At 34.2% G+C, this 113,625-nt stretch overlaps 1 protein-coding gene and 1 long non-coding RNA gene across 2 annotated transcripts; one reads left to right on the top strand and one right to left on the bottom strand.

Moving 5' to 3' along the window:
• Positions 1–4,563: 4,563 nt before the first annotated feature.
• LOC145246563 (uncharacterized) lies at positions 4,564–5,020 on the top strand. Its single transcript, XR_013863134.1, has 2 exons — positions 4,564–4,679; positions 4,854–5,020. It is a non-coding gene; the product is annotated as an uncharacterized LOC145246563 (long non-coding RNA).
• Positions 5,021–27,608: 22,588 nt separating this feature from the next.
• Positions 27,609–108,974, bottom strand: LOC145246560 (aquaporin-like). The gene is made up of 3 exons (XM_080108158.1): positions 107,949–108,974; positions 39,158–39,238; positions 27,609–30,157 (listed from the first exon to the last, which is right to left on the bottom strand). The coding sequence occupies exons 1-3, from the start codon at positions 108,624–108,626 to the stop codon at positions 29,930–29,932; spliced, it is 987 nt and encodes a 328-aa protein (XP_079964284.1). The 5' UTR covers positions 108,627–108,974; the 3' UTR covers positions 27,609–29,929.
• Between the last annotated feature and the right edge of the window lie 4,651 nt (positions 108,975–113,625).

Genomic DNA, 113,625 nt, shown 5'->3' with positions numbered 1-113,625 from the left:
AGCTTAGATGCCAGTTCAGGGCCTATCAGATTTGCGACTCTCTTTTGAACCTTGTCAAGGAGCGAGAGACTAGTAGCCGATGCACCAGCCCAAATATGACAGCAATACTCCATACATGGGCGAATAGTGGCCTTATAGAGGTACAGGATACTTTCGGGTGTTAGAAGTTTTCTAGCACGGTAGAGAGAGCCCACCTTTCTTGCAGCGGCCCTGGCGATGCCTTCAATGTAATTGTTCCAACTCATGTTTCCTGTGAACGTTAGGCCAAGGAGTTTGAAAGATGTACTCTCAGATAAAGAGTCGTTGGCCATTGCTATAGGTGGTAGAGAGGGTTTCTTGTAATTATTGAATGAAACTAGTTTAGTTTTGGCAGCATTGAACGCGACCAACCACTTTTGTCCCCATTCCACCACAGATTGGAAGTCTTCCTCTATTGTTTCTGCCATTTCTTTAGAAATGTGTTCATTCATCTTCCTGTCGTGCCTGCCATAGAGTGTAGTGTCATCAGCATATATACCCATCTCAGAGGCAATTTTGTCGGGGAGGTCATTTATGAATATCAGGAACAATAGAGGTCCAAGGATAGACCCCTGGGGAACCCCCGCATTTATATCATATTGTTTAGATGTACGACTGTCGAGGACAACCTGGATTTTTCTCTTATCTAAGAAGGATTTAATTATGTTAAGTATTCTACCAGTGATACCGTATGATTTAATTTTCCTGAGGAGACCCTCATGCCATACCCTGTCAAAAGCCTTAGATATATCTAGAGCTACCGCTCTGCCCTCCCCCCGCTTTGTCCAGTGAATGGTTTAAAAAAAATAAACTACTTGATCAATTTATGTGATTTTTGGAATATGACATTTTCGTTTTGTGGCAAGGATGTACATCATAAAAATTTTTCTGTATTTTTTTTTTATTATTTGGGTTGAATTCTGGACTTGTACTACAATTTCATACTGCAAATGTATCTTATCTGAAATATACTTTCACAAAATGAACACCATTGCGATAAACTTTCCCAATATTTGAAAATAGAGCATAAATTTGTTTTTCTTTAAATTAATTATCCTTTATAAACCTTGGTATTTTTTTTTGGTTTAGGTTGTCTTATTTCCCCTGACCTTCCACCTCCAGATATCTGCGTTTTTTTTTTTATCAAAGAATCGCTCCTATGAATGTGCTGACATTAACATTGCCTACTGATCGTCAGGAGCTTATTCAGTTTCACCAACAGGGTATCACAGCCTCTTTGCTGGGTCTCATCCAATCTGACATAGTATATTCATCTAATCATTGCTCATGCTGTGGAAGATGAGCAAGTGACATACAAATATAAATATCAACATTAATGATAATATTTTTATCTGGTAAACAAATCATGAATAATGAAAAATTGTCCTGTCTAAAACTCAGACATAGCCAGAAGTGTTAAAACAATAGTGTACACAACTCTTAATTTTCTAAGTTTTTTTTTTTTTTATAATGTAATGATTGAAACTAACATTTTTTATAATGTAATGATTGAAACTAACATTTTTTATAATGTAATGATTGAAACTAACATTTTTTATAATGTAATGATTGAAACTAACATTTTTTATAATGTAATGATTGAAACTAACATTTTTTATAATCTAATGATTGAAACTAACATTTTTTATAATGTAATGATTGAAACTAACATTTTTTATAATCTAATGATTGAAACTAACATTTTTTATAATGTAATGATTGAAACTAACATTTTTTATAATGTAATGATTGAAACTAACATTTTTTATAATGTAATGATTGAAACTAACATTTTTTATAATGTAATGATTGAAACTAACATTTTTTATAATGTAATGATTGAAACTAACATTTTTTATAATGTAATGATTGAAACTAACATTTTTTATAATGTAATGATTGAAACTAACATTTTTTATAATCTAATGATTGAAACTAACATTTTTTATAATCTAATGATTGAAACTAACATTTTTTATAATCTAATGATTGAAACTAACATTTTTTATAATGTAATGATTGAAACTAACATTTTTTATAATGTAATGATTGAAACTAACATACCTTACAGTATTGTTGCATTGCAGAATCTAAATAGCTACCCCCCTCATTATTTTTTTATTAATATATTTTCACACGCATGCATATATATATATATATATATTTATTAGCCTTTATCTGTTACGTTTCGATTACTGAATCATAACAACGATCTGATAATTTCATCAGACTTTACAGAAATAATTATTATGATTAGGAAAAAAAGATATTAGAATATCTAATATCTTTTTTTTTTCCTATTCATAATAATTATTTCTGTAAAATTTGAAATTATCGGATCGTTGATACAATTTGGTAATCGAAACATATATAACTAAGCAGATAAAACGGTAATAAAAATATATATTTGCTTGGCAATAGTATTGGGCACTCTTTTTTTTTCTGAATCCATCGATTTTCAATAAATGGTTAATCTTATTGGAGGAAATGTTAACAAAATAAATGTGGATAATTATAAATTTTGTTTATTAGCAAATACATTGAAAATTAAAATTAAAAAAAGAGTGCTCCAAGTTAAAATAATGAGGATGCAGAAAACGTTTCCTAGATGTTAATCTACTAAAACTTTGTTCATTTACAAAATAGTGCTCAATAACACGTAGTTGTTTTATTGTATAATTTTTTTATTTATACAAATATTATTAGCTACATATGTGCATACATGTTTCAGCTGTGATTTCTTTTGAAATCCAGTGTCATCAAACCACTTGTCTAAACTCGTTCGAAATGTGAATCTGAATTTGAAACCAGTTCAGACTGGTCGCCTGATGATGCTGGAGTTCAAAAGAAATCACAGTTGAAAAATGTATGCATATATGTAACCAATAATATTTGTATAAATAAAGAAAATGATACAATATACATATTTACATTTTTTAACTCCAATATCCTTCCTATTTGTTTTTGCTGTCTTCCTGTTGCTCATATCCGGCATAATCACGTTGAAACACTGGTTTTTGTTGGATCACCTAAACATATTGTCTCAGTACTTAGACGAGTGAATATTTAAGAATATCAAATGTTGTTTGTGGGAAAGGATGAGATCACCCCCCCCCCCTCCTCTCCAAAATCTGAATTTGTTAAAATTATTTTACCTGAGCAGGATATGCATACCATTTTTGAATTTGATATTTCTTAGGAACTTCCTCTTTTGCTGGGAGCTGGTTGAACTTGCCCAGTGTGCATGCTGCACCAGAAAGACTGTTGCTCTCCCATTAATAATGATTCTGCTCATACAAATCATATAAAAGTCTCTTGAAAAAATCAAGAATAATGGAGAAAACGTATAGATTGGTTTGTAGATTTAATGTCTGTTGACATTAAAATGTAAGTCATGTTTTTTCTTTTTTTTTTTAATACTTTTTTGGTAATAGGTTTAAGAATATTTTTTGTGAATAATAGTGATAATGGTAGTGATGATAATAATAATGATAATAATAATAATAATGATGATGATAATAACAATAATAATAATAATGATGATGATAATAATAATCATAATAATATTGACCATTACCATCACTTCCTTATTTTTGAAGAAGTTATTTAAAAGTCTACTCTTCTGTTTGTTGGGCTTATATTTCGATATCTTGAAGATAAGTTATAATCTCCTCCTCTCACGTCCATGTTGAAAGGTTATTTCAGGTAGTGTTGTACATTTGCGACATGTGTCACGGTTTATGTAAAGGATGAACATTTGCGACGTGTGTCACGGTTTATGTAAAGGATATACATTTGTGACGTGTCACGGTTTATGTAAAGGATGTACATTTGCAACGTGTGTCACAGTTTATGTAAAGGATGTACATTTGCAATGTGTGTCACGTTTAATGTAAAGGATGTACATTTGCGACGTGTGTCACGTTTAATGTAAAGGATGTACATTTGCGACGTGTGTCACGGTTTATGTAAAGGATGTACATTTGCGACGTGTGTCACGGTTTATGTAAAGGATGTACATTTGCGACGTGTGTCACGTTTAATGTAAAGGATGTACATTTGCGACGTGTGTCACGGTTTATGTAAAGGATGTACATTTGCGACGTGTGTCACGGTTTATGTAAAGGATGTACATTTGCAATGTGTGTCACGTTTAATGTAAAGGATGTACATTTGCGACGTGTGTCACGTTTAATGTAAAGGATGTACATTTGCGACGTGTGTCACGGTTTATGTAAAGGATGTACATTTGCAATGTGTGTCACGTTTAATGTAAAGGATGTACATTTGCGACGTGTGTCACGGTTTATGTAAAGGATGTACATTTGCAACGTGTGTCACGGTTTATGTAAAGGATGTACATTTGCAACGTGTGTCACAGTTTATGTAAAGGATGTACATCTGCAACGTGTGTCACGGTTTATGTAAAGGATGTACATTTGCAACGTGTGTCACTGTTTATGTAAAGGATGTACATTTGCAACGTGTGTCACTGTTTATGTAAAGGATGTACATCTGCAACGTGTGTCACGGTTTATGTAAAGGATGTACATCTGCAACGTGTGTCACGGTTTATGTAAAGGATGTACATCTGCAACGTGTGTCACGGTTTATGTAAAGGATGTACATCTGCAACGTGTGTCACGGTTTATGTAAAGGATGTACATTTGCAACGTGTGTCACGGTTTATGTAAAGGAGGAAACGTGTGTCACGGTTTATGTAAAGGATGTACATCTGCAACGTGTGTCACGGTTTATGTAAAGGATGTACATCTGCAACGTGTGTCACGGTTTATGTAAAGGAGGAAACGTGTGTCACGGTTTATGTAAAGGAGGAAAACCTGTCCTCGCAATCATTTTAGTTTTTTGTTTAAAAAAAAACTGAAATGAAAGAAAAAAAAATTTTCTCCAATCAAAAATCTGTTTATTTTTATTTTTTTTAATTTTTGATAATAAATTAATAAAAAGAGTAAATGAAAATAAAATTTAGCGAAAACTTAAAGATTCGTCAAAATATTTTGCTTTTTTTATGGTTTTCGTTTTTCTGTGAAAAAATCTTTTCAGCCGCTCATCAATGATTTAAAAATTCTCAGTTTAAAAAAAATGTCTACTGCGTGTGAGCAATTGGTTCTAATTTCCAAAGAAGAATGACATTGGCGTGTCACTTACCAGTTTGATTAAAACCAACAACTTCCCCTCACCTTCGTTTAGGCCGTATTGACGAGCTACCGTGCACATCATTATGTATTATTATTATTTCTATCCTTCCATCATTTTCTATCCTTCCCTCTCTTTCCCTTCCCCCCGTTTTTCTTTCTATTTCTCTTTTTCTCCCTCTCATTTTTTTCTCCCTCTTTTTTTTTTCTCCAGCTATGAATTAAATAGTATAAATACTTGTGATGATATTTCCTTTTGTTAATAATGAACGATTCAGAACTTCTCTTTTATAGTTTGTTTATTAACAGTCACAGATAATAAAAGCAGGACTGGATTAAAAGCGATTGGTATAGGATCTTTTGAAATATTGATTAAAATACTCTTAAAATATTTTGTAAATATTAAAAAGAAAATCAAAAATGAAATGTTTCAAATATTAAAATATTTTTAAATACTAGAAGTCTATTAAAGTATTATTTAATTATTAAAATACTATTGAAATATTTTAATATTAACTAATATTATATAAAAATAGTTAAATATTAAAAATAAAATTGAAATATTAAAATATTTTTTAAATATTAATTAAAATACTATTAATTAAAAACTTTAATAAAAAATACTATTATATTAAATTTAAATATTTAATAAAATACTATTAAATAATTTTAAAATATTAAGATGTTATATTTAAACTTTAATGAGGATATTAGTAAAATAATTTAAAAATATTAGAATACAATTAAAATATTTTTAAACATTTAAATATTAAAATATATTTCAAAATTAAAAAAACATTTTAAAGTATTTCAAGTACTATAAAAATATTTTTTTAAATATTAATTAAAATGTTTTTGTAATATGCATTTAAAAACTGTTAAATGAATGTTAATACTATTTAAATATATTTTAAATATTAAAAATAAAATCGAAATAGATATTAGAATATTTTTAAAAATATTAATTAAAATACTACTAAAATCCTTTTTAAATACTAATTACATTACTATTAAAGTATTCTTGAATATTATTTAAAATACTATTAAAATTCTTTTTAATTAAAATACAAATAAAATCGAAATAAATAGTAAAATATAAACTAAAATACTATTAAAATATTTTTAATATTAATTTTAATACTGCTAAAATATTAGTGAAATGTTTTTAAATATTAAAATTCTATTAAAAGATTTAAATATTCAGAAAAAATCGAAATAAATATTAAAATATTTTTTAATATTAATTAAAATACTATTAAAATATTAAATTGCAGTTAAATATATATATTAAATTTGATAAATGAAATCTAAATAAATATTAAGATATGTTTCAAATATTAATTAAAATACGATTTTTTTTTATTGCTATTTCACTCCAAACAAGGCACAGTGCCACTTGGATGTTGGGGCTATTATTTGGATCACAATTTACAGGGACAATATGTAGCAGCAAGATGTCTGTTCAAATTACACATGAACTGCATGTCAGTAGAGTCAGTGAAACAGTTACCCAGGAAGGAATTCCAAAGTAGAAGACACTATTAGAGTAAAAAGCATTCAGGCATCTAGAGATCTCTATTGTGTAGAGGTGGGATTTTGCTGCTTGTCGAGTTGGGGCTGTTTACGTTAAGGGGATACAAGATCTTTTTTTTTTTTTTAAATATTAGTTAAAATAATATTCAAATATTTTAAAAATATTAATTAAAATACTGTTAAAATATTATTATAAACACAGGGGCTAACCCTAAGACTCTATGGCTACACTTTAGCTAGTGATGGATCCTTTAACATGTGATCAGACACATGTTCTGATTGCATAAAATGTGCACAGCCCTAAGTCTGTGTGGCAATACCTTTAACATCCTGGCCATTTGTTGTCTGCTGTTGGGGTTAAGCTCTTCCTTCACTGGTGCACTGATCAGTAGACATGGGCTTCTCACAGCTGCAGTTTGTGCGTCGGGCTCAGGGTAGATCTGAAGATGAACTGAACACTCAATTGTGCAAAGAAAAGTTTAATTACTTGGGTTATTCTGGACTCAATTAAACAAACTGTTTCAAGATGCAGGATTTTTCAACTTAAATTCTTTCAGATGGTTTCTTGCTCAGAGGAGGAAGGAAGGCAATCTTCCACTTAGTAGTTTTGAGGATCTTTAGCTTGAGTGAGAGCCCAGAGTGGATGCGCACCCTTCGATGGCCAACAAGCTAGTCTCTACCTGCTAAAAACAATAGTATATTATGAAAACCCTAACTCTGACCCTCATCTTTTTGAGATTAGCATTTCCTCTTCTGTTGTTTGGAGATTGCACGTTCTTCTTCTGTTTTCTTTTTCTCTTTTCTTTTGTTCTAAAGAAATCTATTTTTTCCTTTTTTCTTTTTTCCCTCTTTAATTTTCACCCTCCCTCTCTCTCTCTTGTGTGGCCTTTCCAGCTCTTTCTTTCTCTTAACAGAGTAATTCAATTATCTACTTTTTTAGGATAGTCTTTTCGCTTGAAATAAGACAGATATCTTATTTGGTCACTCAGCTAAACTTTTGATGCCAACCTGTCTATTTTATCTCAGAAAATTAATTTTTGTCCACTATATCTCAACAAAACACATTCTTTTTTCTAAAATCTGGGATCTCTTAAACTTTGTGTCAAACATCCCGCTCTCACACCTGACCCTTAGTCCATAAGCAAGGTGAATAGGTGCTGCCCAGTGCATGAAGATAGTGTCATAAGAGGAAGACCTGCAGTGGAATGGAAACATAAATGGACGGTAACATTCAACGCTGCCAAGACTAAGCTTCTTTCCTTTAATAATTACAAGTGACCTTCTCGGTTTAATATTCATAGGGAACATGAATTAGAACAAACACATTGATGTAATTGCCAAGGCTGCTGCAAAAAAGGTGAGCTCTCTCTACCGTGCTACTCACACCTGAGAGTATCTTGTATCTTTACAAAGCCACTGTTCGCCCATGCATGGCATATTGTTGGCAGATATGGGCTGCTGTATTTGTCACTAGATTCTCGTTCCTAGACGTGGGTAAAAATTCTCGTTCCTAGACAAGAAAAATGAGTCGCCAACCTGATAGATCCTGCACTAGCAACCAAACTTCAACCTTTATCCCATCGCCGAAACGTGGCATCTTTGTGCCTATTTTAATGGAATGTGCTCTGATAAACTTAAAGCTCATGTACCCCCGCAATAAGTAGCAAAATCCCACCTCTACACTGTAGAGATCCCCAGGTGCAGTAAAAAGCTTCTTCCCTCAAACTGCTATACTTTCGTATTACCTCCTAGTTCCCTACTTCCTTGATTGTACTGATATGCAGAAGTTCAAGTGTAATGTGAACAAACATTTCGCTACATAACATCCCTGTAAATTTATTCCCAAATAATAGCCTCTTACTACAAAGTGGTTCTGTGCTTTGTTTACACAGTACCACTTTAAAAAAAAAAAAGTTCAAAATTAAAACTGTAATATCGCTGTTATGCTCAAACCGGGTTCGTTACAGTTCAAACCTCTCCCGGACCCCCATGCTCTTTGGCACCGTCAAAAAGGAACAAACAAACAAAAACAAATAAACTCGACTCGCTTTTATTATTTTAACACAAGTCATTTATTACTGTTTTATTGTTTTCCTCATCTCGACACCAACTTAAATAGTTTCTCGCTGCCACTGTGGTGCCACCTGTCCATCTCACTTGTACGCATTTTTTCTTTCTCCCCAACCACATGCTGGTTGTAGCAAGGAAAATCTGGGAGGGAGTAGTTTGCTGAATCCAAAGTAGAGTTTGAGGCAAACTGACAGGCAAGCAGGTTAGCGTTTTTGGTTGCCGTGCAAACTCAAGATTTTTGGATAGTGGGGGAATTACCTATTATTTACTACACTGTTGTAGATTTTCCAGAAATCATGTGTTCCTAATTTCTGTGCTTCGTGTTTTCTGGTGGTTTTTATTTATTTATTTTTTTTTTTTTTTTTACACAGTGATCACCACTTATCAAGGCCCGGAAGCCACTCAGGGATAAGGGTTATTGCAAGTACATTACGTTAGTGTGGAGATTTGATGAAGTGTTTATTTAAGGGGGCGGTTCATTAGGAATTTGCTAACATTGGACTTGAAGACATCCAAGTTGTAGTCCGGTGGGAAGCAGGCAGACGGAACAGAGTTCCACAGGCGTGCAGTTCTATAAAAAGAAGCTTTGTTCATGGAATCCGCGTTTTGATTTAGGCACAGATATAGAGTGGGGGAAATTTTTCACAGTGGATTCAGCTAGACGGGTGTTTTTGTGAAAGATTGGCGAGGGGGGACCAGAGATTGGAGCTCAGACGAGCACCTGCCATGAAAATAACGATAAAACAAGGATAGGCTTGCAACGTCTGTTCTGTGGGAGAGAGGTTGCAGGGTAGAGAAAAGGGCATCCCCCACTAAGCCACGAAGTCTATTTTGTACTCTGTCAAGGCATGATAGGCTGTTTTTGGCCGCTCCTGCCCAGATATGGCAACAGTATTCCATCCTTGGACGTACTTGGCTTTTATATAGATAGAGAATTGCATCAGTAGTGAGATATCTTCTGGAGCGGTAGAAGGATCCCACCATCTTTCCAGCAACCTTGGCAACAGACTTGATGTACGTGTTCCATTTCAGATCAGGAGTAAAGGTCAAACCCAGAAGCTTGTCAAAACACGGGGCCTCACCCAGACGAGAGCCATCCATCACAATTGATGCTAGCTGGGGATCAGAGTGTTGATGATGTAAGGATAGGAGTTTGGTTTTGGATGCATTAAAGGTAACCAGCCACATCTTCCCCCACTGAACCACGCGCTCGAGATCAGAGGAGAGAGAATCCGAGAGAACTTTGTCATTTACAGCCTTTGATGTGTTGCCGTAGATGGTCATGTCATCAGCATAGATATCAACGAATGATTTAAGTATGTGTTTAGGGAGGTCATTGATGTAGATCAGGAAGAGAGTTGGGCCCAGGATGGACCCCTGAGTGACTCCAGCATTTATATTGCAGGCCTCTGATTTTTGTCCATCTACCACTACTCTTATGAACCGATCGGACAGAAATGATTTAATTTTTGGTAGATTCTCTCTTAGCTGTGGCTATTTCCTCCTTACAATTACTTCTAGTTTTGATATACTTTTGTCTGTTTGTACTGGATTTATGTCAGATATATCTGTGGTATGCATGCTGCCTCTGAGCAATGGCAGCTACGCAAGTAGAAATAAACCATTGAGGAGAGTGGGGTTTGCTATAGAATTTCCGTGTGGGAACATGTGCTTCAATTACTACTTTAAACCATTCAGTGGTCTCATTTGCACACTGTTTTGCAGGAAGAGAAAAGATATTTCCCCATGGAGCATCTCTGATGTGATCCCAGTAAACTTTATTGTAATACCTTGTTGTTTTGAGCAATGGCTCTGCAACTTGGCATCAAGAGTTTAGAGTGATGTCTATCATTATCACAGCATGTATTTAAATTATGATGCCAAAAATTAATCTTTAGAATAAACCACATATTTGTATGATAAAAATATTTTTCTGAGCTGCCTTTAAAAACAAACACACGCGCACACGTGAGAAGGAGGACTAGGGCTCTCAGAGATCAACCACCAACATAGGACAACTATAGTGAGCACAGGTCAGTATCTGATAAGCTTCCAGAACCACACCCTCTCGATGGTATGTGAACCTCAAGAGACAATAGCCAGCAGAACAACATCAGTCACCCAGCTGGTCAAGCATTTTGGTCAGGGCTGTCTCACAGATGAGGATGGAGCACCAAACAAGCCTGCCTCAGAAAGAGCCGGCAGAAATATGCAGAGACCTTCCAAAAGAGGAACCTCAAAGAGTGGGACCAACATCAGCATGCAAAGTATTTTCTGGGGAACTCTCCCAGGAATACATAAACAAAGAAGGTTCCTTGGACTGACTCAAAAGGGGATCCATTCACCACGATCAAGAAAGGGTCATAATGGCTGCTCAAGACCAGGGATTGATGACCGATGCATTCAAGAAGATGGCAGGTCTCACTAATGACAGCAAATGTAGATTCTGCCACACGAAATTGGAAAGTGTGAGTCATCTAGTATCAAGTTGCAAGGTTCTTTTGGGAGATGCCTACTACACGAGACATGAAGTACATCCACTGAATCATCTGTAAAAAATGTAAAATCCAATGTAGCAGAAAATCCTGGAACATCAACCTGAAAGAACAGTTGGAAATGACTTATATACCATACATTACGACCATGTAATCCTACAGCCACCTACCTTGAAAATGCTGCTGTAGAGCCTGACATAGTTATATGGAATGAGTCAGAGACAGTTGCGACCTTGGTTGGGGTGGTTATTCCTAGTGATGGCAGTCTGAGCGAGGCTAAAGGGGAGAAATAAACCAAGTATCAAGGTCTCATGTATGGTGTGAAGAGGGACTGGAATCTTAGAGAGATATCACTCATACCAGTTATTATGGGTGCCACAGGGTTTGTGAAGAAGAGCCTTGGGTTCTGCCTGGCTAATATTCCTAGTGAGCCATGTGCAGGAGAGATCCGAGCAATTGCACTTAAGGGAACAGCAGGAATGCTGGAAGGAGCTCTCAGTTGGTTTCAATAGGGGGCAGGGCAATGTTGGCGACTGGTTTGGTTGCCCCATGGCCAGCGTTGCAGTCTTCGGGGGAAGAAAATTAAAAAAAAAAAAAATATAAAAAACACTCTCTCTCATATATATATATATATATATATATATATATATATATTAGCATGGGTGCCCGGCGTTGCCCGGGTGTTTGAAAAACCAAAAACAGTCAATTTTTTTTAATTTTGACCCCTATTATGACCACTTAAAATTTATTGTTTTGGGCTCAAATTGAGTTATTAAGTTAGATCACTGTCCAAAAAACCTATATCTAAAATTTCAAGTGTTTAGACCCAAAATTGTCGGAGGAGTTCGGTAGAGTTCACAAAGGTCAAATCGTTGAACTTTGACCCCTTAACAGTCAAATTTCTGGCCGAAAACCGATCATTGTAGATTTTCCCAAATCTCAGTACCCTGTATATCAAATTTTTAGTCTATAGACTGAAAATTAACGGAGTTATTACGAAGGAAAATGTACACAGACACACAGACAGACAGACACACACGCACGTTCACTTTTATAGATATACTAGCAATGGGTGGGCGGCATTGCCCGGGTGCTTGGAGGTGTATGCTGAGCAAAAAAAACAAAAAAAACGGTAATTTTTTAAAACTTTGACCCCTATTATGACCCCTAAACATTTATTGTTTTGGGCTCTAATCAAGTTATTAAGTTAGATCCATGTCCAAGGAACCTATATCTAAAATTTCAAGTGTTAAGACCCAAAATAGTCGGAGGAGTTTGGTAGAGTTGTCAAAGGTCAAATCGTTGAACTTTGACCCCTTAACAGCCAAATTTCTGTCCGAAACCCGATCACATCGATTTTCCTAAATCTCAGTACCCTGTATATCAAATTTTGAGTCTGTAGACTTAAAATTGACACAGTTATTGTGTAGGGAAATGTACACAGACACGTTCACTTTTATATATATATCTCAGATGTTTATTTATTTATTTTTTACATAAGGGTCACCACTTATCAAGGCCCAGAGGCCACTCGAGGATAAGGGTTATTGAGTGTACAGATGTCAATGAAATAATTTCCTAGTAATCATTATTAATGGAAATTTGGTAAATTGGATTATTTAAGCGGACAGTTCATTAAGAATTTGTTTATGTTGGACTTGAAGACTACCAAATTGTAGTCAGCTGGAAAACAGGCAAACGGAAGAGAGTTCTACAAGCGTGCAGTTCTAAGGAAGAAGCTTTGTTCATGGAATCTACATTTCGATTTAGGCACAGATAAAGAGTGGGAAAATTATTGACAATGGTTTCAGCTTGATGGGTTTTTTTTGTGAAAGTTTCAGATAAAGAGTCATTGGCCATTGCTATTGGTGGTAGGGAAGGGTTCTTGTAATTATTGAAGGAAACAAGTTTAGTCTTGGCAGCATTGAAGGTGACCATCCATTTTTGTCCCCATTCCACTACGGATCGAAGGTCATCCTCTAGTGTTTCTGCCATTTCTTTAGATATGTGTCCATTTGTTTTCCTGTCGTGTCTGTTATAGAGCGTGGTGTCATCAGCATATATACCCATCTCACAGACAATTTTGTCAGGGAGGTCATTTATGAATATTAAGAATAGCAGAGGTCCAAGGATAGACCACTGAACACTCCCGCATTTATATCATATTGTTTAGATGTACGACCATCAAGCGCAACCTGGATTTTTCTCTTATCCAAGAAGGATCTAATTATGTTATGTATTCTTCCAGTGAGGCCTTATGATCTGATTTTCCTGAGAAGACCATCGTGCCATACCCTATCAAAAACCTTAGATATATCTAGAGCTACCGCTCTACCCTCCCCTGCTTTGTCCAGTGACTGGTATATACGTTCTGAGATTACAGTTAGGATGTCTGCTGTGGAATGGGATTGCCTAAATCCATATTGTTGGTCAGTCAGAAGTTTAGCATCTAAGGTGATGGACTAGAGCTTGGTTAATTATGGTCTCAAATATTTTGGTGAAAAGTGGGAGGAGGCTAATGGGGCGATAATTTACTGGGTCAGTTCTTTCGCCAGAATTCTTGAAAACTGGCACTAGAGAAGCAGTTTTCCAGCAGGCAGGAAAGCAAGATTCATTAAGGCATTTGTTGTAAAGTTTGGAGAGAACTGGAGCTACTTCGGCTGCGCACATTTTTAATAGCACAGCCGGGATGAGATCAGGTCCACATGCTTTTGCAGTGTCAAGCTTTCTTATGATAGCATGCACCTGAGCAGGGGTGATTTTCAGATCATCTAGTGTGGCGTCTGTCTGCAAAGGAAAGTCAGGGAAGAGGTGGTTAGCAGAGTCCAGTGTGGAGTTGGAGGCAAACCGTCTGGCAAGCAAGTTAGCCTTCTCAGTTGCTGAGCAAACAACCTCATGATTGTTGGATAGTGGGGGAATTGTTGATTGCCCATTATTTACTACACTGTTGTAGATTTTCCAGAAGTCTCGGGTTCCTAGTTTCTGTGCTTCAATGCGTTTTTGGGTGGTTTCAGTAAATTCCCTCTTAGCTGTCGCTATTTCTTTCTTACAGTTATTTCTGGCTTCTATGTACTTCTGTCTGTTTGAACTAAACTTATGTCAGTTAAATCTGCGGTATGCATGCCTCCTTTGCACTATGGCAGCTTCACAAGTTGAAGTGAACCATTGGGGAAAGTGGGGTTTGCTATAAAATTTGCGTGTGGGAACATGTGCTTCAATTGCTGCTTTGAACCATTCAATGATCTCATTTGCGCAATGTTTAGCAGGAAGTGAAAAGATATTTTGCCATGGAGCATCCCTGATGAGGTCCCTGATGGCTTCCCAGTCAGCCTTTTTATAATATCTCGTTGTTTTGAGCAGTGGCTCTTCAGTTTTGGCTCTAGAGTTTAGGGCGATTTCAAGCATTACCGCTGCATGATCGGTGTTCCCAAGAGGGCTGTTGGCATTCGTCACACAGTCATCGGGAACTGTGGCCAGTAGCAGATCTAGAAGTTATGCATGTTGTTCTTGCTGGTATGGGAAACGGGTTGGAAACGTAACCATCTGTGACAGGGAATGAGATATAGAGAAGTTACCTGTTGTGGTACCAGCTGCGTCTGTGTAAGTAGGATGAGCTGCTTCTAGCAGTTCCTGCCCAGATATGGCAACAGTACTACATCATTGGATGTACTTGGCTCTTATATAGATAGAGAATTGCATCAGCAGTGAGATATCTACTGGATTAATAGAAGGATCCCACCATTTTCCCAGCGTCCTTGGCAACAGATTTTATGTACGTGTTGCATTTCAGATCAGGAGTAAAGGTCAAGCCCAGAAGCTTGTCGAAACATGGAGCCTCCCCAAGACGAGAGCCATTCATTTCAAGTGATGCCTAATGGGATCAGAGCATTGATTATGTAAAGATAGGAGCTTAGTTTTAGATGTATTAAAAGTAACCAGTCACTTCTTTCCCCATTGTACTACGTGCTCAAGATCAGAGGAGAGAGAATTAGAGAGAACTTTGTCATTTATTGCCTTTGATGTGTTGCCATATATATTAGTGTCATCAGCATAAATGTCTACGAATGATCTCCGGATGTGTTTTGGGAGATCATTGATGTAGATCAAGAAGAGAGTTGGGCCTAGGATGGACCCCTGAAGGACTCCAGCATTAATACTGAGAGCCTCTGATTTTTGCTCATCAACGATTACTCTTATGAACCTATCAGAGAGAAATGATTTAATTATTCAGAAGACATTTCTAGCTATACCGTAGCTTATAATTTTGTGGAGTAGGCCTTTATGCCATACCTTATCAAAGGCTTTTGATATGTCAAGAGCAATTGCCCTAGAAAGGAAGCCTTTGTTGAGAGATTTGCTAATCTTATGAGATATAACCGTTAGCACATCTAGTGTAGATCTAAGAGAATGGAAACTATATTGCATGTCACTAAGAAGTTTATTTGTGTTGAGGTGGTTGACTACTTCTCTATTTAATATGGATTCAAACAACTTACTCATGATGCACAGGAGACTTATTGGTCTGTACTGAGAAGGAGATGACCGATCACCTGATGTTGCATACTGGGTTTATTAAAGAGATGACGTATGTATCATATATTTGTTGTTATGTTCGTATTAGAGGGAGTGTCTTAGAGGTTCATGTTGTGTGCAGGTATATCGCGTATATATAAAGAGAGAGAGAATTCTGTATATATAAAGAGACAGGGTACATGTTAATACAAGAGAGCCGAGAACACGATGAGAGGAAGATATTTAGATATATAGATAGATAGACTGAGGTATAGTTTGACATTTATACTTTCGACAGTGTGGATGGGAGTGTTTCTATAACATTGACACATATTTCTTTACCTATTTTTGAGATGATGATTTTCACAAAGTTCTTCTAATATAAATTGACTATGCCTTTTTGTTGAATAACATAACACGAAGACGCAGATACAAAAAGATGAAGTCGTTTGTTTATTCCATTTCGACCGGTCAATGTCTTTGCATCAAGGAATTCAAGTCTTTACATGATTCTTTCTTCTTCTAACCTTCGCTTCCAAGGTTCCATATCAGCTCTGTCTCTGACTCCTCTTCTCTCTTCCTCCCCTCTGACTGACTCACTCACTGACTGACTTCTAAAACTCTCTATATTGAGACTCATGACGCCATTGCATGACGCCATTGCATGACCAACACGTGCATATTATATTCGTGTCTTGACACGCCTCACGTTTTCAAGCATACATCGCTCTTCACATGTTTTTTACAAAACCGATTTGTTTAACCTAATTTTCCTAACCCACTTTTATTGGTCTGTACTGAGAAGGAGATGTTTAATATTTTCTATTGTTCTGATCTAAATTCCTTATTTTAATTTCATTTCTTTAACAGAAACAAAATTACATCATTACATTCCTTTTTCAATAAACAAATATCTAACTATTTTATGTGAACTAAACAATCGTAATTCTACATTTTATTTTCAATAACATTTTGTATTATTTATTTTAACTTGTGATCGTAATTCTCAATTCCAAATCTAGCTTTGTAAGTTCGAATCCTCGGCTATCCCATCTCATATTTACTCACTTACAAGAACAGACGGCTATTCTTTAACACTGAATTCTTAAATACAGGGCATACTGATGAGGTTTTCCAGGGTGTTGGGAAGCAATTCTCCTTAAGAAAATGCTCAAACAGCTTTGTAAGTATAGGAGCTAGTTCTGATTGAAGCTTTTTCAACACTATAATTGGAATGCTGTCAGGGCCAGTTGCTTTAATGCAGTTAATCGGAGTGTAAGGTGGAATGCACTGAATAAGTTGGGATGTTCTAACTTTATTAAACTCTTTTGCCAAAATGAAAGCATGTGTGAACTGCAATGATTTGTGGTTGGCAATTCTGTTAAATATGTTGATAAATATTCACCCACTTTGTTTTAGGTCTACAAGGTGTCTTCAATATGTTTCCAGACTTTTTTGTGCGGACACTTTTATTAATAGTACACACATGAAACTCTTTTCCCCTTTGAAGTACTCTCCTCCGGTTGCAATGCACTTGTACCATTCCAAGAACTTCTGGAAGGTCCCATGGAAGTCCTTCTGTGTGATCGTGTCAATGACTCTCATCACAGCCTCTATCATCTCATCAACTGTTTCATAAGACATCTTCTAAGGTTTTCCTTCAGCTTAAGGAATAACCAAACCAGTGAGCAAGGTCTGGACTATAGGGAGGGTGAGGAACTGTCTTAATGTTATTGTGTAGGGAAATGTACACAGACACACAGACACGTTCACTTTTATATATATATATATATATATATATATATATATATATATATCAAATTTTTATTTATTTATTTTTTACATACGGGTCACCATTTATCAAGGCCCATAGTTAGTCTGACTTTCTCTGAGCATCCTTAGGATAAATTTTGCACAAATCTTCTGTATCTTCAGTTCCTCATGAATAATTGTGTGTACAGTTCCCACACTGGCATCAAACTGTGCACTTATTGCCTCTATAGACACATGACGGTCTTTATCCATGAAATTCTTTATTTGGCCAATCAATTCTGGTGTTCTGACTTTCTTATTCCCACAACTCTCCTCATCATCCCTCACAGATTTGCTGTCTTCCTTGAATCTTTTATGTCACTCAATAACTGATGCTCGATTCATGCCAGATGGTCCAAAAGCAGTCAAAAGCATTCCATACATTTCTATGGCGTTTTTCCAAGTTTAAAAAAGAATTTTATTGCATATCGTTTTTCTAAAATGTCCTCACGTCCAGATTGCATTTTTGAAATTCACCAGCTGTGACAATCAGGCTTTAGTAGGGTGCATTCCAATTCTTGTTGTAGCTGTTCATTTGAAACTGAAATCATAAAAATAGGCCAGTCATCTCATAAGACGTATAGCAATAACGTACTGAATTTTCAAGAGTTTGCGACAATTTGAAATGCTTGTACAAAAAACGTCTGGAAAATTATTTAAGGTACCTCATATTTTTTTATTTATTTTTGTTGTTGTTGAGCAGCATTCATTTTGTATGAAATCAGATGGTTATTGTTGACATTCGTTTACCTGATATTTTTCTAGTTGGAATTCCTACTGGAAATATATCGGGGTATTTACGGTAGGGGTCACATGAAAGTTGCACGTGAACATTCCTAAGTGAAAGTATTTCTTTAAAACAAACGAGATCCTAACTCAGTACATCAAGGTTGCCAGTTTCTGTCTTTAACCACTTAACTACCGTCACCCCCCCTGCCTATTGCGGTGTGGATATGTTGAATGAAGTTTTGATTGGATAAACGTAAGTAAACACATCTCAATGGAGGGTGAAGCAAAGGAAGGGTGAGCAAGACTTTAAATGACTCAGTCAAAGTTGACCTTAAGTAATCACATATAGAAACCTGCGTTTCGTGTTGCCATCGCCAACGTATAGCAACCGACATCTGATGCGGAAGTGATATGTAAAATGAAGAAGTTTAGCAGATGAAGGTCAAATGCATTTTAAGTTTTGTAACTCTACACTCTTGTTAGTCTTATTTATCTATTAAAGTTGCGATGACAAATTATTTTAGACTAATTGCTTAGAGCAGAGAATTGGTTATATATATATATGTATATATATATATATATATATATATATATATATTTGTAGAAATATTCTTTATTCACTTATATTTCCCCTTGCATGTATGCCAATCCTTATTTAAGAAGCTCAATGTAATTACCGAGCATATACTGAATAAATGACAAAGGCTATATTCCAAAATTCATGATATTGACAACCTTATAAATTATTCCTTTAATTCAGTTGACATTTACAATTCTTGACAGTATGTTTCGGAGCGATATCAATCACTTAATTAATTATTACATCAATAAGTGAATCTATTTTGCCCTTAACTCATCAGAAGAAATAGCAACAATCAATCCATCAAAAGGAAATAAAATGCGTTTTGACATGAGTAAAATCCGAAAATTGGAAGAGAAGCTTCAAATACCTTATAATATGTTTCCATTATGCCATTTTGAATTATATATAAAATTAAAATAATATATATATATATATATATATATATATATATATATATATATATATATATATATATATATATATATAAACCAATAAATTACATACCTTAGTGATGTTTAGTGATTAAGCAGTCAATATTTCTCAAGCGGTCTTGTGCGGCCTACCGCAAATGGCACAATCTCTTTCTCTCTCTCTCTCTCTCTCTCTCTCTCTCTCTCTCTCTCTCTCTCTATATATATATATATATATATTACACAGTAAATTTTCATATATATATATATATATATATATATATATATATATATATATAAATTAATCTACACATAATTTTCCGCATTTCATCCTCGTGATGACTCGTCAAGTTGTAATTTTATTTATTGTATTGGGTTTTAATAAAGATAACCTCAAGGAGTTTAAATTAAAAACAAATGCGGTTTACAATATCGTATTTTCGTGTTATTAACTAAAATTTGTCATTAATCAAAGGAGAGCAGTTATGCTTTTAAAAACTGTTGGTGAATTGAACTAGAGTGCACAAAGTGCATGGTGAATTTTCGAAAAGGAGTAGTGGCAGTAATACCAATGTAGCTTTTAGCTCTATTGCTGTATAACTACCGGGTGAAACCATTTCAAGGGACGAGAGAAAGTGAACAAGGAAATAAGACAACCTTTTCACTCTTAAAAAAGTTAATGGTTGGCGTTTTTAGGTCATCAGAAATAATTTTTATCTGAAAAATATAATTATTGGCATAATTCTATGATTTTATATGAATATTAGAATGAACACTGGCGAAGCATAAATTTTTGCCTCTCCATTTTTGACAGAGATTATACACTTGTATACAAAATCGTCGTAATTACCTCTGTCAAAGAGGATGTGTCCCTCTGTTCCGTCTGCCTACTTCCTACCGGATTACAACTTGGATGTCTTCAAGTCCAACGTTAACAAATTCCTAATGAACCGCCCCCTTAAGTAAACACTTCATCAAATCTCCACACTAACGTAATGTACTTGCAATACCCCTTATCCCCGAGTGGCTTCCAGGCCTTGATAAGTGGTGATCACTGTGTAAAAAAAAATGTAATGTTTTCGGTTGAGTTTGTTTGTATATAGCCTAGCGTCCACATCTCTTGACCAGTTGTTACCAAACTGTGTACAAATATCGGTTATGATCAAACTTAGAACTGGTTTAAGTTTAGGATGCTTTTGGTAAACGTAACCGTTATCCAAGATTCTTCCTCTGATCACATGATTGATGTTTTTGAAATCATTAAACATTTCTAAATCTGATTTATTGATCTGATGACTTTTTCAAAACATTAAACATCATGAAAAATTTTAGTCTTATCTGATGATTAGTATTTTCCATTGTAGCAACCCGCTACATCCGGCCGGAATAAATGATCGTCAGGAACATTTCATAGCAATCACACCATACACATGCAAACAGGTACATAATAACATATATTTATCGATATTTGTGGAGTATTTTGTTCCTAGAGTTCTCTAGTTAGAGTACTTAGTTATCGTTTGGGGTCAATTATGTAGTTGGTTGCCTTATGTAGCGCTGCTTTACGATAATACATCTCGTAGGTATACATCAACATTCCAATTACAAGCGTGTAAAACCCATAGATTATTTTAGTGAATCGTTTTCGTTAGTAAGTATGCAAAGTGCACTCGCATTTATCCAGCTTTTGGCATATTGTGTTTCTGTTCGTTTAGTTTCGTATTAAATGGTGACGCTTGAGATGGTGTTGAGGGGTAACGAGAGAATGGCCTCTTCCTTAATTTAGCAAAGTTATTTATGCTAGCCTCTTCTTCGACGTTTTTAACAGCATAATTCATAACCCCTCACTCCCAATATCTTAATTTATTAATAAATGAACTAAGGTAAGATGCGAAAGGATGCAGAATAGTCCCGATACATCACAAATTAATAACTGCACTTACTATAAACCAACACATCTCTAATTAATGACGGCACTCAATGAAAAACGCCGAAGAAGAGGCTAGCATATATATCAGCTCTGTCCTGCATTGAGCACTCTTTAATAAGTTTCATTGGATTTACATCTAGTAAATTAATCGATACAATCATTATATATATATATATATATGTGTGTGTGTGTGTGTGTGTATATATATATGTATGCATATGTGTAATTGTATGTATTCATGTGTGTGTGTGTGTGTATATATATATGTATGCATATGTGTAATTGTATGTATTCATGTGTGTGTGTGTGTGTGTATATATATGCATGCATATGTGTAATTGTATGTATTCATGTGTGTGTGTATATATATGCATGCATATGTGTAATTGTATGTATTCATGTGTGTGTGTATATATATGTATGCATATGTGTAATTGTATGTATTCATGTGTGTGTGTGTATATATATGTATGCATATGTGTAATTGTATGTATTCATGTGTGTGTGTGTATATATATGTATGCATATGTGTAATTGTATGTATTCATATGTGTGTGTGTATATATGTATGCATATGTGTAATTGTATGTATTCATATGTGTGTGTGTGTGTATATATGTATGCATATGTGTAATTGTATGTATTCATGTGTGTGTGTGTGTATATATGTATGCATATGTGTAATTGTATGTATTCATATGTGTGTGTGTGTATATATGTATGCATATGTGTAATTGTATGTATTCATATGTGTGTGTGTATATATGTATGCATATGTGTAATTGTATGTATTCATATATGTGTGTGTGTATATATGTATGCATATGTGTAATTGTATGTATTCATATATATGTGTGTGTGTGTATATATGTATGCGTATGTGTAATTGTATGTATTCATATATATGTGTGTGTGTATATATGTATGCATATGTGTAATTGTATGTATTCATATATATGTGTGTGTGTGTATATATGTATGCATATGTGTAATTGTATGTATTCATATGTGTGTGTGTGTGTGTATATATGTATGCATATGTGTAATTGTATGTATTCATATATATGTATGTATATATATGTGTATATATATATATATATATATATATATATATATATATATATATATATATATATGCATTGGATATGTGTGTATATATGTGTGCATTTAACTTATCATTCCTCACAATACATTTGCTTCTTTTAATGACTCCTGCTGATAATTTAATTCTAAAGTAATAACTTGTCTATTTCAGTTGACCCCTTTGATTTAAAATTGGTGCCAGATATATATTCTTATCTTGTATTTTCAAATTCAGACACAAATAGCATATAAGTTAAAAAAACAAAATCTGATTTTGACTAGCAAATTTCATTTGTTATTGTTATATCATGTTATTGACAATATCATAACGTGCTTACAAAAATATTATTTCTTGACAAAGAGAGAATTACACTGAACTCTATCAATATTTTCTAATACCTACGCAAATCCCGATTTAGATTCCATTCCTTGTATTCAATGTGCAAATATTAGTATTTAGCTGCCACCATATATAAAGGCAACATATGAGACAAAATTGTTTTTTTATTAAACGTGATAATAACTGATGTATTACAGCATGCAGAATAAGTTAAAAAATAACTGTAATTCTTTCAGACCCTCTAATCCTCAGAAGAAAAAGATTGATACGTTTGAGCGTAAAAGTTTAAGTTAATCGTTAAGAGTCAGAAGTAATTTCTAGACGGAGATTTTTTTCTCTTAGCTAGCTAGACTTCAAGTAAGAAAGACGTGTCTGGAATGCTGATCCCAATCGGGTGGCGGCGGATGCGTACACTAACCTAATGTAGCTAGACTATTTATCCGCCCATCTAGCTGTCTGTTTTTCTCTCTCTTTCCAAGACATACGAAAGTTCTTGTCTCTGTAACGTTTTGTTGTGACTGTTCTTTGCTTTTTAAATGAACCTTTTACAAATCAACATCGACGTCCAAGTGGTTTTATATTTGCAGACAACCGAGAATATGGGTTCAACCACGGAGACAACGACGACACAGGTGTATGCTATTTTATACACGAATCGATGACCGAAATTATAACGTGTTTGCTTGCATTTTTTACAACTAAACAACAAGAACCATTTGGTAAAATATGACTTTTATGAATCTTAGCGACTTATCAAAATTCTAGGCCAAGTACGGGCACTTTAGACCACAGACAATAAACCTAGTCTTCTAGCTTTTTTCTTGGTGTATATGTGTTGTGCTGTTGTGTGTGTATATGTATGTGCGCGCGCGCGCGTGTGTGTGTGGAGGGTATACATCACGCGTTACTGGTTCTAGTGTTTAGAAACCAGCATACCTATCATAAGATACGTATTTACATATTTTTTTTTTTACTCGGCTACACATGAAGATATTTGCACTAATAATCAAATGCGCAATAACAAGAAATGTTTATTATATAGTAAATGTATCCATCCGGCGTTATCCGGGATCCATTACGTTAAAATTGTTTTGTAAACATCTATAAATATAAAAGCGAAAATGTATGTATGTATGTATGCATGTATGTATGTATATGTGTATGTTTGTGTGTCTGCTAAAAACTTTCGACAGACAGAACAAAAATTCACAAATTTGGTCTCATATGAAAGCCCCATCCTTCGCCCGACAAATATCGAAAAATTGTCCAAAAACGTTAATTTTTCATCCTGAAATCAGCACTTTTCTACGGGGGGGGGGTCAGCAAAAACCGTCCTCTCATAACATATTCGCTTCTACGTATGCATCATACGACGCCGTAACCTGATTTAGTTTAAACATAAAAAAATGAGCTAATTTCGTGTACGTCGTGTTAGTTTAGTTGGTTAGAGCGCTGGGTCATTATCTATACGTTTTGGGTTCGAATCGTGGTGTGAGATGTCTTTTTTTCGATTTTTTAAATTTTAATATTGAAGCAGGGTTATTTAAGCCATTTTCACGTAACGTTCGTTTTTCTGGTTTTTTTTTTTTTTACTTCGCTTATTCTTAAGTTTTCATTAACACCCCCACCCCACCCGATCGACCACACACATACCCAAAAAACACCCGGGCAACGCCGGGTACCCACCGATTTTTTAAATTTTAATATTGAAACAGGTTTATTTCAGCCATTTTTCTAGCGTTTTTTTTTTTAATCATTTTTCAGATTTTTTAAATAAGTTTTAACGTTCGTTTTTCTGTTTTCTTTTTTGTTTTTTTTCCGATTTTTACATTTAACATCGTTCGTTTGCCTTACGTTAGTTTTTTCGTTTTTTTTTCGATTTTTTTAAGTTTAAACTTTTTTTTTATATAACATTTAATTTTTATTTACTATTTAAAAATATTTACTTCGCTTATTCTTATGTTTTGATTATCCTTCACCGCCCGAGCACACACACCTCTAAACACCCGGGCAATGCCGGGCACCCCCCGCTAGTTTGTAAATAAAAGGCAAATGAGAAACGCTAACTATTATTACTGGACACTGGACAAAACAGGGGAGGGTAGAACGGTAGCTCTCGATATATCAAAGGCTTTTGACAGGGTATGGCACGATGGTCTTCTAAGGAAAATTAGATCATATGGAATCACTAGAAGAATACATAATGTAATTAAATCCTTCTTAAGTAAGAGAAAAATCCAAGTTGTCCTCGACGGTCGTACATCCAAACAATATGATATAAATGCGAGAGTACCCCAGGGGCCTATGCTTGGACCTTTATTATTCTTGATATTCATAAATGACCTCCCTGATGAATTTGTTTCGGATATGGGTATATTTGCCGATGACACCACTCTCTATAATAGGCATGAGAGGAAAACAAATGTACACATATCTAAGGAAATGGCAGAATCATTAGAGGATGACCTCCAATCTGTAATGGAATGGAGACAAAAATGGATGGTCCACATTCAATGCTGCAAAGACTAAGCTTGTTTCCTTCAATAATTACAAGGAATCTTCTCTACCACAAATAGCAATGACCAGGAACACATTACCTCAAAGTACTTCTTTTAAACTCCTCGGCCTAACGTTTACAGGGAACATGAACTGGAATACATACATCAAGAGCATTGCCAAGGCTGCTGCAAAGAAGGTGGGCTCTCTCTACGGTGCTAGAAAGCTACTTACGCCTGGAAGTATCCTGTACCTCTATAAGGCCATCATTCGTCCATGTATGGAGTACTGTTGTCACATTTGGGCTGGTGCATCTGCTGCTTCTCTTTCACTCCTGGACAGGGTTCAAAAGAGAGTCGCCAACCTGATAGGTCCTGAGCTATCATCTAGGCTTCAGCCAACGAAATGTAGCACCCCCTGCCTGTTCTACAAGAACTTTAATGGTGAATGCTCTGACGAACTACAAGCACTTGTACCCCATCGACGTGACTACCCCCGATAAACCCGACAAGCAGCTAAGTCCCACCCCTTCACAGTAGAGAATCCCGAGGTGTAAGAAAGCCTTCTACTCCAATAGTTTCTTCGCCAGAACTGCTAGACTTTGGAACTCTCTTCCGGGATTCTGCTTTCCCAACTGTACTGACACGCAGTTCAAATGTAATGTGAACAAACATCTTGCTATTCATCTCCCTTCATAATGCCCCCGCAACTTATGTCCCCGATAGTGGCCCCCCTACTTCAAAGTGGCACTGTGCCTTGTTTGAGATGAACATTGATTAAAAAAAAAAAGAGAATAATAGTTGCCTTTTCTTTTTAGGTGTTTATTTAAGAATATTAACAAACTGCCAAACCAGATGAAGTGTTTTTTAACATGAATTGTAGCGGAAAAGATTAATGCATAGCCACAATAATATCATAGTGCAATAATAGCAAATAAAAAAAAAATTGGCTAGTCAGAATCAAAGTTTGATTTGTCAACTTAAATACTATTTAGGCCTAATTTTTAGAATCCTACAAATATAATTTTATATAGTAGATAGAAAAGAAATGACGCTCAACAAAATAAATGGTTTGTATAATTTGTATAATTTTTTTTGAAACATGTTTTATTAAATAATTATCCAACATAAAATTTTTCTGATTTCATTTTTATTTTTATTATTTGTTTTACATATTTTTTTTTTTTTTTTTAATACACAACTTTTATAAGAAAAACATTAGAACAGAGAAACAATTAGTCCAATCATTGTTATGCTTTCGTAAGAAAATAAAATATTTGCGTCCGGAGGGTGCATACATTTACTATTTTATTCCGCTGGACTGACATAAAAAAAACTGACATTTTTTGTTTCTGAATTTTTGTGTTTGCCTGAAAGCTAAACAGTTTCCGTTCGTTTTTGTTTCGTTTATTTGATTAGCGGCACATCAACTCTTTTGAGGTAATAAAATACGAAAATACAATCACCCATTGTAGAAGGTTCATTATATACGATTAATTGAATACAAGTTGCTATTTTTTACACATGGGCAATGGTGGGAATAAGAATCCATATTTCAACGCTATTAATTAGTAAGCATGACCTCAATATATCCGACAGGATTTAAGTGTGGAAACATTTAGGTCATTATTCATTACGCCAATCAAACACTGCCTGTGAGTTTGTATATATAACAAATAAATGTTATCAAAGGCAAGATAAGTCACTTTTCTACATAACTTAATAAGTTTTTAGTGTTTTTATTCAATGTAACATGTTTATTCAGTTTGAAAAGCAAGTAATATTGAGCGCTACCGAAAAACAAGAAAAAATGGCCGCGATGTCTTTGAAGTCCTGATAATCACTTTAAAATAAAAAATGAAACAATATGGTGGTAGAAACCCACCCAATAAATGTTACGGTAACATTTATTGGGTGGGTTTCTACCACCATTTTGTTTTATTTCTTATTTTGAAGTCTTTGCCGAGACTTCAAAGACCTCGCAGCCATTTTTTCTTGTTCTTCGGTAGCGCTCAATATTACTTGCTTTTCGAACCGAATAAACATTTTACATTGAATAAAAACACTAAAAACTTATTAAGTTAGGTAGAAAAGCAACTTATCTTGCCTTTGATTACATTTATTTGTTTTATATTTTTTTTTTTTTTTTTAACTTTTTCGTACTTCTGTGGATTGTAAAAGAGACCCTGTCTGTCATTATAAACGTAATAATTATCCACCGAAGAAGCTTCGAATTTCAAAGTAATATTAAGTACTGTCATGACGGAAGTATTTGATAACTATGGATAAATATTACAATTTCTATTCAAACGCGTCTTACTCTTTACACTAGTAAACGAAAACGTCGCTTTTTTTCAGCTTGACTGCTGCATGAGAGGTTAAATGAAAACAGGAAATGCGAATAAAATCAAGCAAGTAAACGAAATTAATAGAAAGAAAATGTATAAACGATTCAATTTAGTCGAAGACGATTTACATTCGAAAATCACGCAAAATGTGACATGCAAGCGAACGGAGATGATAGCGTCAAAACAACTCGGTCCAACAAGCGTGTTCAAAATATTCTCAGATTAATTGCAAAGGTCAAAGTTTAACGGAACAAATAATAATAATAAAAAAAAGTTGAAAGAACAAAAGAAAAGAAAAATGGTAAATCTATGCGACACGTTTCCCCTCTTTTCCCCTAAAATAATATTTAATAAAAAAAAAAATCATGGAAACTAAAAAATGGATTGTGGGTTTACTTTCGACACTCTACTTCATAACCCTTGCTTCCCTGATTTTATAGTTCTCGTATTTTATGAGCTATGTTTCTGACAAAGGGATAAAAGTTGTGTTTTCTAGGCCGGAATCTAACACTTATCATTAGATAGATTTTAACCATGAAGTAGTATTTTTAGCTCGTTACATCAAGTGGCGTCATGCCCTGTCTGGAGTGAGTTCCATATATTTTTTTTATCGATTATACATCACGTTCTTAAATGACAAAAAAGTTTGTTTGCTTCTGTTATTGACTTGCTTAATTTTTAGATGAGTTTGTTAAGTTTAACGTAAAATTATCGTTAATATTTCTTTAATCACTCTTTTTTTATAATTCAATATTATTTTTAAATTTTTATTTAGAACGTGAACAGTTAAAACCTTGAATGTGATTTCTTAAAATGACTTTGCTTTTAAAAAGTTCTCAGCTGGAACAAGTATTATATTAAAGAACGGGAGCAAAATACATTATTTTTGTCGCAAAAAAACATGTTCCTGGTGGGAAAAAAAAAAAAAAAAAAAAAGAAATGAAGATAGTCAGAATTAAATATTTTTATCTAAAGTTTCGGAAATAAAACCGACCAGTAGGCACCACTATTTAAGTATAATTATTGAATTATCAAAAATAATTTCGTAAAACTTAGAGGTGGATTCAGTTTGATAAGTTTAGCATAAAATGAATCCGAAAAAAGCTATTGTCAATAGGTCTTTTGTATCTAAATCCCTCAGCAACTTGTATTCAATTAAGCATATACAATGAATAATGAATACATTATATAATCCTATAAAAGACCGAGCGAAGACTGAATTACTCTGCAAAAAAGTTTAACAATTAAATTTTCTTTTAATTATTTGTTGGATATCTGAAAATAGTTATTTAATCGATTGTTATTTGAAAATATTGAATCACACAAAAATATTATGGATGTTGATGGAAAGGGTGCGGCGCTTTATTCATATTTTTTTAAAATAATAAAAAAAAAAGTTGTTGCATAAAACAATAATAATCAGAATAAATAGGGAGGAGGTGGGTGAGAGAAGAGGTACGTGTCACATAAGTTCGTCTATCTCCATTTTCTTTTCAATACCTCCATTTTTTTTTCAATAATTCGCAAATTTTGGACGATGGTCGGTTATATATCTACAAAATATAACAAACAGTCTTTCCTCGTTCATTATGATCTACATCCACCAGACACTAACCGTTGGTGAGAAATAGATTTCAGATTTCAGAATCAGTAAATTATAAGAAGAAAAAAAAAAGATTTGAATAAAAAAACAATAAGGAGTCGATAGAGTCACGAGTCGTATAGCCCCCCGCCCCTCCCGCTTTTATTTTTAGATTTGAGAATTTGACGTTTAGTCGATATAAATTCGATTTTTTTTTTTTTATAAAAAAAGAAAGAGAAAATATATCCGAAATTGGGTTGAAGCGTCAAAAGCATTTCTTTCTTTTTGATAATGATGATCAATTTATGAATATGAAAGATTTTTTATATATGGGGTGGCGCGTTTAAAAGTAGCCCAATTTTAGTCACGATATTTTGTGTTGTGGTGTCATATGCTGAATATGGTGCTTTCCGATTAAAAAATCTTGTTTTTTTTATTTCAGCATCTTTTTTTAACGCGTAGGCAAGTAAAACAACAAAAGGAAGGGGGTTGCAAAGCAATCACAACCTGTTTCCACTCATTTTTACTTGCATCCTTAAAGTCGCCAAGTAATCGGGCTACTTTTAAGTGGACCACCCTGTATAATCTAAAATTGATCGATAATGAAGACTGTTTTAAAAATTATTATTTAAATGTATCTCCGAACCCCTTCCTAAAAAAAAAAAATACTTGAACTTGAAATGTTGATTTCAATCCTGATCGATCGGGCTGTCGACTAAATTTAGTGTTTTAATTGACTAAGATGGATCAGCGGCTGGATCGTTCGTGTCAGGTTCACTGTCCGGTTGCCGGCGTTTGCTGGTTAACCAGTAGAATGCTGGGCAGATCAATAGTCACTCAGCATCAACTTCACCCTTGATATCTTTCTCGTTCATCTCAATGAACGCCTCTTTGTCGTTTTTGTTGAGAGAGCGAGTAGAAACATGAGTGGGCGAACCATCTCGAGAACTTCGTCGCAGACAAAACTTGTAGAGACCCTTCTTGGCAACCCGGGTTGAGAAAATCTTGTCGTATGCTAGAGCACCCACTGCGGCTCCTCCTAAAGGACCGACCCAGTAAGCCTGAAATTATAAATATAAATAAGATATGAAAATATAAATTGTTTAAAAATATATAAATATTTGAACACATGAACACATTACACATATGTTGGAGAGGACAAAGAGGTGTGAAAGTGCCAATCGACCGTACAACTAACAAAGTAGACACAAAGGCGAACAGATAACGGCACTGATACTCGTTTAAAGACATAGGTATCGTGTTTTATTTACCGAGAATCGAAATGGAAAATTATTGGCAATGGAGATCGTGTATTCATGAATAGCCGGAGCTAGGCGGCATCAGTTACCGGAAAAACCGTTAGCTGGAAAACAATGGGTCCTGGAACAGGTATCTGATCGTCAGTGGATGCTGGACGCCAGTGAGCTCTGGAACAGGTGGCCGGATATCAGTGGGCAAGTAGCTGGACGTCGGTGGTTGCTGGATCTCTGTGGGCACTGGAACAGATAGCTAAACGTTAGTGGTCGTTGGACGTCAGTCGGCTCTGGAGCAGGTCGTCAGTGAATGCTGGACGCTAGTGAGCTCTGGAAACTAGTAGCTGGGCGTTGCAGGAGGCATTGGAGGCTGGAAGCTGCTGGAGAAGCTGGAGGCTTTTTTTTTTTACACGGTGGTCACCACTTATCAAGGCCCGGAAGCCACTCAGGGATAAGTGTTATTGCAAGTACAGTACGTATTTGGGTTGCTGGAAGCTGCAGGAGGCGTTGGAAGTTGCAGGAGTGAGGTGGAGTTTGTTGGTTATAGAAAGTACTTTTAGAAGGCAGACAGTAGTAAAGAGTGAAGTTTGAACACAGGTAAGTTGTGGTGGTTAACCCTCAAAAAGGCTGTTTTAATCGTAATAATAGTTTGTGGTAGTTAGGGCTGCTTAAAATACTGCTGCTGTTGCTGCTGAGGCTTTTCGGCTATTGGGCTCGGACAACTTGACCTGGAGCGTCATAGTCGTAATGCTGGCAGCTTCTTGCTCTCTATCCGGATTAATGAGGAGATATTTAGTTTTCTCCAAATGAAAGAACTGGGACACCAGGGTCAGAAAGTGGGATTGATAAGTCAGCGCCCCCAGAGGGGCACTCTGATCTGCAAAAAAATAATCTGCAAAAAGTGTCTGGGCAGCCCTGTCGGCATTCCCAGGTAAGCGCACCTCAGGCGATTAGCTATAAACTAACCCCTTCTCAAAGAGAGAAGAATAAAATTTAGAAGAATGGACCTTCTAGATCTGCACAGAATCAGCATTAAATCATAACCAACAGGGACCACATCATCACAGGAAAAGTGTTTTAATTATTTATTGACTGCATCTATATTAATTTCGGTTCGAAATTAAAAGTCTGTTGTTTTTGTTTGGCTGTGAAAAGTCAAGGTTTATATGTGTGTTTCTTTGATTGTTATAAAAACAAAACGGAAGTTGTTAAGCACCCACGCGGGGCGACTTCAAGGATTGTCGGTCACGTGTCTGCTTCTACGATTGTTTTCTAAAATGGAGGCGCAACACATATATGAAGAGAAACTTGAATGCCTACTGGAGAAAAACTTGAATGCCTACTAGACACAATCATCGAGCGTCTAAGATCTCCGTGTACAGTTTTTTTTATGCAGAACAAAAGCTGACATGAAGATACTTTTCTCTAGAAGTAAACTCTAACAAAAAATTCAAATCATATTTCGTATTCGCAGCCCAAATAAGATTTACTTGGTAATCCATACTAATTTATTTTACGAGGAATGGTGCACCTTATCCAAATGATGTTAGCTTAAGAAACAGCACGAAGCTCGATACTTCAATAGACTAAATGAATGCTCGTCCTGGAATCCAGTAAGACCAACAGATCACAAGAAACGTGTATTATAACGTACTTAAATGATTAAATGGGGAGAGGAAAATAATGTTTTCAACTTCTTTACTCAGTTTATATGAGATAAAGAACTTAAATGAAACATTCGAATATGTATCTTATATAGAGTTCAAATGCTTGCATCAGCAAGGGAGCCTCTTAATTTCTGAGAACGTCGATTGAATGAAAAATGAAATAAAATGAAATAAAATATATATATGAACACATTACATTTTCTCCAAATTTTCTTATATTTTGTTTTTGCTGCGGATGGATCATTCTACCGGATGTTAGACATTTACCCGCTATTTAAAACGCAAGTCTATTGAACACTGAAATTGAAAGATCTTTTTACGATTCTAATCGCTGTTTTAAGCGCAACTGTTTTTACATCTTTCCACTTGGTAGTTTTGGAAATTATTTTTCATGAGTCCGATTGTTTCTATAATTACAAGAATGATTGAGATCTTCCTAAAGATTCCAGTTTCTTTTCACGCCGTACATAAAACCTTGGTATTTCCTTATCTTTAACTTTTCAGCTCTGTTTAATCTAGATACATATATATACACATAAACACGCATATTCGAACATATACATACATCATCCACTATGACTATGCAATTTTTACAATTATGTACCTAGAAAACGTAACTGTTTAACCTGACATAATGATATGGGATAAGAGGGAAAAAGTAGCAACCCTAGTTGAAGTCAGTGTCCCTGATGATGCTGGCTTAAACAAAGTTTAAGATAACAAAATACCAAGATCTTATGTACAAAATGAAAATAAACTGGAATCTTAGGAAGATCCCCATAATTCCAATAATTATAAGAGCAACCGGATTCATGAAAAAAAATTAAAAAAAACTATCTGGCAAATATACCCGGTGAACTAAGTGCAAGAGAGATACAAACAATTGCATTTAAAGGGGCGGTTATAAATTTTAAAATATTTCTCGGTTAGTGTCTGAAAAAGCGGGTGAATGTCTAACATCTGATAGGATGCCCCATTCCCAATAAAAAACAAAATAATAAAAAAATGACAAAATAAAATAAAAACATTCATACACACACACACACACACACACACACACACACACACACACACACACACACACACACTTCTTGCTCGTCCGTCGGAATCGACGATGACCAAGGTATCAATCAATTCGGCGTCAGGGGTTTGTGGGTCCCGAGATGGCTGATGAGGCCAATCCGTGCTCGGCAGACTCTTCCACACTCTGGACACGTGAAGGCGGTATCGGCAGGCTGTGAACAGGCAGCTCTCTCCTTCCTCCTCTTGCGCTTCTGCTGGTCGTGTGTCATGCGTTGATTCTCTGCCCTGTCGGCTCCTAGGCTGATGACGCAACGCCAGGCCGAACGTTTAGCAGCGCGACTCTCCCAAGACTGGGGGCTGATGTCAAAGTCTTTGAGGGAGGTTCTCAGACAGTCTTTATATCGTTTCTTTTGGCCCCTTGCATTCCGCTTTCCCTGGCTGAGTTCCCCATAGAAAAGTTGTTTGGGGATTCGGCTGTCGTGCATGCGATAGACATGGCCTGCCCACCGGAGCTGGGTTTTGCGGATTATGGTGGTGATGGTATGGAGCCCCGCGCGCTTCAAGACTTCTGTGTCAGGAATTCTGTCTTGCCAGCGGATGTTGAGAAGATTACGGAGGCATCTGAGGTGGAAGCCATTCAACTGTTTTTCATGTCTTTTATATGGCGTCCAAGTTTCGCAGGCGTAGAGTAGGGTTGTCAGGACGACCGCTCGGTATACTTTCAGTTTGGTTGCGAGTGTAATGCCTCTCCTCTTCCACACATTGTCTCTAAGTCTTCCAAATGCACTGCTCGCTGTGGAGATCTCAGAGTCATTTTCATCAAACCAGTCCTTGTGCTTCTTTTGCTTGGGTCCAATGATTTCGAGAGCGATGGAGTAGGTGGATTCTCTGAGGTGTGCCCACTGATCTTCGATAGTGTCCGAGATGGTGAGGGGGACAGATAGCTTGTCTTTGATTGCTTCCTGTAGCTCATGGATGACATCTGGACTTTTAAGTTTTTCCAGGTCAAGGCGCTTTGTGACTTTCTGGCCCTGAGGCCGCCTCTTGGGTTGGATGTAGAGGCACATTTTGGATATGATCAGGCGGTGGTCTGTCCAACAGTCGGCACCACACACAGCCTTGGTCAATCTTACGTCTCTCCTGTCCCTTGCCCTGATGATGACGTAGTCAATCAGATGCCAGTGGTGGGAGCGTGGGTGCATCCACGACGTCTTGTTACGGGTGGGTAGGCGGAACATGGTGTTGGTGATGGAAAGGTCGTGTGCAGCGCAAAGGCTGAGCAGCCGTAGGCCGTTGCTATTGCACTTGCCCACTCCATGGTGGCCAAGGACCCGGTCCCAAGTGGAATGGTCCATGCCAACGCGGGCATTGAAGTCGCCGAGGACGATGAGCTTCTCTCTCTGCGGAGCAGCAGAGATGAGGCTTTCCAGATCTTCATAGAACTGGTCCTTGGTATCTTTGGGGTTAGTCATGGTTGGTGCGTAGGCGCTGATCAGTGTGGCGGTTCTTGCCTTGTTAAGCGGGAGTTGCATCTTCATCAGCCGGTCATTGATGCCGTCCGGGATGCTAACCAGCTTCCTCACGTGCTCAGTCTTGATGGCGAAGCCCACGCCAGCCTCTCTGCGCTCCTCGCCGCTGCGTCCACTCCAAAAAAAGGTGTAGCCGCCACCTGACTCTGTCAGTTGACCCTTGTCTGAGAGGCGAGTCTCACTGAGGGCTGCGATGTCTACCTTATAACGGGCAAGCTCCCTTGCTACGAGAGCAGTTCATCTCTCGGGTCGGTCAGCTCTGGTGTTGTCGAGCAAAGTACGGACATTCCATGATGCTAAGGTAAGCACCAACCCTTTCTTTCTCATGTCTCGACCGCTGTGAGGGAAACCCCGCCAGCCGCACACACACACACACACACACACACACACACACACACACACACACACACACACACACACACACACACACACACACACACACACACTGTTCATATTTATTTTTATTTTCATAATTTTTCCGTAGTCAAAATTTGATTTAAAATACTAGAAACATTTTCAATTTACGCTTTTGTTTTACGGCATGTCAAACCTTTTTGATTTATTTAAAGTTGAATAAAATAATTTTCTATCGTTTTTATTATTCGGATTGCCGTTCTCATCTTGAATGTTATTCTTACAACGTTTTGATCGATATAACCTCCGACCTTCTTTAAGTACGTCTTGCTGAACTCGAGAATCTTTATGTCGAACTAAGGAATCTGTACGGAATTTCAAATGGAACCCTTTATTTAATTCACGATGGTAGATTTCTCTTGTTCTGTCAGCCATGACTAGGTAGAAGTCTGAAGTACTTCTTAATTGTATTCTTAGTATCGACTGTACTGAGGATTAAACTATCAACTTCCATAGAAGCCTGTCAATTTGAACTGATTATTTCTTAGCACTTTTATCCATTACTGCCACCCAAATTTCAGCGAGAAGTCAATGGTAAACGACTGTTGCGATAACGCACATTCATTTGCAAAAGTTATCGAAAGTTATGGAGAGTATTTAAAATATGAGAAGACTTTTCACGCAGACTCCAGGAAGCACCAGGATTGTTGTTATTGAGCAATCTCTGATGATGATCTGTGTGAGAACTAAAAAGTGCAAATAAAAATAAAAATTTTATAAAATTAAATCGATTTATTATTTTTATAGAATGAAATCGATTTATTATTTTTATAGGAGTAAATCGATTTATTATTTTTATGGAATGAAATCGATTTATTATTTTTATAGGATTAAATCGATTAATTATTTTTATAGATTTAAAATGACTTATTTTTTTTATAGAATTAAAGCGATTTATTGTTTTTATAAAATGAAATCGATTTATTATTTTTATAGGATTAAAGCGACTTATGATTTTTATAGATTTAAAATGACTTATTTTTTAGAATTGAAGCGATTTATTATTTCTAGTATTTTAATAAGGATGTTTTAATTTTCCTGTTGTTTATGAATATTCTAATTAAATAGAAACACGGTAGTTCCAAAAGTAATGCCTTCTATTTTTATTCCGCCCGAATGGATCAAAGGTGATTGCAAATTGTATTGTTATGATCACTGAAGTTATGCCCGATAACCTGAAAGTTTCATCTCTATTGCAGATATTGAGGGTGAAGACTCTAAGTACGCAATCCCTCTCATAGACGTGCGTCACAAGCAGAAATGCGTCATTGAATTCCTAGCAAAAGTGCATTAAGTGGTAACGATGTAGAAAAATAAATTCTGGAGCACAAAAAAAAAACAGCTCGTTTTAATGGTAACGCTTCCGACTTCGTAGCTTTTCAACTCTTTGAGTTAAAAAAATAGGAGGCTCTGCTTTTAGAACAACCCTCATATGACAAAACCCGTTCCGGACGTCCATGCACAGCCATCGTTCATCGCTTGCAAAAGTGCATTGAGAATGGTGAGGACTATAGTAGTTTGTAATTTGTAGTTTGTGTTATTCCGTCGGTTATTGACACAGCTGAGCTGGAGCTCCACTGCACCCAGGCTGTCCACTTCATACAGAGGTCCAGTCCACTAGACGATTGAGGTTGGGACTAGGGTAGCCTGGTGTTGGTGGCTGGTCAGGTATCTTTTCCTGCCAGATGTCCAGTTGTTTTTTCTTATTGCAGCCGGAATACAATTGAGTGATCTTGTTCCACTGTAGGTAAAGCTGTAATGGATGAAGGACTTGATCCTCTCTGTAGTCCCAGGTGTGATTTTTATATAGCACAGCCTTCCTTGACGCTGGTGGGTTCTTTCTGCTAGTGTTATGTTTGGGACCCTTACTTCCAAGATTTTCCATATGTAAATAATAATATATCGTCCTCTTCGGCGTTGTAGTGAATGCAGTTGCATCTCCTTCAGTAATTCATTTGGTCTACTCCACATATTTTGCTGGTGAATGTTCTGTAGGGTGCTTCTATTTTGCAGATTTCTGTTACTTTTTGTGGAGACCATAGTTGACAGCAGTATTCCAGCCTTGGAAGAACAAGGGATTTCCATAGTATGAGCATGCATCCACTGTTTCTACTCTTGAAGATTCCCAGTATTCATCCTTTTAGTTGTCTTGCAACTGCTGAGTGTCATCCATATGTTGTGTGAAGGTGGCATCTTTGCTCATATAAAACCCTAGACCCTTCATTACTTCCTTTGATATTATTTCTTGTTGGCCACACCAGCATCCAGATTTTTCCTTTATTAACGTATTGCAGTTGTTCAAATTTGTCTCTGTTTAAAGCCATGCTGTTGTCATTAGCCATTTTATAATGTTATTGAGGTCTTCTTGTAAAAGCTCTGCGTCATGTGGTGTGAAGATCTTTTTCATGTTTCGTGTGTCGTCAACGAAAAATGTTACTATGGCGTGTTCCAGGTCTCTATATGTGCCAGTACCATTATAAAAAAACAATAGAGGACGTAATACTGAACCTTGTGGTATGCCGCTTATAACTTACTTGCCTCTGATAAACTCCCTCGAATGGTTACTTTTGTGTCCTGTCCGAGAGGATGCTATGCACCCATGTATCACGTTTTCCACAAATTTAGAGCGAGCGAATTTTATGCAGGGGTATGCCGATGTCTACTTTGTCGAAAGCTTTTGCGAAATCTATATAAATTACGTCTACGTTATCTCCATCTTGAATATCATGTAGGATGTTCTCATAGTGAGATAGTAGCTGTGACAAGCAATCGGAATCCATGTTGTCCTTTGTTTTCCAGAAAGTCTACCATCTTATGTCGCACTGTTCTTTCGACAGTCTTTATTAGGTGTGATATTAACACTACTGGTATATGTAGAAAAATAAATTCTGACTCACAAAAGGTCGCTCGTTTTAATATTAGCACTCCCGTCTTTGTAGCTCTTCAACTTTTTGAGTAAAAATAAATAGGAGGCTTTACTTTGGGAATGCCCCTCTTATTTTGTTGATCATTTGTAGAAAGGTAATTAGTAGTGATGGGACGATTCCAATATATTTCCCAATTCCGTACTAAATTCTCGATTCCGATATAATTACTGATTCCGATTCCGATTCTTTGTAAATCTCTAAATATTTTACTATAAAAGTATTATTCTGTCTCTATTACTGTAAAAACACATCTTAAATGTGCCTATATTTTCTTATACGTAAAAACACATTTGTGATGAGGTGACCTAGAGATTTTAATCTTACTGGAAGTTTAAATCAATAAATATTTATTATTTTATTATTACTACAAGCAGTGGACGATGTTTCTTAAACCAAAATCAAATAAAAAAAGATAAGTTAAGGAATCGGTTTTGGCACCGGGAAATGGGCTCAAATTTTTCCCATTCTGATACCGATTCCGATACCCCAAAAAGCTCAGATTTTTCCGATTCCCAATTCCGATTTCGATTTCGATTAATCGTCCCAACACTAGTAATTAGTGAACGGTTCATATTTTCCTCATTATATTGCAGTGCCTTAAACTATCGCTTTAATCACGTCCATGATTTCTTAGCTGTTTCTTATAATAATAATTCTAATAATAATAATAATAATAATAATAATAATAAAAATAATAATAATAATAATTAGTGTTGACCAAGCGAAGATTCGACCAGGTGTGTACGGAAGAGCGTTGAAGACGTGCGTTGCGTGGAGAGAAATGATATGAGAACGCTACGATGGATGTGCAAAGTGGATGTTAGACAGGCTTATATCTCATGGCCATTTGAGGAAGATTAAATCTGGACAGTATAGGGAGATGAGTGCAGAACGGGAAGCTTCGATGCTATAATCACGTTGAAATAATGCCTGATAATTCTTGGGATAGTCGATGTTTAATAGTTGAGCTAGTAGGTTCAGTTCACAGCGAAATGGCAAGGAAATGATACAAATGCACCAAAGGGAAAGACGGATAAATAAAGACCTGGCCAGAGATAGGTTACTTTAGAAATCAATTTCTTAAAGCAGTCAAACACACGCCAGCATGTCAAACGGAGATTAAATTGATGATGATGATGATGATGATGATGATGATGATGATGATGATGATGATGATGCGTGTTCTACCTATCACAACACCCGTCTTTCTAAAATAATACAAAAGAATGGATGTTCAAAAATAGTTACCCATTGTGCGGTCCAGACACCCGAGATAACAGCAGGTCCAAATGCTCTAGCTGGGTTCATAGCTGCACCAGAAATGTTGATCTGTTAAAAAATGATAATAATAGGAAATAAGTTCAAAAATAAAGAAGATAAAGAAAAGAATCGTTAAATTAAAGAAGTTAAACACCATTGAACGTCGTCGATAGCAAAAAGGTGAGCATTTCAGAATAATAGGTGTTGTATATAATTTTTTTTCTCCCTTTTCTCATAAAATAAATTGAGCCTTAATATATTTAACATTACGACCTCTTATATCTAGCAACTGTGTCTACAGTTCATAATAATTGCTTAATAAGTTCAAGAGAGAATCCTATACATATCAAAATGTTAACATACATATATATATATATATATATATATATATATATATATATATATATATATATATATATATATATATGATGAAAATAATGGAGATAGTATTCCGACAAAATAGAGAAATAAAAAAGGAACGAACCGTATTATGTGTTCATCAACGTTTCGTCTTTATTTCGAGACTTCCTCGAAATAAAGACGAAACGTTGATGAACACATAATACGGTTTGTTCCTTTTTTATTTCTCTCTCTCTATATATATATATAAATAAGACGACAAGATTATGAAACGAAGCCACAGAACTATATATTGGTAGATGTAGAATGGATCATTTATTGAATAATTGAATACAAGCAAAATTTGGGGGATAGAAGGGACTCTTTATGCTAGGGCATTTCGAAGCCTAATGTTTCTCATCAGAAGAATAGAGAAGGTGCTAGGTAGCATGGGGAAGATGCGGCGTCTAGCGTAGGGTTCATTAGAGACGAAAAAGATTAAGAGGAATTATAGAATGTTCGGAGGAGCTTTATTGAATTCTAAATAAATAAAAGAGAAGCTTGTTATGTAGAGAATGATATATAAGATTGTATATTATCTTTAACATATTGTTGAGTTTAAAGGGTATATGTTTTAGGGTTAAAATTGGGGGTGTATTGTTGCTGCGTGGTAAAATTTTAACGGTTTATGGAGTGTTCTATTATCTATGGAGTGGTATTTTTGACAGGTGCAACCTAAACGGCAAGTGGCAATATAAAAACGCTTCTAATTTGATGTGTGTGTGTGGGGGGGGGGGGGAGAGGGTTAATGCAAGGTTGCAATATTGATTAGGTGTTATTCGGCAATATTTTTAAGTTTCTTCTCTTATGATATAGGGAATATAAAGGGGCGGTTGGAGGAATTGAACTTTCTCTCTTCCTCTTACGCATTAAGCTATATATATAAATGTATATGTGTGTCTGTGTATATATAATTTCCATAATGTGAAAGATTATATAATTTTTCCACAGAAGTTGTTTGGCTGTGGAAATAATTATATATATATATATATATATATATATATATATATATATATATATATATATATATATGAACAAATGGTTAATAAAACATGTTAAAAAACATCTTGAAAAAGAGTTAAAAACATATTTAATTTTAAAAAGGAAGCACAAGATAAGTGGATAGTTCTTAATCCGCGGAGTTTCGAAGAAATACTCTCCTTCTCATCAGAGGACAGGAATTAGCAAAATGCGGGATCGGATTTTGCATGTAAAAGTATTTAATGAAACCACAAGTAAGTCACAGATCTTACTTGGTTAAAAAAAAAGGGTGAGGTAAGGGGAATAGGAGATAAAGGAAAAAATGATAACAAAATTTCACATGAATGGATAGTCCAGTGAAGGGTAAAAAATCCAAGAATGGTAAAATCCAAACACCGTCGAATTAAAAAACTTCCAATCCAACAGGTAAAATCCAAATGGTCCAAAATGATCCAAAAGGCAGAATTCTTCCAAGGAAGAATTCTATCTTTTGAATCATGTTTTATTAACTTTTGGATGATGTTTTATTAAGTGTTTGCTCGTATTATAAGCTCTATATCCTATTTGGTTTTATCGAGCTTTTACATCTGGCTGAGATAAATTTATAAATATTAATTCTTTAATATTTATAATATACTTTAATTTAACCATCTTGGATCATTTTGGTAAATTTAATTGTAATTTTTATTATATATATATATATATATATATATATATATATATATATATATATATATATATATATATGGTGCCTCAGGCCGTAAGGCTTGGAAGAGTGCAATTTACACAGGAATCCATAGTTCTTCTGCATTCAACATCGCTCAGCTGCGAGAAACAAGAGAAAGGAATAGAGCTTCAGAGGGTTACAGAGCAACACGCACTCTTCACCCACACTCTTGTCTAGTCTGTGGTTTTCGTTCTTTTTTTATTAGCGGTTCTTAAATGCCAATCTAGATTCAAACACAGAGTTCATTAAATGGTAGTCGGAACCTCAAACGTTGAAATCGACAGGAGAGTTAATATATATGTATGAATATATATTAATGAGATGATATATGTGTGTGGATAATAAATACGTATTTATAATATGTATATATTCCAAGTTCCAAATTTTTATTGTTCTTACTAAACAGTTTTTTAAGTATATCAAAACGTCGGTACATTTTTTTATAAAAATTATGTTACGCAGAAACAATCAATTATTATTATTATGTCTATATGGGATGTTTTCGTGCGTATACTATTCAGAAAAATAGAAAAGTTTTGCTTAGAAAGAAATATGCCCGACAATATAATGTCAAAAAAAGAAATTTGAAAATTCCACAGAAGACTTAGCATCGCTTATTTATTTAAATAACTATCTTGGTATATCATGAAAAAAATTCGCTATTGCCATAATAATAATTGATTGTTTCTGCATAACGAAAAAACTCTTTAAAAATGTACCGAAGCTTTTATATGCTAAAGGAACTGTTTGGTAAGGAAAATAAATATTGTGGTCTAGGAATATAGCTATACTGGTATTCTGTTATATATATTTGTTGTTATATTTAGCAAATATTGAGCTTCTAAGCAAAAAGGATTGGTATAAGCAACGGGTGAAATATAATTGAAAATGCGTATTTTACAAAAAAAAAAAAAAAAAAAAAAAAAAACTTATATATATATTTATTTATCTATAAAATATAAAATTATATATATATAACTAAATATACAGTATTGAGGTGCTAGTCTAGCGACACTGATGAATTGTGATACAACGAAACAGTACTGTATGTCGATCACTACAATATATATATATACATATATACATATACATATATATATATATTGTAGTCATCGACATACAGTACTGTTTCGTTGAGCACTATACAAGTAGCGGACGGATGTTTGTTTAAATAGACATTCGGACGAGTTATTTGCGGGTGTCACTTCCGTGGTTAAGAGGTAGAGCTGCCGACTTTCAACACGACAGTTCTAGGTTCGATCCTTGGCTTGGGGGAGGTGCTAGTCTAGCGGCACTGATGAGTTGTGATACAACGAAACAGGACTGTATGTCGATGACTAAATATATATATATATATATATATATATATATATATATATATATATATATAATATAAAGCTGAACGTCTGTGTGTGTGTCTGGTCACGAATAGGCTCCTATATGGTTGACTATTATAGAAAACTGATTACATATAATGATAGAAGATGTATCGAGACACAGGAATGGGCATGTTTTATCTGGCATAATGCTGATTCATTAAAATTGTGGGGTCTGCGTCCACAAAGTATGGAAATAAAAAATTAAAAAATTTAAAAAAAAAAACGGTTACAAGTGTTTTTGATATAGATGTACATAATAATACTTTGATAAGTATGTTTTAACTTAAATAGGGATGATATAATAAAATTGTGGGGTCTGCGTTCGCGCCTGGCCCCCATAGAATAGAAATAGGCACAAACTTTAATAAAGACTTTCCATATTTATTTGCGTAAGTATACTTTGATAATTATGTTTCAGTGTATAATAAAATTATGGGATGTTCGTTCGCGTCTGACCTCCATAGAATGGAAATATGTCACAAAGTTTAACAAGGCTTTTTAATATAGATCCACAGAATATTGTGATAAGTGCTTCAGTGTGAACAGCTATGGTATAAGAAATCATGGAGTTTATCTATTTTATTTTTACTTTCATCATATTTTGCTTTGGTTTTGATACCCCCAAATTCGAAGCTATCCCTTTACAACCCTTCCTTTTCATAACCTATCATACTTTCATATATCAGAGTCCATTTTCTGTAGGCTGTTTTTGAACCCAGTCAACGACGGGTACTTTTGCTTATATATATATATATATATATATATATATATATATATATATATATATATATATATATATATATATATATATATATAATGCTACGTTTAAGCAAGGGCAGATATATATTCATATGCACACACGCACATATTCTGTGTGTAATTAACTTGGTTTGTTCCTTTTTTATTTCTCTATTTCGTCGTAATACTATTGCCATTATTCTCTCTCTCTCTCTCTCTCTCAGACACACACACACACACACGTGTGTGTATGTGTGTGTATATATATATATATATAACATATATATATTTATATATATTCATATAAGAATATACGTTCAATAAATTACGTTGAGAAACACTTTAGCAAGAGCTTAAAACATATTTATTACTCGGAAAGGAGACACACACAGAGAGTTAAAATTTTATAGCAGTTAAATTTCATTCAGAAATATATATTTTTTCAAAACGGAAATTTATTGTTTGGATAAATAATACAATTCAGAGTTTTTTTTCATAACATAGATTTTCCACGTAGGCTCATCTCTTCAGAGGAAAAATCATTAGTAAATATTAGGTCTAATTCTGAAATAATTTTGATATATCTATATATATATATACACACACACATACACACATACGCATCTATATATATATATATATATATATATATATATATATATATATATATATATATATATATTCCAAAATGAGATCAATCAACAATATGATCAAATAGCTAAATCTATAGAGAGATTTCGGCATATCAAAACATTTTTCAGATTTCAAATCAAGAACATACGCTAAGGTATCATTGTTTTCAAAGAAGCATTTATTTTAGGTCATAGAATGAATCCCAAATTTATAAACGTCGATTCGCATAAAAAATCAACTATTTTTTTTTTTTTTTGCAATTCACAGTTAGCTGAGAAATGGCTGGCTAGTTCACTCAATCATAAATTATGACTAATTAGAAGAATTGAATGTTTTTAAATTCCAAACGTATATTGCTCCAGAAACCACCGATACGAATGGCTAATCAACAAATAATTGTAAATATATTAACGAAAAGAAAGGTTATTCCGAAAAAAAAGGATCTTTTTAGCTGTTAGTAGCGTAACAAATTTACTGTAAACTAATGACTATAATTTAATCGATTATCAAAATTCGGTGTTTAATTAGCAGGGCATCTGACGTAAACCACTGACGTCCAGCTATCGAATCCCATTACGTCTAGCCACACTGACGAGTCTCGAAAATATGAAAATATCTTTGAATGAGTGTATATGTATGTGTGTGTATTTTTATTTATGAATAATAGGTTGCAAGTGAAAGTGGTGTGGGAATGTTCCCGGTCCAATCCAAGTGAGATATCATTGAGCGTGAGATAATAATTAACACGTGTATTCGCTTTTAAGATGGCGACAATATTCGCTGATTATTATAAAAGTAATCAGCTTTTTCTTTCCAAGAAAAAAAGAAAGAAAAAAGAAAAAAAAAACGTACACCGTGTTCAATTGTTCAAGGGTTTTCATTGTGGCACGGTGAAAAATTCCAAAAGATCCCACAGTTATTAACAGCAAACATAATTATTATTGTTCGGTGGAAGAAACACGGCGCCTCTCTATTCTTCATTATCACGTTGAACATTGAATCCGATAGCAAGTCTTAAAACAATTAAAAATTAACAAACTATATATATATATATATATATATATATATATATATATATATATATATATATATATATATATATATATATATATAAGTGAGACTATGTACTTGAGGACACTTTTCCACTTATATACTGAACGAATTTTTTATCTACAGTTTTGAAATTTGGTATATAGGGTATTCTGACACGTAGAAAATTTTCTATTAGGTTTTCATCCGGGGAAGGGGCTGCTCAGGGGTCAAAATTGAAATATTGATAGTTGGGAGTCATCAAACAAGCCAAAAACTTGTGAAAAATTCTTGGTAAAATTATTTATTGCAAGAAATAGATCTACATAACAATTAAACGACCCAGATGTAAGCGTGGCACAGAAAATAACAGACACGCTATCGTATATAGATATTAGATACACGCATGTGAGAATTAACAGGTTACAAACGCATCACTTAGAATCAATACCAACCTCAAACGTTGGTTTACTTTTCTTATCTCGTTTTAAAATCTTGACGCTATATTTATCTGTTATAAATAACACCTTTATTTGACTGCTATGCTTAAGCATACATCACCAATTCATTTCTAAGGGCGGGGTAATTTCATATGCAACAAATTTAAGCTGTCAAGTTCCTGCTAGTCTTGACTCTTGCTTAACGAGCCATCCTCATACTAAGGCACTTCTCCTTTTCAAGATCATCAGAAACTTTTCCTTACAAGTGACTTTATATTCGGCTATTACTCCAAATTCGTTGTCTGTCATCAATACAATTCAAGTTATTAGTCGCGTGCAAGCGACTTTATAAGTCACTCCGTCGGCCCGTCGGTCGGTCTGTCGGTCTGTTGATCTGTCGGTCTTTCCGTAACACTTTTGTGCTTGGCCTTTTTGGTTAAGATCAAAGGTCTGTTATTAATAGATGCTGTTCTTAGCTTTTAAAGCTTTTCTCGACCTTTTGGCCAAGATCAAAGTGTACTTTAAACATCTGCTTAAAGTAAAGATCAGATGCGATTGGAAGAGGTTGCCTCGAGTGGCCTTTGACCAGAGGTGAGTGCATGACGCTAGCTTGTGCATCCGACGAGACGCCAAGTTTGAATTCGTGTTACCACCATAAGCATGGCACACGCGGTACTGGGTCCTATGGAGCCCATCCCGCTAGGTTAGACAAATAAAAAGTAAAGAGACTCTTGACTGGTGGTACAAATAAGATCCTGTCCCCCAATTGTTTGTTTATTGGCACTAGAGAACCTTCTGAGGCTACCCCCCCCACTCTTTTTTGTTTTATCACCCCCTAGGCAACCTCTACTCGAAGGTCGCCGCCTACACCCCCCATCTTCCCCTTTTTTGTTTTTGATAATTATTTATTTTTCCTCCCTACACCCGATAAGAATTCTTCCCAATCCCCACTAGGGATCTTCCCGCTTGTTTTCTGTGCCCCGGAAAACAGTTGGTGATCTAACTTTCTAGGTTAGCTCAGAGAGGGACCTTACTAACAATGCACTAGGCAATTTTATTTTTTGTATATTTTTTTCTGCATCCCCCACTCCCCAACACGAACTGCTTCTTTTCCAAATTTAAGAACTTTTTATTTTCCAATGAATTTAACTTTTTTTACACACACACACACACACACACACACACACACACACACACACACACACACACACACACACACACACACACACACACACACACACACACACACACATTTTAATAAAAACATTTTTTTTTTAATTTGCACACACACACACATATAGAAATTGTATATATATCCTTTCGTGAAAAAAAAAACGCTGGGGTTTTCATTAGTTAGTTTAGAGTCCACAGAGTGAATGAAGTATTGTGGTAAATGTTGCCAGTCAAGAGTAAAGTCGCCACAGACTCCATTTTTACTTTAGTTACAAAGACCCTGCAACACTCCCCTCCCCAGATCTTATAGGGCCTTGTGCTTAAATTTGTTTTGTCTTTTGGAGATTTTACTTTTTAAAATTTTTTAATTTTATATTGAAATTTTTTTAATTGTAATTTTTTCTTTAAACGGAATAAATTAAATATGAAGTGTAGTATCTGTTCCGGCAGATACTGCAAGCAAAGTTGTCCTCGACGGTCATACATCTAAACAATATGACATAAATGCGGGAGTACCTCAGGGGTCTATCATTGGACCTCTATTATTCCTGATATTCATAAATGACCTCCCTGATAAAATTGTTTCGGAGATGGGTATATTTGCCGATGACACCACTCTCTATAACAGATATGAGGGGAAAACAAATGAACACATATCCAAGGAAATAGCAGAAACACTAGAGGATGACTTTCAATCCGTAGTGGAATGGGGACAAAAATGGTTGGTCACATTCAATGCTGCTAAGACTAAGCTTGTTTGCTTCAATAACTACAAGAAACCTTCTCTACCACCAATAGCAATGGCTAAGAACACATTACCTGAAAGTACTTCTTTTAAACTCCTCGGCCTAACGTTTACAGGGAATATGAACTGGAATAGATACATTGAGAGCATTGCCAAGGCTGCTGCAAGGAAGGTTGGCTCCCTCTACCGTGCTAGAAAACTACTTACGCCTGACAGTATCCTATACCTCTATAAGGCAACCATTCGCCCATGTATGGAGTACTGTTGTCACATCTGGGCTGGTGCATCTGCTTCTTGTCTCTCGCTCCTGGACAGGGTTCAAAAGAGAGTCGCCAACCTGATAGGTCCTGAACTGTCATCTAGGCTTCAGCCTCTGTCCCATCGACGAGATGTTGCATCCCTCTGCCTGTTCTACAAATACTTCAATGGTGAATGCTCTGACGAACTGCAAACACTTGTACCTCCCCAACGTAACTACCCCTGACAAACCCGACAAGCTACTAAGTCTCATCCCTTTACAGTAGAGATCCCTAGGTACAAGAAAGCCTTTTACTCCAATAGTTTCTTCCCCAGAACTGCGGGTCTTTGGAACTCACTTCCGGGATTCTGCTTTCCCAACTGCAACGATTTATTTTTTGGCCACTTTTTCGAATCTGTGTGTATAATAATACAAACCCCTAAAAACATGTCTAGTTAGGTAGAAAAGTAACTTATCTTGCCTTTGATAACATTTATTTGTTATATATTTGTTTTTTTGACAACTTTTTCGAATCTATGTGTACGGTAATGCAAACCCAAAACTTTATTTAACTTGAAAATAATATTTAAAATACACGAGCGTACACTGCAAAAGCACCCTTATTATTATCATAATAATAATAATAATAATAATAATAATAATAATAATAATAATAATAATAACCGGTGTAGATGGCATCGACTGGCGCCACACCACACCAACTAGTTGTGAAGGGTCAGGGAGGATGGAAAGTGGGTTCCCTCTATCGTGCTAGAAGACTACTCATACCTGAGAGTATTCTGTACTTCTACAAAGCCACTATTCGCTCATGCATGGACTATTGTTGCCACGGCTGGGCTGGCGCATCTACCACTAGTCTCTCCCTCTTAAATAGGGTCCAGAAAATAGTTTTCAATCTAATAGGTCTCACTTTGTCAACTAAGCTCCAACCCCCGTCCCGTCGCCGAAATGTTGAATCTCTGCACCTGTTTTACAAGTATTTTAATGAAATGTGCTCGGATGAACTCGTTGCACTTGTACCCTCTTCGACGAACATATCCTCAACAAACCCGCTAAGCAACAAAATCTCACCCCTTCACTATTAAGGTTCCTAAATGCCAGAAAGCTTCCTACTCTAATAGTTTCTTCCCTCGAACAGCTAGACTTTGGAATTCCCACTACCCACTACCCACTTCCCTGACTGTACTGATATGCAGAAGTTTAAATGTAACGTAAACTATTATCTTGTTAATCTTTCCTAGGAATGGTCTCAAATAATTGCCTCTTACATCCAAGTGGCGATATGTCTTGTTAGAGGTGAACGTGAGTAAAAAAAAAAAAATGTGAGAGATCATCAATAGCGATCATCTAAAAAATACAAGTGATTTTTAAGATCAGTTTTATAATAAATGTGACAAAATAACCCAGTTTTGTATGATAATAGTTTCGATACTCTACACGAGAGTGACTGCCTGAAACAGGGGTTGCACAATCACCATCTTCATCTCTTCTGAACAGGTGTTGCTTGAGTCCAGTGACAAAGAGAAATCCGGTACGATTGTAAGCAATGATGAGTAAGCAAAGACAGACTTGTGTTGTTTTGGCATTTTTTTTCTCAGGTTTGAGAATCTTTATTTCTTTGTCTCCACATGCGAACAATGTTTAGACACAAGGTTGTTTTTTTTTGTTGGGAAAGGGACACTATGGATGGAACGAAAATAAAAATAGTCCCAGTTAAGAAGGATTTCTCTTCCAGAACATATACGACAATTCGATTCCAAACCGATGACTAAGAAGGCATTGAAGTCTAGTCGGCCTTAGTTGAGCATATTGAAAAGTGATACACGAATTACCATTAGCATATAAGCGACGCTCTTTGTGTAAACAAATCGAGCGGAAGTATTTCGGACGATGTCAAAACATCGTTAAATTCACTACTCGTTCAGCAGCCGCCAATAGCGTAATGGTTAGGAGCTATGACTGCCGTACAGACGGTCGGGTTTAAATCCTGGCTTGAGGTAGTTGTCTGTCTAGCCGCACTGATGAGCTGTGAAACAGTGAAACAGTACTGTAGTGGTGAGTCACTGGTGAGAAATGGAAAAAAAAAAAACGTTTACAAAGATTTTTGAAATAGATATACATAAGAATACTTTGATAGGGATGGTATGATAAAATTGTGGGGTCTGCGTTCGCGCCTGTACTCCATGGAAATATGGCACAAACTTTAACAAAGACTTTTTCATATTTATCTGCGTAAGTATACTTTGATAATTATGTTTCAGTTTGAAGAAATATGGTATAATAAAATTATTGGGTGTTCGTTCGCGCCTGACCTCCACAGAATGTAAATATGTCACACTGTTTAACAAAGTTTTTTTAAAAGGGACGAGGGTCCACAATAACACCTTAACTTTAATCTTAATTCACGTTAGCTTTTATTTATTTTTTTGAGTTGAATCATATTGTGTCGAATAAATTCACCTCATAAATTAACGTTCTTATTAAAGTGAAAGCCAAATAAATCGGAACTTTAGACAATTCTCGACACAAATTTTGCATAACTCTGTTTTTTTCCTTCTCCACTTGCACGTGGCACTCTTTCGATAATAGATAAATAGATAAATAAGAAAAAATAAGAACGTTACTTGTTATCCTGTCAAAAGAAGGAAACATCCTGCTCACGTGATTAGTGTCTTTTTAAAAGCATTTACATAACCTTTTTATTTTTATTTATATATCTGTTTAAGCTTTTTTTTGTCAGGGTAATAGAAGGAATTCAGTTTATTACAACCCTTTCTGCGTGTTCTTTACATTACAATAGTAAAACCCTGAATTCGACGGCGCAATACTACACTATACTATACGGCGCAATACTATACTATACTAATACTGTAAAACTGAAACGAACATGTCCTGCTTTAAAAGAGCGCCATTTTCTTCTTATTCATATTTATATCGATTCTTTGCTTTAAAAAAACTAAAGTAATTACGTGTTTACTTTTTTAATATCCCATTTTTCTGTTTCGGATTATTTTACTAAAGTAAGTAAAGCTTCATTATTTTTCAAAACTGTTTTTGTTTCTTTATTTTTCGATATATCTTCGATATTATTTAGTAAGAGTGTTTAGCAGAAAAGCCAACAAACGACTACTCGAAAAAATAAATGTTACCATAGTCAATAAAAGTTCAGTTCATGTTTTCTTTTGTTTTGAAATAGTTTTTAATGCTCTTTACTTGAAATAATTTCAACGAACCGAAATTAAAACGAAATTTTAGGCGATAACTACTTAAATGAATTTTTATATAAACTACACATGCCATAATCGAATATTCCTCAAGCACAAAATAACGAAAAACATTAAAATATGTTTATAAATATTCCTTACGTTGATGGAACTCTCTTAAATTGTTAACACAGAATGCTCAGGTGTCCCTCCTTCAAATTGAAAAGGGACTCTCCATTTCAAAGTCGCTGCTATTTTAATTTTTTTTTAAACCGGTTCGGGAATTAAAAAAAAATTTTTTTTTACAAACTACTTAAAAATACAAAACAATAAACTTTTCTAGCATAAAAGTAACTTTTATTGACTATGGTAACATCTATTTTTTGTATATTTATAATATTATATATATATATATATATATATATATATATATATATATATATAGCATTTTCTCTTTGTAAGGAAACATCATTTTGTTGGTCACTCTTGACTACGAATGGAAACAAACGAGATATAAAAAATATATTTTCGCGAACATTATCTTTATTTTCATCATATTTTGCTTAGTGTAAAATTTTGGAGTATCAAAGCCTATCTGTTTACAACCCCCTCTTTTTCATAAGCTATCATACTTTAATCAATCACAGTCCATTTTTTTTTAACCCAGTCAACGATGGGTACTTCTGCTAGTATATATATATATTAAGAAAACTCTTAATATTGAAAAATTATTCAAATTTTCCAAAAAACATTATGAACCTATAAGAAAGGAGTACAAAATTTTTATTGTCTGACAAGAAATACAAATAAACAAGAAAGATATTATTCCGCGGATTTACGAAAAATGCAATTCTTCTCACCAAAGGAAAGAGGTTTACAAAATATGCAATAAATTTTGCATTGAAAGAAACTAGGAATATTAAATTAATCATACTTGCATCAAAAAGTTATTAAACAGTTAGTGACAGTTTATAGGGATTCAAAAGATACGTTAGAAGAGCTAAATATGTTTTTATTATTTCAAACTCGGGAGTATTTGCTTAAGTCATTACAAGATTGTTTCTATAGACGGGATGAACAAACTATCCAGCCTATGTCATCAGACAATTTAATTTGGCTTAAATTGTCTGATGACATAGGTTGGGTACTTTGTTTATCCCGTGTATAGAAACAATCTTGTAATGACTTAAGCAAATACTCTCGAGGTTGAAAGGAACACACACACACACACACACACACACACACACACACACACACACACACACACACACACACACACACACACACACACACACACAATCCGATCTTAAAAATAGTCTTTTTCTTAAAATAAAAAAAGAATAATTTTTGTAGGGGAATATTTTAAGTTTCACCGACCAGTATAAAATAAAATATTCCCTTGCAAAAATTCTTCTTATTATTTATAACATAAGAAAGACTATGTTTAAGATTGTCAAGTCCAAATATCAGCTAACATGGTATTGTAAACAAACACTGACGGAATTGGATGAACGACATTATGATTAACGTTTTTGTTTTATTTTATATATTTTTTTGCTAAATAGTCCATCGGGCATATTATTCCTCGCAATATATAATAAGCAATAGAGGATTAATTCTATATGATTCTATATGAATTAAAATATCATGTTTCTATATGAATTAAAATATCATGTTTAAGCGTATTTCACGACCGGGCAACGCCGAGCGGCCAGCAAGTATATATATATATATATATATATATATATATATATATATATATATATATATATATAAGTAAGGTATATGGATTCATACTTTTACCAAGTGAAAGTGATTAAGTAGCCCTGACAGAACTAGAACCCGGCACACCTAGTCCACAGTGTACGCCCCTTCTATAATTGTGATTACATTATTTCGACCTACATAGCAGCCTCTTCACGCTTCTATTATATTGCGCCCAATTCATTGAAACTGCGCCAGACACTTATAAAACAGAAGAAAAAAAAAACTATTATAATTTTAAATCGTGCCAAAACTGTAAACTCGATGGAAGATTCTATTTTAAACTCGAGACTAATTTAGACACACACATAAAATGAAAAACTAATCTTCAGATTTGTATTATTTAGATTTTTCGGACAACTGTTCTCATCTTCAGTGTTATTTTCACAACATTTCAGACAATGTAACCTCCAACCTTCTTCAAGTGTATCTGGTCGAACTCCAATCTCTGCCCCCCCCTCTCCAATCTTTTATGAAAAACACCCGTCTAGCTGAATCCACTGTCAAAACGTAGATTCCATGAACAAAGCTTCTTTCTTAGAAGTGCACGCCTGTGGAACTCTGTTCCGTCTGCCTGACTTTAACTTGGATGTCTTCAAGTCCAACGTAAACAAATTCCTGATGAATCGCCCCCTTAAGTAGACACTTTATTAAATATCCACACTAACGTATTGTACTTACAAAAACCCTTATCCATGAGTGGCTTCCGGGCCTTGATAAGTGGTGACCACCTTGTAAAAAAAAAAGAATCTTTTTTTTTTACATAGGCATCACCACATTATCAAGGCCAAGAGGCCACTCAAGGATAAGGGTTAAAGAGTGTACAGTAGAAATTGGACAATATAGTAATCATTAGTAATGAAAATTTGTTAAATTTGATAACTTATATGGAACGTCTCATCAAGAACTTATTTACGTTAGACTTGAAGACAACCATATTGTAGTCAGCCGGAAAGCAGGAAAACGGAAGGCAATTCCACAGGCGTGCAGTTCTAAGAAAGAAGCTTTGTTCATGGAATCTACGTTTAGGTTTAGGCACAGATAAAGAGTGGGGGAAATTATTGATAGTGTTTACAGCTAGACGAGTGTTTCTTGTGAAAGATTGGCGAGGGGGCACCATAGATTGAAGCTCAGTCGAACACTTTCCATAAAAATAACGATACATCAGAGACAAACTCGCAACATCTCTTGGAGGTCAGGTATGAACGAACACCCCATAATTTTATTATACCATATTTCTTAAAACTGAAGTATAATTATCAAAGTATACTTACACAGATAGATATAAAAAGTCTTTATTAAAGTTTGTGCATATTTCCATTCCACGGAGGCCAGGCGCGAACGCAGGCCCCACAATTTTATTATACCATCCCTATTTAAGTTAAAACATACTTATCAAAGTATTCTTATGTACATCTATATAAAAAACATTTGTAAACGTTTTTTTTTAAAATTTTTTTTATTTCTATACTTTGTGGACCAGGCGCGAACACAGACCCCACAATTTTAATGAACCACCGTTCTGCGAGATCAAACATGCCCATTCCTGTGTCTCGATACATCTTCTATCATTATACGTAATCAGTTTTTTTAAATAGTCAACCATATAGGAGCCTATTCGTGACCACACACACACACACACACACACACACACACACACACACACACACACACACACACACACACACAAGCACACACACACATTCAGCTTTATATTATAGATATATACGCACCTGCCTAAAAAATCAGCGTTACCCGTTAAACGCCCATTTCTCTTTGTATTGGTTGAACGTCTCATCTGTAACCTCGTTTCGAATGCTTCAACCGTTATCGCTCACAAATGCAAATTTAAGCACGGTAAATAAAAAGAACACCGTTAAAATATGAATATAAAATGAACTCCATTATGGCGGCGGCGATGACTAAATTATTCAGGTCAAGTGTAATGAAAAGCTTTACGGTGTTTTTTCTTAATTGAACAAACACGATAAAAAGATGACGTCTTCGATGTGACACAAAGCACAAAAGACGAACGTTCTTTTTTACTTTCTCATTGCTTTAACGTTGGCTGCGCTCTACAGGCGTTTCATACCTTTCTTTAAAACTCATCTTCAGTGGGTTTTGTTCTGATGGTGAAGATGTGGCATGAGCTTGTGAAGTGGAGGAAAGAAAGACACAACCGATATGGTTGCGGGGCGGCTGCATTCTAGCCCCGCAAAATAGCTTCAACAATTTTGTCGCCATTCCCAGGTAGAAAAGCCACAAGTAATTGACAAAAAACTAACCGCATTCTCAAGGAGAGAAGGTAAACCCTGGGAGGGTGCGTCTCCTACGATTGAACAAAACAATACCTCAACTCAACAGGAGAAGCTGATTCAATAGACTGACATCTTGTGCCAATGCCTATAAAATGGATTGTTTCATATTATGTCACCAGGCTGACACTCCAAATTATTTAAACATTTTAGTCAGTCTCAATTTTTTTCTTATAATTTAACAAATTCTTTATGCCGACAAAGCGAAGGCGCGCTTTGTCGGCATAAAGAATTTTTTAAATTATTATACTTGCTTGGAGATACAGAGTGACCCCCCCCCCAAAAAAAAACGGGCCCCAACTCTAATTAGGCACCGTCTCTTAGTGTTTTGTCCGAATGAAATGAAACTTTGGTCATAACTAGTTTATTATATTCAAAGCATCACATAAAAACACTAGGGTCTTTGGCCTTTTTTTCTCCGTTCTACAGAATATGTTCTAGATGGCCTCCATTTAGCTTTTTTTTTTGGGGGGGGGGTCACCCTGCATATTTCAATCGTTCTTATAACCTCTCCACCTCAATTGTACATATATTTTATATTATTGTATGTATATTTTACACGAATTCGCTTTCGGTTTTTATTTCGTATATCTCCGTGTATTTGCTCTTGCGTGACAATTTAATTTGTTTTTGTTTGTATCTTTTAAAATATCAACGATTAACTCCTGATAAGTTTGTTATGAAAGGGGCCCCTAGGGGTTTTTCGTATACTATTTTCAAAGCGCTGTATCGTTTTTATACCGTTAAAAAGTTATATATATATATATATATATATATATATATATATATATATATATATATATATATATATATATATAGTCGTGGAAGTTTTTAACCTTTAAAACTATACCAAAAATTAAAAAAAAAATTTTTTTTTTATCATTCGTTAGAAAACTATTTAGTCAGTAAGTCATTTAATTACCTGCAATGACTGCTCTCGAATTTACTATAGTACTACTACTAATTTATTTTTTAAGGGATCATCAGTTGTTTACCATGAAACACTGTTTCAAGGATTTAATATATATATATATATATATATATATATATATATATATATATATGATTGTTCATACACACATGTATTGATTAAATTAAGTGAAACTGTATGGCCAGTCTAACAATTATACCTTAAGTTGTTTCAGTTTAAGTCTATCCGTTACTTCTCTGCATTGTTCTGCCTTCTATAAATCTAAATTTCCTTTATATATACATTAGACAATGCTTTAAGCAAATTACTTTAACTTCTTATGTGCAAATAATTTCAGAACTCAAATGAATTCTTTGCATCCCGGGCAACGATAGTTTTGTATCATAGAGAGGCAACACCGGGTAGCCCTACTAGTCGTATGAGAATTTCTTCCCACGTTACATAAGATTTTTGTATATAATATGGCATTCAAGTTTCATTTAAAAAGTCTGTTCAACCATTCAATAATTTTGAAAAATGTTTACACAAGAAAAAAAAAAGCAAGTGGGTTATCTAATCACATGAATTACTTCTCACAGAGAAAATGAACGTCACACATTCGTGCGTTTTATGATTATGGCTTTTCATTATGACTGTCGTTATATATTAGTCATTATAGAAAACGAGAAAAAATACCCGTCACAGAACGGGTAAAACTTAATGCCCCGGGCAGAACAGATTTGCACCACTTATCTCTGTCTTTACTATTATGTAAAAGTCACTTTGTGTGTGTGTGTATGTGCGTGTGTATGTGCGTGTGTGTGTGCATGTGCGTGTGTGTGTGTGTGAGTTCCTTTCTCATAGGTTCCGAAATGGATGAGTGTATCTTTTTCAAATTTCACACAAAGCTAATTTATATGTCTGGCAGTGTTCTTAGATATGCTTTGTCCAGAAATTCATCCGATAAGTATCGAAAATCTAACAATTCGATCTTAAAAAAAACCAACTTTTTTTTCTTATAGATAAAAAAATATTTTACAGGGGAATATTTTACGTTATACCGGCCAAGGGAGATAATAAAATCTTAGCAAATCATTTCCTCTTAAAAAAACAGAATTATTGCAATCTCGAGATATAGCTCAGTGGTAGAGCATTCGACTACAGATCTAATGATCCCCTGTTTAAGCTCGGATGTACCTCATCATTTTATTTCAATTTTTTTTTTATTAATGAGTTCAATTTACGATAATAGAAGAGGTACCATTTAAATTATTTCTTCGTTCGCATATTTTGAAGCTAAATATTAATCAGAAGTGACTTTTCCAGAGCATTTATCGTCAAACCCAAATATCAGTTGACGTAATTTTTTTAACGACATTATCATTATTATTTGTTTTGTTATTGATATTGTTCTTTTGCGAATTACTTCACTGGGCAAATTATTCCTCGTAATATATAATATTCAATAGAAGATTGATTCTATAATAATATATACGCAATCTGCATAAATTAAAATATCAAGTTTAAGCGTATTGTATGACCGGGCAACGCCGGTTGTCCAGCCAGTGTTTGTATGAATCTAGACGTCAGCTAAATAAATTTCCCCAGTTAAGTGAAAGTCATTGTGAAATATGGGATAAACATATAAAAAATGAACTGAATAAAAGCTTTATTGCAGCGATCCACAATTATTATTTCGAATAACCTAGGACTTTACTTAAAATGTTAGCAGGAAAATCGATTTGCATCTCAAATAGCGCAAATCATGTGAGTCTGGCTGATGCCTTTACCACTAGTATCCCCCCTCTCTCTCTCTTTCTGTATATATATATATATATATATATATATATATATATATATATATACTCGGGTTTTTTATATTCAAAAGTAATGGACTAATGAATTCAACGAGGTTGTTAGATAGTGCTCAATAAAAAGAGCTGATAATACTTGTTTATTGTTATATAAACATGCTCATATCCCACTGCTACAAATAGCCACTTGTTTCAATCAAACAACAGATATCATCAGGCAGCGACTTGACTATTCAAAAGTTCAATGAATTTTTGAATAGTCAAGTCGCTGCCTGATGATATCTGTTGTTTGATTGAAACAAGTGGCTATTTGTAGCAGCGGGATGTGAGCATGTTTATATAACAATAAACAAGTATATATATATATACATATATATATATATATATATATATATATATATATATATATATATATATTCATATCACTCTCTTTCTCTTAAACAGGGCCCAAAAATGAGTTTCAAATCTAATAGGTTCCGCCCTGGCTATCAAGCTCCAAACGCTGTCACATCGCATCCCTGTATCTGTTTTACAAATACTTTAATGGGATGTGCTCTGATAAATTAATAGCACTTGAGTCCTCTCGACATATATACGACAAAATTTGGAATGCCACTTTCATATTAGATTTGAACCCTTTATGACCTGAATTGTGTTGTAGATGATTAAAACATATTTATTGTAAATTTTAGTGAGTTTAAAAGGTAATGATACTATGATTGTCTTCAAATTGGAAAAATTATGAAGTTCAATAGTTAAATTGATAATTTTTGTATTTTATCAATTTATCTTCATTATTATCTTTAGTGCTTGAAAAAAGTGTGTTTATGACAACAAATGAAATCCTCTACATTATGAAACAGATGGTGGAATACCGAACGTAAGCAATGGAAAGTTTCAATCTGGACGTATGTGGCATCTACCCAGATACTGAACTAATACGTACAAGGCGTGTTTGAATCAATTCCCACATTTTTTATGGCGTTATATTTATTTACGACTGAATAAATTAGTTCAACCAGGTCATAAAGAGTTAAAATACAAAAATCAACCATGCTTGCATTTTATCATATGCGTATATTTTTTTGACTATCAAACCTTTTCTCTGGATCATTCTTCTAGCCTGCACCATTTTTTTTGGAATTTTTCATGCGTTTATGATTTAGTCCACAATTTTAGAATTAAATTTAGCAAAATTTAAAGACTATATACGAACTTCATTTCGCTAAACACGTTTCCTCTGAGGATATGAACCATTCGTTGAAACTCCATGGAATAAGGAAAATGTATTATTTTCTTTGTACTCCATGTCGAAAAATAAATTGTTGTAAAATTTTATTTGACAGAATTTAAATCAAATTACTCTTATATATATATATATATATATATATATATATATATATATATATATATATATATATATATATATATATATATATAGTGCAAAACTGTTGAAATTCAAAGACTTACATTTTTTCTTTTTTGTAACTTTTGTTCATTTCATCCCGGATTTTTTCATTACAGCCGTTTCGTTAATATATATATATATATATATATATATATATATATATATATATATATATATATATATATATATATATATATATATATATATATATATATATATATATATATAGCAGAATGTGAGAGATTATATAATTATTTCTACAGTCAAACAACGTTGCAGCTCACAAGAGCCATGACAGTCAACAAACCGGAAGTCCAAAACTCGAGTTTCGCCCTCATTTGGATTTATCTGTTAGACGTTACTGAACTGGAATCGAAAACTCCAGTCTCTTGCATGCGAGACGAACATTCTGCCACCTGAGTAAACGAGCCACACACAATAAAGTCTATTAATTAACACAGATCAAGCAAACCGCGACGAAATCCGACTATGGAATGGACCTACTGCGTTTCGAACAAAGGACGTGGTTATTTAACCATGCTCTAACCCAAACCGATGTCTCACAAGTAGGAATTTTATACTCGCTAGGACGATGCCACCCAACATGCTAACCTACAGAGCAATTAATAATAAAATTTTCAGAATGTGGTAGATTATATAATTATTTCCACAGTCAAACAATTTCAACTTGCTGATACATGCCTGTACACGTTATTCATCCATTGAAACAAACATTTTATTCGTTATAAACCATCCTTGGTATAAGATTACTATCTTCTGTTAATTTCAATGTTATGTGATCAGGAAGTTAAGAATTTTTCGGTTAAATATTTACAAACAGACAAACACAAACACATACGTGTACTGTTTTATTTATATAGAAGGTTAGGACAATTTAATTTAACTTCCAGCCTGGCCGATGAACTTAGTTTATTGCACTATAAACTCGTAACTTACATACGCGACCGTATACACATTTCTCAGATTATTACCTCAAAATATTATCAATGTGCCGTTCTACGGTTTTTGAATTACGAAAAAAAGTAATAACGGAAAAATATTACTCAAGGTGCGAAAACCTCATTATGATTATAATCTTCCATGAAAATAGATTTATCGTGTTACCGACAAATAAAGTAAAATAAATGTAAACATATACTGCCTTCCTGCTCTTTTTTTTTTCGGTTTTCCTTGCGTTCAATGTTTCCTGTGTCCTCACGTTTTCACATTATCATAGCCTTTTAAAATATAAAAATCTCTTTATAAAATAAACGCAATGCTTTATACAAACTATAATACTCTTTTAGTAAGTCCGGTTATAATTACGTTGTCACTATTTGCTAATATAAGTTGCTCTATGTAAAACACGAACCGAGTTGCTGCACAAGCAACCAATCTGTAACTAGAACAAAACCGTTTGTTGTTTTCTGCACTAACTAGACATTGGCCGGTGATGGCCGAACGATTCTAGATTTTCAAATCTATCAACATCAATTACTACCTGACAATGTCTGCTCATGCTTTCTGCAAGCAATCGACAATAATTCCACCAATCAATCTATTAAATAATGCAATTCAAAATAATATTCCTAGTTTTGGTATTTCTATTTTTTAAATTTTAATTTATCTTTTAAAGAATTTATCTTTTAAAGAATTTATCTTTTAAAGAATGGCAAGAGGTTGAGGAAAATAACTCACAGAAATTCAAGGGGGGATCAGAAGTCTTTAGGATAAAGCAAAAAAAAAAAAAAAAAAATCTTAAGGAGGCCTCCAAGACATCGCCGAAATTATGTGTTCTATGGTTACTCAGCATCCCCAGCCTGTTTAGCTTTTATTAGAATTCAAATTAGCACGAATAAAAATAAAATAATAAAATTTGAAAAAATCATGAAGCAATTAGTCAGTTTTATAATTGATTCATTCTTAAATTACGACGATTCGAAAATGCAAAATTATGAGGACAAACCGACGAATCAACAAACAGACCAGTAGATCGACTTGTAGATCGAATTACTGATTAAGTGACCAATTGACGGACGGACTGCTGACGGATTGCCAGACAGACCAACGACCGATAAACCAATGGATCAACCGACGAATGATTAAACGAACAGACGAACGAACAGGTTGAACTGAGATTAGGATGAATGAAAATATTGCGTCTCTGTGCCTATAATGGAATGTGCTCTGATGAACTCGTAGCACTTGTCTCCCCCTCGACGTACATTCTCCAGATAAATCCGTTTAGCAACAACCTTCCACCCCATCACAGAGATTCCTAGATAAGTTTTCTACTCTAATAACTTCCTTCCAAAGACTGCTAGACCTTAAAATTCCCTCCCTCTTTCTTACTTCCCTTATTGCACTGCGACAGAAGTTTAAATGTAATGTGAACCAACATCTTGCTCACCCCCTTGCGTACTCCCCTTTTACACTCGATCGAAAATAGTAGTTCTTTATGTTTCGGGCGAACAAGAGTAATAATAATAATAATAATAATAATAATAATAATAATAATAATAATAATAATAATAGACCGATCGACGGACGAATCAACTAATGGTTGGTTGGTTGTTTTTGTTTTACGGCATATCAAAGCTTTTCAGGTTATTTAATGCTGGATCCAAAGATTTTGAAGAAATTTTTTAATAGAATATATTTGTTGTTTTCAAGTCAGTTTCTATTTAACCCATAGTTGGGACCCTAACAGGTACAACCACTCCGGGTCAGAGTGGACCTGGGAGCAATGGCAATTAAAGGGTGGCTCCACACTCCTCAAAGCCCGCAAGCTGGGGCCTCATCACTGGATATAGTTTAAGGTCATATCTAGGACCTCAACTAATTGACAGACATACCGACATGTACATGGGTGGAATGACACATCCTCTTATAGAGATACGTGAGCGTAAGTAAATATGCTAATTCAAACTTGAATTTGACAGACAAACAAAAAAGTTTTTTAAAACTTATACATAGTTTATAATACATTACATACAGACGGACAGATCCTCATATACAGATGTCAAGACGCATCGAAAAATTAAGATGAACAACAACAACAACAACAACAACAACAACAACAACAACAACAACAACAACAACAACTAATTCAATAAATGCAAGAATCATTAATTAATTAATTAATCAGTCTCATTATTGCCTAGTCAAAAAGAGAAAAAAATCAATTACTTTTGCTAAAATCTAATTGTGCCATGTTGGGACACCGTAGCTAAAGATCCCGTTTTCCACGAACGAAAGTCATCGGCGTTCGTGTCAGCCATTTTGCAAAATCGTTTTTCAATTAAGTTCTAATCAAGATGATTTAGAAACCAAGGAAAAAATCCAGATGTTTTCAATTTCTTACAAAACGAGTTTGACTGTTGTAATAAACATTAAGGAAATAAAAGGAGTTTTTGGAGTGGTTCACACTGTTTTTTTGATCATCATTATATTAAAAAAGGATTCGTTTTTTACGCATAATGGCTGATGAAGTATCCACTTAAAAGGTTTAATGAATGAAGCATACACGTATCCAGGAATTACTTCTTCATTCTACAATTATATATATATATATATATATATATATATATATATATATATATATATATATATATATATATATATATATATATATATATATATATATATATATACAGTGATGATCATATTTATTGGCACGGTAAAATAAAAGTTAAATTTTGTCTAATAAATTCTAAAAAAGGGATTAAATTAAAGAAAATAACAAAGTATATTATGTATTTTTAACTGGCCTTTCCGATTTCCTTTGATGTTTTGGGGATCCTTTGCTGCCTCTGGACCAGGGCGACTTGTTAAGGTCACAGGTAGCATAAAAAAGGAAGATTATGTTAAAATATTGGATGAAAACCTGAAAGACTCTGCTAAAGAGCTCTCACTTGGTCGTCGTTGGTGGTTCATGCAAGATAATGACCCAAAGCATTCGGCTAAACTGACTACGAAATGGCTTGAGGACAATCATATTAATGTTTTAGAGTGGCCATCACAAAGCCCAGACCTTAATCCAATTGAAAATTTATGGAGAACATTAAAATTGAGGGTAATGCAAAGGAAGCCTAAGAATCTTATTCAATTGGAGGATTATTGTCAGGAAGAGTGGGCTAAAATTACTACTGAAGAGTGCAACAACTTGGTTGTAAACTATGAAAAGCGACTGAGGAAGGTAATCAAGGCCAAAGGCTATACAATTGATTATTAAATAAATCGTGCCAATAATTTTGAACAAGGGTTTTTTGCAATTATGTTTGTTGTTCCTTTGTTATTTATTTTTTCTAAAATCCGATTGCTGCATCGGAAAGGCCAGTTAAAAATACATAATATACTTTGTTATTTTCTTTAATTTAATCCCTTTTTTAGAATTTATTAGACAAAATTTAATTTTTATTTTACCGTGCCAATAAATATGATCATCACTATATATATATATATATATATATATATATATATATATATATATATATATATATATATATATATATATATATATATATGCATATATATATGTATATATGCATATGTATATATATATATATATATATATATATATATATATATATATATATATATATATATATATATATATATTAGAAAATACTTATCCAACGACGGGTAAATTTAATTATCCAAAGTGAATAATTTTGCACTAATTTTATATACTATTACGCAAATTAAAATAAAAATATAATAAAATAAACAATATTTCTAGAATCCTTATTTCATTGTTGATCAAATCCCATTACATGATTTTGATTCTAAAAATATCCCAAATTTAAGGTTTAAGCTTAAGAGTTCTTAAGAAGAAGTTAAAAATAAGAGTATATTGTTTAATAGTACAAAATTAAGCATAGTACATATTATCACTCCGTACACCTACTATAGTCAACCTCAAGTGCTAGCAGGTACGAGAGAAAAGAGCAAGGTATATAACAAACTAAAAGGTAATAGGCTTAGTGAGAAACAAAAAGATTTATGAATTGATAATAGATAGGAAGCTGTTCATAAAAGTAGACAAAAGAGAGCGAAGTGTTTGGCTTAAATTATGATGTGATAAATGGCTATAGCAAAAAAGCACGGAACAATCAATGTAAATATATTTACATTTGGTTTGCGGGCATTTTAGAATTGACAATAAGTTTTATGACGCTGAGAATGGGCAAGGGGTTTTACGTTTATTGTAACAACAATAGAAACAATTTACGGACGAAAAAAATGTCCAGTTTACGACAATAAGAGTTGAGTTAGAAGCTTAGAGTTTACAAAAGATGGAGTTCAGACGCAAAAGAAAGCAGATCGTGACTTAGGCCAGATCGAGAAATGAACTAACGGCAACTGAGTGACACAACCTCGACAGAACGTAGATGTGATGTGAACGATGATGAGGGTTGATGAGGACACACGCACATCTATAATCCAACCGATATAAGTGTAAAGAATTAGAGTTCGTGTTTCTTTGTTTTTCCCCACGTTACTTTATTTTTACATGAGCCCGTATGCCTTTCTTGACGATCGTCAATTCGTAAAAGACGACAACATGGCCATAAGAAGATAAGATGAATGAAAATTCTATAGTGCGCAACGTCGGAGTTGGCGACCTGTAGAACAAGGACACGTGATCATACACCTAGCAGCGATAATGATAGGTTAATTAATTTAGAAAGCCTCTCACATATAGTTAGGAACTAACTAACTAACTAACTAACTAACTATATATATATATATATATATATATATATATATATATATATATATATGTATGTGTGTGTGTGTGTGTGTGTGTGTGTGTGTGTGTGTGTGTGGCTTTCTCCAGTCTTGACAGACTATGGATAGCCACTGTAAGGGTGCCTGTGCGTGAAATTTGTGTGTCAGTTTCCAACCACGCCTCTCCTGAGTCAACACTGTTGCATAGCAGTGGCAAGTTGAGTCACAGGACAACTGGAAACAATGCCGAGATGAGCGGAGAGCACATACAGCGCCTAAAAAACAAATCTTGATGGTGAAAAATAAAAATTACATATAAACATTTACAAAAGTAAAGATACTAGTTTGCATCGTTTACTTACAATTTCCAAAGTTTTCAAACTCATGAAAACGTGTACTTTACTTTTATTTTGCTAGTTATTATCTCTAAAGAGAAAAGCCTAATTTTTGAAACTTGATAAAAATAATGAAATCGTAATCCGCGTAGCTAAAAGGAGAATACCTAGGGCAAAACAACTTCGTTAAAATTTGAAAAATCAAATAATTAATAAAGTTTTATCCAGTAAAATCCTTTATGTTTCTCTTGTTACAAATTTTGCATTTTATAAGTTTTGATGACCTAAATAATTTAATTTTCATTTGTTTTATTTTTAATCATTTCAATTTGTTTGATAGTAATACTCTATCTATAATATTGAGCATTCTTTTAAAAGTCAATAAATTCAATTAATTGTACTCCATGAGGTCCAAAATTTATCATCAATGTAAACCGAGGTACAATTGGGATATAATGAACACCAAAAAAGGCAGCTAAAAATAAATTGAAGAACCAAAAGATATTCAGAAATATTAAAAATATAGCTGGTTCATAGGGAATCTATTCATAAATAAATAAATCAAATTTGCTACCATTTTTGATTTTAAGATTATCTCTTCATATCTAGAATTGCATTTTCTTTATTGTGGATTTTACTGAGTACAACATAGATTATTTTATTTTTCAAACTTTAACGTGATTTTTTGTACTAAGCTATAATTCTATAGATTCTTCCTTTAATTCCATTGGTTACCATTTTATTAATTAATTGATTGACTAGCTAATTATTCAACTGATTAAATTTTTTATTTGTTACTTTATTAAACATACCTTTTCTTTCCAAACTCTTTTTAAATATATTTTTATTTAAAATAAGCTCTAATTAAATCTGGAACTTCCTTGATAATGATATTTAACTTTGAACTTTCATCAATTAGTTCTTTGTATATATATATATATATATATATATATATATATATATATATATATATATATATATGTATATATATATATATATATATATATATATATATATATATATATAAAGCTGAACGTCTGTGTGTGTATGGTCACGAATAGGCTCCTATATGGTTAACTATTGTAGCAAACTGATCACATATAATGATACAAGATGTATCGAGACACAGGAATGGGTATGTTTGATCTAGCATAATGATGATTCATTAAAATTGTGGGGTCTGCGTACGTGCCTGGTCCACAATGTATGGAAATAAAAACATTTAAAAATTAAAAAAAAAAAAAACGTTTATAAGTATTTTTGATATAGATGTACATAATAATAGTTTGATAAGTATGTTTTAACTTAAAAAGAGATGGTATAATAAAATTGTGAGTCTGCGTTCGCGCCTGGCCTCCATAGAATGGAAATAGGCACAAACTTTAATAAATACTTTTCATATCTATCTGCGTAAGTATATTTTGATAATTATGCTTCTGTTTGAAGAAATATGGTATAATAAAATTATGGGGTGTTCGTTCGCGCCTGACCTCCATAGAATGGAAATATGTCACAAAGTTTAACAAGTTTTTTTTTAATATAGATCCACAGATATTGTGCTAAGTGTTTCAGTATGAACAGGTATGGTATAATAAATTATGGAGTTTATCTATTTTATTTTTACTTTTATCATATTTTGCTTTGGTTTTATTACCCCCAAATTCGAAGCTATCTCTTTACAAGCCTTCCTTTTCACAACCTATCGTACTTTCATAAATCAGAGTCCATTTTCTGTAGGCTGTTTTTGAACCCAGTCAACGACGGATACTTTTGCTAGTATATATATATAGTGACACATGTTTGTCTACCATCACTTTTTTTCCATTTCTCATATCCAATTATAAATCAACTTAATCTCAAAATTCTTCGAAGATGAAAACAAAAGCATAAGTTAGTCGGAAGACTGCACATCTCCGCCTGACAATGTAAGGGTGGGCAAAATTCTTACCTGGCCGTTACTTTATTTAAAGCATTTCCCATGGAAAAGTTGATAACTTAATAATTAGTTAATTCTCCAAACTAAAAGTTCTGCATGATAATTTCTAGTATCAAAAAGCATAAAATCCATGCATCAGATCTGGAACATTCGGAAGTTGAAATACAATCAAGATTTCGACCTTGACCGAACTTTGGAAAATCAAAGTCATAGATCAAGGTCAATATTATATAAACTCTGAGACTTTATTTCCAATGCCTACGGTATTCACGATAGACGAGTTGAACCAGCTTTTTCCGAAGGAGGAAGTTCGATGGGAATACCCCAGTCGCATGTATATCCCTGTCAGAGGAGATGACGATGTTAGGTTTTTGAGTTTTTTCAGGAAGATGTTGACGTTCTTCGGCATACAGCGCGTGGTATTCGCAAATAGGTGTCTATCTGGTACTGACTCAATGTTGCTTAACTTCGGTCATATAACAAAAACAGGTGTGTCAACGTGATTATGTAGTATTGCTTTATTGGCTACAATACAGGCCAAACAGCAAGTCTACGATGTACGCAACCGAATCTAGAGTCAAAAGTGTGAATTTCACCTTTCCCGTCACCTTGAACATGAGATTTGACCAAGATATGCCAAAATTTAATTAATTCAAAGTTACACAATGGCCAATATTTTGACCATGTTTGGTGACGATTGGTCAAGCGATGTCGACGTTATGTATAGACAACAAACAACCATAAAAACTTGATCGAAAATATAACCTCTTTGGTGGAGGCGATAACGTACGCCCTCCTTACGCATTTTGCAGCTATCGATTCAAATGCAAATATCGTATGTCTTATCGATTATGCTCTTCTCATTTGGCTCATTATTTTTGCTTCAAACCAACTAATATTTATTCCTCGTTAGATTTTGTATACAAAAGTGATGTAACATTCATGTCTGATATCTTTATTGGTGTTTGGATTACGATAATAATGTTGATAACAGCACTTGGAAATATTTCGTTGCTTGATAGCATAATTATTGCAGTGCAAAACAGGGTGCGTATTAATTTGCTTTTAATATGTTTGCCAGTCGTAAACCGACTTGAAATAAACAAGCAATGAAAGCTGCTGTTCTAATTGCCAAGACATGCGTGAAGAATATTTGATAATGTGTTATTATGACGATTAAAAAGCCTGTAATATTTTACCATAGTTAGTAACAAGCGTACACAGGACAGTAAAATTTGTGAAAACAATAATTGCTGACATCCTCTTTTTTTTTTTAATGGAAACCGATTAAAATTCTGATACTCAAAAAAACAAAAAAAATAATAAATAAAATTTAAAAAATATGTTTCTGAATTTTTAGATGATAGTTGGGAATTTGAAGTATTTGGTTTATTCGGACTTCTGTTCTCATCTTGAGTTTTATTCGCACAATGTTTCTGTCAATGTAACATGCGACCTTTTCTAGTTCTTTGTTCTAAAAACAAGAATAAGCTACTTCTTACTAGGCTTGTCAGCAAAACCTGTGGCATAACGAAATAAATTACTAGGTGAAATTCAATTGTAAGTTACTCTTTTCTGGAGGTTGAAGGTTCGATCCTCAGTGTGAATGATACCAAGAATGCAATTGCGAATTATACAAGACTTCTACAATGTCATGGGCAACAGAACGAGAACATGCTTTCTCCGTAAATTAAAAATAGATTCCCGAGTTCAACAGCAAGATTTCCGAGTTTGAAATGCTACACCTGATGAGGTTACATCAGGCGGAACGTCGTACAAATAAAACATAAAATAAGAATAGTAGTGCGAATAACCCAACTAATACAATCGTGAAGAAAATACTTTGTTATATGTGGATTAAATATCACTTTGTTATATGTGGATTAAATATCACTTTGTTATATATGGATTAAATATCACGCAAAAAAATACGAAAAGATGTAAATTGTGTAAAGATAATTGCTATATTTTAGGTTCGAATTCTACCTTAGCAACATTCTCTTTTTTTCTCAGCCAAAAAAAACCGATTAAATTTCTTATTATACTTAAAAAACATAAAAATTAGTTAAATCTTTATTTTGCATAAGGAATCAAGTTTCATTCTTTTATTATATTTGGGGGTCAGCGCATCCGCTTGTGATCGTTACACAACACAATCGTATTTCTGCTATGAATAACGTCACACTGATATATTAAAATATAACAATATATCTTTATTGTCCTTGACGATTATGAATATTTGGTTGTTAGAAAGGAGAGGCTCGCACGCGAAATTCGACGGGTTAATTCTTCTCGGATCCAAATCATCAACCAACAACGATATTCTTTTCGATTGTTACTACATAAGCATTTATGACCACCTGAAACACCTCTTTCGTACAGATTGTCACTGTAGCTACACTCTAAGAAATATAGCTAGGACGTTTGTCAAAAACAACTTGCTTTGTTTTTTTTCTACTAATGTGTCACATATTTGCAGTAAACAGTTTAATATTTAATATCAAGTATGTGAAATTACCGTTAAGTGTGATTGGATTAATGAAGGGTGCCAATATAAAGTTTACTTAAAAAAAAACACATAAAATGGATGAATAATTACTACCAAAGGTAACTTCACACACTTATATTTTCTAATTAACAAATTATTATTTTTCGTTGAGGGTTTGTCTAAGTCGAATACCAGATTTGTAAATTAGAGTTTTGTCTGACTAAACGGAAACACGCTCAATCACCATATCTTTTAGCTAAAGTCCGGGGATGCACATTGACCCAACTGACCGCCAGCTACCAGAAAAACCAATCGCCTCCCCAAACGTGCAACTCGAACTAACCGCCTTAGCCCGGAAGGTTAGCTATTACTACTACACCACATCTGGAATCCCTTCACCCCTTACCGGAAATCTTAGATGTTGGCTTTTGTCAGTAGTCACCATTCGACCACTCAGAAGCTGAACACTTGAGATAGTCCCTACAGATAACGGCTAGACAGTCTCTGTTCAAAGAGATTTATATGTAGATAACCTCGGATATTACTTTTCTCAAATACGTTTATAACGCTGCTTGTTTTGGCAAGGTCTTGATTGCTACTCTAACGAGTGACAGAACCGTGATCTCAAAGAGACAACCAGCTGCGCAACGTTACAAGTAAAAAAAATGAAGAAAGAAAAGTTATATAGAGGTTCTCGAACCTCTTCACCGTGAAGATGCAATCGGTTCACTCAACGGGCCGATATGGCGTCAATCAGAAACAAAGCAACAGAAGCCAATCTCCTATCGTAACATAGGATTTAAGCCATGGTTTGTATTTCAAACGTATTTAAAGCAAAGTCAGTAATTCACAAAGTATGCAATAAAAAATGAGAGTAAAAAATAGTCGACAAAAAATGTGTGTACCAACATTGTCGTCAACAAACTTTAGTGACGGGCAGCCTTGTTTTTTCTTTTACTTTTCCTTCTCTCTCTCAAACTTAGATTCATGTGTTATAAAAGATCGAGGTCTTTTGTTTTCTAACCCGATTTCTCTTCATATATTTTCAAATGTCGGCGGGGGGTATCTGCTGTTTCGATCTCAACACGTTGTTACTTCGCCCAATTTTTCTTTTATTCCAAGCTGTTTTCAGGGAGTCTAGAGCTTCTGACTGACTACTTCTCTCTGACCCTCTCTGCACCACTAAACCATGCAGTCTAACGCATGTCTACAAACATTTTAGTGAATTGTAGTTAGAAACCAAAGCACTTAATTATTTACACGAAAAATAATTATCTTGGCGAAGATCATTAAACAGGAAATCAACGATTGCTGCTCATTTCCTGTTGTCTACGCATGACTGCTCTCACGCTGTCACAAGATGGCGGGCAGACACCGACTATAGAATCGACTAAACTGAGTTAGATTTACTCTATTCACCCAGGATGCAACCCAGCTGTAAAAGTTATGAATAACCCTCTCTAAAATAGCAATTTGTATTCAATCGAGTGTCTACAATAAGACATTGTGTTTCGATATTCACACTATCAATACCAGCGCCTCAAAACTCTATCGTTTTGTCAAATATATCCTAAGATAGAGTAATGTTGCCACATCTGAGTGGGGGGGAGCGTTTGGAGCACTCTTTCTTGCCTTGAGTGAGTACAAAACAAACTTCGAAACATAATAGGAACGTGACATTCATTTCTCTACAGCCTCTTTTAAACAAAAGTGACGTGCTAGCTTTCCTCTACTTTATCATTCTATATAAATTAGTAGCGGTCGTGTGTGTGTGTGTATCTGTAGAAATCTCCTACAGTTCACACGACTGGACCGATCATGACCAAACATGGCATGATGGTCGTGACCCGCCTAGGGATGGTGCACACTATTTTTCAAGGCCAAGATCAAAGGTTAAGGTCATATTTAGTGCGGCTCCTCATAAACTCCCCCATCTAGGGATGGTGCACACCAAGTTGGTGCTCATCACCATCCCAGGGACCGCCACTTTGTGAATTTTAATTAGATCACTCTCCTTCACCCCATCAACCAATTAAACAAATGTTAACCACTGTGATTCTTTGTAATGGTTTACATGTTTATGTGCAACAATATAAGTGTACACTTTGATATAATCGTTTTTGTTTTAAAGTTCATAGTTAAATTTCTGTCACTTCATGAGGTAGTTAAAATTTTTTAAACACCTTAAAAAATAGTTGCTCTTACAACATTCACTTACTGCAAGAGTGCCTACGAAGTTGGCACCGAGCGTACAGCAAAGTCCCTCGCGAAGCGCGGGTATCTTTGCTAATTTTCAATATAGTTGCTCGACTTGGCTCAAAATCTATGGTCCTACCCTGTAAGACATTTACAACAAGAACTCGTCTAACTACAGCAACTGCAGATGATTTCCTTACAACAGCGGAGTTACTATCTTTAAGAGCATATCTGAGAAAATAGACCACGTCCTGTCTGCACATCCCTCGGCTAACATCCACATCTGTGGTGACTTCAACGTCCATAACGTGGAATGGCTGACCCATTCAAATAAGACAGACGATGAGGGGAGGTCTTGTCATGATTTTGCCATTGCTTATGACCTCACTCAGATTGTTCGCGAACCCACCCGTGTGCCCGATACACCTGGTCAATATGCAAGCCTCCTAGACCTTTTTCTCTCAGCTTCTCCTGAGCTATGTCCATGTTCCCTTCATTCTCCTCTAGGATCCTCCGACCACTCCGTCGTATCAGTTAAGATAAAAACGAAATGTAATAAGTCCCCAGACGTACCCCTCCACCGTACTGTATACCGATACTCTATGGCTGACTGGGATAGCTTTTGTACATTCATATCTGATTTACCTCTGCATTCCATGTTTTAAAAGGATGTGTCCTCTATAGTATCAGATCTGACCGAATGGTTAATTGTAGGCATAGACCAATTCATACCATCTAAAAAATTCCAACAAAACCCTAACAGCCAGCCATGGTTCTCCCCAGAATGTGCTGCTGCTATCGCGCACAGAAATCACTTTTTCTATAACTACCAACGTCATAGATGCACTGAGACTAAAGCTGCTTTCAGGACTGCCAGCAACCACTGTAAAAGAGTAATAAAAAATGCAAGAGAGCTATATGGCCAGTCTGTTAAATCTAAGGTAGCTGATCAGCGGCTTGGTTCCCACCAGTTTTGGCAAATAACAAATAGGATCCTGAACAGAAGTGTGCGTTCTATCCCAACCATTATCAATGGACCAGAAGTCATCTCGTCAGCATCAGACAAGGCCAAACTATTTGCAAAGAACTTTGCAGCTAATTCTACCCTATGCGACGAAGGCCATCAATTCCCCATATTTCCTCCTATAACACAGAACACGCTAGGTAACATACAAATATCCGTGCATGAGGTCGCCAAGATAATCAAGAACCTTGATTCCAGTAAAGCAACTGGCCCTGACGGCATCCCAATTATAGTGTTAAAAAAGCTTCAACCATAACTTGCTCCCATACTCACGAAACTGTTTAAGCGCTGCCTTAAGGAGAAGTGCTTTCCGACTCCCTGGAAAACCTCATCAGTTTGCCCTGTATTTAAGAATTCAGGTGATAAGTCGTCTCCCTCTCAGTACAGACCAATAAGTCTCCTGTGTGTTATGAGTAAGTTGCTGGAATCCATATTAAATAGAGAAATAGTCAACCACCTCAGCAGAAACAACCTTCTTAGTGACACACAATATGATTTCCGTTCTACAAGATCTACCGCAGATGTGCTAACGGTTATATGTCACAGGATTAGTGAATCTCTTGACAAAGGCTTCCTTTCTAGAGCAATTGCTCTTGACATATCAAAGGCCTTCGACAAGGTATGGCATAAGGGTCTACTTCACAGGATTTCCAGCTACGGTATAACTGGAAATGTTTTCTCAATCATTAAATCATTTCTCTCCGATAAGCTCATAAGAGTAGTGGTCGATGGACAAAAATCAGAGGCCTGCAGTATTAATGCTGGAGTCCCTCAAGGGTCAATCCTGGGCCCAACTCTCTTCCTGATCTACATCAATGACCTCCCTAAACACATACTTAAATCATTCGTTGACATCTATGCTGATGACACGACCATCTACGGCAACACATCAACGGCTGTAAATGACAAAGTTCTCTCTGATTCTCTCTCCTCTGATATCGAGCGTGTGGTTCAGTGGGGGAAGACGTGGCTGGTTACCTTTAATGCATCTAAAACCAAACTCCTATCCTTACATAATCAACGCTCTGATCCCCATCTGGCATCAATTGGGATGGATGGCTCTCGTCTGGGAGAGGCCCCGTGTTTTGACAAGCTTCTGGGATTGACCTTTACTCCTGATCTGAAATGGAACACGTACATCAAGTCTGTTGCCAAGGTCGCTGGAAAGATGGTGGGATCCTTCTATCGCTCCAGAAGATATCTCACTATTGATGCAATTCTCTATCTATATAAAAGCCAAGTACTCCAAGGATGGAATACTGCTGCCATATCTGGGCAGGAGCTGCTAAAAACAACCTATCCTGCCTTGACAGAGTACAAAATAGACTTCATGGCTTAGTGGGGGGATGCCCTTTTCTCTACCCTGCAGCCTCTCTCCTACAGAAGAGACGTTGCGAGCCTATCCTTGTTTTATCGTTATTTCCATGGCAGGTGCTCGTCTGAACTCCAATCTCTGGTCCCCCTCGCCAATCTTTCACGAAAAACACCCGTCTAGCTGAATCCTCTGTGAAAAATTTCCCCCACTCTTTATCTGTGCCTAACTCAAAACGTGGATTCCATGAACAAAGCTTCTTTCTTAGAACTGCACGCCTGTGGAACTCTGTTCCATCTGCTTGCTTTCTACCTGACTACAACTTGGATGTCTTCAAGTCCAACGTTAACAAATTCCTAATGAACGGCCCCCTTAAGTAAACACTTCATCAAATCTCCACACTAACGGACTGTACTTGCAATAACCCTTATTCCTGAGTGGCTTCGGGGCATTGATAAGTGGTGACCACCTTGTAAAAAAAAGTATACCTAAAACTAAACAGAACTCCCATAAACAAAGCTTTTTTTTGCAATAAATATCCGTCAATGGGATACAATAACACGAAGCTGCTTCTCAACTGACTACAATATGGTCGTTTTCAAGTCCAGTTTTAACAAACGCTTATTGAACCGTTTTTTAATTAATCTAGCTTCTAGACAGTTTCAATCATTGTTACCAATCTTTATGTTGTTTTTTATCCTCCTTATAAATTCATTAAATCTTATCCTCAAATAGCCTATGGAACGAACGAATATAGAATTTAAAGCTTAAGCATGACAAAACAAACGGACGGACAGAGCATGTTATGTCGATGCTTAGACACATCTAGTATAAGATATGCTTATTCCTTCTGCACGTTTGAAATAACATTTCAAACGTAAGCGTACAGACTGACGGACCGCTCAACTGATATCTAAAAAAATGCGTATGTCCAAATTTGAACAACGTCAACGTTGCAATAGATTCATCTGTAATAATAATAGACAACACGGGCAGAATTACTTCACTAAACCGCGCCCGGATTTTTCTTGTACTTCTATGAGCCATCCACACTTAATGGTGGCAGAATTACAATATGCGAATTGCTCTGAAGAGAAATACTAATAATACGAAATAAATATGAGCAGCAAAAGTGAAAAAAAAAAAAAAAAATTGGCGTTTTATCAAGTTTAGCTAAGCGATAAAGTAATGGAATAAAAAGCTTTACAAATAAACGAACAGGTTTGCGATCCACTGCAGCATCGACATTTAATACGCGATGCTTGGTTAGCGTTCGAGAAATCCGACTGGAAATACACTTTAGCTAAATTAGACACACACTAATGCATACCGTTTACGTCTAGTATACCGGTGCCTTAAAAACAAATTGGAACCATACTGATTTTGTATGACCTGTTGTGAATAGGCTGGCGTGACCTACTCTCAAGGTACGTGGTTAATACAACATCCGGTATTAATGGTATTAGGCCCCCTTCACTTCCATAGCAGGAAGATGTAACACAAGCTGAAAGGTGAAGACAGAAAAGATCAACACACCAGACATAATGCACTTTGATCCTACAACAAATTGTATGAGTATTTTTAAAGTGAGAAGGTAAAGCCTGGGAGGGTGCATCTCTTAGAACTAAGAAAAACAATATACCTCAGCTTGACAGAGTAGAGCAAATACTGCCGTCCGATCCTGTCAAGTAGATATCCTCGACACGTGTATCAAATGTCTAAAAGAATTTTGGCACAAGAACCGAAAGTCATAGCGACACGTGACAGTCAATTTTAAGCAATGTATTTAGAAAAGAGAACACAGACATAGAAATGCAAAAATGCGGCAGAAAAAAACCCCCAAACAAAACAAAACAAAAAAACAAAACAAAAACAAAAAACAAACAAAGCAAAAACAAAAAACAAATAAAAACAACAACAAAAATAAAAAAGTTTTCATGACTGCCGCCATCATAGAAATTTCGACTTTATGTCTTTTAGCTGCGACTTTGAGCCTGTGTTTCGTAATTTTTTAGATGAGGATTAAGTATTTGTATTGTTAGGATTATTTGGACTACTGTTCTCATTTTAGATGCTATTCTCAGGCATTCTTCAGGTGCGGCTCGTCGAACTCAGGAAACTTTGTCGAATTCTTTAAATCCCGTGTATTAATAACACTGGCGTGGCAGGCAAATTTATAAGACCTCAGTCCGCTAGGACGAAACTTCCTGGTGATTTTTCTCATTTATAACATTTACTCTTATTTTGAAATTTCAATGGACTTTCTGTTTTGACGGAATGGGAGGGAAAGATAAATAGTCAACTTCTTTTGGTCAACTTTTGCTTAGAAAAATAAGAGGACATAAAACGTTTTTTTCATGTTTATTGATAAGCCAAATAAGGCTTTTTTTTGCGGACAAAGATATCCTACTCTAGTTACGAAAGTATTAATGAAATTAAAAAAAAAGTGTTTGACAATGCCGGTAAGTTAGTATTAAAACGTGGCTACCGTAATATGATGGCCTAGCGACGACTATAATTTAGTCTGGTGACTTCATGAACACGGGTCTGTTGAAATTTGGTCACGCGTCTCATGATTAAACCGGAAGTTGGTTTAAAGTTTTGGAGGGTTAAATAAATTTAAATATGCCGTCGAGATGTATAGTTCCAAAATGCCGAGGTAACTACGAAAATGGACCAAAAGTTACCGTATTTTCATTTCCCCCCCCCAAAAAAGGAAATAATTTACCAGTGGATTAATGCAATAAAAAGAAAGGATTTTACTCTATCTAAATATAGCAGAGTAAGTGTTAAAATGTTTGAGATATTTTTAAAAAAAAAACAAAAAAAAAATGCGCCTTTTTTATTTTTATTTATTTATTTTTTTTAGAACGTATTTTTAAATAAAAATGAAAGTATGTATATAAAAAATGAATTTTACATGTAATTTAAGTTATGTGCTGAAATAATAAATTATTATTTATGTTGGAAAAAGTCCAGGATCCGGTAGTTCACTGTCGTCAGGGGTTGCAAAGAATGCTCTCTGCGCCCCTAACCAAAGGGGACAAGTAACAGATCAAAAGAAAAAGGAATCAAACGCGTTAACTTACTCAGCGAAGTGACAAGAGAAGAAGAAGAAGAAGAAGAAGAAGAATTAATGGGAATGGTTGTAGGTTGCCTTTTATAACCAATAGGAACAAGCCTCCCACCACTCCCTTAGTCCATTTAGGCGATGAGACAGATCTGCTCATGCTGGTTCATTCCCCCCCGACGGACAGTGACACCCATCCGTAAATAGCCTCCATTTTTTTTCTACATTTAGAAACTTTTTTAAAATGGGGAGTATGGTGAAAATATTATGTACTTTCACCTAACAATTTAATAAAAGCGATATCGTAAAAACGAAATTCCTTTTTTAAATAATTCTAAATAAGAAAAATCATTTATCTTTTTAGTTCAACTATTTTACTGTGCAATATTTATATCAGCGTGAAATAGATTAAACTTTTTTTTTTAAAAGTTTATGACCGTTTTTGTTATCCCAAAAGCTTATTAATAATTATTTGTGGTAAATGTTGTGGCCCTGTAGGTGTCAGAATTTTGGAGAATATACTTCCAAAATAAACTATTACAATTATTTAAAAAAATAATAAGAAATATTATTTTTTATTTAAAAAAAAGTGTTTACAAAATGCCGGCAATGAAAAAAAATAATATTTCTATTATTTTTTTAAACAATTTTAATAGTTTATTTCAGAGGTATATTCCATAAAGAAAGTAAACAACCCACTTTAAACGGAGAAATTACGAGTTTTGCATGTTATTCGCAGTTTTGTGTTGGGGTTGTCAAAAATTCCCCCAAAATTCTGATAATGCTAGTGGTGCTGTAAACGAAAATAACGTTTGAAATTACGGCAAACGAGTAGTTTCCAAGATATGAAGAAGTGTTAGTTTTAAAAAATGGGGAATCACTTTTCTATAAAAAAATTCATGTAAAATGAGCACCCACTTTATGGCCATCGTTTTTTTAGGGCACTTTCTTTAACAAATAAAAGTGAAGTAAAATGAGTATGACCACCTTTATGGAGGGGGTTGGGAGTCAACGTACAATGAACACAGTTTAACGTAAAATGAGCACCCCCTTTCAAAAAGTGTAAACAGAATTTTTGTCGGGGAGAGGGAGGGGGTCAACTGTAGGTGTTCATTTTACGTTCAGTTGTGTTCATTCCTAGATCAAAGAGGCACTTCGCCTTGTTTGAGGCGAAAATGTAATTTTTTTAAAAATTGCTCGTTGCCCATGTAAAAAAAAAAAAAAAATTGGCCATAAAGTGGGTGGTCGTTTTAGGTTAAATTATCCCCCCTTTTTAACTAACATCTCTTTATATCTTGGAAACTACTAGTGTGTCGTAATTTTAAACGTTATTTTCGTTTTCAGCACCCCCCGAAAATATACAACAGTGGTAATTTAAAAGGATTTTTCGAGGGTGGACTAATTCTGCACATTTACCTTATTTTTTTTATTTTATCGTTTTTTTTGTCATGTAATTTTCTATTTTTTTTATATTAAGTCAAACATAGTACGATTTTCTTTTAAATTATTTCTTTAGGTATGTGAACTTCATTTTCGACCTGAAGACATACAGCGAGAGGCATCAGCATTTGATGAAAGGACTGGAAAGACAATTAGTGTTAAATTAAAAAAATCTCTATCTTAAGGATGGTGCTATTCCTCGAATATTACCAAACTGTTCCTCCTATTTATCGTCATCAACCACTTTTAGAGAATCTCCTAACGCAAAGAAAATGCGTTTAGAAAATTCTGCTCTTAAGCGTGCATTATGTGAAAGTGTTGCTGACGAGTTAGAGTTACGGAAACGTAAAACTTTCCATAATATTGATGATTTAGAAAATAATTAACGTTTATAAATAAAAATTATTGGACTTCTGTTAGGCAAGACAATACCATCATTATATGCTATATAAAGAGATGCCCATGCCCCAAAATAAAAATGTCTATGGTGATTGAATATTCTGGAGTGATGTGGAAATGAGTGCTATAGGGGAGTATAGAATTCTTAAACATGTAACAGAGGAAAATACTCTGCAGATTTTGATGGAAAACATGAAAAAAATGGACATCGAAGAACAGGAAATGAAAACTTTTAATATAAGATCTTTATTAAAAATAATCTTGTCATTTTTGCTATTAGTGCAAGATGAATCATTTAAATATTTTAATGCCATTAAGTTCATATATGAACAAATTAACATAATGACAATGAATAAGGTTAATTATTCGAGTGAAATGATGGTATTTTCTTCCTTATTATATAACTGCTCCCCTAGAGGGTACAGACTGTTAAGAGACACTAAAAATGTAATTTTACCATGCTATTCAACCATTCGAAGATGAACCTTATCAACTTCTATGAATCCTGTCATTGAACAACGCGATAACAATTTTCTCATGTATATTAAAAGTAAGTTCAAGTTACTAATGCAGAATGACATCACAGTATCTTTACTTGTTGATGAAATACATCTCAAACCTTATCTTGATTATAAAGGTGGTAATATTGTTGGCGTAGCTAACAACAGCAATGAACCTGCCACAAGTGCATTTGCTTTTATGCTTAGCAGTGTATTCTCACAATATAAGGATGTTGTGCACGTTATCTTCTAGCTGAGAACTTATTTGACATAATTAAACGTGTAATAATTGGCTTAGAAGATATAGGGTTTAAGGTATTATCTGTTATAACAGATAATAATGCAATAAATAAAAAAGCTATGTCTTTCTTTTGTAGCCCATCAAAGCTTTCAATTGTATATCCCCATCCAGTTAGAAAGTCTAGCCCTCTTTTCTTTTTATTCGACTCAGTGCATATATTAAAATGCATTAGAAACAATTGGTTTGGCCAAAAAGATGAATGTAAATGCATGATGTTCCTAAAGTTTTGTTATAATGGAAATCATGAATTAGATAACATCGAAAGTGCTCCATTTTCTAGTTTACATAAACTTTATTCCCCAGAATCTCAATCACTTGTGAAATATTGCTATGAGTTGACTTCAAAAGCTCTTTCTCCGACTACTTTTGAAAGGCAAAATGTTAATTTGGTTTTTGAAATTTTCAACGAATATACTATGCAAGGTTTGCTAACCTTAGGAAAGCAGGAATGCTTGCCAAATTATGCAGAAATCGCCGAATACATTAAAATATTTTATATTTGGTGGACAATACTGAGTGTAACACACCATATAAAGGTTGTCAACTTCGTAATAAATATGCTAATCCACTTACATTAAATAGTGATAATTATAGTTTCCTAAATGTGTTCTGTGACTGGTTAGAAACTTAGAATAGCATTCCTGGAAGAACTGGTAAGTTAACAAAGGAAACATATACTGCTTTGCACCATACTACTTACGCAATTTTAGAATTAACTAAATTTTGTATAAATGTACTGAACATGGTGTATATATTACCAGGAAAGCTAGAGACAGATAACCTTGAGGCAAGGTTTGGCTAGTATCGACAACTTAGTCGAGATCAGTATAATATATCAATACGTCAGGTGTATGAATGTGAAAAAAAATCAGAATGTCAGTTTTAAAATTGAGCTTACCAATTAATAATCGAACTATTGAATTGACAAATTTAAAAGAAACTAACTGGGATGAAATGACAAGGGATCAAGAGTTACATGTTTATAAATTTAACATAGATGTAACAGAAGATAATGTTAATAAATGCAAGGAAGTACTTCCTGTTGTATTATACTTAGCAGGTTATTGCTGTCATGCAGTTTTCAAAAAACTGAAATGCAATAGCTGCAAAAATTTAATATCCGGGAGAGAAGCTGTTAAAGAAATAGCTGAATTAAACAGCTACTTTCAGGGAATTAACAGAGGTTCTCTGCTATACCCAAATGATATAACTAATAAGTTTGTCTTATATAATTATATAGTTATAAACAAACTTACAAAATGCGATTCTTTTTTACATTCGATTTATCAGAGAAAATTAGCCATGTACATAACTTTAAATATTTTGGCTGATCAAAATCGATTAATTCATGTTGACTCTTGTGATGAGGGTCACACTATTCAGTAAATTGAAAAAATGCTGATATGGAGTTCATCGAATTCCCTTATAAACAATTTTTGTCGCAAAGATACTGACAATATTAGTAAAAAAATCAGAAAAAGAAAAATTCAAACTTTTAATTAAATTCTACAACAGATTTTTTGAAAAGTTTTAATATTCAATGTTTGAAATATTTCTGCCTTAGTAACTTTGTTTATACTAACATTTATTTGAATTTAATTTTAACTTATTGTTTTTATTCAGTTAAACTAATTTATTGTTCGTTATTCTGTTAAACCAATTTATTGTTCGTTTTTCAGTTAAACTAATTTATCGTTTGTTTTTTCGTTTTGATTTTTAAAATATTGTTTTTTTGATTTAAAAATATTTATTGTTCATTTTTATTTATTTCTATTGAATAAACTTCAGTTTCATATAAACCACATCGTATTCCTTTTCTTTTTAAACTTTTTAACAACTTTTCTCCCTTTCAATTCGTTTTTTATTATTAATATTTTTATTATTAATATTGGATGCGTTTCAGTACAAAGTATCATGTTTATCTTTTTTAGTCCAATTTTGAAGTTTTCTAACGCTTTCTGTAAAAAATGTCTGTTCATTATCGGCAGTCTGTGTTCCACTTATCTTGCTTGCTAGGACCTATGGCGATGACGTCATTTTTCAGCTGACAGGCCATCTATGACGATGGTCACGATTAAACACTTGCTTCAATTTTTGTTAAAATTGGATTGCATTTATGATGACAAAATGAATACATAAATTTATTTATAAAGACTGACATCCCGATTGGGGATTTGTGTCATACAGTTAGAAAAGTGTAAAGAATTCGGTGCTAGTTTTGCAGGCGGCCAACCTTTCAATACTTGATCGACAAAAACTGATCAGTTTAAGGCTTAATCCGCACGATAAACAATTTACAATAAAATTAAGTATAACTGCTACGTTAGGTGTGTCAGAAATTTCGTGAAAAATAGTGAGTAATTCCACCCCGTCTTTCCAAGCTTATAACTCCTCGAAAAATGTAATTCAAGCCCTAATTTTTTTCATTTAAAGGAGCAAGAACCAAGGTTTCATAAAAAAACAAAAAAAAACAAAACAAAACAAACAACGTGTTTTTTTTTTAAAAGGTTTTAAACTTCGGACTTTACAGGTAAATTTCTAAAAAACACTACTTTTTTTTGTTTTAAATTTGAATATATTATTTATTGACCTTTTCTCTTCAATTTGTGATATATAACACTTTGGTGAGTAAATTAATTATTTAATTTTTAATAGACATTTCAAAATGGGAAGCGTGAATTATTCGACCCCCTGTCTTTCCAAGCTTATAACTACTCGAAAAATGTAATTCAAGCCCTAATTTTTTTTTCAATTATAGGAGCAAGGTCCAAGGTTTCATAAAAATAAAAAACAAAAGAAAAAACAAACAACGTGGTTAAAAAAAGGCTTTAAACTTCGAACTTTACAGGTAAATTTCTAAAAAACACTACTTTTTTGTTTTAAATTTGAATACATTATTTATTGACCTTTTCTCTTCAATTTGTGAGATATAAAACTTTGGTGAGTAAATTAATTATTTACTTTTTAATAGACACTTGAAAATGGGGGGGGGACGTGAAAAAAAAACGTTTGTCTAAAATATTATATTCGATTTATTGGAAAGCACATAAAATTTCACATTGACCCTAAAAATATTGTAAAAATAGAGTCAATAGAAAAATTTTGATAGATTTTTAAAGTTTAAAAATTGAAAAATATTGAGTTCGTAAAATTCATTACTGGTTTTTAAAAAATAAAAAGAAATATTTCTATTATTTTTAAAACAACTTTAATAGTTTATTTTGTAAGTATAATCCATAAAGAAAATAAACAACCCACTTTTAAAAGGGAAATTACTTTATATTTTATTCGCAGTTTCGTGTTAGAGGTGTCAAAAATTCCTACAAAAATTCTGATACACCTACTGCTACGTGTTAACAAAGCAGTAACTCTCATCATGAGGTCAAATTCAAAATATAATTAACGATTTTCTAATAACTTCCGCTTTTCTATTGTTTTAGTTGAATGTTTTATTATTTAGTTTTGGGGAATGAGCAAAACTGAGATTACAAAAATGCGCTAAACAGAATCTAGGTCAACATTGGAATTTAGTAAAGAATAGTCTGTTATAGTTATCTATCTCCTTCCCACGGCGGGATGATGTGACAGAAAGGTCGAAAAATGGGTTTTGGAAAGTCAGCATCCTAGAGGAAGAACACTTTGGTCTCCAAAAATGCTTGGGCAACCCCGCAAGCATTAACAGGTAATTAACAATAAACTTACACTTTTTCAAAAGCAGAAGGTAAAGCATGGGAGGCTGGATCTCCTATAACTGAACAGAATCAGAGAATACCTTAGTTAACAGAAAAAAAGCAATTTCAAGAATATCCTGCACTCTGATTGCTTTGATGTCGAGGAAAAAGATTGCAATTCGAATATATTTTCTGAGTTGTCCGTGCATTTGAAAAGTAAACGAATGTCATTTGTGGGTTAGTTAAGGGATGCAAGAAAACAAATAAACTGGAGATGCACTTGCTCCCGCTGGGAGAGATCATCGGAGTCACCATGGTATATACAATAGAAGAGAATCATGATAGGTCCCGTCAACGTTTCCTGGTGGTGGCACCTCAGGCGATCGCCCCTCCCAAAAAAAACAAAAAACAAAACAAAAAAAGAACAAAAACAAAAAACAGTTTATTTCTTTCGAACGAGGAGGTAATGCCTGAGACCAAACAGAAGCACACTTCATTACAATGTAAACCCCAGTGCCTGTGCGATGTCCACGGCGTTTACTTGCTTCCCGAGTCATCAAAATTTGAGGAGGACATTCTTGTCATGAATCAAAGTAGCTGATAACGGACCAATCGGAATTCCCCGGCAGAAGAGCTTCAAGTAATCATCACTAATCTAGTCCTTTCTCAAAGAAAGGAGGTAATGTCTGGAGTATTAAGACCATACCTTATTCAAATAGAAAGCTTAACCACCCAATCAAGTAAGAACGGAGTATTATTATAATATGCCAGAACGTTACTTATGTGCCAAGTAAATTATATTTATCCCCCTCCCCACCGTAAGAAAGTGCGATATCATGTTCGAAAGTGGAGATTGAAAAACCAACGTACAAGAAACGTGTGCATCTGACCCGCTAAAAGTACCTTACGCAGTTTGATCGGCATTCACAACTATGTGCATTTCAGGCGATTACCAATTGATTAATCCCTTCTCAGAGAAATAGCAAAGCTTGAAAGGTTTTTATGTTAAAACCAATTTAATATTAAATAGAAAAATATAAGAATGTTAATTTATCTGTGGTAGTAATTATTTATGCACCGCATATGTTTTCTTACTGAATTAAACTTCATACGGACACTTTTCGTTAAGCCAAGCAATTATACATACTTAATATTAAATATTATTCAATACAAATATGCCACATATGAGTAGAAAAAAAAAACCCAAAACGAAACAAACAAATTAATTTGAATTAATTTACCAACAATATATTCTTAAAAATTTTAAGTTGTCAAAAGTAACGTTTACAAAAAATGTATAAAAAAGAAAAAACACATGGGCTATAACTTTCAAATTTATTGCTATAACAGCCATTTTTTACACTTAACATTAAGATTTTTATACTTATCATAACATTTTTTACACTTATCATAATATTGTTTTATACTTATAACATTTTTTACACTCATCATAACATTTTTTACACTTATCTTAACATATTTTACACTTAGCATTACATTCTTTTACACTTATCATAACATTTTTTACACTTATCACAACATTTTTTACACTTATCCTAATATTTTTTACACCTATCATAACATTTTTTAAACTTAGCATTAAGATTTTTTACACTCATCATAACATTTTTACACTGATCATAATATTTTTTACACTTATCATAACATTTTTACACTTATCATAATATTTTTTACACTTATCATAGCATTTTTTACACTTAGCATTAAGATTTTTACACTTATCATAACATTTTTTATACTGATCATAACATTTTTACACTTAGCATTAAGATTTTTACACTTATCATAACATTTTTTACACTGATCATAACATTTTTTACACTTATCATAAGATTTTTTACACTTATCATGATATTTTTTACACTTATCATAACATATTTTACACTTAGTATTAAGATTTTTTACACTTATCATAACATTTTTTACACTTATCATAACATTTTTTACACTTATCATAACATATTTTACGCTTTGTATTAAGATTTTTTACACTTACCATAACATTTTTTACACTGATCATAACATTTTTTACACTTAGTATTAAGATTTTTTACACTTATCATAACATTTTCTACACTTAGTATTAAGAGTTTTTACACTTATCATAACATTTTTTACACTGATCATAACATTTTTACACTTAGTATTAAGATTCTTTACACTTATGATAACATATTTTACACTTAGTATTAAGATTTTTTACACTTATCATAACATTTTTTACACTGATCATAACATATTTTACACTTAGTATTAAGATTTTTTACACTTATCATAAAATTTTTTACACTTATCATAACATTTTTACACTTATCATAACATATTTTACACTTAGTATTAAGCTTTTTACACTTATCATAACATTTTTTACACTGATCATAACATTTTTTACACTGATCATAACATTTTTTACACTTATCATAACATTTTTTACACTTATCATAACATTTTTTACACTTATCATAACATATTTTACACTCAGTATTAAGATTTTTTACACTTACCATAACATTTTTTTACACTGATCATAACATTTTTTACACTTATCATAACATTTTTTACACTTATCATAACATATTTTACACTTAGCATTACATTCTTTTACACTTAGCATTACATTCTTTTACACTTATCATAAAATTTTTTTCACTTATCATGATATTTTTTACACTTATCATAACATATTTTACACTTAGTATTAAGATTTTTTACACTTACCATAACATTTTTTTACACTTATCATAACATTTTTTACACTTATCATAACATTTTTTACACTTATCTTAACATATTTTACACTTAGCATTACATTCTTTTACACTTAGCATTACATTCTTTTACACTTATCATAACATTTTTATACTAATAATATTTTTTCTCGTGAAACTGCACAGAACTATACTTTATTCAAACATAAATTTCCACCATCCAAGCAAGCTTACACCGAGTATGACACGGTTTAACCTCTATGTCAGGTAAGTATATTACAAGTGCACTACAACTACAGTAATCACACGTAGGTTGACTGCATACTAATGTTGAAGCATGCAGGTTAATTGCATACGAAAGGAGCACCAGGAATTCTTGCATACAATTGTAGTTAGATACACAATGCGCTTTTCCGATGATTATATAATATTGTGGCTCTAGTCCACGTAGGGAGTCGAGTAATAGAAGCTCCAATAGCGACATTGTATTATTGTAATATAGCCTTATTCTTTCAATGTATGTGTTTGTCTTATTTATAATGTGCCTTCATAGATATACTATTTCCCCTCTTAAGTCGCACCTTCTTTATCGTTGTAAGGGGGGGGGCAGTGGTAACATGGTAGTGTCAGAGCTACTTAGCTTTTTTTTTTACAAAGGAATCATCACTTATCAAGGTCCGGAGACCACTCGAGGATAAGGGTTAATGAGTGTATAGTAGCCAAAGCTAACAGGGTGTTGGATTGTGTAGTGGACTTTCGGTCAGCGTTCAAGTTGTGGATAACTTGACAAAGACCGAAAGTTACTTCTCATGAAAGAGGAGAACTATTTATGGCACAATAGGAGATTCCATTGTGCACACAGGGGCCAGTCTATTCCTTGGATTGTGATTGGCTGAATAACCTGATTGGATATGCTTGTACATAAATACAAGCCCTCAGTCCAGCTCAATCTGATGTCTGTCTTGTGCATAAGCTGGACCCTTGGTAAGTGTTGCTGCTATTATTATTATTGTTGTTGTTGTTGTGTGTTATTGACTAACACAGTTCTTTTGATTATTCTACACAGGGCATTGTTGAAAATCCATAAAGGACCAGCATCAGAATTCATCGAGTACGTGTCATCTTTGTGTCTGCAATATGATTTCGCATACAATCGCCGAGCTTCACTGCTCTTGGTATGAGCGGTAAATACATGGACGTGAAGACACTTTAGAATAACTATATGCAATAAAATTATGTTTTAAACTTGAAAAAAATATGCCACAGAAGCGTATGGAATGCTTCATGCTGTTTTTGGGCCATTATGCATGTATCGGACATAAGAGATTCAAGGAAGTCACCGAGTCTGTGAGGGATGACGAGAGGAGTTGGAGGAGTAAGGAAATCAGAACATGAGTTAATTGGACAAATAAACAATTTCATTGATAAGGACCGTCGTGTGTTTATAGAGATAATAAGTGCAGTTTGATGTCAGTGTAGGAACTGTGCACACAATTATTCGCGAGGAACTGAAGATGCGGAAGATTTGCGCAAAGTTTGTTTCACGTGTGCTACATCCTTGCCACAGACTATTTGACAAAAATGGGCATAAAAACAGTTCCCCATCCTCCCTATAGTCCAGACCTTGCTACCTATGACTTTCGGTTATTTCTTAAGCTGATGAAAACCTTAGAGGTTGTCATTATGAGACAAGTGGGGAGATGAAAGAAGCTGTGACAGACTCACACCAGAAGACTTTCATTGGGCTTTCAAGAAGTTGTTGGAACGGTAAAAGGGTATTGGAGATTACTTCGAAGGGGAATAGAGTTTCATGTGTGCATATCAATAAAAGTGCATATCAATAAAAGTGTATATCAATAAAAGCTCTCAAATGAAAAAGTCTGGAAATTTATTTAAAGCACCTTGTATTTACTCCGAATGATACATGAACGGACGCTCAGTAAATAAGGTTAGAGATTTAAAAAATCATATTCAAATTCGTCAATAATGTGGAGACATACAAAGATTGTTACTTGAGATAAAGGGTGCGTTCAGGTTTGTGAAAATGGGCGTCGATGCTAAAAGCCTTACGGATCTTCGCCTCGATACGTTTTCGTAATAAGGTAAATGACTTTAAGATTTCGAGCTTTTACACACGACGTATGATAAATAAACACGAACGTGTTGTATCAGTAACTTTGTTTAAATAAAAGATAGGTATATATTTTGTTAGAAATTATTTGTTTAAGATAATCCATGGAAACTGGGAAGCAAGGGTTCACCGTTCCTGTTTTTGTTTGTTTATATTTTGTAGCTTCCTCCCCAACAATCACAATCTGCCTCACTGCCAATGGTTACAAAAATAAAAAAGAAGAAAAGAAAAAAGAAAAAGAAAAAAGAAAGAAAAAGGAAAAAGAAAAAAGAAAACACTTATTTTTGTACATCCAGTGAACACGATTAAAGAAATATACAAAGTGTCACGTGATGCAAAGAAACGATTAAATTAGGTCATTTGCTTTTCATGGTTAATATTAACTTTAGAGGAATCGGCATTGTTTCAAAACAACACGTGGGAGTTTAACGTTTAATTCTTAAGCCTCACATTGTTATAGTAAGAACTTCCCTTTAATCCGAATGAAAAAAAAAATAATAAAAGAATGTGTAAATTGCATGAACATGATTGCAGTTTTCATATTCTCTGTCTACATTGTGGCAGATGTATCCTGATGAAGCCCTTGCGTAAGATTTAATGAATATCGATAATCGAGAATCGAAAAAAATGGATGGAAGAAAGAACAGGCGATCTTGACCAAAGTTAGCACCTTATACCGCCTAACATCACAAGTGCATTTAAGAAATTTTATTACCACACAAGCAGAAAGACCTAACATATAAAATCAACAGTTAGTTGTTTGATATTACAGGGACGCGTTCGAAATGAATGTTTTTGCTTAAAACATAATTAAACCATGATACTTGACTTTTTCATTTTAAACTTAAATCCAAGCCTTTACCACCCGCGGGAAGGCGTGTGAAGTTTCCTCCGGTGTAGGCAATCATTCGATTTGATTTTAAAATTGGCGATTTCACCGGTTTCGATGACAATAAAAATAGGGGAGTTTGAAACATTCGTTGATCATCATCGGGCAACGTCGGGTCTCCATGCTAGTTTTGTATATAACAAAGATATAACTTTTGAAATGTTCTAACTCCTGGACAGAGTCCAAAAGAGAGTTGCCAACCTGATAGGTCCTGAACTGTCGTTTCAGCCTCTGTCCCATCGATGAAATGTTGCATACGTCTGCCTGTTTTACAAGTATTTTAATGATGTTTTACAAGTATTTTAATGATGTTTTACAAGTATTTTAATGATGGATGCTTCGACGAACTACAAGTCCTTGTATGCTCTCGACGTAACTATCCTCGGCAAACCTGACAAGCCGCAAATTCCACCCTTACACAATAGAGATCCCAAGGTGTAAGAAAATCTTCTACTCTAATAGTTTCTTCCCTAGAACTGCTAGACTTTGGAACTCCCTTCCAGATTCCTGCTTTCTCAATTGTACTGACATGCAGTTCAATGTGAACAGACATCTTGCTGCTCAACTCCCTGCATAGCAACGCTGCAACTTATGTCCTCTATAGTAGCCCCTACATAAAAGTGGCACTGTGCCTTGTTTGGGGGTGAAAATGGAATAAAAAAAATCTGATTGAATCACATTTTTTAATTTTATTGTGTCCCACTTTCCTTTGATGTAAGAGCATCTACGCGATGATGGAGACAGTTCATCGTACAAGGCAAATGTATTTCATTGGTCTTCTCAAATCGCCAACGACATTGCAAATCTGCTTTAGTTGCATATACCGAACTCTACATGAAATAAATGCGTAGTTGTTTAATTCCCTTTTCAGCGTAAGCTAATTAAAATGTATTTTCATTTAAAATCATGATGTCGTCTGTGAATTAACTATTGAATTCAGATAATCGTTATATTTTTATTGTCTCGAACCTAATAGGTCCCGCACAGTCGACTAAGCTCCAACCTCTGTCCTATCGCCGCAATATCGCATCCCTGTGCTTGTTTTAGGAGCACTTTAATGAAATGTGCATTTAACTCATAGCACTTGTGTTCACACAACGTACATACTCTCGACTAACCTGAGGCGTAGCAAAATCCCACCCCTTCTCTGTTGAGGTTCTTAGATACTAGAAAACCTTTTACTTTAATAGTTTCTTCCTTCGGACTACTAAACTTTGGAATTTTCTTCCTGTTTCCCTAATTGTACTTATCTGCAGAAGTTTGAATGTAATGTGAACAGACATCTTGTTGCTCAACTCCCCACAGTTTATTGTAAAACTACATCCAAAATAGTAACCCCTTACGTTCCAAGTGTCATTATGTCCTGTTTGGGGTGAAAAATAGTAAAAAAGAGTACAAATTTCTACAATTAATTTAATTAGAATGGAGAACGATTAAGCAGCATAATAACAGAAAATATGATCGAAAAAAAAAAAAACGCATTTAATAACTTTGAACAGAACACAATTTTAGTTTGGAGTAGATACGATGAAATTCGGGTCAGATCACATAAATTAACAATCATGTAGTCTGAATGCAGTATAGTTTGTTATAAACATATAAAAGTGCAAACTGCTAAGCTCAAACTAATTTTGTAGAGCGAAGATTGTTTTTTATTGTACAGAACTCACAAACTTTTCATCTTTTAATGCATGCTAAGACTTGTTGGTATTTCTTGCAAGAAGCTTGCAAATGTTATATCGTTTGCGTATATTATTAATTTGTCGGTTTCGAGCAATTTATACACGCGAGTCTACGGAGGGCGAGACGCTCGAAATATAACCCCTATAAAATGTTTTGAGAATGTTTTCCACTGTTTACGACACACCTAACAGAAAGCCATGTTTAGATAATCAAGCTATTGTGCGTGCGTGCGCGCGTGTGTGTATGTGTGTGTGTGTATATGTGCGTGTGTGTGTGTGGATAGTCGTGTGTGTGTATGTGTGCGTGAGCGCGTGTATTTGTGTATATGTATGTCTCTCTCGTAAAATACGCTTAAATATGATATTTTAATTAATGCAGATTTCGTATTTATACTATACTAGCCCAGGTGTTTTGAGATGTGTGTTGAGCAAAAAAAAAAAAAAAAAAAAAAAAAAAAAAAAGGCAGGGAAGCTCGAACCCTGTACCGCGAAGGAGGAAAAGAACATGAAAAACAAAACAAAACAAAAACCGTAAGGTCTTTGCTGTTGCACCCATCGCCAAACCGGACGTGATATGGGTTTAAATTAAAGCTAGACAATCGAAGAGGCGATGACTTTCGAAAATATCGACGAAAAAGCAACCGCTCCCGTAGAAAAGTGCCCACTTGAGGGTGAAGGAATTAATATTTTTAGCCAATCTTTCGATATTTGTCGTCCGAAGGGTCGAGGTTCAAAATGATACCGATCTCGTGAAGGTCCGTCGCCTCTGTAAAAAGTTTTAGGCATACATACATATATTTAAACAGACAAGTGAGATTTATATCATAGAAGATTGGACCCAATATATATTAATGATTTAAAAAGTTAAAAAAAAAAATGACTCGTGCGCCACCACCGAGAATTGAAACCAAAACTTTTAGCTTACGATTTACCTTAGCTATAAAGATATGTTTGCTGAAAGGCTAAATATTAAAATATGAACTAATCGCTATTACGTTACTCATACATATAAATAGAAAAAAGGCTTTTTAAGATGAATATCAATACACAAAAAAAATTATATATATATATATATATATATATATATATATATATATATAATTTTTTTTATTATTACATTTACACCCCAAACAAGGCACATTGCCACTTTGATGAAGGGGGTTACTTTCAGGGACATAAGCTACAGAGGTACTATGTAAGGAGTTGAGCAGCAAGATGTCGGTTCACGTTACACTTGAACTTCTGCATGTCAGTACAGTTGGGGAAGCAGGGGCCCGGAAGGGAATTCCAAAGTCTAGCGGTTCTGGGGAAGGTTCTTTTACATCCAGGGATCTCTTGGCGGGGGTATTTACGTCGAGGGTGTACAAGTGCTTGCAGTTCGTCGGAACATTCACCGTTAAAATACTTGTAGAACAGGCAGAGGAATGCACCATTTCGTTGATGGTACAGAGGCTGAAGCTTAGATGACAGTTCAGGACCCATCAGGTTGGCGACTCTCTTTTGAATCTTGTCTAGGAGCGAGAGACTAGTAGCAGATGCACCATCCCAAATATGACAACAATATTCCATACATGGGCGAATATGGCCTAATAGAGGTACATTATACTTGCGAGCGTTAGTAGCTTTCTAGCACGGTAGAGATAACCTACCTTCTTCGCAGCGGTTCTGGCAATGCTCTCAATGTAATTGTTTCTTGTTAACGTTAGGCCGAGGAGTGTAAAAGATGCATTTTCAGATAAAGAATCTTTAACCATTGCTATTGGCGGTAGAGAAGTGTTCTTGTAGTTATTGAAGGAAACAAATTTAGTCTTGGCAGCATTGAATGTGACCATTGATTTTTGTCCCCATTCCACTACAGATCGGAGGTCAACCTCTAGTGTTTATGCCATTTCTTTAGATATGAGTTCATTTGTTTTCCTGTCGTGTCTGTTATAGAGCGTTGTGTCATCAGCATATATACCCATCTCACAGACAATTTTGTCAGGGAGGTAATTTATGAATATCAGGAATAATAGAGGTTCCAGGATAGACCCTTTATATCATATTCTTTACGACCATCGAGGACAACCTGGATTTTTCTCTTATCTAAGAAAGATTTAATTATGTTAAGTATTCTTTTTTTTTTTACAAGGTGGTCACCACTTATCAAGGCCCGGAAGCCACTCAGGGATAAGGGTTATTGTAAGTACAGTACATTAGTGTCTACTTAAGGGGGCTGTCGCTATTTCTTTCTTACAGTTACTTCTGGCTTCTATGTACTTCTGTCTGTTTGAACTGCCGTTAAATCTGCAGTACGCATGCTGCCTTTGCGCGATGGCAGCAGCACAAGTAGAAGTAAACCATTGGGGAGAGTGGAGCTTGCTATAAAATTTCCGCGTGGGAACATGTGCTTCAATAATAAATTATGAAAAAGACGTTTATGGTAATTAAGGCACATAGAGATGCCCGCGTTTCATCTTCGTAAGGAATCATCATCTCTACACAATTATATAAAAGGAACTTGGTATATGTGTGTGAGTTCGTTCCCTGTCGATTCGGAAATGGATACCGATTTTTTAAAAAATTCATACGAAGATACTTGATGCCTCCGGGAGTGTTCTTACGTAGGTTTTGTATTGGAATATGTCCGATAAGTATCGAAAACATTCGATGATTAAGGAGTCTTAAGAAGAAATTGTAATCTTTATTAATTATTGTCCAACAACATGGAAGCTTGTGCTCATATTATTCCCCGTTAATACGCATTGAAAATATCTGACACTTTTTTCCTTAAATTTGAGGAGTATTTATTTATTAGTGTCTAATTGTTAAAATTTTACGAAAATCGAAGTTATCTGAACTTTTCTAAAGCTTTTCCAAGCCTTTTTGCATAACACTAAATTAAATTAAATATACTCCACATTATGAGTGTTTACGCCTCACACTTGTATTCTAAAATTCGTAATAATTGGTTAATTATTAAATAAGTAAATCCTTAACATATAAATATATAAACATACTAAATTTTATTAACTTTATATAGAAATAGAAGTAATTCAAATTTAGCGTTTTAGCAAAACATAGATTCTTAAGAGAATCGGATGTTTTTTTTTTTTTTTTATAAATATGTTGTTACTGTTAAAAGTGACTTTATCTAATATTTTCGATTAACCACAGATATACATGACAAATAATACCCTAGCTGAGAATTCTTCCTTCAAACTCCTTGGCCTAACATTAATGGATAACATGAACTAGAACAAATACATTGAGAACATTGTGAAGGCTGTTGCAAAGAACGTGGGTCCCTTATATCGAGCTGAAAGACTCCTGAGACACCCGAGAATATCCTGTGCCTTTACAAGGCCACAATTCGCCCATGCATCGAGATTGTTGCCACATCTGGGCTGGTGCATCTATCACTTGCCTCTCCCACTTAGATAGGGTCCGAAAAAGAGTTTTCAATCTAATATATCCCACTTTGTCAACTAAGCCTCAATTTCTACCGCAATGTTGCATCTCTGTGCCTGTTTCAATAATATTTTAATGGAGTATGCTCTGATAAACTCGTTGCACTTGTGTCCCCTTGACGTACATATTCCTGACAAACCCGCTTACCCCGTCACTGTCGAGGTCCCTAAATGTCAGAAAACTTTCTACTATAATAGTTTTTTTTCTCGAACAGCTAGACTTTGGAATTCCCCTTCTGCTACATACTTCCCTGAATCCACTGATATGCAGAAGTTTAAATTTAAAAAGCACTAACACCTTGTTAATTTTTACTAGGCATGGTCCCAAATAGTAGCTCCTTACGTCCAAGTGGCGATATGTCTTGTTAGGAGTGAACGTGAGTAAAAAAAAGATGCTTTTTAAGTAAGTGGACAATGCAAATGAAGTTGAGAACTGCCGACACCATTTATTTCAGGCTTATCTGACAGAAGAATATCTCACCCAACCCCCGGTCGAAGTAATGGAAACTGGTGATAGGTGTCGCCTCATCTCAGCTTTTGTTGCCTACGATTTGAGGTTTTATCTCAAATCACTGGCTCGGCGAGACACCGAAGTAATTGAACCATACGGATATATATATATATATATATATATATATATATATATATATATATATATATATATATATATATATATATATATATATATACGTTATTATTATTATTATTATTATTATTATTATTATTATTATTACGACTCCGCATAGAATAACACACCACACACATATATTGAGAACTGACCTATTTCTAATAATATAAAACTAGGGACCCGTGAAAATATCTTGATAGTACCATTAACTATGACTTTTATATTAGGCTTCATATATATATATATATATATATATATATATATATATATATATATATATATATATATATATATATATATATATATATATATATATATGGAGAGATTAAAAAGAACAAACTTAATTATATGTTCATCAATGTTTCGTCATTATTTTAAGACTTTCTCTGGAGGATTAAATTGAAGAAAATAAAATAACAAGTACAATATTTTAAAATTTACTTGTGTTTGTAATGTGAATAAGATGTCTTTGTTCTATTTCAGAATGCAAAAAAGCCGTTAGCTTCGTGACATGAAGTGAATGACATTTTTTAAACGTCCTATAGTCGTTAGACATTTACAGTTCAATAATTTTATAGTTCGTATTATTTTAGAAGTCATTTTTTTTTTATAGATGATGGCATAATCAAGAAAAAAGATAAATACATATATTATGAACATGATAAATACGGTTGATAGTAGACCAAAACAGTTGTATGCTCTAAATGTAAAACAACAGATAATTTTTGGTGAATTTATAAGAATTTCAGGTTGTCTAATATAATACTATTGAACTATTGATACACTTATATATATGATTGTTGAGCTGGATTAAATCCGACGATATGAAATAAAATGGAGGTGTAGGACCTGGATACTCAACGTTTCGCCCGATTTATGCGGGCTTCTTCAAGATGACCATCCCTCTTGAAGAAGCCCGCATAAATCGGGCGAAACTTATATATATATATATATATATATATATATATATATATATATATATATATATATATATATATATATATTCAGTTGCAATCGTTTACACACAACACTAGTGTTCTAGATCAAGCTACAGTATCGAACATAGAAGTGCTTCTTATATGTAGTGTGTGCGAGTGGAAAGGTAGTCCGTGTTTGACTTTAAACTGACAATGAAAATTGAACACATTACTAAAAATTGAACAAGTAGGGTTAGAAAAAGTTTGTGTTTGTACAAGAGGTCCATGCTTAATAAACATATATAAAATAAAAAATATAAATCCACGAGTCATGCACAGTACTCCCACACGCCTTGAGCTACATTTGTGAGTGCAGTCTGGAATACATCGGGTTTGAATTAGGTTATAATTACGTTTAGATTAGAGTTAGAGTTAGGGTGTGCAAAATGTAAAATAAACGCCACTGTGGAACACAACACAAAATAATGGACAAATATCTGTGTATGTGCAGAGGTAGAGATACAAGGGAAACTTTTTTATGCAAACATTCAATGACATAAAGGAATTTCATCCTCTTGCGTAAATAATCGTTTTTACTATAGACCGCATGTTTTTGCGACATTTGTTTTTGTTTGGTTTTGCTACAAAAAGTGCTTTTTTTTTGTTACGTGAAAAAAATTAAGAGAAGAGAATGCGTGTCGGCGCAAAATCTATAATTCATGGCGACATATCGATTTAGCCTACAGAGAAGGTAATCGATTAACCGAATTTCGAATTTCTTACGAGACGACGATACTAAGAATACAATCAGAATTACTTTAGAGGAGGATAAAAGTAGTCAGAATAATCCAAATAACTCAAGTATCAATCTAAAATTTTTAAAAATCCGCTCCACCCACCTTTAATTTCATAATAATTATAAACGTGTGTTAATAGCTCAAATGCTTATACAGAGTGTTTTTTTTTGTTTTTGTTTTTTTGGACAGCGAACTTTAAATTTACAACTATTTTGTTTGCTTATAGATTTAGTAACTATTGGTTATTTCGAGTTCAGCTTGGCTTGGCAATTCATTATTAAGAGACTGACACCCACGCAGCGTTTGCAAATTGCAAAAGACACGATCAATTTTCTGAGGAAAATTTGAAGAACGAATAATTTTACGAAATTAACCTTCCAATTGGCCATCTAGCCTCGTTCGATTGATTTAATCCCATTATTTTCTTTGAGGGTGTGTAAAGTTGCATGTTTTACCTTGATAAACCAGACAAAATGTACAAGGTGGAACGATAAAATTATCGCCATAGAAAAAACGACATGATCCAATTTCCGTTTGATGAAAACCGGTTTTCTTTTTTGTTGCATACCATCCCCTTGTTGGCCAGTTGTGTACAAATTTCAAGAGCGATAGGAGCCTTCAATCATACCTGAAAGTGGCACAATGTTCAACAAGAGATATCGGAGATGCGCCGCTGTACAACTCATGCTCTTTAACGATCCAATTTATGACAACAAGACCATTCTTTTGCGTTTATAAGCTACAATCAACATCCAAATGAATGCTTTAACGATAATTACGGTTTTCAAAAGGCGAAGAATTAAAATATACATCTGCCTTACTTAAAAATGCTAGGTTTATTAATGGTGTCTTTTACATATATTAAAAAAAAAAACCAACCAATATTTTTGTTGATGAGGAGACTTTGTTTAAAAAATACTATATATCAAAATTATTGTTCGTGGCTTAATGTCTATCACAATAAAAATATTGTTTTCCGAAACGATCGTACAAATTATTGCCTTTGTTGTTCCTTCTTATGAAACAGATTTTTAATTTTTAATTCTAATTTGAATTTTAAATTCTCAATCACATTACTAAATATTAAAGTAGCTCTAGGATATTTGCCTATCGAGCTTATTATATATCTGAATTGCAACGAGCAATTTTTTTCTTGTATTTTAATTAAATTAGTAATTTTACTATCACATTAAAATACACTCTGCTCTTTAGACTACTGTTCTAATCCTCTCCATATATATATATATATATATATATATATATATATATATATATATATATATATATATTAATGAACCTAGCATTATGAATGCTGATATATATATATATTCTCAGTAACACGGTGAATGACACGGGCATATTACTTTTTACTATATATATATATATATATATATATATATATATATATATATATATATATATATATATATATATATATATTTATATAACTACTTCATTTACTCACATAAATTTAATATACGAAAGTATAGATTTATGCGTAAACTTTAAGTATTTACTTCAAAAGTTCTCAATACGTAGGTAGAGCTAGTTAGTAATTTATAAAATATATATGGCGATTAAGCTACACTGAATATTCTGCGTTTCATCCAACTATAGGATTCGTCAGGCTTATGCGCGAATTCTGTGGTTGCTTCTTGTTTTTGTATATGTTGAGGATTTCTAGTTAGCCAATCAGCTTTCTAGTATCCACCGCGCCCCTTCCTATCAGCCAATGGGCATGCATTTTATCGAACAAAGGATCTCTTTTAGAACTGGGTTAGTGGTTTAAGGTAAAAAAAAGGAAGGAAAAGATCTACCTTAAACCACTAACCTAGTTCTAAAACAGATCCTTTGTTCGATAAAATGCATGCTCATTGGCTGATAGGAAGGGGCGCGGTGGATACTAGAAAGCTGATTGGCTAACTAGAAATCCTCAACATATATAAAAACAAGAAGCAACCACAGAATTCGCGCATAAGCCTGACGAATCCTATAGTCGATGAAACGCAGAATATTCAGTGTAGCTTAATCGCCATATATATTTTATAAATTACTATATATATATATATATATATATAAGTGAAATTGTCTGTGTGTGTGTCTGTCTGTCTGTGTACATTTCCTTACCAAATTACTCTGTCAATTTTACGTCTGCAGACTGGCAAATTACATTTCTTTAATTTTTACACTTTTGGACTGATTTTCTCAGTATATATATATATAAAGTTTCGCACGGGTTCGCATATCCTATATATTAAGTTTCATGTCTGCAGACTAAAAACTGACCAAGGAGCTTGGTTGGCAGTTTTTTTTAAACAAATATATATACGCATACATAAATATATATAGAAAGAGGTTTTTGTTTATTATAATCTTTTTACGCAAATATGACGTAAGTATAAATCATGTAGAATATCTGCATGAATATAATTACACGTAATAGTTAACTAAAGATGATCACCTCACAAGAAACCCGAAAAAAAAAAAAATAATAGGAAATTAATCAAAATGAATATTTAAAAGAATATGCAAATTAGCTAGATCTTTTGCAGATGAATGCAATTCCACGACCCTTATATAACGAAGTTGTATTTTCGTTTTAAATAAATAGAAAAAAGGGTTTTTAATATGAATATCAATACGCACAAAAAACAACAAAAAACAAAATTATAGCAGTATATATATATATATATATATATATATATATATATATATATATATATATATATATATATATATATATATGTGCGTGTGTGTGTGTGTAATCCGTTTCACATAGGTGCGGCAAACAAAGTATTATGGTATCTCTTTGATTCACAGTTAGGAATTGATATTAATAAGAATTGGTCACCACAATGTCACACTTACTCTTACTTTTATACGGAAACTACTCAGCCGATCCGGCTGACATTTCTATGGACTTTTTTATGATAAGGTGCAGCGAACCGAGTATTATAGTATCCGTTCGATGTACAGTAAGGGATAATTAGGGTTTAGTATTTAATGGGAAAATGAATACAAATGCAATCATATTCAAACACCAATTCTAAATCAACGGGCAATAATCACTTTTCCCGTTTTTAGCGGGCTAAAACGTCTAGTATATATTTTTAAGTATATATATTTTATCAATATGTTTTCATAATGTTTTGACTTTTAAACGGCGTATGATATTGCTTGATACTATATCAGCGATAACCGCTATTTTGACAGCAAATCAATATCAGTGAATATCAATCACTTCGTCGACATCTGACACGTTAATCGTAATCGCTATCAACCACAACGCGGGTGATACTTACACCACCTAAACCGAAATGGATACCACCATTTTCTTTATTCAAACAAACTTCTTATTGTCAAGGTGGTTGAACACTTTCAGTCCCGTCGTTGTTCCTCTAATGTGTTTGCCCGAAACAAAATTCGACGACCATCGAATTGCATTCTAGATCACTTAGTACATTTATTTGTACAAATGACTAACCACTTAATGAGGCCAAAAGCCACTTGAGAATAAGGATCAATAAGATTAATAAGAATTGAATGATGGACAACACTATGAGAGGATTCGTACTTGACTAGGTATTTTTATCCTCGGACCACAAAATCAACAAAGATTGGATCATTCCCAGGCTTTACCTTCTCTCTTTGAGAAGAGGTTAGTTTATTGCTAATCGCCTAAGGCGCCCTCACCTCACTGCAGGTCAGAGTGCCCTTCTTCGGGGAACGCTGACATCTCAATCCCACTTTTTCGATCCTAGTGTCACAGTTCATGCAGTTGGAGAGAACTAATTTTTTTTCATACTGGGCATTTTGACTAGGAACAAAGTGTAGTATCTGTTATGATACTACACTTCACTATTTCTATTCTTGGTCAATGGGGAGAAATCCTTCATGACTGAGATAATTTTTATTTTTGTTCCCATCCAGAGTGCTCCTTTTTGGGGAACTGGATTTTCTTCAAATTAAAAACCGACCTTGTGTCTAACTCTGCCCTATTGGGAAGCAAGTAAACAGGAACACTATGAAAGGATTTAAAACTATGGATGGAAAAGGAAAAGTTAGATTGCTTAAAATTCGCTGAATTTTAATTTCGTCATAAGAACCCTTAGGCTTAAGCCTTGAGTTTGAGACATTTTCTAGAATCAAAATCATGTAATAGATTGTGATCAAGATTGGAATGTGTATTTTAGACATAAGGTTTAGTATTGTTTTATTTGGATTCTAATCCTTATAAGGGGACATAAATGGATGCAAAAATACATTCTGGTGAATTTAATTTCTTAAACTTTGTGTCCCACTTTGCATATATCGCGTCATGCTCATAACACTATCAAGATAGACGTTGGAGATAGACTCAGTTTACATATATTGATTTTTATTGTTTCACCCATTTTTCTGGTTGCAACATATTCCTTTTGAACAATTTATAATACAAAATATTAATAGCGGATATTTTTTCAAATTTCATAATATATTTGAAACTTCATAATATATTTGAAACTTCATAATATTTTTGAAACTATAAACTTTTGCAAAGATATTTTATCTCTGTTTCAAATGTATTCCTTTTGTTTTCGAAATGCATAAGTTATCAATAATCATTTCCAAATCTATATTCTTATATAAAAGTCACTTTGTGCCAGTGTGTGAGTTTCTTCCTTATAGGTTCCAAAATGGATGAGTGTATCTTTTACAAATTTCACACAAAGCTAATTTATATGTCTGGCTGTGTTCTTAGATATGTTGTGTACAGAAATTCATCCGATAAGTATCGAAAATCGGAAAAATCCGATTAAAAAAAAACCTTTTGTCTCTTATAAATAATAACAAAATTTTTTTACAAGGGAATATTTTACATTACACTGGCCAAGTGAAATAAAATCTTAGCAAATCATTTGTTCTTAAAAACAGATGTATTGTCATCTGGAGATATAGGTGATTGGTAGAGCATTCGACTACATATCGAATGATTCCTTGTTCAAACCTAGGTGTACCTCACCATTTTATTTTAATTTTATCTAATTAATGAGTTAAAAGAAAAGATACCATTTATAATCACCGCAAATTATTTCTTCGTTTGCATATTTTAAAACTAAACAATAATCAGAAATGACTTTTCTATAACACTCTCGTCAAACCAAAATATCAGCTGACGTGATATTGTAAACAAACACAGTCGGAATTTGACGAAAGACATTATCATTCTTATTTTTTATTTATTTATTATTTATTTATTTTTTTTTTTTTGCAAATTTGTCGACCGGGCAAATTATTCCTCGTAATATATAACAATCAATAGAGGATTGATTCTATAATAATACATACGCAATCTGCACAAATTAAAATATCATGTTTAAGCGTATTGTACGACCGGGCAAAGTCAGATGGCCAGCTAGTAAATAATGAAAACCAAAATGTTAAATAATTGTTTTTTCCTTCTGATGAAAGAAATTGCATTTTTTTTTTTGAAAAAACGCAGGATAAAAAAATTAATTAAAAAAAAAAAATTCTTGCTCGAAACTATAAAACTTGTAAGGAATGTAACTTTACATTTCTTTCTTTTCATCTTCTCTTCTACAATAGTGCTCTATCCCCAATATCGAGTATATTTTTTTTATCGTATTCGAAATTAATACAAAATTAGCAAGAAAACCCGACGTTGTCCGGAATTGAATAAGGATCAACGAATGATTCACACTTCCAATATTTTTATTGTCATCAAAATCGATAAAATTGCATATTTTTCAATCAAATCGATTGATTGTTTGTTCGAATTGGGGATCCACCACCATGCACCGAAAGGAAGCTTCGCATGCCACCCCACAGTGACTTAGTCCACAATACATTGTAGTCTTCACTGCACTGTAGAGAACTTATAGTTGATTTTATAAAATTATTTTTATATAATGGCTTGAATTAAAGTTTAAAATACAATACAAATAAAATACATTACAGTCCAATGGTGCTCTAAACAGAAACATTCATTTCGAACGCGCCTCTGTCTTATTAAAGAACCTACTGTTGACTTTATTCGCCGAGCCTTGTATGGTGATAAAACTTCTCAATTGCTCTTGTGATGTTAGGCTGTATCAGAGTGTTGACTTTGGCCGAAATCGAACCGTTCCTTCGATTATCGATGTTTGATACTTAATCGGGGGTATTCTGATACAAAACCTATATAAGAACACTCTCAGAGACATAAAATACATTCGTGTGAAATTACAAAAAAAAAAAAAAAAAAACTGGCCCAGTCGTTTCCTAGTCCATAGGAAACTCTTTTTCACACACACACACACACACACACACACACACACACACACACACACACACACACACACACACACACAGGGCCTTATATATATATATATATATATATATATATATAAATGGCGTAGCTATCACAAACACACAATTGTAAGTACTCTTCCGATTTTTTCAGATTTTTGTAATCATGTCGATATTCCTTTTATTTTTTTTTAAAGTTGATGAGTTTCTATTCTTCTGATAAATCAGCAGAAAAGATAAAAAAATTTACGTAATAATTATATGAATGATTCTGCGCTGCGAAACAGATGCTGTCAAGTATTGAGCATTTTAACATGCTGAAAGAAATAAACGTTAAGATGGAAAACATCTTGAAAATGGAATATGGACTTTTTGTCGTTTATTTGTATATGCTCTGTAGTTACATCGATCTTAATAAATTAAAGGATTCGTATGAATAAAGGTTGAAAAATAATTGAATAAACATATTTTCTCAGCGAGGCTCGCTGTTTGTTTGTTTGTTTGTAAATAAACAAGCAGCTTGAGCACTGTAAAAGCGCTTTGCGTGTATCTTTTTCAAATGGACATGTGATGAGGTCATTTGTGAGCACCGATTCGATGGACCGAAGGATAAAACTGTCGACTATACACGCGATAGTTGTAAGTTCAATCCCTGGCCAGGAAACGTGCTGGCTTAACCGCACTGATGAGCTGTAATACAACGAAACAGTACTGTATGTGGATGACTATATATATATATATATATATATATATATATATATATATATATATGAGAATGCGTGTGTGCGCGTGAGGAAATTCTCAACCTATATACTCAACGAATTTTTGATCTACAGACTTGAAATTTGGTATATAGGGTATTCAGACATGTGGAAAAGTTTTACATCCATTTTCATCCGAAAAAAAAAAATAGGTTTCTAAAGAGTCAAAATTGAAAAAAAATCGGTACGTTGGAGTGATCAGATTTTTATCTGTTTGTCAGCTATTTTATGAATGCGCATGCGTTAATAGCTCACATTACAGATTATTTATATTAAGAATAAAATGTTTGAAAACACCTTTTAAAGATAGTGTCACGCTAGTCTAATGGTTATCGTATTTGACTCACTGTTTTGTTTTCGATCTCAGCTCATGAAATTTTAATTATTTTATTTACAAGAATTCGAATTGTTTAGAAAAAAATATAATACTCGCATGCACATATCAGTTTCTTTTCGTTTTTTTTTTACTTCATTTTTTTTTTTTTTTTTTTAAAGAAATATAGCGTTACGTTTAATATTTACGGTATTTCTTTTTATAGTAAATGAGAAATCGGCATTAACTATAATACAATATTTATGCGTATTTTACGACCGGGCAACACTGGGCGGCCTGTTAGCACACACACACACACACACACACACACACACACACACACAACATATATATATGTGTGTGTGTGTGTGTGTGTGTGTGTGCGCGCACTCGCGTACGCATGTGTAAGAGTAATAAGCCGATGGAAAATCATACAAGTGGGTGAAAAAATGAATAAACAAATAAATGTGTATGTGTGTGTGTGAGAGAGAGAGAGGGAGGGAGAGAGAGAGAGAGAGAGAGAGAGAGAGAGAGAGAGAGAGAGAGAGAGAGAAAGACGTTCCAGGCTTGCTATCACTAATTACTTATCTCCTCACGAGGACAAGTTTGATACAATGTTTTAGATGTTTTGAAAATCAACCCCCTCCCCTACCGCCCAAGAAGGTATCTCACTCCATTCGATATTCTCTACATGTACAAGAGCCAAATACTTTCTAAAATGGAGTCGTGTTGCCACATCTGGGGAGGTGTCGCTCGAACCACCCTATCCTGTCTTGGCAGAGTGCGAAACCGACTTCGAAACTTACTGAGTGACCCCTTTTCCCCTCCCTACAACCTCTTTCCCAGAGAAGAGACGTTCCACGAACAAAACATTTTTTAGAACTGTCCACCTGTTGGAACTCTTCCGTTTGACTGCCTTCAAATGACTACAATATGGTTGTCTTCAAGTCCAATATAAACAAGTTCTTGTTGAGCCGTCACTTTAAATAATCAAATTCGACACAACTTCCATCATTAACGATCATTACACTGCTGTCTCGGCGACCACCTTGTGCTCATCAATCCTTATCCTTGAGTTGCTTTTGGCCTTTGGTAAGCGGTGACTCCTTTGTAAAAAAGGAGATGTACCCTGAATTGGGATAAAAATATAAATTGTTTCAATCTAGGATAATTTCTCCTCCGATCGAGGACAAAACGGGTCGTTTTATGTTATTCCGTTTTGCGAATAATAAATACCAACCACTTGTCGCGCCCACCCCATTCCCTTTCTGTGGTAAGTCTTCTCCCCTGGCCTGGTTTCCTCAGTCAGCCCGCATGTTTTTATTTACCTTTATGAATATATGTCAGTCTCTCTCTCTCTCTCTCTCTCTCTCTCTCTCTCTCTCTCTCTTTACCCATTTATGTATATGCCTTTCGCTCTCTCTCTTCCCCTTTTTCTCATACACATACGAATTCCCTTTCTATATTTACGTTTCTTATGTTAATCTCTTCTTCTCTCATTGTTCTTCGCCTTTCTATCAATTCCTTTTTTTTGTATATTTGAATATATATAAAAATCTCTCTCTTTCCCTCCTTCTCTCCTTCTTTATCACCGCCACAGGCACAATCTGTTTGCCTTTCTACATATCAAACCATATCCTTCCTTCTCACCGTGTATCAATCTATCTTAGTATCTGTCTCTCTACCCAGCCACATATCTCCGTTTTCCCTTCTCCCCCGTCCGTCAAATTTTATCTATCTATCTATCTATCTATCTATCTATCTATCTATCTATCTATCTATCTGGATAATTATCTTCTTTTTATCTCTCCCTCTCTATCTCTCTGTATTTCTCTCTCTCTCTCTCTCTCTCTCTCTCTCTCTCTCTCTCTCTCTATATATATATATATATATATATATATAAATATATATATATATATATATATATATTTATCTGTAGAACGAAGGACAAATATATTCTTTTTAATTGCATTTTCACTCCAAACAAGACACAGTACAACTTTGATCTAGGGGGCTACTACTATCTGGGACATAATTTGCAAGGGAGTTGAGTAGCGAGATGTCTGTTTACATTACACTTGAACTTCTGCATATCAGGGAAGCAGGAACCTGGAAGGGAATTCCAAAGTTTAGCAGTCCCAGGGAAGATGATTAGAATAAGATGTTCTATATTCTTTTTTTATTATTTTTACAATCGAATTGCACAATAGAGAAAAAAAAAATAACAATAAGAGGATCAACGATATTCAATGATAAAATTGATTTTTTTTTGTTTGTTTGTAGTAAATTCCGCGATTTTTTGCCTGTAAATATTTGATAAATAATTCATTTATGGACAATAAATTTCTGAAACATATGCACACAATAATATTTGTTAGTGTTGAATTTTTCGCAAAAGTTTACAAAATATTAATTATGTCATAAATTTTCTATCTACCGAGTTATCATAGATATGTATTATAAATCACACACACACACACACACACACACACACACACACACACACACACACACACACACACACACACACACATATAAATACAAATTAGAAAAATTATAATAATACAAACAATTGAATAAGTTACAATATTAATTAATCCATCAAATATTTAAAAAAGCAATCAAAATAAAGAATAATGGATTTCCAAGGATATGCACTTTTCATTAGAGATAAAAATTGTATTACTGGTTAGCATAAACTTAAAAATAAATAAAAAAAATATTAAAAAAATATATAAAAACATATAAAATAAGAATGTTAATTGCTCTGTTTAGTATACTGAGCATTTTATTATCTCGATAATATAAAGATAATATTTATTTGTATAATTTTATTTGTATAATTTTATTTGTATAATAATACACACACACACACACACATATATATATATATATATATATATATATATATATATTGTCATCTACACGCAGTACTGTTTCGTGGTCTCACAACTCATCAGTGCGGCTAGAATAGCACGTTTCCTTAGCCGAGGATTGAACCTACAACCATCGTGTTGATAGTTGACAGTAAAGAGGAAAAATATCAACAATCCAAAAGTATATATTGGTGGATATAGATATAATTATCAATTCATTAAGGTAGATACATCAAAAGGAGTAGCGATTATAATCCCTACTCTTTTTGAACTATCCTCCTTACCGAATTGATGTTCAAATCTTTACGCACCAATATATACTTTTGTATTGTCGGTATTTTTTCTCTTATGTCTAAGCTCTATCTCACACGTTGAGCTTTTTATTATCTCGATAATTCTTCTTTGAAACCTTCACACACACACACACACACACACACACACACGCACACATATGTTCATTTTTATTTCGCTACATTTTGTGATTAAGAGCGAAGGATCGCTTAAAATAAAAAAATAAAATATTAAAAATAAAAAACAACATCGTTTTCATGCTTCAAAAACCCTTATAATCTTGAAATTACTATTCTAGAAGGATACGTGGACATGTTGACATTATATATATATATATATATATATATATATATATATATATATATATATATATAGAGAGAGAGAGAGAGAGAGTGAGAGAGAGAGATAAAAGAAACAAACCAAGTAATGTGTTCATTAACATTTCGTCTTTATTGTAAGACTTCTGAATGAATGACTTACAATAAAGACGAAACATTCATGAACACATAACTTGAGGTGTTCCTTTTTATCTTCCTAGATTGTCGGAAAATTATTTCTCTTATTCTTTCACACACACACACACACACACACACACACACACACACACACACACACACACACACACACACACACACACACACATATATATGAGATTGAGATTATAACAAGAAATGTCCAAAGAATATAAATAGATAAATATACTCACGGCTACAAACATGTTAATGCAAACAGCAAGTCCAATATGTAAGGGTACCGACCCTATGCTGTCCTTACGCCCTCCGTCCACTGCTGCTAAAATGCTGAACATGAGGAAGAAGGTGATGATCAGTTCCATCATCATAGCATGCACATCCGTGACCTGAGCGCCGGGGGCGATCACACCAAATGCCCCGTACATGTTCGACGGGGCGACCACTCGGATGATAGCAGCTCCGGCTATCGACCCGATTATATGCGCAATGGTATAAAAGACGAATCGTATCCAGCTGATATCTCCGGTGATAGCGAAACCCAGACTAACGGCCGGGTTGACATGGCCCCCACTAATGTGAACCAAGTTGCCGATGATGACCGCAATGAAGAGACCCGACTCTAAGCATACGAACACCAGCCCGTTAGGGTTAGCATTCTCGTCTCTCATGGAGGCCGCGATGGCAAACATCACCAGCAAGGCAACCCCGAGAAACTCGGCTCCGACCGCCCGCCAGAAGGTCGGCTTGCGCATGTCTTCGAATTCAGCCATCAGGATGACTTTACACGTCTCCGCGCAACGTCTTCGTCTTGCTTTTCCGCTCTTTTCTGGCAATACGGCGATTTGGCTCTCTTCTTCGTTTAGGCTTGCTTTGTCATTCGTTGGGACATTACTATATTCAGTATCAGCCATAGAATTGGAGGGCGAAAAGGAGAAAAAAAAGTCACTCTATGTAAAAAAAAAAAAAAAAAGAAAAGATAAGTGACTGTTATATGTATAACAGTATGCTATGTCATGAAACGCTTATATCCGCATGTACGCCTCTCTTTTCTAAACTTTTCTTTTCTTTATTTTCTTCTGTTAGAGAAAGTCCGGATTGGGCGACGACTAGCATAAGTGTGTACCTGTGTGTACACAGCACAGCACAAACTAAGAGGTATTACCTTTCCTCTCACATCAAAACGCTAACCAACAATAATCCACCAAGCGTCAGCACTCTCCTCCTCCTCCTCCTCCTCCTCCTCCTCCTCTTTCTCCCCCTCCTCTTCCTCTCACATCTATGAGCTTCGTTTTTCCCTCTCTCTCTCTTCTTCCACCTCTCTTTGTATATTAAGTATTTATTTATGTACTATAACATGTATTTACTATTCCTCGCTCACACCGGCAGATCTGGACCAAATTGCGTTTAAAACGGGCGGAGTTGCTCCGCGCCGTGTCGATGAGGGGGTGGGGGAGTTTTTGGGTAGAGTAAGGAGAAAACTTTTCAACATTTATCGTAAATCTGATAGAAAAATGAATCTATCTATCTATCTATCTATCTATCTATCTATCTATTATCATAATAATAATAATAATAATAATAATAATAATAATAATAATAATAATAAATGTTAGTTATCAAGCGTTTGTTTTCCCGAAGGCGTTTCCCTATATACTTTAATCGGATAAAACAAATTCTAATATATACGTAATTTTGGGAATGACTTATAGTGAAAAAAAAAAGAAGCACCCCAATTTCAGTGAAGACCAATGGTCGTTGCCAGTAAGAGATTAATGGTAAACGATTGTTGCAATAACACAAATTGAAATGTAATCGAAAGGGATAGAGAGTACTGGAAACCTGGGAAGATTCGTTGTTACTTGGAGTCCGAGTAACACCACGGGTTGATTATGGTTTCTGTGAACATTTCTAGTGAGTAATAAGAATAATAAAAATGATGACTCGCGGGACCTGTGGAAATTCAACAGGGAACTCATTCATACGTAATATATTGATGTTGGCATTCTGTAGATGTTCAGCGCAAATAGAGACACTCTGATGTTATTGTAGATTTTTTGTTAAAACTGCAAAAGTATTTATCTAAGCTAGCAGGGACGGCCGGGGCGTAAAGTACGCTTGAATATGATATTTTAATTCTTGCAGATTTCGTATATATCATTATAGAGTCAATGTTCTATCGTTTTTTATATATTATAACGTTGCGATTTCCAAAAAGATATGTATCCATATGACTTGGGTGCATTAGCTTTAATTGAAAGCGAAACAACACTTATGAAATTTATATATATATATATATATATATATATATATATATATATTTATATATATATATATATATATAACCTGAGAGTCATCAGCTATAATCGAAACCGAAACCAAAAGAATTCTTGATAAAATTATTTTTAAAAAGTATAGATTACTGGAGTGCCATCAACTATAATCGAAACCGAAACCGAAAAAAAAAACAACAAAAAAAACAGACAACTTTTAATGAATGAAAAGAAAAAATTAGTTTTAATCACGCAAAATTTAATCAGTCCAACCCTAAACCCTAATCTGAACTCTAAGAACATGTCATCAGTTTTCCTAAAAATTCCCACTTCTTGAAAAAAAAAAAAACAAAAAACAAAAAAAAACAAAAACAAAAAAAACAACGCACACACACACAAAAAAGAAATCCAAAGTTTTTTTTAACAATAAACATTCAAAACTTACAAAAATTCATCAAATGTTTTCCTTATAATTTTCTTTAAAAGTAAAAAATAAAAAGTAAAAATATATTTCTGGAATTTATAGTTTACTGGTATATTTTACTTTATTGTTTTTCATTTTTGTTTTTCATTATAATTAGTATCCAATAAATGCTGCTATTTTTTGTTTTCTAGCGTTTTTAAATTTGATCGGCGCTCGGCAAATTCCGACAGTTTAAGACAAATACCGGTGAAACCCGAGCCAACTTCATGGAAAACAGGTACACTAAGTGTAAAATAATAATAATAATAATAATAATAATAATAATAATAATAATAATAATAATAAACACTACCAGGATCTTCAGCCAGGATATCCAAACGGAGTGCACATACTAGTTATTAGAAAGGGAAAACTGGAGACAATAGAAGGCATGGAACTACCCAACCAGACATAGATGAGGACCCTAGGGGAACAAGACGCCTATAAATACTTGGGCGTTTTCAAAGCAGACACCATCAAAGCCAAAGAAATGAAAGAGAGACAGGAATCAGAGGGATGGCTGATAAGATACAACGGATAATAGCAATGAGAACTGCTGACAAATTAAGAAAAACACTTGAACGCGGAGATTAATACACATGAGCTACATGCAGAAACTGTACATAAAGAAAATGCTGCAGATGTAAAATACAAAGGGGAATCACATAGAATCATGAAAAGCTGAAAAATTGTAAGTTAACTCTCCCGCACCCACACCTTCACCCCTTTTTTTGTGTGTGTCACAAAAAACTGGCGCCAAACCAAATAAGCAAGGAGAGTCAAGGAGGTTGGAAAGACCGAAGATAGATAGATAGTCAGACCTCCAGTGGTGTCGCAGAACAAGCAGGATGTATGGAATTACGAACCTAGTTGGCTGCACAATGTGATTTGAGCAACCAACCCTCGTCACTCCAGATGGTGGTCTTTCCTGATTGTCATTAGTTTTTCCTGCTGTCATTAGTTTTTCCTAGTGTCATCCGATCTTTCTATCTATATAAGAGCCAGGTACGTCCAAGGATGGAATGCTGTTGCCACATCTGGGCAGGAGCTGCTAGAAAGGACTTGTCCTGCCTTGATAGAGTTCAAAATAGACTTCGTAGCCTCGTAGGAGATGTCCTTTTCTCTTCCTTGCAACCTCTATCTCACAGAAGAGATGTTGAGAGTCTGTCTCTGATGTATCGTTATTTTCATGGAAAGTGTTCGACTGAGCTTCAATCTATGGTCCCCCCTCGCAAAATTTTCACAAGAAACACTCGTCTTGCTGTAAACACTATCAATAATTCCCACCACTCTTTATCTGTGCCTAAACCTAAACGTAGATTCCATGAACAAAGCTTTTTTATTAGAACTGCACGCCTGTGGAATTGTCTTCCGTTTTCCTGCTTTCCGGCTGACTACAATATGGTTGTCTTCAAGTCTAACGTAAATAAGTTCTTGATGAGCCGTTCCATATAGGTTATCAAATTTAACAAATTTTCATTACTAATGATTATTATATTGTCCAATTTCTACTGTACACTCTTTAACCCTTATCCTTGAGTGGCCTCTTGGCCTTGATAATGTGTTGATGCCTATGAAAAAAAAAGAAAAAGTCCAATGCGAACAAGTTCTAATTGAACCGTCCCCCTAAGTAACCAAAGTTACAAAATTCCCACTGTTTACTATGCTAAAATCACAATGACTAATGTATAACTATTAACCCTTATCCTCGAGTGGCCTCTGGGCCTTGATAAGTGGTGACACCCATGTAAAAAAAAAAAAGGTCTTCCATAACATTTTTTTTTTTTATAAAATAACTGTTTTATAGCAACATTGCTTCCAACAAAGCCTTCTTCAGATGATAGCTCTGGGTTCAGGCATGGTTTCGGGACCGAAGCATCATTACCATTAGGTCAGAGCGTCCCAGCAGTTTCCTACGATATCACCAACCTTTATTGGATTGTTGTCAATCTGTGGGATTGCCATATACACGATGATGCAGATACAGACTTGTTTTGTATTTTCTTTGTGTATTTTTGCTTGTCTAGCGGAGAAAGACCAAGATTATTAAAGAACGTGGAGGTTGAGTTCGCAATAAAACTTTGGCGTCCGACTTCGACAAAAAAATACGATCGTTTTCCAGCCATTTCTGATACATTCTTCTCGTAGATGTTCATATCTTTCCAACTTACACTGATGTGCCCAAATTGTCCTCAAATGCAATTGTTAATTCAACGAGAAAAACTTTTGTCAAATTAACGATATATATATATATATATATATATATATATATATATATATATATACATACATACGTATATATATACGTATATATATATACGTATATATATACATACGTATATATATACATATATATATATATACATACATACGTATATATATATACGTATATATATACGTATATATATACATACGTATATATATACGTATGTATATATATACGTATATATATACGTATATATATATACATACGTATATATATACGTATATATATACGCATATATATACGTATATATATATACGTATAAATATATATATATATATATATATATATATATATATATATATATATATATATATATATATATATATATAAGTAAGGAAGCATGGCTGTGGAAATCTTTTTACCCGAATAGGATGTCCAACGTGTTAAAAAAAAATCTAATGGATAAACATCTAGAGAAGTTGATGAGGACAGGATATTTTTACGGAAACATAAATCGTAAAATTGCTAACTCATTAATGGAACGGCTGTAATGGAAAAATCCAGGAAATAAACGAAGGTTAAAAAAAAGAAACCGTGAGTCTTTGAATTTTCAACAAAATTTTGAAATTATATATATATATATATATATATATATATATATATATATATATATATATATATATATATATATATATATATATATAATCATACATGTGCAATACCCTGCTCTCATCAGAATGATAACAGAGTTTCGGTGGCCCAAGACAGGACTGCCATTTCTGGTGCCACCAGCAGCTATGAGAATTAAGAACTTAGCTGTCGAGCAGAGTATTAATAAAAAAAACAACAACAATGGAGTCTTTCAGGTGGCGGTTGTCTTACTGAATGTATCTGATCAGAGCCCTTCGAATTTGCGACCGTTACAAAGGCGCGTTTGGAATTGTGGTAAAAAAACAAGAGAAAGAAGAGAG

The sequence above is a fragment of the Euprymna scolopes genome, chromosome 24 (assembly GCF_053919585.1).
Source record: "Euprymna scolopes isolate OS-2025 chromosome 24, ASM5391958v1, whole genome shotgun sequence".
In the NCBI taxonomy this organism is placed as follows: domain Eukaryota; kingdom Metazoa; phylum Mollusca; class Cephalopoda; order Sepiida; family Sepiolidae; genus Euprymna; species Euprymna scolopes.
Note: the sequence above shows the minus strand (reverse complement) of the source record. Positions and strands in the feature narration are given on the sequence as shown.

Coding starts and splice junctions, on each gene's coding strand:
- LOC145246560 (XM_080108158.1), bottom strand. CDS start 108,626: ATGGCTGATACTGAATATAGTAATGTCCCAACGAATGACAAAGCAAGC. Junction 39,239..107,948: donor GCATTAACATGTTTGTAGCC/GTGAGTATATTT, acceptor ATTTTTTAACAG/ATCAACATTTCTGGTGCAGC. Junction 30,158..39,157: donor GTGTCTGGACCGCACAATGG/GTAACTATTTTT, acceptor TTATAATTTCAG/GCTTACTGGGTCGGTCCTTT.